We start from the raw sequence: 144179 nt of genomic DNA, 5'->3' as shown, positions 1-144179 counted from the left end.
ACACCCCAGAAATTCAATCCTGGGGGGGGGGAGGCGGACTGAGTGAGGGACAGTCACGAAAGGCAGCAGGTTAGCAGAGAGAAAGAGCCAACTGTAGCTGCCCTGGTTTCCTGGGAGCTGGTCAATGCACCTGTTAAAGCAAGTCAGTGAGAAACTGATCAAGCAGGGATCAGAACGAAATGATTTGTTTCTAAAAGGATGTTATAGAATACTATGAGGCTTTGCACTCTGCAAGGTAATTTTAAGGCACCCACTGTGTGAAGGGTAGCACGTGCTTTGCACATGCTCCTTTCACCTAGAAATGTGTTCTCTGGTTAGTCAGTCACTCAGAAGATGTCAGTCCACATTCCACCAGGCTCTGTGTCAGACTCGGAGCCAAATGCTGCAGCACAATGAATAAATGTCCCACCCTGTAAGCCAGAGGGAAAAGCTGAGCACAAAGCATGGGTGTGAATGCTCCCAGACTCTCTACCATGTTGGCAGAAGGGACAAAGACCTTGGCTACACATTTTCTGACTTAGGAGAAGAAAGGTTAGGAAACATCTTCCTTATGGCCTCTGGGGGGTAAATCTGAGGAAGTCGCTGACTTGTTATGGGCTGGAGATGCTGTGCTCACATGAGCACAGCAGATGTCTCAAGGAATCAGAGAGAGCCATGCTTGCCAGAGAGTGTTCCTGGGAGTGGACCAAGTGGAATGCACTGTTCCCAGGGTCTCTGGCAAAGGTGAGAAAAGAGAGGGAAGGAAAAAGTACAGTGGGAAATAAAGACGAATAGAGGAACTAGAGACTCCAGCTTCTGTGTTTTTCATAATAGAAAATCAAAGAAAGTCCAAATAAAGCCCATTTTAAACTCTTTCCTTTGTTCCTAAGTCATTTGCTAATTATTTCCCTAGTATCATTTTTAAGAAGAGGCTATATCTCTGACTCTCCCTGTATGTCCTAGCATGGCTTAATTAATACTTGATTGATTGAGATTGACTCATCTGAACCCAAAGTGAAATAGAGCTTTTTAATTTTCTTTTCTGCTGGACCTGAAATAGAGCATATAGTAATTAGGAAGGGCCCCTTGTTATCTAGAAGTCCTGGCTACAATGGGCTCTTTGTAACTGAGCACCAGGAAGGTAGGTGATTATTTAGAAGCTGATAAGACATGCACCACTCCCAACTGCTTTCCTGATAATGGGATTTTCATGGTCGTTATTTCCCTCTCCAGTGAATTCTGTGGCTGGAGGACCTGACTGGACAGTGCTAGATGGATGAGCAATTATCCTCAAAGTTCAGTTATGATCAACGCTCCCCTTTTCTACCCTCCATTCTGTTCTCTCTCCCGGTGACCTGAATGATTGACTCATGTCCAGGAGGGCTCTCACTCTCTTTTTCAGAACCCCTGGGTGAACTTCATTCATTCATAGAGCTCCCTGCCTGAATCTGGACATTCAAAGGAAAAAGCCAGGCCAAAGGCCCTGTTCTCATGTGGCTTGTATTCCAGAGGAGAAAGACAGGCTTTAAACGTGTATGTCTCCATGAACAGGAAATCGTGTGGTTAGGGAAGAGAAGAGAAAAGGAGAGAAAGAGAGAGGGGAAGGAGGAGGAAGACAAAGAAGAAGAGGAGGAGGAAGAGGGAGGAAGGAATTAGAGTAAATGAGGTATTTCAAAGTGAGTCATACTGCAAAGATGACGAGGTACCATTGCAGGAAATTTGAAATTCTTCTGTGCTAAGACCTGAGTGTTATAAAGTATTCATATCAAGTTCTGAGGTTACATGTGCCAAGCAAAGAGATAATTTTTTTTTGAGCAGGTAGAGAAACCCAGGATAGGACACAGTGAATGAAGCAGAAAGGGTTGCTATACAAGGTCAGAGACAGAAACGGGGCTGAACAATGGAGACAGGGACCAGATGATGTTGACAGGGCTCGTATGATGAAGACAGGGACCAAGTGATGGAGGCAGGAGGGATAATTTGTGGGATAAGATATAGTATTTATCTTTTACACTTCATGTGATGGGGCATAAGGGAGCATAAGCTAGGGATGGGGGCCCTGTGGCCCGTTCATGTGGCATGGGCCATTCATGTGGCAAGGACAAACCAGAGCAAGGGAAAAGTAGAACTAGAAAGACTGGTAAGGAGGCCACTTCATGAACCTAGTTAACAGGGGGCAATGATCTAGTTTTGGAAGTACAGAGAAGAGGATGCACTTGAAAGGCATTTTGGAGTTAGAATCCAGACTATCTGGGGTCATTCTTCCGCTGGGTTTGTTCATTATCACCTGTTATGTGATAAGCACAAAGCTAGATCTTCAGGCCATACAGAGGAGTGAGGATCCCTCTATGAGGAGCCTTAAAAAAGGTGAGTATGAAAAATAAGTCAGCAAACACAAGAGTGCTTGAGACTTCCATAACCCTTTGCATTTTCCTGAATTCTTGTAATTTTTCAAAGAAAACGCATTTATAATGCATTGAGATCGAGTCTCTGCTAGGTAACTCTGTGGAAACTCAGAAGAAAAGGCAATCATTTCGTGGGGGGTCAGGAGATCTGGAGTCACACCTCAAGGGGAGGCTCGAATGACCAGGAGTCCTTCTGAGGAGTGGATGGAGACAGGGAGGTGGAAAGACATGGGGCAGTTGAAACACCTTAGAGCATGAAGTGGGGAAAGCTGGGAATGATCTTGGAAACTTGGTGATGACGGTGGGGTAGAAGATGAGGCTGGAAGGGGAGGAGGAACAGATCACAGGAGACTGGTCCTCTGTGCTAAGTAGTTGTGATTTCCATATCACCAAGGGTTAAGCAGTGGGTACAAGCCACATTTAGAGTTTAGAGAGATTAAAGGAAGAAGAAGAAAAAATTAGAGACCAGTTTGAGCACTTGGATGAATACGGCAGAATTGGGCTTGAAGAGAGCTCACATCTACATCTCAAGTCCCTTTCCTAACGTTCCTCTTCCCACCCACAGGGCTTGAGCTCACTTGCTAAGACCTGCTCCGAAAATGCTTACCTTTCTCACATGTGCTACCACCTTTCTGTTCCTGCCTTCTGGGGGGTCTTGTCCAGGTCTCTGTGCATAAGTGGATCTTTGTCACTCCCCCACCAATCACCTCTGCAGAGACCACTGTAATCATTTTCTTTATAGAAATGAGGACACATTTGGATTTATTTCTCTGCTCACTTGTCTATGCTCTTCTCCCTGCAGAGAATAAGATGCTCAGCCACATCTCTCTTGTTCACATTCACTCTCTAGTATCAGTAGTGCCTAGGATGCAAATTACCATGTACAAGCAGCTCATTAAGTACTCTGGAAAAAGGGAAAAGGGAGAGGAAGAGGAGGTAAAGGAGAGTGTCACATGGAGGTGACACACCAAACTTGGGTACCACTCCACACGGTCAGGTGAGGTCTCTGAGAAGAGGATGAAGAGATGTGTTTCTGCCTCTAAGTGATGTCCATTCACAGTGCTGGAATCAATGGTTAGAAAAACAACAGTGAGTGAGATATTTAGAAAAAGCCTCCATGTTCCAGGAAAACTAGAGAGAGGGGAGAGAGTCTGAGGCTTGCATATCAAAATTATTACATCAGAAACATGCTGAAATTATCAAAAGCAAACAAAATCATCATTAGCTGGTGAGCTGAAGGCTGTTTATTTTAGCCAGCAAGTCTTTTTGCTTGAGGTCAAATCATCATATTTATTGCCTAGCTAGCCTCGGAGGCACTCTACCAACTGGCATGGTTATTTCTAACAACATTCTATGATTGTCGGCTCTATTTTACAAGTGAGAAAATTGAGGCCCAGAGAGAGAGGATGACCTGCCATGTGGCACACTTAGTGAGTGGAAGAATTTAGACCAGGATATCTGAGGTGACCCATTCTTGGGTCAAAGTTGCTATCAAGGAGTAGTATAGAACTCATCGCACGTGTTGTAAGCAGTATCAATATGAGCTGTTCAGCAGCTGTATTGGTTGGGATGGGCTAACTGTAGGGGTGGGGGGAGGAGAGAGGGAGGGAGCACTCAGTGGCTTCCCACAGTAGTTAAGTTCTACCCTATGCTCATTCAGAGACATCTTCATCTCCGCTGTCCCTGGCTCATGCTGTCCTTCCCTGGCCATACAAGTAAGCAGAACAAGGGGAGGACCTTGGCCAGCATCATTCCCATGGCCCCTTGGGATATAAAGGGGCTGCAAAGTCTTCTGACCCACATCCAGAAAGGCAGCACCTAGGTGCATTTTTACAAGACACCACCTGGGTGCCCATTTCTAAGGATTTCTTTGGAGAAAGCCTGGCAAGGTGAGCTGAGAAGAGGGAGATACTGGTTCTGATTCTGGCTCTGGCAGTTGTTAATGGCTGACCTCCAGCAATGGACTCCAGATTTCTTACTAACGAACTAAAGGAGTCTCACCTGGTGGCCCATCTCAAGGCTCTTCTAATCCAGCAAGTGCATTATAATAAAGTAACCATTGATCATTTTTAAGAACTCTAGGTTATTGTAATCATTTCAATATTGATGATCTATTTGTATTTTTGTTCCAATTGTAACCATAATTGCAACATTGATTCTGGAGGAAAAACTATCTATTTTCTTTCAACCGTCAATTTCTAGTCATATATCATATATGTATGCTTTAGGGCAAGAACAAGCCTCCAACTTTTATTAGAACTAGCTTTGTGAAGCAGTTCATTACATTAGAGAAATAGGTTTATTTTTACAATGTCTAGCACTGGGTTTCAGTAACAAATACAATGTTCTGCATGCAGATTATTTGACACAATCCAATGAGTTTAGTTCGACACAGTTCTTCCGTGCACTAGAGGGGACCTATATGTTTCAGGTTAGCAGGGTAAGAGCTGTCAGTAAAATACAATTCAGGTCAGCAAAGTCAGTAACACTGGCTAAGGCTCCACTCTGTGCCCTCACAGCCAAAGAGGTTGCTTTGTGAACTGTATGCTATCATAACCTCAGGGATTTTGTAAGGTGGGTGTTTTGAGAACTGGGGTGAGGTTTGGGCAGCCAAGGTTGGATAAGGTATTAGAGATGGTGGGGGTCAGGAACTGCTCAATAGGATTCTTCCTTCCTTCCTTCCTTCCTTCCTTCCTTCCTTCCTTCCTTCCTTCCTTCTTCCTTCCTCTTTCCTTCCTTCCTTCCTTCCTTCCTTCCTTCCTTCTTGTATATGTACATATTTACATATTTTTACACACACACACACACACACACACACACACACACACACACACGGCCATTCAGACTCCTCATAGGAGACCGGAGCTAGAAGGAAAGTAGAGTCCAGGAACATCATTTCCTCGTGTCTTGCAAGTTCTCCACCTCACATCTAGAAAACATCTGAGGTAGGCCTTGTGTCCCACTGTCTCCACCACTATCATTCCCTGTCCTGATGCCACTCTCTCCAAACAACTGGAATGGCCTCCCCACCTCCACCTCTCCAGTCTGTTTTCTCACACCTGCATGACAGCTTTTTTTATGAAGTAGACACTCATTATAATTCTGCTCTGCCTAAAACCCAGGGCTCTCATGGCATGCACCAGCCTGAGCACAGCCTTGGACACAACCCTGCAGCGACTTTCGCCTCTCAGAGATTCAATTCTCCCTCACTAAGGAATGAATCACACCTGCATACTCACTCCCACAAAACCAACAATCAAACAAACAAAATCCTGCTCTTTGCAACAGGGGGAGAACATTACTGAAAACCACAACCAATCAGAATGCAGAGTTCCAATGGACACATCTACAACTCCCATCCTAATGCTCAGGGATCATTTGGAAGAAGAGATAGGAAGAGACTGTAAGAGCCAGAGGATGGCGGGGGGGGTGTTGTGAGAGTGTGTCTTTACAAATGTCAGAAGCTGCACACATGAAGTCTCACCAACATGACTGCCCAAAAATGAGCTGAATAAGGAAAATAATAATAGACATACTAAAGTGGATGGAGAAAGCCCATGAGGCCTCAACTCTACATAAGGAGCTACAAACAACTAAGAAATTCTAAGAGCAGGAGAGACAGTCTTCCCCCCAAAAAAGAGCACACCAATTAGCTATCCAATACCAAATGGTCAGCCCTGAAAACGTACATACAGATAATATTCATCAAGGTTCTCAACCTGTAGGTCGTGACCCTTTGGGTCAAACAACACTTTCATAGGGGTCACCTAAGACTATTGGAAAACACAGATATTTACATTATAAATTTTAAGAGTAGCAAAATCACAATTATAAACAAGCAATGAAATTAATTTTATGGTTGGGGTCACCAATCTGAGGAACTGTATTAAAGTGTTGCAGCATTAGGAAGGTTAAGATCCACTGTTCTACAGACTGAGCAGGTTGTATTTACTTATTATATATTTGTGTATTATGTAAAAAAAAAATCAATGAAAAATGAGGCCATGAATTTGAAAATGGGCAAGGAGGAGGACATGGGAGAGTTTGGAGGGAAGAAAGGGAAGGGGGCAATGATGTAATTATAATTCAAAAATTACAAAACGAAGGCCCTAACCCTGCCAAGTGAAAGGGGCTTCATGAAAGGCTGCCTGCTTGCGGCCAGCCTGCAGCTCTATGGCTTTAATCCTAGACGCAGGCATCCAGAGACAGGGAAAGAACGGTCATCTGAGGGAAACCTGCTGACATTCAGAGGACTGTGGAGCTCGTAGGTGAGGCTGAAGGAGAATGACTGGCATCTGCCAGCCTATGCCTTGCCACCAGGCTTTAGTCAGTTCCCCCGCAGTCTCAAACTGACAATTACCAAAGGTCACTGGTGTGTTCATCTTATCAGGAGCGGATGTTTTCTGGAGAAAGAAAAATTCCTTTGTTTAAGAGGACATAGCATCCTTTGGACTCCCTTTTCAGGAGCCTTCCAGATCCTGACAGCCCATTCACGTCAACTTGCCTGTGCACTGTTTATCATCACACCTGAGGATATGAGGTCATTAACTCTTCTGTTGGGGATTATGCTGGTTTTAATAAAGTAGAAGTGATGGGTTCTTCAAGATACATGAATGACTTCACTAGCCTTGGGTAGTTAGCTAGGTTCCCAGTACCAGGCATGGTTTCCCTCTTGTTGGTTGGGTCTTAAGTCCAATTTAGGAAACTGTTGGTTACCACCAAGCTATGCATGCCACTACTACACCCCCCGTATACTTATTGTGCCGTGCCGATCGTCATGTGGTTCATAGGTGGCATAGCTGGGTAAGGCAGTTGGTTGGGATGCCTCCCTCCTTTGGAAGCATCTTCTGGTGCTGTGGTGCACATGGAAAACTACTCAGCTGTTGAGAAAAACTAAATCATGAACTTTACAGGTAATGGATGGAACTGGAAAAGATCATATTGAGTGGGGCAACCCAGACACAGAGAGACAAATGCCACATGTTCTCTCTCATCTGGGGCCCCTGGCTCCAAGTCTTCAGATGTGAGTACATAGCCCAGAGTAACTACAGAAACCAGGAAAGTTAAAAGGGACCATTTCTGGGGTGGGAGTGTGGGAGCAATAAAGAGGGAGATATTAAGATACAAATAATCTGATGGTGAAAATGAGAAAAATGGAGGGAGCACTAATTAGGAAAGAGTAGGGAGATGAATATAGAAGGAGGGTAACATAACAGTAACAATGTCTGAAAAAGTCATAAGGAATCATACTAGTAACAATCTACCAAAAAATAAAAAAACCTATAATATACATGGCTGTATATAAATATGCACATATAGTTTAAATGAAATTTTCCCATCTGGGTTGACAATGTTCCCTCCAAAAGCCAAAGACCACCTAACAAAAACCCCAATACCAGGTATTAAAAGCCCTCTTTGGGGGCTGGAGAGATGGCTCAGAGGTTAAGAGCACTGGTTGCTCTTCCAGAGGTCCTGAGTTCAATTCCCAGCAACCACATGTTGGCTCACAACCATCTGTAATGAGATCTGATGCCTTCTTCTGTATACATAATAAATAAGTAAATCTACAACACATACAGCCCATTGCTGTTGCCCTTGGTTACTTCCCAGAGGTGGAAAGTAAGTCCCTATTGCTGAAGACTTCAGACATGGGGTCCAGAGGTCCCTGAGCTGGAACTGAAGTCAAAACTTCCTCCGTGAGAACCAGCTTTTGGGGCAGTGCCTCTTTAACAATGAGGACTGGGCCTAAGGTGATGGGAAGCCAGAGCTCAAAGCTGGAATTACCCTGTTGTTATTAGAGATCACCTGCAGTTTTATGGATCATGTTTTTATATCTTACAGTTCACAAAATGCATGACATAGGCTGGGATGTTTGGAACCTCACAGCATCGGAGATATGCTTATTAGCTTCATTTTGTAGTTGAGGTTCTATTGGTGAAATTATTAAGGCCACTCCACGTAGTTAAAAGGAGGTTTATTTTGTGGGGTAGCTTACAAATGAAGGGATAGGTTGCAGGGTCTGGGAAAGGTATGGCGCAGTCTGGCAGTGTTCTCTGGAGAACTCTGCTCGGTCTGCCTCCAGTGTCCAGGGTCCTGGAATCAAGAGAGACCTCTCCTCTCGATCCTGGGTCTTCTGCTTCCTCCCTCAGCCCCGCCTTATGGGCATGACCATTACCAAAGCCTCAATGTGGGTTGGAACTTCCAGGCCAAGGCTGGGATGGCTACCCACTACAAGGTTCAATAACTTGCCATGGTCATACAAGTTAATCTGAGGCTCAAACCTAGATCTTCTGACTCTAATACCACTTCCCCTCCATCTCCTCATACTCAGGCAGAAAGAAGCTTGCGGGGAAACACCGATGCACGAATGACTCTTTCCCTGGCCAGACACTACAGAGGGGTGTAGAGATTAATAATACTTTGTTTCTAGGGAACTGAAGGAAACTTCCCCCATTCTCTCCCTCTTTCAAACCCACCCCACAAGCACACACATGAAGACTGATTGGCACCCATTGTTCATGTTACAAGAATGGATGAATGACATTTCTATGTCAGTGATACTTGAAAGTAACAAACCGATAGGCTCTTCCAGAGCACATTCGGCCCAATGTGTGACTTCTTTTGCATACTGTCCCACAGAAGCCCTAACTTTTCATTCATCCCACTGAGGAGACGTTTGTTTTCCTGAAAATGCTAATGGCACAAAGCTCATAAATACTAAATGAAATGTTATAGATTAACAGTGCTCAGCAAGTAACCTGGGGAGCCTAGACAAGAATTCTTAGATTAAAAAATATAAAGAATACCTTTTAATCCAATTTTCCCCAGACTGGGTTCCCAAATGTTAATGAGTACTCTCTCTGCCGGTGTGGAGAGCTGACTCTCACAAGTACCTCTAAGAATGCAGAAGTGAATTATTGACTTAGCTTTAGTTGAAAAGAAATCTATTTATTCAAAGGCTATTTTAGGTGCCCTGGGATGGACATGTTTAAGACAAAGGTGAGGCATAGGAGAGTCTGGGACGTTGAGATAAACACATCATTCAAATGCGTGCTTCTATTTCAGCCAACTAAGCAATCTAAGTTGGAATTTGCTTATTATATTTGTCTTTTATGTCACAATCCTTCAATAATAATAATTGCCCTGGGCTCTAAAAGCTGGTGTCAGAAACCCTAACTTTGTCATTCACTGCTGAATCTACTATGCCCAGCACAGACTCTGGTACAAATCAAATGTCCAATAAATGTTTGGGAAATGGATAAAGGGCTCTCTTACAATGTTTTAGAGAGCTTTTCAGATCTGTGATCTTTTCCCAAATGTCAGCTCCGATCTCAGTGACTGCTACAAAGCTCAACTTGAGACCAGTTCTCTGCCCCAGCCACCGCTCGCCCTTCTCCCTCCTCTTCCGGTCTCCTCCTCTCCTACGCTGAGCTTCAGACTCATTGGACAGCAGTTTGTTCTTCCGTTCATGTTCTAGACATTGCTCTCTGCCTGAGATGTTTAAATGTCCTTTGTGTCCAAAGTTCTCTATTAAAAATCTTATTTATCTTTGAGAGAATCTGTAAGTGGCTGCAGACTGCCCTAGTATTCTCCATGGCTCAGGACCTTTCTTCTCTCTGATGCCCTGCTCCTTGCAGAGTCCAGCGCCACCCAATGGTTATGAGGAAGTGTGGTCTTGGTGTCACTGAATGAGAATCACAGATACTATGCAAAGAGCCCTTGGTCCCAGGATGGCTATGTGTGGGATCAAGTGAAAGGAGACTAGCTAAATCCTCCCACAACAGAACAGAACACTTGCTCTAAGTCAGTAGTTCTCAGCCTGTGGGTTGAGACCCCTTGGGAGTCCCATATCTGATATCAGATGTTAGATTGTGGTTTATAATAATAGCAAATTACAGTTATGACGTATCAACAAAATAATTTTATGGTTGAGGGGGTTGCCACACCGTGAGGAACTGTATTAGAGGGTCTCAGCATTAGGAAGGTTGAGAACCACTGCTTTAGATGAACCAAAAAATACTGGGTATACAAGACTGATGCAAAGCAAAGGGCCATGGGAAAAATATAATGGAAATTAGGAGAAGAAATCCTTAGTGTGTGTATGGCAGGAGTGGGGGTGTGTGTGGAGTTATAGCTTCTGTGGGGAGGGCAGGGGGCTGTGGCATTATGGGTTATGGGTGTAAGGGGCTTGGGGGTGCTGTGGAGTTATGGCTTATGTGGGGGGAGGCTAGGGGTGCTGTGGAGTTATGGCTTGTGTGTGTGTGTGTGTGTGGCAGGAGGGGCACTGTGGAGTTAGGGTGTGTGTGTGTGTGTGTGTGTGTGTGTGTGTGTGTGTGTGTAGGGGGGCTGTGGAATTAGGGTGTGTATGTGTGTGGTTGGGGGGTCCTATGGAGTTATGGCTTTTGTGTGTGTTGCTAGTGGGCAGTTGGTCCTGTAGAATTTATGGCTTATATGTGTGTATGGCTGGGGGTATTGGGGTTCTGTGGAGTTATGGCTTATGTGTGGGTGGCTGGGGGGCTGTGGAGTTATGGCTTGTCGTGGTGTGGCTAGGTGGTACCTACGGAGCTATGGCTTATGTGTGTGTGGCGGAGGGGGGGGGCGCCTGTGGCGTTATGGTGTGTGTGTGTATGTATGTGTGTGGCTGGCGGGAGTTATGGCTGCATCGGTGGATGCTTTTCTCTCCAGGGAGCCTGGAATCTTGGAATGAAATGGTGTATTGGCAGACCCACATCATGGGGTGTCTCCAGCCCTCTCAGGGGCTCAGGCAATGCCTCAGTGAAAGGACATGGCTTTCTAGAGTACTTTTTACTTGGTTGCATAGTGAATTTTATTGTGGGCTTACACTTTCTGTAAACCTACACTTAGGAAGGAGTTGGTTTTTGTTCTGGGTCTCTTTGTGCTTTGGGGAAGTGTCTCACACTGAGAAATCAATCTCTTTGCAGACAGTAGAATGGGATAAATGCTTAAGTCAGTCTGAGGAATAGCCAAGGATTCTAAGATTCTACAAATCCTGGGCTGCTTGCCAAAAATGGGTTAATTCCATACAAAGGACTAGGAAGCCCAGAGCAATGCCTGTGAATAGTTCACTTTTTGGAGATCAGGAGCCAAACTTCCCAGAATGAGTAAGTCCAGCTCTGCCACTCATGTATCTTGTGACTTGTGCCTCCATCTCTAGCTGAAGGATGGAGAATGATCACATCTGCTGCATAAGGTAATAATGAGTCAGTGAGTGTGAAGTGAATTAATGGGTAGAATGTGCCTAGAACAATGCCTGGCATGTAATAAGTGCTTTGAAAACAGGCTAAATTCATTGTTGTACTTTTATAGCATTACTTTGGTTCCTGTGGGCCATGGGGTACAGTAATAGGTGCCAATCTGTGCAACTGCAAAAACTGTGCAAATAATACCACTTGGGTTGAGGCCAAATGTCAGCAGACCAGGCCAGGTGGAGCTGAAATGGGCATATGGCCCCTGAGTATATGGGACAATTATAAAGCATGTTATCCAAGGAATTAAACCTCCTTTAGGACAACCTCCAGGGCACCTTATAACCTACCACTGTGTGTGGAGCATATCTTTAGCCTCCAGACAGCAGAACCAAACCTGAAATAACCTGAAATTTGGATCTCAGGATACACACAGGCCTCCTGGTATACCTGTCCATAGTCGCAGAACCATCCTACTACTCACTTGAAAGACAACATGCCCCAACCACTCAGGAGTCTATGGCTGGATGATTATAAGTTTAAGCCTATAGTGGCTGACATGTGGAAACCATGTTGGTCAGCAAAGTGCCGGGTAAAATGCTGTACAATTCACATCATTATCATCCTCTGCTTGTCAACATCCTTGGGAGGGTGCTGGGTTCATTATCCAAAGCTCTGGACGTTCCCTACAACTCCATGTAGCCTCAGACATCTTCTTCACTACTTCAGACCTCACTCACATCTGTCATCCTTAAGTGAAAGAACTAGACAGAAGTTTCCAGCCCGAAAGTCAGTTAATGTTGATATTCAAGCCCAGGGTAATGTGTTATACAGCAAGGGGTCTCCTCAATTTCTCTGAATCATGTCTGTTCCCAAAGTCACCTCTGAACACAGGAACCTGTGGATTCCAGAATCCATGGGACCCTCTGAGACTCTACACCTGAGAGCTGCTCCCTAAGATATGTGTGGGGACGTAGAGACGTGAAGAAAGGGAATCTACTTGTCCAAGAATAAGAGGATGGTCCTTCCCAAACATCAGTTCTCAGGGGCTATTAGGCTTCTCTCTGTGAACAGAAAAAGGAACAGGTAGGGAGGAGATTGAGAAGGGTTGCTTGGAAGTAACAAGTGGGTGAGAAAGAGGGAGAGGGTAGAAAGCAGAGAGAACCAGATACAGGAGTGCGGTGTAAGGAGAAGGAGAGACAGGGAGTGGAAAATGGAGCAAGCACCCAGGGTGTCAGGGATGTGGCAAGATGAGGACTGATGAACTCTTAGCCTGGTAGAGGAAATCTCATTGTGTGTTTAAGCTTTAGGGAGCATCTAAAAAAATAAGCTGTGTTCCTAGGGAGTTACACACAAGGCTATCTTATGGGAAATACATGTTCATCACCTGCCAGGTGAACAACAGTTGAAAAAAGATTGAGGCTTGTCACTTTAGAGGGCATAGGGCAAGAATTAACCAGAAAGTACATGGTATACACACTGACTAATTTATCCAACAACTGCTGAGCACCTAGTGTGTACCAGGTCTAATATAATATTCTTTTTTTTTTTTTTTTTTTGGTTTTTTTCAAGACAGGGTTTCTCTGTAGCTTTGGAGGCTATCCTGGAACTCGCTTTGTAGACCAGGCTGGCCTCAAACTCACAGAGATCCACCTGCCTCTGCCTCCCGAGTGCTGGGATTACAGGCGTGAGCCACCACCACCCAGCAATATTAATTCTTTTATCCTAAGCCCAATAGCATGTGTGTACATTATGAGAACGGGTTAATGGTTATTGACTTATTACATGCACTTTGTTTATTGAGTCTTAATACAATTTCAATAAACTCTGAAAACTGTTGATTCCTTCTCCTTTCCAAGCATAAAGCCACTGACACTATGAAAACGGTGGACCATTCCTCTGCATTTCTCTTGAATTGTCTGTTTTACTCTCTCCAGGTGCTCCTGGTGGCATGCCCAAACCCGAAGCCAAAAGAGGAATCAATTACAAGTGGCCAGCACTGTGTTCTGTGGAGTCAGGGGCTTGTTAGGTAGTTGGGATCCTCTGGCCCAGCACTAGCCCAGCACCATGGAGAGAAACAGTTCCCTCTTCAACTCTATCTGGGAAACCATCCGGACCAGACATGAGAGGGGCGTCTTCAACACTGTCTGCCTGGCTGTCCTCCTGGGGCTGCCCTTAGTGGTGGTTCTTACACTCCTCTTCATCTGCTGCCATTGCTGCTGCAGCCGGCCACCCAAGAGCGGCCAACAGCCAGACCCAAACAAGAAGAAGAAAAAGAAGAAGAAAAAGAAAAAGGATGAAGACCTCTGGATCTCTGCTCAGCCCAAGCTCCTCCAGATGGAGAAGCGGCCATCACTGCCTATCTAGTGATGGGAAGCTGAGTGTCCTCCTCTTTGCACCCAGCCTCCTTCCAACCACAGAGACTCGGGAGGAGCCTTAACAGTGATGCACTCATGCCTACAGATTACTTCAACCAAGGAACAAATGTCAGACTGAGCACCCCATTGGATGGGAGCGTATGGACAATTCTTACACTGTCTTGGCAGCTACGTGTCCAATAACAGTGTTCTGTGTTGTAGTCCCAAGCATGTATTACACTGTCTCTGATATACTCCATCACAAAAGCACAGAAAACATGTATGTATACATGCACTTTAGATGGAGTCCGAGTATATGCACATGGCCATTGTATGTATGTATATTTGGACAACAGGTACATGGAACAGTATATTCTGTTTGTCATGTGGCCATTTAATATGTACTTTGCGCAAATGTATATACTTGCAGAAATGTCTTTTGGGAAGATATGTTCAGATTTAGGCACATATGCACAATTAAATAGCCATACACGGCTCTATGCACTGTCTATATGCCATGCAGGTTGGAAATGGGTGCTTTCCTCTTCCTATACCTACATAGTATTCTACCGGGAATACATTTGGACATTCCAGGAGCCTGATACAGACATATATAGTGGCTCCTATATGCTTCTGAACTTCTACCTATACTGAAAAGTTTAAAGTATGGTTCCAAATTCATTCAAAGCTCTTTGCTTGCAACTCACGACAAGGTCCTCATTACCACTGGCAGGTGTTTAATGTGGTCCAAGACCTCTTGGGGACATTGCCCCATAACTACTCAGCAAGGTGCCCTCTTCTAAGCAGCGATGAACAGCTCTTGGCAGTGACTACTAGAAAGGTATGGAAACTTGTGTGATCTCTTCCATGGGCTGCAGTTACGTGCCCATGCAAAATAGACACAGACAGAAAAGGTAAGGAGATGCCCCACATAAGCTAGCTATGTTCTATGTGGATGAAGGTTTTTCTGAAAGGAAAGATGTAAGGTTATCACACGTCCAGTCTCAAAGGCAGCACACACCCAGGAAGCAATTCCCCTGTGCTTGTAGCAGTGCATGGTGTGTTGGAGGTGGGATATAGAAGCCATGGTTTAAATGAACGATTAAACTGTAAAGTTGTTCATTGTTATTTATGTTGATGCTCAGGCAAGTATCTTGTACACAGTAGGTACTCATAACAATGGATGATGTACAATGATGTTAGGAATAAACTTGTAATACCTCATGGTTCCCCCACAAGTGACTAGTTCTTTTAAGATACCCCCACTAACTGCTACAAAAGATGAAGCTAGGTATGGAGACCAGGGTTGTATTGACATATGTGCCCTGTGGTACCTGAGGACATGCCCATAAGATCTGTTCTGAGTAGGGGAGAGCCATTCCTCTCCAGGCTACAGCTAAGAGAATGAACTGCTTGGTGTTTTGATTATACTGTCGCCATGTTATAAAGGCAGAGAATTCCCGACTTGGAAGTGGATCGTACTCCACTTACACATCTACTGGGGAGCTATTTCAATATTTCCCCCCATGGAGACCATTCTAGAAAGTGGCAAATCACTGTCTAATTAATGGCATAGCCAAATTATGACATTACAGTAGCAAGAACAATCCCTGAATATGATGAGACTGAATGGAAGCTGAGATAGGCTTGCTCACTTGGGCTACCTGGTGCTCATGATTCTACTCCACGCCATCAGAGGGGGGCTCTCTAGGGGTGACTCTCACACCTGGGTCTTCTAACAGACAGAGTAGTCATATTCACTCTGTCATCCTCCAAAACCCCCAATGTCACTAGGCAAACGGCCTTCCATCCATAGGCCTCTGACCAGAGCAGCACTTCCTGAATCTTTGCCCCTTTGTCACACGGGGAGCTTGCTGTGGTGCCCCTGACTAGTCTTCACATGTCACAGGATGGCCAGGCTTCTCCCCATTCCACATGCCCCTCTCTGCCAATTGCTACCCACCAGATGCCCTTCCCACCTCTTGCTCTCGGTCACCCTAAGACAAAAGACTTGGGGTAGAGGTGGAGCCAGACAGCAGAGATGAGATGTCAGATAACAGTCTGCAAGAATGGATCACTAGGATCAGGGACCACACCAATAACATGGTTTCCGTGACAACTGGCTGCCAGTTTGAATTAAGACAGCAGTCAGTTGTCGCTGACACCATAACAAGGCCTCTGTCTCCAGGCACAGTGTATCTACCGTGTTCTAAGTGAATGGACGTGAGCCAGTTCCTGTCACGAAACACCCAGAGAGTCAATTCTCAGCTGCTTCCATTCCCTGGAACCCAGGAGTCCCAAGCCTGATTGGATCACTGCTTCCTGACCCCTTCCCATCATAACATCTCTGACAGCCTTTCTAGAACACCTAGGATAGGGCAGAGCCTGGGGTGTGATAGGCCCTCACGTGGATGCTGGGGAGCAGCAGTCCAAAGCAAACCCTGGTGTCCTGTATCCCTGCTTCAGGCTTTTCGGTTCTTCTCTTACTGCTTCCTCTCCCTGCATCATGCCAGCTCGCTCACTCCATGACGCTCCCCTTTCTCCCCCTCACAGTCTATCCCAGAGCTGCCGCAGATACAGCCAAGGGGTGGGGGCAGGGTGCTCAGGGTAAATTAATGGAGAACATAAAAGACTTCAGGGGGGCTGGAGGGATGGCTCAGTACTCAAGAGCATCCACTGCTCTTGTAGAAGATCCTGGTGCCAGGCAAGCACATGGTGCACATGTATACATGCAGGCAAAACACTCATACACATAAAATAAATCTCTTAAAATTTTTCATAAAGAAGAGGCGTTCTAAACTGGCACAGGCTTGGGGAGGGGGGGTCCCCCCATCCTGGACTTCTGGTCTACCTTGATCACACTCAGCTACAGTCAGAGGGGTCTTAATCCATTGTTCAGTGGATTCTCTTGAGTTCCTGGGAGGAGGAAAAAGATCAGGAAAATGTAAAGAAAGGACAATCACTTTTTCAAGAAGAATATATAAATGATCAAAGTTGTACAGTATTTGTCAGTGGCTCTTCATGTAAAATTCAAACATGTAAAGTTTATTGAAGTAAATATTTTGAAACAGAAATCCTCCTTGCATGTTGGAGTGAGTTCCTTGCGGTCATATCTCTGAGATATTATTCTCACTCAGAAATGACAGATGGAGAGATTTCCCCTGACTGGTCAATGCTCTCCTAGGATCTCAGATCCAAGGACCAGGAATGCAGCATCTCTCCCTCTGTGCAAAGCAGCAACCTTGGAGACTGAATTGGGCCATGATGGCTGCAGAAAAACATACTGATATTCCCTGGAGACACTTAGAAAACATTTCTCCAGTGAGGTCAACCAGTGTCTTCTAGTAGGAAAAGGAAGAAATATTAAAGATCTTAAAAAAAAAAAAAAAATTAGGACCTCTGGGTTAATCTGGTGCTGGGAAACTAAGGATCAAGGACCCCTAACCACAACTTTGCACTAGTTAAGAAATGAAGTGATCTAGATGCTCCTGATCTTCTCTCAACCATGCTTAACTTGTCATTAAAGTAGGAGCCACCTAGAGTGCTGGCCAACAGAACCAAGATAGTGGGAATGTTCTCTACCAACACTGCCCAGTCTGCTACCACCAGCCACATGTGGCTTAGTTCACTAAAAGTAAATCAAAGTCCAGAGCTCAATTATGCCTGTCATATTTCAAGTGCTCAATAGCCACCCCATGGCTAGGAACACCATCCCCAACGGCATGGGGCTAGCATCTTGTGGGAAGAGTAGTCAAATGTTTGTGAACAGCTGTGCTATCTTAATGCCAGCTTAAAAAGGAAGACACACAGCACAGCTGCGTGTTTGCTGTCTTGCTCAAGGCAGGCTCTTTCACAGTGTCGGTTGATTCGTGAGCTCCTTCCCCTATCTCCACACACCCATGACAACCAGGGAGCAGAGTCTTGAGTCAGCCTGATAGACATTCCTCCAGGACATTGCAAAACTTTCCAGTGCAGAGGAGGGGCTGCCCAGAGGGCCACAGCTTACCTCCCAGGCCCCTCAGCTCCACCTGCCCAGGCCCACCCATACTCCAGGTGAGAAGATGGAGTTGCACAATGCAATCATCCATTAGCATCCTCAGCTCACTGGAGTACTCTGCTAGCTGCTTGCCCTTTGGCCTTAGGATTCCTCTAGAATTCAAAGTCACAGGCAAACAAAACTGAACAACAACAACAACAAAATCCCTTTGAACATCTTACTGTCTCTGCCATAGGTTCAACTTATTGAGATGTTTTCAGATTTCCATAGGGACAAGTATCACTATATTCAGTAATGGTAGGGCATACACATGAAAGTATTTTAGCTTTTACTGTGTCCACTGTTCCCCAGTTATGAGAATCTGTCCTGAGGGATCACAACCTGCCTAAAGAAACAGACCACTATAATGTTCCTTGCTGTCCCAGAGGGACCCACACACCAATGCTGGTATCAGGTCAGGCTAACAAAGAGTTGTACTGGGGTGAACTGAGAAGGGAGGCTGTGACTGGTAGAAAGGATGAGAGTCCCTGGGCATCGTGGGCTAGGACTCAAGACTAGGATGGTCCAGATCCTGATGCCCACACAAGTTTTTACTGTGTGCTGTAACCTCCCTATTAAGACTCATCTTCAAAAATTAAACAGAAAAATGCACATAAAACATTTAGCACAGGGCCTGGCTTATGGAAAGTGCTCAAGTTAAGCATTGTTAATGTGACTAGAAGGAAAAACATGGTTTGTGGTTTAGAAATCAAACCTCCGGAGGAGAGAATCAAATTATGCCCTTGGCTTTCACTCCCCTTTCCCTTCCATTCATCATCCTGTTGACCATTCATTGAAAACCAAACTTGGGTCTACAAAGCGAGTTCCAAGAAAGGTGCAAAGCTACACAGAGAAACCCTGTCTCAAAAAACTAAAAAAAAAAAAAAAAGAAGAAGAAGAAGAAGAAGAAGAAGAAGAAGAAGAAGGAAGGAAGGAAGGAAGGAAGGAAGGAAGGAAGGAAGGAAGGAGGGAAGGAGGGAAGGAAGGAAGGAAGGAAGGAAGGAAGGAAGGAAGGAAGGAAGGAAGGAAGGAAGGAAGAAAACAAACCAGCCTTGGAACTGGCTAGTTCTATATGAAGAGCCAAAAGTTTGGGATGACAAAACAAAGCCTTAAGATCCAAATGCCCCACCTACCACTCCACAGGGTCTTGTAGCATGTAAGGGGCATTCACAGTCCCATTTGATTCCTGCTTCATAAATAAGGAAAATGAGACCCCAAGAAAAGAAGCCAGCATACCCAGGCTCAGAATGGAGAGCACAGTCATTGTCCAGGAGCTTTATGGGTCTGGTCATAAAGTCTGTAAATCTCCAAATGTCCTTTTCATGTGTTCCACAGCAAGCCCCACCTCCTTGGCCTCCCCTAACTAAACCTAATGCTCTTTACTAGCCAAAACAAAAAACTATATTGATTTATTTTTCTTTCAACTTACAATACTGGGCTGGAGAGACGGCTCGAGGGTCAAGAACACTTGCTGCTCTTGCAGAAGCCCCAGGTTTGGCTCCCAGCGCCACATGGCAGCTCACAACCATCTGTAACTTCAGTTTCAGGGCATCCAGTCTTCTCTTCTGGCTTCTGTAGGTACCAGGCATGTACTGGTGCATTTACATATATGAAGACAAAATACGTGTGCACACAAAATAAAGTAATTAAGTCTAAAACAAATCATTTTAAAAATTAAAAAGCTGGCCAGGCAGTGGTGGCACATGCCTTTAATCCCAGCACTGGGGAGGCAGGGCCAGGAGGATCTCTGTGAGTTCAAGGCCAGCCTGGTCTACAAAGCAAGATCCAGGACGGGCACCAAAACACACAGAGAAACCCTGTCTCAAAAAAAAAATAATAATAAAAAATTTAAAAAGCTGACAAGCCAAATGTAAAAATAACTTAAGTTTACAGTACTGCTTCAGAAATATTCTTTTCTATCTTTGCCCTTATAATTATATAGAAGCTCACCTATTTCTATAATGAGCAGGGGTTTGTGAGCTACCCTGGGAACCTTTTTTACATAACACTGGAATTGGAACCCAAAGCATCCACAGAAACAATCCACTCACAGAGGCATTTGGGTTTGGGAATACCCCTGAAACTGCCTACCCACTGCCTAGCCAAATGAGTGGCGGTAGATGGGTTGGGGGTAAACAGAGCCAAGGACAGGACTAGGCAGCCCCTTCCAGGGAGTGCCTGCTTATCTGTTGTGCTGGTCCAGGAAAAACACTACCTGAGCAACCACTAAGTTCAGGGTGGATGCTGACTGGTCTCAACTGGCCAACTCTCCAGAGAATGTCACTCAAGAAGGAAGAAAAGTGGGGACCCCTCCAGAACAGTTCCTTCCAGGAGGAAAAGTTTCCCTTGAACTGAGAGGCACCTGATAAGACAACACTGCCATCTCCTGGCAAGACTGGGTATAGCAGGCCTCTTGCCCCTGGCTGCAATCGGTAACCATGTTAAAGGCTCCCGTTGACATGAGCTCTGGACTCTGTTGATCTTCCCCATGACTCTGGTGAAAGGAGTGAGTGACTTGTAATTTTTTTTAGTGGAATAGGGGACCTTTCCTAGGAACTAGGTCTCACCAGCAGCTCTTCATCATCTTTTCTTTTAATTCTTTGCTTGTCTTCTTGTCTCTATGCTCTCGGTTTGCACAGCCCACGCCTGCTGCTTTCTTTCCTTGATTATGATTCTTTGAAACCCCCCCCCCTCTCTCTCTCTCTCTCTCTCTCTCTCTCTCTCCCTCTCCCTCCCCTCCTTTCCCCTCCCTTCCTCCCCCCCTCTCTCCCTCCCTCTCCCCTGCAGTATTTTCTAGCTTTTGTAATCCTTGAATCCCTGATAATTCTAAGTTATCAAACAGAGTGCTTGAACTCACTTGACAAACATAAATGGCGCACTTTTCCAGAGGAATCAGCCATGACACACAACTGGTTCCAAGCTCTGTGGTTCACCGGCTACCCTTTGAAGGCAGTCTGCCTTCAATCCCGCTGATTCTACAGATCTCTCCCTGACACAGACCAAGGGAATTATTACCTCTTGCCTGCACTATTATGGCAGCTGTGAGCTGGTCTGGGAGCCTCCATCCTTTCCCTATGCCCACCCCTGCCACCCCTTGCAATGGTTCAGGGGCACAGGTGCTTTCAGATAGGAGGAATGACTCCCTGTGTTCTGTATCACAGTGGAGCAGCTGGCTGGCAAGGATTAACTGTATATTTCAAAGCAACTAGCAGAGAAGATGTTGCATGTTCTCGACACTAAGATATGATAAATGTCTGAGGTGATGCATATGTCAGTCACCCTGATCTGATCATGTCACATCGTATATGCACATTGAAATGTCACACTTTTCCCCATCGATATGTGTCGATTAAAAATAACATGAAGACTGGGGAGAGAGCTCAGTGGATAAATCAACTGCTATTCAGGTGTGAGGTCTTGAAGTAAATGTGGTTCGGTGTGGCAGCCCACCAGAAATAAATCTTTCCACCAAACAAGTTGGCTGGCTGGACTGGCCAAATCTGTGAGTTCTGGGTTCAGAAAGAGCCTGTCTTACTTAGTAAATGAAGTAGAAAGTAACCAAGGGAGACGCAGGGTAAACCTCTGGCCTCCACACACACATGCCCACTCATGTTCACACACACACTCAATTTTAAATCATTTTCAAAAATCCCACTATGTCGCCATCACCATCCTCTCACCCAACTAATATTTCCTGAACAGCAGTAGCCTGCCACATCACTTCAAGGTTTCAAAACCTCTGACCGCTCCCCACTGTCCAAATGCTTTCATGGGGACAGTGGCTCTCACACCTGGGTCCATGTTAGAGTCCCCTGGGGAACTGTGAAAGGTGCAGGTGCACAGAAGTCACCTGAGACCCACTGAAGTGGGATCTCTGGAGGGGCAGTGAGCAAAAGGACACACATCAAAGTTCGCCCTGGCTCTGCTTGGCAACGTGAACTGACGGACTGTGCAGTGTAGCGGTGGTGAATCACTGCCTGTCCTTCCCACCGGCTCCCTTGGGCGTCTGTCTCACCCACTGAGAAGCCACTTTGCCTCCCTCAGACATAGCCTTACTCTCCCAGGTGTCTGGCTGCTCCCCTTACTGATTCAGTCTGTCTTTCTAGACCTGATGTTATCACTATCGTTACAGCCTCCTAAAGCTTCTTGGATAATTTTGGTAGAATTACACACACATACACACACACACACACACACACACACACACACACACACACACACACTGCCAACCACACCCCTAGTGACCCGCTTTCTCCTCAAGCCACCACCAGCCTGATTAGTTTCCAAGCCTTTTTTTTTAATTTTTTTTCTTAATTATTATGTGTTTTAAATTTTATACATCAGCCATGGGTTCCCCTGTCTTCCCCCCTCCCGCCCCCACCCTCACCTTCCCACCAGCCCCTCCCCTCCATTCCCATGTCCTCCAGGATCAAGGCACCCCTGGGGATTCATTTAAACCTGGTGGATTCAGTACAGGCAGGTCCTGTCACCTCCTTCCAGACTGAGTAAAGTGTCCCTGTGTAAGCCCAAGGTTCCAAACAGCCAGCTCATGCACTAAGGACAGATTCTGGTCCCACAGACTGGGTGCCTCCCAAACAGATCAAGCTATTCAATTGTCTCACTTATCCAGAGGGCCTGATCCAGCTGGGGGCTCCACAGCCTTTGGTTCATAATTTCCATTCGTTTGGCTATTTGTCCCTGTGCCTTTTTACAACCTAGATGCCTTTCAACTGAAGAATGGATAAAGAAAATATGGTACATATACACAATGGAGTACTACTCAGCAGAGAAAAACAATGACATCATGAGGTTTGCAGGCAAATGGATGGATCTAGAAAAAATCATCGTGAGTGAGGTAACCCAGACTCAGAAGGACAAACACGATATGTACTCACTCATAGGAGGATACTAGATGTAAAACAAAGATGACTAGAGTGCTATACAACTCCAGGGAGGCTACCTAGAAAACGGGACCCTAGGAAAGACACAGGGATCACCCAATGACAGAGAAATGGATGAGATCCACATGAACAACCTGGACGACAGTGGGAGTAATGAAGGGCAAGATTTGAGGGAAAGAAAGCTTAGGGGAGCAGGAGAACCCAGCTGGATCAAGATCAGAAAGGGAGAATGAGGAATAACAGACCATGATAAATGAAGACCACATGAGAACAGGAATAGGCAGAGTGCTCGAGAGGTCCCCAGAAATCCACAATGATACATCCTCTGTAGACTGCTGGCAATGGTCGAGACAAAGCCTGATCTGACCTAGTCTGGTTATCAGATGACTAAACACCCTAACAGTCGTCTTGGAACTCTCATCCAATAACTGATGGAGGTGGAGGCAGAGATCCTCAGCCAGGACCCAGATGGAGCTCCAGGTATCCAACTGTCGAGAAAGAGCAGGGTCTGCAAGAGCGTGAATTGTTGAATCCAAGCCTTCTTCCCACACTTCTGATTGTTGATCAGGGGCAGCAGTTTTGCTCACCTCTACCTTGTGCATGTCCAGAACAGACAACACTCTGGAAACTATACCAAAGTTTGTGGGACAGATGTCCTGGCCCGTGCTCTGCTCCTGGCTTCTAGTGTACCCCCACACCTCAGGCCTCTGTTCACTTTGGGTCATCTTGAAGCATTGTAGGAGCCCATGAAGGTTTTCTAGTGAGATCCAAGCTTGCTTTACACAGCAGGGCTGCATTAAGAGATAGCTTGACCACGTGCATGGTCACCAGGTGTCTGGGATGGTCTGCACTTGGCTGTGCTGGGGAGAGGTCTTTTGCACCAACCCCTTGGCATTCCTTTCAAAGCCTTTTAGAAGAGACAGAAGGGGCTGGTGGGTTTTGACCCAAGGCCTCCTGAGGCTATCCTGTGTTTCTAACTGTCTCTCTCTCCTCTATATTTTTAGCTAAATATTTCTCACTTCTCCCTGCTCAAGAGTACTCTGGGGGAAAAAGTGGGGGCAGGACCCCCACAAAGCATAGAATGGCTTCCTTTAAGCTTCAAAACTTTGAGGATCTGTAACCTGGCTCTGGTTTGAACCTCTCTGAAAAGCAGATCTATCAGAATCCCATTTCACAGGCCCATATTCAGTTACTGGAATGAACTGCCAGGCTGGCCATGTTAGAGAAAGAGGCAGCATGGAGGAAGGTTGGGGCTGCGGTGTGGCCCGCTCTTTAAACACTCTTTGAAAATGAATTCCCTTCCCTGCTCCCAGTAGAATTTCTGAAGGTCAGTGTCTTAGTTAGGGTTCTGTTGCTGTGAAGAGACACCATGACCACAGCAACTCTTATGCAGGAAACATTTAATTGGGCCTGGCTTATGGTTTTAGAGGTTTAGTCCATTATTATGGTGGGATGTGGCAGCATGTAGGCAGTCATGGTGCTGGAGGAACTGAGGGTTCTACATCTTGACCCAAAGGCAACAGGAAGCTACTGTGAGCCACACTGAATGCAGCTTGAGCAAAATAGACCTCAAAGCCCACCCCTACAGTGACACACTTCTTCCTACAAGACCAAACCTCCTACAAGCCATACCTCCTAATAGTGCCATTAGGGGACCATTTCCTTCCAAATCACCACAGTCAACTACAGAGTTCTCCATAGCAACATAGGACTTTGTTATATACACAAAAGATGCTAAAACAGCTCCAGTCTCCCACACGTCACTTCAGTGGCCAGCAGTGGAGCAACCCTGGGGTCAGTGAACCTGGGATGTACATGGCATCATCTGGTGCCATCAAAGCCTCCTCCAGAACAAAGGCTATGCGTGGCTTTCTTAGCAGAACTACATAGAGAGGCCGCCAATCCTAGCAATAGTTTTAATGAGTCATAATATCTGAGGAGGAAATCAATAATCTATATCTGTGGTGGTTTGAATAAGAATGGCCCCATAGATTTATATATTTGAATGCTTGATCATGAGGGAGTGGCACTACTTGAGAGGGATTAGGAGGTGTGGCTTTGTTGAAGACATGTGTCATTAAGGGGTGGGCTTTGACATTTCAAAAGCCCAAATCAGACCCACTGCATCTTTCTCTCTTCTTGCTGCCTATGGATCTGGATGTAGAACTCTAAGCTGCCTCTCCAGTACCATGTCTGCCTGTGTGCCACCATGCTTCCCACTGTGATGATAATGAACTAAACCTTTGAAACTGTAAGCCAGCCCCAGTTAAATGCTTTCTTTTATAACAGTCACTGTGGTCATGGTGTCTCTTCACAGCAATAGGACATTGACCAAGACAATGTCTTAACAAGCACATGTAAGAAGCCTGTCAAAAGTTGAGGGTATTGCCACTGTTGGCCATCTCTGTCTCTGGGCCAGTGCTGGGAATTGAATCCACTTTGCAAAGGCAGCAGTTTCTTGCTTAAAGGTTTGAGCTGAACAGGATGAGTCCAAGGACTCTGATTTGCAGAGATGAGGCCAGTTTGTGCAAATAAGCACAGAATGCTGCAGAAGGAAGTCTGACAAGAGGACATAAGGTGGAGCTTAGAGGCTCTACAGAGGGACTCAAGACAGAGAAGGAAGTCACCTTGGGCTTAAGCCCCAACAAAGCTGCATCAAGACCAAAGAACTGGTCCCTGAAAATATCTCCCCTCCAGGGAAATCTTCAAAGTCCCCACCTCCATCACTATCCACCTCTGTGGCTCCCCTAGTGGTCGCTTCTGGAAGTCACAAACTGACTTAGTTTTGTCGCTGGTCTCCAACACTAGAGATGATCAGTTACTTACTGTCAATTGCAGCCGCTGGAGTAGAACATAATTTGTCTATTGTCAGCCTTTGCCTAGAATATGTAGAACAAAATATGTTCGTGAATACTTTGTTTGTTTGGATAGATTTGGCACTTAGAACAGAACCTGGTACAGTTTCAGATTTAAGCAGTGAGTGTTGAATAAATGAGCAAAATGAATAAAGACAGCATAAGAGCTCCTCCATTAGCATGAGGACTGGGTGTGACTTGTTCATCTGTTTCCCTACAGGCCACCACTTACTAGATTCTTGAGTCAATAGACAAAGTGAGTGCACCTTTTGAATGATCAGCCCCAATCCTTAGTGAGCTTCATTTGGCCCGCTCATTAGGAGATCTAGCTGTTGCTGTGTCCTGACCATGGGGTAAGGAGACTGAAAACATGAAAGCTTGACAAAAGTGACTTCCAGTGTGTGGCTTGGCATTGACCCAGAGGTCATTGACCTAGAAAGCTAAACAACAATGTACACCCTAGACTAGAAGGGGGAGTGAAGCTTCTAGAACATGTGCTTTCCTCCCCACTCACATACTTCTGCTGCCTTCCAAAGAGCATGATTTTTCATCACACAGGCGATACTGCAGTCCACCGCATTCCAGTATAATGCTCAAATGGTCCCTTCACTTGTACTTAAGTTAAATTTAGAACTCAAGTGCACTTAAGAAAATAATACAAGGCAATTTTGAAAAATCAAATGATTTGTTTTTTTTTTTTTTTTTCTTGAATAGGAATTTAAGTTACTTCAATGGTCAATGACTTGGCTACAGAAAACCTTCCAAAATAATAACAGACACTCAAGAAGGATGAGATGAGGAAGCTTTTAGTGTGTGGAGCAGGGAAGGAGGAGGGCTGAGGGCTAATGGGCCTGCGGGAGGGGGCAGGAAAGACTGGGGGTACCAGTTATTTAGAGAGGCAGATTATTTAAAGTTGAAATGACTGCAAATTTATTTACAACATATGCAGATCTAGGAGAGATTATGCAAATGTCTGAAAGGGGCGGTTAAAAATAGCAGTAAAATGGGAGCTTTGGTCTCCAGCATGCTAGAGATCAGTCAGAACTTAGCTAAATATGAATGCGTCATGGGTCCTCTGTACTCTCTCCGTTCTTCATCACACACGAAATGTAAAAGGAGTGAGATTTGTACTTTTCTGTCAAAAATCAGGGGGAACCAGAGACAACAAGCAGCAGCTTGCCTCAGCTCTGACCCCTGAGGGATCAGAACCTCACTTTTGGTTTTTCTTCTAGAAAGATATATATTATCAGATGCATATATAGATCTCCACCAATTTCTAAAGATTTCCAGTTGGTGATCTACTGGGTGATTCATTTTTTCACCCTAATTCAATACATCTGTCATCAAGTATAGACTGAAAAACCATATGGTCCCAACACTGTGTCCTGTCCATGTGTACTGTTCAATGACAACATTGCTGACTTTCTGGGCCCTCAGTAGAGACCAGCAAACATGCAAGTGACATGGTAAGAACCTCTAAAACTTGAGGTGTGATGACATCATTAGCACTGTGGGTAGACGGCAATCTGAGAAGTTAGAGGCTATGAGCATCCGACAAATGTCAGCTTCCTGGTCACCACCACCCACCCTGCCCTAAGCTTGTCTTGTCTCCTGTGGACACGGCTCACATGGGCCTTCAGAACATTCTCGCCTTTCCTCCTATGGACCGCTTCTTCCTGCCGGAGAAACGGTCTCTGCTGTAACCAAAGGGACGGATTTTCAGCTCCACATAAGGAATGGAGAACTCATGTCCTTTCCATGGCTCCCAGTTTACTCCCTACAAAACAAACAAACAAATCTACATTAAGAAAAGGTATTTAGGAGAAAAGTAAGGTGGTTGACGGCAGAGGGGATCCTAGAGAGTGAAGTCACTCCCTCTCTGAAGGAGGAGGAAAAGGAAGAGGAAGTTCGGGTAAAAATGGGTTATGAACCAAGATAGGAGGGCCAGGTCATGCACCCCCTCCTGGAATTTGAAAAACTGAGTGGACAGAGAAGGAAGCCTCCATGGTGGGAAGATGGATTTGGGAGAGGCCAGAGCACAAGGATGACAAGGAGGTCAATCTATCTAGGCAGAGATCAGCAACCCAACTATTGCCTCACTCTGTTCTTTTCCAAAAACTAAAAGGCAAAAATAAACATATTAATTAGCCAATTGTGTAAAATCATTTTCAATTTAGACTGTTTAGATATTAGCACTGAGGTAACAAATGGCCTGCTGAAAACTAAGTTTCATTTTATGTCTTTTGACTGGTGAGCACAATAATATTTAATTCACTTAATAACCTTGCAACCAGGCCAATAAAGAGCCCAAGTGACCAATTTTATGTATTTTAATTTGTGAGGTAAATAATAAACAAGAAGCTAAATGCCTTGCAGACCAAGAAAAGCACATTAACTAGATGAATGTCTTTTATTAGCAAATGCAGAAACGGTTTAGGGCATGCTGGCTGCTCATTTCAAATATTTGATCTCTGATCATAGGCTTCCCCTGGTCGGCCCACACGCTGCCATGGTGATTCATGAGCCAACCCTCCTCATTGCCCTGGGGGCAAATTTCTTCTTCCCTTTGAAAAAAAATCACATAAGGATTGGGAATCCTGGCTGCCTGGTAAGGACCAAAGTAATAAAAATGTACCTGGATTTGAGAAGTGCTAATATTTACAGTAATATTGGTGTGTGCAAGTTCTTGGGAGAGGTGCTTTCATAAAGGCCAGGATCAGGACCTGGTTGGAAATTAGAGACTTGGGACAGGCTTATGGAGGACAGAGATTGATAATGAGCATAGGAAAGTGCAATTTTCAAGAAGCCATGAGGGGTCGGCAGATGTCCTGTAGCTGGCCAAGAGTCACAATGATATACAAGGATCATGCAGGTCCCAGAAAGTATTGACAGGAAAGTTTGCAAGAGAGGAGCCCTCACATGCACTCAGCCTTGAACACAGGAGAGACAGATGGACAGGAACAGGATGCTTGCAGCAGACTCTTGGTGCCTCGGGTGGAGCCACGGATGGGTCTGAGCTAAAGTAGAACCTGCTCACCCGGTGACCAATGACTGAGAGAAACAGCTCTGGTGTAAGGAGATAGCAGGGAAAGATGGTGAACTGTCCAATTTAGGACAGAATGTTTGTGTGCTCCCCAAATTCTGCATGTTGAAGTTTTCTTGTCCCAGTTTGGTAATATTCAGAGGCAGCACTCTGGGAGGTCATTTTTAGATGCCCTCACAATAGAAGAGAAAGAGGTCAGAATGCCTCTCTCTGTATTGTGTAAAGATATAGCTGGAAGGTGTCTATTTCCAAGACAAAAAGCAAGGCTCCATCAAGAATGAATGCTGGCACTCTAATCCTGGGATAGGCAGCCTTTAAAACTGTGAAATATGCATGTCTACTTTCTTTTCTTTTTGTTTGTTTCTGTTTTTCAAGACAGAGTTTCTCTGTGTAACAGCTCTGGCTGTCCTGGGACTCACTTTGTAAACCAGGCTAGCCTCAAACTCATGGAGATCCACCTGCCTCTGCCTCCCAGATAGAGTGCTGGGATCAAAGGCATGCGCCACCACCAGGAGCAAATGTTTTTAAACCACCTCACCTGTGGTAGCTTGTTAAAGTGACCTGATCTATAACAGAGTCTGTTTGTGGATTACTAAAGTACACTGATAGCTAGGCATGGTGGCACATACTTGTAACCCCAGCCCTCAGGAGGCTAAGATAGGAGGATTCAGAGTCTAAGGCCAGCCTAGGCAAGAGTCTGTGTAAACAAATAAACAATAACAAAAACTTAGCTGGATGTGGTGACAAATTCCTATAATCCCAGAATTTACAAGGTAGAGGCAGGAGGACCATGGGTTTATGATTAGCCTCAGCTATGAGTCAAGTATAAAGTCAGCCTGTGTAGCTGAAGTTTTCCTGGTCTGGCCCGGCTCCCGCAGGGGCCAGCCTGGGCTACATGAGACCCACCCTATCTCATAAATACTACAAAAGAAACTTAAAAGTGAAGTGAGATGGCATGTGATCCACATCATTGGTCTTTATACATCTGTGGCAGCAAATCGCCCACCTGCAGCTGAGACAGTGTGTGGTGGTGCAACACAGACCACATAGGATCCGTCGTCTGGGGACACCACGAAGCCTGAATCACATTCTCCTGCCCTGCCTGAAAGATTCAGAGATGGAGAGAGGCTACCACACTAACCCGGACAGTGTTGCTTTGGGAGTATAGACAGACAAAGCTGGTGATAGAAAAGACGTTCACCTGTCACTTACCTCACTATGCTTGGTCTCCCCATATTTGCCATTAGGGTTGGCCAAGTGGCAGTTCTTATACCACCAGCCACCATGATGTGTCAGCGCACAGTTGCTGAGGGCAATATCATTGTCTCTGTCAAAAGTTGTGAACTTCCATCCATTGTGGTAAGTAAGAGCATCCCCTGTGGGAGAGATTAAAAAGGGAGTCAAGGCATGTTCTGATGCTCCAGGGTAGTGCAGTGGAACAGGATGACCCTGAGTGTTGAGACCCTGCAGTGATGCCGATCAGATTTCTGAGTCTGCACTACTAGGAACTGGCCAAGAACAGGATCCCCACAGCCAGCATATGGGGCACCACGGGTGCTGTGGGGCTAGTGTGGCTGTGGACTGGAGGCTGATCCTAGACTGGGTGACTTATATCAGTGCAAATTTAAGAAGGATGATTAGGCAGCCACCCCACCACCAACAACAACAACAACAACCCACCAAAAGCCTCTCTGGTGTCTCATCCTGCTGCCTCAAAAACAGCTTAGCCCTGTGGAGGATGCTGAGGATGTAGAACACTGAGGAAACCCAAATCGCCAGTTGGGAACCTCTGTGTTAATGGACACTCGAGCTACCTTGATGATGGGTCTAGCATTAAACTTTGTTCTCACACCTCAAAAAAGCAATGGTGGGGGAGAGCAAGAGCCATGAGGAAAGAAGGCCCCAACAGAAATATCTGGGCAGGAAACCACCCAGGATCCAGCTGTATATCCCAGGTAGTCACAACTCTCTCAGAAAGGCTAACTAATGTGAGAACGTGATCATCCTTGCTGGCCTGTCGCTCAAACGCCAGGCCTGTTTCTCCATCAACCTCAACAGCCTTTTCACTTGCAAGTTCTCCCATCACATCAAGTAGCTAACCACCCTCCCCTCAAGAAACCACTCTCTGTTCAGCATTTGCTGTGATGACCATGCTCCCTGCTGCCCCGACCCAAAACGCATGTGCCTTGCTTAATAAGCCTTTCACACCCTTGACTTAGCCCTGCTGTCTCAAATCACCCTCCCCACCTCTGCACAGCTGCCACCCAGGCCTCTCTTCATCTCTAAGGGCCTGTGTTCACCCAACAACCTTCCCCCTCACAGTCCATCTCCCAGCCCCTATAGAAAGACCCACTTCACTGTCTCAAGCCTACCACCCTACCTTCTATCGCAAAGATGATTCATCCTCCTTGCTGAGCAGGAGCTGCCACTGAGCTGCCTCCTGGGGAGCCTCCAATCCAGCTGTCTCCACTAATGAGGTGAACAGTCCCATTTGCCCTCTGCCCTTCATTAGTGATTCCCTAACCTCCCTTAAAGCAGCTCAACTCTACTACTGAAGAAGATTCCTCATCGATCCCCTTCTCCACCCCAAAACACACACACACACACACACACACACACACACACACACACACACACACACACACCTTCTAGAGCCTTTCTGGGGATGTACGGACAATTTAAGGCTTCATTACATCCTATCTGGAGCCCGCTTTAATTACTTCATCTACTGCACCTACTTCCCGACCACATTTGTCATCCATTTGTAAGTTTACTTTCTCTTTCAGGTCATAAAAGGCAATAAGAGCCCATATCAATCATGGGCTTCATCAAGTTCCCCTCCTGCAACAATGACAGCCACATTTACATCTAATTGCTGTGACTCTCACAGGCCACAAGGTGGGCAGGGCCCTTCTGGATCCCGCAAGGAAATCATTGCCTGGGGATTAGTCTGTAGCAACCCAAGGTCCCCAAGTTCACAGATGAAAGTACCAAGACTCAACTATTGGTTCTCAGATTCTAAGATGGTTCTTTGTGAAACACAGATTCACCTGGGCCCCGCCCCCTCACTCCCACAGTAGGCTTCATTCCTACTAGTAAATGCAGTCTATCTCTGACAGCCTTCAACAATGGTTCTGGAGGGAGTCTCCAAGACCTAAATCACAGACATCACCTGAGAACCTACTACAAATGCAAATTCTCAGGCTCACATGAGGTGAGAGCATACTATCTGTGCTTCAAGAACACAGCTGCAGCTTCATCCACATACTTATTCAGAGGACAGACAGATCACCTGCAATGGGTGAGCCCCATGCTAGGCTCTGGGAATATGAAGAAGAAGAGTTTCTTGTTCTTGAAAACTCAGTTGGGGTGAGTCAGAGCAGGTATGGAAAGAGTTTGTAAGGGCAGGTATGTAAGCAGAGGTAATGTACACATAGGAAGTTCAAGGGCCTTGGTTCAATCTCCAGCATCCCCTGTCTCTTAAAAAGTGAACAGGTCCATGTGCAAGGGGATGGTCCCAATTCTTCCCCCAAGTCTGTACACTCAACAATGGCCCCTTCTTCATAGCCCACCCAGCAAAGGCAGGAACAGTAAGAACAGAGCAAGGGAGTCCACTCCTCTGACACCAAGATGGCCAGGCCTCCACTGCTTTCTTCGGGTCAAAGGAAGGCAGGCTGTCGTCACTTTCTTTGTGCCCCATTTCTCCTCCCTCCAGATTCTTGCAGACAGTTAACTACAGTGTGAAATAACACAATGGCTCCCCTAGTAACATCCCTTTAATAAGCACAGCTTTCCAGAATGGAATATGAAGTTCCCAGAGCCTATTTTCCATGAATCCAGACAAGCACTTCCTCGAAGATATCTTTAGTTATCTAACCATGGTCCCTGGACAAGAAAAAGGAAGAGAGCTTCAGTCTGGATGGGATTTTTTTTTTCAATTCTGCATATAGATTTTCTTCCATCAAGAAACTGAAGCCACCCTCTTGTTCAGAGTGTAGAAAATGAGTATGCTCATGAATCAGAAAATAACTGGCCTTGGCTGAGAGAGTATTATGATTCGATGAGTTTATCTTCCTAAGCAAAACCAAGGCAATCTGGGTGTGATGGGCAGGCACTCCTTAACCTCAGAACTCTGGAAGCAAAGGCATGAGGATTGCAAGTTTGAGGCCAGCTTGAATTACATATCAGTTCAAAAGTAACGAATTTAAAAAGTAGTTAGGCCAATGGTGTTTAGAGTCCCTCGTATTAGTATTAGGAGAAACTGCTGATGAGCTCTATTCTAAGGGCCCTATTCTACTGGCTTTGGGGGAAACTGGTTCTTCTTGGGTATGAATGGGAGGGTTATAGCAGACTCATAGAAAGTCTAAACCAACACTCAAGGTGTGGCCACTGAGTTGGTCACTGCCCATCCCATCAAAATGTCACTCAAGACCCACTCTCCTCCCCTAGAACTTTGTGGTGCAGGAAGAATGACTCTATGGCTACCATCTAAGACCTAAGACCAGAAGTCAAGAACATCAAATCCCTGCAAGTCACATTCAGACCCAGGGCTGTGAGTGTAGACCTTGAATGGTTTGTCCCTGAGAGTGGGGTAGCAAGTAAAGAATGGTGGTGAATGTTTAGCTTTCCCTTTTCTCTTACTTACTTTTCTTTCTCAAATGCCAGCCTTTAAAAATCCATTTAAAAATGTAGGAAACACTGGCTTTGGGTTAAAACAATTCTGTGTGGACATCGTCATTTCTGGACTGTTATGTGCTGTTAGAGATCCCCAACCACATTCCCAAGTGTCCCAAGGAGGTGGACCCATCCCTTGAGCACCCCAGCATGACTGAGCCCTATATAAGATGGACATGAAATAAGCTGTAAGTAGTTGGATAGCCCAATGGAAACTCTGAGGCAGAGTCTATTTATGTTTACATTGTTATCTCCACATAAATGAACATCTCAATGGTAGGACTCATAAGAAAGCCTCTAAGACTCAGAATCAGAAACTAAGTTAGCATTCTGTGGCCTTGCTGAAGTTTCCTTTGTAATAATAATAATAATAATAATAATAATAATAATAGGCCTACAAGACATGACTTCAATCGAAGTCAGAAGCCATGAGCCCAGCTGGACAGTCTGAGGTCCACCTCACCTTTCCACCAAGGCTGTGCATTTCTGCTGTAATGAAAGCACTGATAAGGCTAGACACAGAGCTAGGTTGTGCACACAGACATAGCAAGACCTTCACCTTCCACTTGAACGACTGTCCTCTACACTGTACCTCATCATTTAAGGCCTGAGTAGCCAGACGCTTCCTAGACTGTAAAACCCTCATCCAAACCCAGAAGCATATTCAAGGAAAGCTAAATGCCACTGACCCTACCATTGTCATACAGAACATAAAGGGAGGACCCTACCATTGTCATACAGAACATAAAGGGAGGGGTGATGGTACACACAGGTAGAAGAGATGGCTGCCTAAACGCTGTGTGATTTGAGAGTCTCCCAAGGCTTCCTATTTAAAAAGACATCCTCCACTAACTGGTCCTGTTGGCCTGAACAACCTTAGAACAGGAATTATCCCCTAGTCACAGTTAAAATGCAAATAGGGTACCTGGGAGGAGAATCCCATTAATTTACGAATATGTTGACTCCCTTTCCCATTAGCATCAGCTCATTTGCTGGATTATGTTAACTAGGCTCAGAGAAGGCCAAGTTTAATGGTCCAAGAAAGGAAAGGGAAAGAAAGGGACAAACTGAAAAGGTGGATCTGAATGGAATCTCCACTAAGAGGCCAGAAAAGGTGCCAGGTTCAGGGGAGACAGGAAGGCGAAGAAACAAAGAGAAGCTCCTCACTTCAAAACTTGTCCAGGAAGATCTCGGGAATGAGATGTATAAAAACTGAGACTCTAACCTGAGATGGAAAAGCTAAGTCTAGCTGAAAGTATGAAGAATAGCCAGATGACTACCAGAGACAGACCAGAGCAGGAGGAGGCCCATGTGGGGAACTGGGAACTGGCCCTCAAGTCTCTATTATTCCAAATGGTGGGAGAGATTTAAAGAAGCCATCAGGAATTCAACCCGACCTTATTTTTAGATGAGATAAGAGTTATGTAACGTGCTCAGTCCTCCAAGACGATGAATTTAAATTATTTTAGTATTAAATTATTATGATCACCATGTACAGTAGTATATTCATTATTCCCAGCACTCAAGAGGAGAAGGCAGAAAGATTAAAAGTTGTATGCTAGCCTGATACATAATAAGAGCCTGTCTTTAAAAAAAAATAACAATTATGATCATTTAAATTATTCGGTAACTAGGCTGATAATTACATGAACAAAGGTCCATGTGTGTTTCCCAGTTGTATCCGAGCTGCCTTTTCCTCCTTGAATTAAAAAAGAAAAAAATCCTTGCTGACTGGCCTTGTTGGCCTGAGCAACTTTAGAACAGTTATCCCCTGTCAGAGTTAAAATGCAAATAACGTACCTGGGGGAGAGCCAATTAGTTTAGAATATGTTGACTCCTTCAACTCACTTTCCCAATAGCCTGACTCCCAGGGATGCCTCCTATGTTTTATATTTCACTTGGAGTGCATGCAGTACAGCTCATCTCTAGCCCAGAGAGATGCAGATAGTCTGAGGAAGGACAGCAAGTCCAAACCAGGGTGGGCCTTCGTAGCTGGAGTATCTGTTTCTGCAATTATTTCTCCCAGAAACAATTCTTTGCACACTCTCTCCCATTCAAATCCCTACTTAGACTCCTTGACAATTCAAACTCTACCAAGTGCAAACTCCTTGGTGATAGGTACCCACCTGCTCCCACACGACCGTGTCACCAAACTCAGGGTCTATTCCTACTAATATATGAAGCACTCATGAGATTAGACAGAGATATCCTGATAGAAATTTCATTTTTTTAAACTCATCAACTCTGTATCTTCTTGATGCTAGTTACTAAGAAACAAGGGCAAAATTCATATTATTGTTTTAAGGGATGAATTATAGAACTCAAAGAAATTTTCCATTCATGGTTGACCACTTCAGATCATAGCCCCAGACCCCAGTGATCCTTGGGGACACAATTCTAAGATGCCCTACAAATCTTCTGGAGTACACAGCAATCTCTATTCCCCCAGGCTCCCTCAGATGTGGTGAGCCCCCTCCTTGCCTCCCTCCGCGTTCAGCCCTCTGTTTGAGCCAACTCCACTCCCCTCCCACAAGAAGCTTCCTCCAGCCACTCAAGTTCTTGATGTATCCACCATCTCCACTCCTGGGCTCCTTATTTACCATACCACTTGGTCTGCAAAAGGTACTTTGTGCTTTCAGTCTCTTCTTCCCATGTGCTTTAGAGAGAAGAGACTGTGTCCCATGCAGTCAGCCAATTTGGCCAGTAACACATTCCTAGGTGATTATACCAAAGTAGGAATCAAGCAAAAGGCAGAGGACAGACTTTGTTTAAAAGGCATAAGTATCATTCTTGAAATATCGGTATTAAAGCAACAACTACAACCATACCATCTCTTAAAATATCTGTCAGTATAATTCCAGTATTTCAGTCATGCTGCTTAATAGCGTTCCTTTCCCTATAGAACTGAACACACCACCCACTGGCCAAAATCCAGCGAGCAGCTAATGGAGGCTAAAGGTCCCTGCTTTGGGCTAAACCATTCAGTTTGTGTCGACCCTGTTGTGTAAGCTAATGAGACCTAAAGTTCTTACTTCTTGACTCAGCACTTTCATTTTTCTGTTTTAATTTACAGCAAAATACCACAAGATGTTGAAAACACACACACACACACACACACACACACACACACACACACACACACAGTTACACAGACAAACATAACAGTCACACTGTGTGTGGAAGTCCACTGAAAGGCAAAATGAAATTGTTTCAACAGACTAATGTACAATTAGCCAAAACCAGAGCAGCACAGAAGGAGGGTCTGGGGGAGTCCGGGGGAGGGAATACACAAAACTTCTGGTGTTATGGCTAAAGATTGTTCTGACATCCTTAATCCTCAAACATCTTCAGAGAGCATCACCTCCACTGTTAGTGAAGACAACCAACCACTAGATACCAGTATTCCACAACCCACATCCATGGCACACGGCAAACCAACCCTCAGATGATGGAGCGAGAGACTCCTGGCGAGAGAAAGGCCTCTTACCTGCTGTGCCTCTGTACTTCCCAACTGACAGCTTGTACCGCTCTTTGCTGGACGCCACTTGGAAGAAATCATACACAGCGTAGGCGGATTCGTTGGCAGTCTGTAAGTCTGCCCTCACCTCATATCGAGTAGGAGTGCCAGTGGTGAGGTTGTGTAGTTTATCAAGTCCTAAAAACATGGAATGGAATTCTAATGACCAATCAACTCTTGTATGTGAGCTCTCACTATCTGCATCTGAGACATTCAGAGCTGAAGGTCGTCTTAGTATTCATCTTCTCTGTTAATAAAGGGCTTTCCTAACACTTTCTCCTGGGGTGTTAATACTCCCATTCTGTTATTTCTTTAGCATGACAATGCTGTTGACTTCATGGAATGCCATCATGTAAGAGAGGGTGTGTAGTATTGGGGTAATCTGCCCCCTGGACCCACCTCTCTAAAGCAGAAGCAGACCTTCTTTCTGTCTACACAGCTCACAAGTAGAAGAATAGATCAGCTACTCATCCTCAGAACTCAAAGGAGACTGTACCAAGCAAACCACAAACATCATCTACTCTATTATACACTGAATGCCCAGATTCAATCTTTTTAATTTCGTATTTCCCAGTAGATGTTTTTATTGGCCGTTTAACTCTCTGTGAACATCTGCTCCAAAAGAGAGCAGAGGGAAAATGGGCAAAACTACTGCCCATAATATCTGGCTGCACTAGCAGAATTACAGGAACTGCTAGTACATCGTCTTAATGAGAGCCCAGGATCCAAATCAATCAACTGTCTTTCTACTGTGGTTGTATGAAATGCAGGCTCTGCAAAGATTCCAAAGAGCTTAGCTACATCATAAAAGCCACTTCCGGACATCCCATCTCTTCACCCAGCACTAGTGTGCAAGAGCCTTCCCATCAGCATGGCCACACCACATAGTGTCCCTATTCCTTGGACCTCTCCTTGAAACTGGGTACCTTCCTTAATTGGCCTGTCCAGATCATCAAGAGGGATGTTATCATCCCACAACCCCACCTTCCTGATTCTAAGAGATCATACCAAGCCAGAACTCCTTCATGGGGTCCCCAAAACCTTCTACATAACTCCGCCAACGCTTGAAGAAATCCAGCTGCCCAGTGTTCCGCCTCTGGAAGACCTGAGAAAGGAAATGAATGCTTTGCTCTGCTCCTGAACAGACATAACTAAAGGGTAGAGAAATGGTGGTTGTGTTTTCCAGGTGGTTCTGAGAGGCAAGCAGAAACTATGAACCTGCACATGCACTGGTTTCCTAAAATGGTACATCTTCATTTTTTAGAAACAATTTTTTACTTATATCTTAGTATATTGACTATACTGTCTATTATATTAATAAGAATTTTAGGAGAAATATTATTCCAGGTATGAAAATGTGTAGTACCTAAAAGGGAACATTCTTTTCTTTTCTTTTTCTAAGATTTATTTATTATGTATACTGTCTGCATGTATGCCTGCATACCAGAAGAGGGCACCAGCTCTCATTACAGATGGCTGTGAGCCACCATGTGGTTGCTGGGAATCGAACTCAGGATCTCTGGAAGAACAGCCAGTGCTCTTAACCTCTGAGCCATCTCTCCAGCCCCCAGGGAACATTCTTGTCCTCAAGAAATTTCACCCATAGAGCACAGAAAAACTTGAGAGAAGCAGTAGTTGGTTGTGTAGGACAGAACATTCCAGATCTTTGCTGTCTCTGACATACAGCCTTTCAGCATTCGACTCAATTGCAGCATGATATATTTACAGACTGTCTTTGATTTTCCACTTAAACAGCTTAAAAGGAGGAATTATTTTAATCACGAGTATTTAGTATTTATGGACCAACAGAAATTTATCAAGCATCTACTATCTAGTAGAAACCATGCAAGGTGATAGGTAAAATGAATAAACGAGAAATGGTTCCTGTCCAGATGGATCAAACAATCCGTAAATAAGACAGACATGAATTAAGTGATCAAACAGATAAGATTCAATTCAATCAATGATAAGAGCTATGAAGGAAAGATACAGGACTGAACCTAAGTCAAGAGCCAAGAACACTCCCCTGGGAAGTAGCTGAGGGCTGCAAGGTGAGCAAAAGCATCAGGAAGAGAAAGGAAGACTGGACTAGTGGAGGTTCTGGGTGCTCATTAGGAAGGAATAGAAGAGGAGGCTGGAAAATGGGCAAAAGTCAGCCCTGGTGGGATTCAATTTGGTTGACGATGACCCATTGTAATAAATAGATAGATAGATAGATAGATAGATAGATAGATAGATAGATAGATGGATAGATAGATGGATAGATAAATTAATAAGTAAAGCGATGGCAATTTTGGAGGATTCTAATCAGGAAATAGGATCTTCCCCCAGATCCTTCTGACTGTAGAAAAGAGCCTGGCTGGGGCTGGGAGTAGAAGAAAGGTGACCAGTCTGGAGACCAAGGCAGTGTGCTGTCGACAGGGAACAGTAAAGTAGACAAAACCCTGAGAAAAGACAGAAGTCCACAGAAAGAAAACTCGACAGGCCTGGTGGCAGACAGAATGTGGAACTGAAAGATGAGAGTCAATAGTGAGTGCTCACACACCCAAGCTGATTGGTTATCCAGCCCATGTTTTTCCGACTTGACCAACTACACGATCCCACCATGGGCACTCCTGTGCTACAGGAGTTACAGTTCGCAGAACTGGGTAAGTATTGCTCAGCTGTTCTTGCAGAAGGGAGATTCTGAGAGGGACCGCTTTTGAGAGGATATCTTAAACTCGTCTGGGGACACTGTGTGAGCTGAGGGGTTGTTTTCCTTTCTTTTCAGCTGTACTGGGAATCGAACCCAGGGTCTTGTGAGTGCTAGGCAAGTGCTCTACCACTGAGCTACATCCCTGGTCCAGTATGAATTCTTCCTGAGGTTTCCTGGTGAAGAAAAGTCTCATGTAATTGGTTAAAGGGATTGGGGTACTAAAGAGAGACCTAGGCTTGATTTCTAAGGTGGGGGAAAATGGTAAGAATTCGCCAAGTCATTTCACTTTTTTTGTCCCAAGAACAGAGGACCTTTTTCAGCATTCTTTCCGGTTAAGTAAAAGCAATGTGACTATTTCTAGCCAAAAGACTCTTACAAGGACCAGAGTAGATGGAGTTCTCCATGCTGTCTTCCACTGCCATGTCCCATGGAAGAAGTCACATGTTGAAATGGCCCAGCCACAAAATGGAAGTAGCCTGAACCACTGAGTCACCACTCAGAGTGGTGACTGCCAAAGCTACAGAAGGCATCGCACGCATGAGCAAAACAGCTCATGGGTTAGAGCACAAGAATGGAGAGTGCTCTGTCACTACAGCAGAACCACTCTGTTCTAATGGATTTAGAGATCCACTGAGACTGGGGGCATGGGGCAGGAATGAAGGCACAGGGGAGGGTACTGCCCTCTAGGAAGAAAGTCAGAACTCCAATATGCTCATGGGCGTGGATGATCTCATTCAGGAGAGAAGAAACAACTAGGAAAACAGAAAGAAAACTAGAAAAATGTGTAATCACAAGAGCCACAAAGAGAAATCACGGTCAGTAGTGTCCAATACTGAGCAGAGGTAAAGGGATGTAAGAGCAAATCTCCCTGGGATTTAGAGACATGGAAATCACCAGCTACTTCAGCAAGGATTGTGTTAGAGACAAGAAGCCAGGCTGGGATGGGCTGAGGAGTGAATGGAAAATGAGAAAATGGAGACTGATCTGGGTTCTATTTCAGATAAATGGGTTGCTTTCTTTACAAAAAGATCTCTAGTCAGAAAAGGAAGGTCAGTTCCCCTGGGAGTAAATCAGACTCTTTGTATGAAATGAACTTGAAAAGTCCCTAACCCCAAACACACCTGCACACAGTATTGAAAATGGTAACACCTATTATTCCGCTTGAACTTGAGAGCCAAGCTAAAAGCCATCCTAGCCCATTCAGTAATAATTAGCAACCACTGACCAAAGACTAGAATTGTATCTCTACCAATTTTTTCCTTGTACTCATCTAAATGAAGAAGTCCCAACACAAAAGTCTACTGTCCATGATCTTAAATTTCCTGAAGTAAACCTAATGGTTGTGTGATCTTTACATTTTCCCTAGGAGGATTGAGTGAGAGAGGAGGAAATCCTAAGCCTGCAGAAGTCCCACATGGGTGCTCACATTAACTCCTGCATGGGCGCTCACATTAACTCCTGCATGGGTGTTCACTTTAGCTCCCACATGGGCGCTCACATTAACTCCCTTTGTAGCACCAAGTACTACAGCCAAGGAGGTGCAGAACAAAGACATCCATGGGAAAAGAATGTTCCAGACTCCAAGTCAGCCACAAACACTTCCTGGCAACTGAAGGGATAATGAGTCAGTCATCATTTTGGTTTCTGATCTCAGCCAGTTCTCTGTAAAGCAGAGGTTCAAGTGGGAAAGAGAAGTCCACCGCACCATTTCTGGGAAAACTAGATGGTACGTGTCCTCCAAATATGTCCTATGAATGGGAATGAGCTGATAGCAGAATTTAGGAAAAATCGCAGCAAGTCATTACACACAGTATTAATACTGTCAATCAACACAGCTGTTCTTACTCTCCTTTTCTCGGTTGCCCATTAAAGCTTCCCCATTTTGTTTTTGTTTTTTGGTTTTGGTTTTTTTTTGCTTTTTTCATTCTTCATTCACTTACTTATATAGCAACCATTCACACCATTTACTGGACATCCATGCAGTGTTGACTCTCAGAAAGAAGTAACGATGCCATTTCACAGATGGCAAAGCTCAGAAAATTAGCCATATAGTCACATAACCATTTAGTGGCCCAAACAAGGATAACATGCAGTTTCACCTTTAGGTCTATTTCCTCAGTAGCATTTCTGAAGGCTTGGGAGACTTGTTTCCTGGTGAGGAGCCTATGTCAACCCCATTCTCAGATTCTTCTTGTACCACAGACAGCTGAATCCTAGGCTGGATGTGGTCCTGACACTTCCTTACATGTCTACCCATTGTGTGAATAGCATTCCCACTCCAAGGCTGGGATTGATTCTGAGCCTGCCCTTCTAAGGACAGATGCATTGCCAATGTCTCTATCTCCAATCAATGAGCATGTTTTGGGTTTGGGTTTTTTGTTTTGTTTTTAATAATGCCCCAGTATGTCCAGGGAAGCTGACTCTGGAATCTCCACACTTAGTAGATGTATCCTTGGCTAAGTTGGCTAATTTCATTTTTAAGTTGGCTAGTTTCATCTTTCCCCCAAATACAAGGTCTCAGTGTAGCCCAGGCTAGTCTCAAACTCACATGTAGCTAAGGATGATCTTGAACTTCTAATCCCACTCCCTTTCCTCTACCTCCCATGTGACCATCCCATCCAGTCTTCTGTGGTGCCAGGGAACAGTCCCGGGGCTGCACACACACTAGGCCAGCACTTTACCAACTGAGTCACAACCACAGCCCAAGCTTCACTTCTCTCAACTGTCAGATCAAGATGTAACTAAGCCCTATCACCTAAGAGCTTAAATGGAGGCTTCAGTAAGGTCAGCAAATCATGAAATGGCAGAGCCTGGCACAAACAGGTAACAACAAGTTGTTATTACATCTCAATAATTTTTAGTTTGCATTTTATTATATCATATTTAAGTGTAGTAACCACACAGATAACTTATACATCTTGATCAGATGGCTTTGATTGAGGCTTTCAATCTATGCAGAGATTAGCATGTGCTGGAATGAACTACGGAAGAATAGCGGAAGGAAATAAGTCTTAAGAGGTGGTAAAATATCTTTAAAGAGTTCTACAATCCAGCATTATCATTGTGCTGGAGACATTACTCACTGTTCTGAATGACTAAATCAAGAGGAAAAGTCAAGACTGCACTTAAATGCCTGTGGAAAGAGCCTCTGATGCAGCCTAGACTTCCAAGAAGGAAAGATTTGAGACTCTTAAGTGTTCCCTGATGTTCTTTCCAGCCTCCTCCTGGAAGCCTGGGTCGCCTCAGGGCAAAGTCCTTCTGCCTGTTCATTGAATTAGGTTCCTGCTGCCTGGGACAGAGAACAACTTCCATAAAAGGATTTTAAAAGCTCAAAAGAAGCCTGGGTCATCTTTCAGGGACAGAAGACCCTTGAACCAAATAAAACATGGGCTGAGTGGATTCAGTGGTCCTATAACTGATTATGTTTGAGTCAGACTCATCTGCACAGGATACAGAAGGTAAATTTCTTGAAGTCAGGAACCCATCTGGTCTGTTCACTGCTGGGTCATTAGTCTATGAATCAGTGTCTGATACATAGTAGGTACTCACTAAATATCTGTGCAACATTTCATGGGTTGTGCAAGCAGAGAGACAAATCTCAATCTCTCTCTCTCTCCTCTCTCTCTCTTCTCTCTCTCTCTCTCTCTCTCTCTCTCTCTCTCTCTCTCTTTCTCTCTCTCCTGCCTTAGATAAATGATTCCTTCCCTGTATAAGCTTAGCTTTCAAAAAGGCCACACTGAACAGTGCTGATACCCTACCAATGGTCAATTACAGGCACAATGGCAGGAAATTGGGCTGTAGGCCGGAGCAAACTGATGCTGATCAGCAAAATGGTGCTGATGAAAAGTAGCAGGCACAGGCCTCTGGGCCTGCTCAGGTGGGAGACCTCCCATGTTACAACCTCCCATGTTGTATTACTTTATAAATGAAGTGTCTCTGCCATCCATCCAATTGTTGGATGAAACAGACATTCAACTATTCTTTGCCACTGTACAGATATTAAGTTTTCTTCATTGCTGCTCATCAAATGGTATCATTTCACCTGTGGCTGCTCAAACGTCTGGCTTCCCAGAGCCCTGAGCAAACATGTAAATGAACATAGTTGGGCACTATGAGACCAGGCTTTCTCTTTCCCACAATAGGTAACAGTGCACAGCAAGTGAAGGCTGCCTATTACTTGAGAAAAATAAGACCCTTTGTCAGTTCAGACACAGGGAGAAGCCAAGAGAGGGAGAAAGAATGATCCACCTGCAATCTTCAAAGGTTCGTCATAGAACTGAATCAACAAGCAATGACGGAAGTGATGTAGTATAAGCAGGCAATGGCCCAAGAGAATAAAACCTCCCGACAGTAGGAGACAGCTAGACACAGCCCAGGCTTCCTGACTCTGGCCTTGATCTTTCGATTCAAAGCCCTAGAATCATGTTTCTGTCCTACAGAACCCAAAGTCTAGACCCTAGACCAGGTCCCAGCTCAGAGGACTGATCCATCAAAGAGGCCATGAATTTACATCTTGGCTGACCTAAGATGAGCCATCAGAAAGACCAAGGATCTAGCAGACGTGACTCCTGGACTGTGGTTCTAGCAATGTCACTAATGTGTGTCACTCACTCAACCAAAGATCTTTCTTCATAAGCTTCAGCTTCCCTCTTGGTAAGACAAGAATAATAACCCTCTCACACTAAAGCATCATGGGAAGGTCTAGTTTTTTAAAATACTTTGAAGAGGGTAGAATATAGGAATAATATACATACCAGGCATTATTAGATGATGATAAACTCATAATCCTTAGCTTTGGTTTAACCAAGGCGGTTCGGTGACCAGTGTTAAGCCCTAAGTTCTCTCCTTACAAGGGGATAAAAATCTCTCTCCAAACCATTGCAAGCCATTAAAGCTCCTCCCCCCATGGGCAGAGAAGAAAGAGAACCTCCATGGGGCAGCTGTGACCATCTCCCTAGGCTGAGAAAGAAGGGATTCCACGGAGCTCCTCTGGGTACCGTTAGGACTCACAATCCAGCCCCCTCCATCCGTGTCCATGTCGCAGTACACCTGCATGGGCCGGCTGGCGTCACCATTTAGGTAGATTGTGTAGAGGCCACTGGCGGCATTGGTGTTCTGTTGAACCTGACTGCAGTCTGAGGGGTGTGGGAAACGGGCGTCCACTGAGAGCAAGCAGAAGGACAGCGTTGTCAGAAGGGAAGGAAAGAAACAGCACAGCTTTCCCCGTCACGAGGCAATTCACTCTGTTCAGGAATTATTTCAGAGCATCCTACACTATTTCGCCTCTTCCAGTTCTTGCCTCACTATTAGTTTTCTCGCTTTCTCTGCTCACATCAATTCTGCACCTTTAAGTTAGGTTCGTGTCACTCGATGTCCTAGGTTAGCTCTCCCAGGTGCAACGCCAGTTTTGCCTTCTTTGGTCTCTTCACTATGAGGTGAATTTGTTTGGAATCCACAACCCCATTTTTATTTTTCCATAACTCCATGCTCCTCCCAGGCCTCTCCAATGCCTGTCTCTACTTATTGTCATTTAAAAGGCTGGATTCCATATTACCTGTAGAAAGGGTGGTGGATACACTCCGGCTCCTGCGGTCACCCTTAAAGGCAACCAGGGAAATAGGGTAGGTGACACCCTGTTCCAGGTCTTGCAGTTCAAACCTCTGCTGGCCTCTTTGGAGCTGCACTTCCTACAAAGTGGGTAACAGACGGGAGGCAAGTCAGTGTCTCTTCCCAGCACCCTGGGCATCAGCAGCATTTCCTAACTCGATGGCAGCAGCTCTCCAAGTGCTCACTGGCAGCCCAGAATCCCAGTGAGTCTCAGTCGCTCCCCTGGAGGGTCATGCCATGGAGAGTCAGCCCCCCCCCCCCAGAAGAGCTCGCTGAAAGCCAAGGCCTTGCATGGCCACCACTAGAGAAGCAGCCACGTTGCCTAGAGATTCATGCCTTTGGATATAGCACTAGCCAATGCTATCAGCAGCAGGCTGACAATGCTGGACTAAGAACACGGTTTTAAAAAGAAGGCAAAACTGGCCATAATATCTGTGAGACACAGAAGTAGTCGGTATTTCAATGAATATGTCTTACTCACTCTAATAAACATTGGACTGACTCTCATTGTAATAATGAATCAATCAAAGTGCCCCTTTTTTTTACTTCTTATTTCTTATTTTTCTGTTTGCTTATTTATTGCCAAAGAGAGATAATGACAATTTTCTATTTGGCCAAGTTTGGAAACTTTTCTGGACTTCAGAGATTCATGAGGAAGGCTAGCCCTTGAAATAATGGTCATCTATTTATTCAGTGAGTATTTATTGATGGCCCCAGGAATGGTGACACACACCTCTGATCTTAGCTGCTTTCAAGACTGAAGCAGAAAGAGTTCAAGTTTGAAGTCAATTTAGTGAGACCTTGTCTCAAAATAAAAATATTAAAAAGAGCTAGTGACATAATTCAGAGTTAGAGTATTTGCCTAATACATATAAGGCCCCTGAGTTAAAATCCTCACGATCACCAAAAAGAAAAGAAAAGAAAACATTCATACCAACTGCATGCTAAGCACTATCCTAAATGTTTTAGATACAAAAAATAAACAAAACAGACAAAAAAATTCTCAGTCCTCCTGGAATGTAAATGTATTAAGCAGACCCAACAATTTATAGAAGGGGGGGAGGAAGAGGTGGAGGAGGAGCAGGAGGAGGAAGAGGAGGAGGAGGAGCAGGAGGAGGAGGAACTAGCAGCAGTATCAGGGCTGACAGTGGAGCTCAGTGACACAGAGCATGCCTAGTGTGCACACCACCCAGAGTTTGAGCCCCAAGAACAGCGGAATAAGCAAGGAACAAGTGAACAATAAAATAGGGTCTATGCTCGGCCCCCAAATGTGTAGCAGTCAGCTAGGAGCAGGCACAGAGGTTAGTCCATACAATGAGAACATGGTATTCACAAATAACATCACTTAGCAATGGGGGATCAACAAGTCAAGCCAACTTGTTCTACAGGGAGACTGTGAAGAGAAGGCACCAAGAGAAATAAAAGACACCCTCATACCTTCACTGTGCCATTTGGGAACTGGTAGGTCAAAATGTAGCCATCAATTTGAGCAGAGGGAGGCATCCAGGTCAACACCCCACCAGAATGTGTTACACCAAATGGACGAAGATTTTTGGGAGGGTCAATTTCTGTAAATAAGAAGCCAGGTAATAATTGCTCCTAAAATATACATAATTTTAAGTGATCTGTTTTTATTTTCTTTCTAGGTATTTTCCCATTTCTCTCCCTGCCTTTAAGCAGTTGGGAGTCCTGTTCTTGCTCAGAGCCCTCCCAACCATTGTTTCTAAAAGTCAAATCTGTGGAAGTCAAGAGGATTTAGGGATATGGCTTTGAGTAGTCTCTAGAGGGAGGGACCCTGGGCCTCGTTTCCCAAGTAGATTCCCAGAGTGGTAAATATGAAGAGTGTAATCTGGCACACTGGTTGTCGGTGGTGGTGGAGCTCCCTATGTGGTTTGGAAGAATGAGAGCCACAGGTTAGAAAGGGCCCTGCACACAGAACCTAGGGATTGCTCAGAGAACATTGTATGGAGAGGTAATGAAAAGCTAGGGCGCCTCTAATGCCCAGCACTGAGAAATCCCCAAAACTTACATGATGAGATTAGGAGCCATAACATGTAAGAAGACTTAGGACAAAATTAAGTTAGCATAAAAATACAAAATTCTATTTCTTAAACACCTTTGTGTGGCCTTCAGTACATACACAGTACAGAAATTAGAGACAGTGTTATGTGTTAAAACAGAACGAAACTGGGTATGGTCATGCATACCTATCATCCCACGACTCAAGAGGCTGAACCAGGAGGATTTCAGAGAGCTTGAGGCCAGAGGCCTTCCTGCACTTTGGAGTGGACTTCCTGGACTCAGGAAAAGAGGTGGGAGGGCTGTTAGCTAGGAAGGTGCAGACACCTTCCCTACTGAAATGCCAGAGGGCATACACATGTGTGTGAGTATGTACCAGAGGGCATACATGAGTATGTAAGTATGTACCAGAGGGTATGCATGGGCACATGAGTATATACCAGAGGGCATACACATGTGTGTGAGTATGTACCAGAGGGCACACACTAGTGAGCATGTACCAGAAGGCGTGCATGGGTATGTAAGTATGTAACAGAGGGCATGCATAGGTATGTGAGCACGTACATGCAGACCAGGAAAACAAAAGCTCAGCAAAAATACTAATTCTCACCAAAGCTGGTTAGAATGTTCATATTTTTCAAGCAAACAAGATATGAATGGAAATTTCCATTTTGAAAAAAATCATAAAAGGCAATTTTAATTTAGAACTTCCCAAAAAGACATCTCCAGGCTATTTTCTCCCCAGTAGCATTTCAGCTGAGAACTGAATTGCAGTATTTTAATAGAAATCAGACAGCTGTTGTTTTGAATTAGGTTGTTTTGACAAATTTTGAGTCTTTGTAATATCGGCTTGGTTTGATTTTCTAAAGCATAGCATCTGGCATGGATCATACTTTATCCATCACATAGAGAAACTGAAACTCCTTCAGAATCAAAGCAGGGCATAGCTATTTAAATATTTTAAGGTAGTTTCTGCCTCCTCTTTGATTCACATCTGTCCCCTGGCTGTGGACTTGAGATGTCTGATTTGGTTACTTTCATATTTCTATGAAGCAGGAAGATAAAAATATCATTATTGTCTTTAAAATTGGGAAAAGCGGGGCTGACAAAATGGCTCTGCCAGCAAACCTGACAACCTGAGTTCAATCCCAGAACCTACATGAAGGAAGGAGAGAACCAGCTCCTGCAATTGTTCTATGACCCCCATGTGTGCTGTGGATGCTTGTGCCCACACAGACATACACAGAAAGAGAGAGAGAGAGAGAGAGAGGAGGGGAAGGAAAGAAAGAGGAAGGAGGGAAGGAGAGAGAAACATAATTTAATTGTTTTAAACTGGGGAAAGTAAAGCAAAGAGAAGATAAAGGAGGATGAAGGGATTGGCAGAAGAGAGGATGAGAGTAACGGAGCAGAGAAAGGAAGACAATAGCCATCCATTGCTAGAGCCACACAAGAGTCTAAGATGAGGGAAAAAGTACATTGGGGTTTGTTTGGGGTTTTGTTTTACCCATATTTTCTAATGTGAATTTCTTTTGTTCTAATATTTTAATATGGATTTTTAATGCTAATTTTAATTAATAAAACCATCAAGAAATTTATGGCTCCTCTACTGATTATAGAGGAGGTAAATGGACCTTGTTCAGAATGCCTGAAGGGATCACAGACTTTGGGTCCCACAGAGGGCCAGTTCCCTAACGCTCATCTATGACCAGACTCCCCATCACACACATTCACATGCAACCCAGGCACCTTTGGTCATCCACAGATGATGACATGGAGGAGGATGCTCTGCCATCACCTCCATCTCCACCTTGAAAGATTGAAACTAGCTTCCTGTTTCCTTCTCCTGCCAGCAGGAAATGAGACCCAACCCCATTTCTAATACAAAGCAGGGATCTGTCCCTGGCATCTGGGCTCAGCAGATAGGCCTGAGGAAGAATAACTCACCCAACCATCACTCCCTGTGCCCTCCACCCTACCTGGCCTGTCAAAGTAGTACCTTAAAAAGGAAACTACGAAGCTGAAGAGAAGGCTCAGTGGGTAAAGTGCTTCATATGCATGCATGGGCATCTAAGTTCAGACCCCCTACTACCTATAAAAAGCCAGAGACAATAGCACATGTCTATAACCTCAGGGCAGAGGAGGTAGAGACAGGTAGATCCCTTGAACTTCATTGGCCTGACAGCCTAGCCAAATCAAAGAGAGACCATCTCAAAAATTAATGTGGAGAGCAACTGACACCCCATATCAACTCCATGCACATACACACATGCATACATACACATGAATGCATGGACACATAAACATACAAACATGATCAATGGGGAACCACTTGGAGAACATCTTCAGATAAAGCAACTATCTCCCTCTCCTCTCTCCTCACCCTATTTATAGAGGAAGATTCACTCTTGGCAAGGATGAAGTGTCACAGTACCTGTGAGGGCCTTTGTATCAGCCTTCTTGCTCTCCCGGGCCCCCTTCTGGGCCCACACATGGATGGTATATTCCATGCCTGGCTTCAGGCCCGTCAGGACAGTGCTACTCTGGTCCTTTGACACTGGAATCTCCTTGGTCTCTCCATCCGCAGAGGTGTAGCGTACCATGTACCTGTCAATGGTGGCTCGCACGGGGTCCCAGGAGATGGTGGCTGTATTCTCGGTCACCCGGTTGGTCACCAAGTTCTTGGGGCTGTCAATTTCTTTTTTTTAAGATTTAGAAAAGGCTGAATTCAGAACCATGAAAGGCATCTCACCACCCCTTTCACAAGAGTTTCCCTCCATTCAAAAGAGCTAGTAACAGTATAATTATTACTGGTACAATTTAATCATTAATAGTGTATCATCCTCGTGAATACAGGAATAAAGCAGATATAGTGTCCACTCCTGCAATCTCAATAGTTCAGAGGCAAGAAGAGCACAGATTCAAGCCCAGCCAGGGCTGCATGGTGGGGCTCTATTTTAAAAGATGAATGAATGAGAGAGAGAGAGAGAGAGAGAGAGGGAGGGAGAGAGGGAGGGAGAGAGAGAAACAAAGAAAGAAAGAGAGAGATAAAGGCGGGCCTGTAAGAGTGCCCCAGTTTCCATTTTCCAGGGAAACAAGACACTAGATATCACAGGGAAAGAACCAGATCTTCTCTCTCTTTGTCAATCTGGAAACATTCTGTCCACCCAGTTTTCACCAGCATCACAATGAAAACCTGAACTAGCTAAGCCCCAAACCACAGCTGGAACATCCTCCTATAGGCTCTCCCCATTGTTCCTACTCTGCTTCACCAACTACCCTCCAGCCCCCTTGACTCAGAAAAGAAATGAAGACTCTCATCCCCATTGCTTGTTTTCAAACCAAGACCTCTCTGCTCTGAATTGTGAGGTCTTCTCCCACCATCTCCAGGGCTTTCTTCTTTTCCTCTCTCTGTCTCTTGAACACTAATATCTTCTTCTCCACCATCCATCTCAGAAAATCAAGCTCCAGGAGCTCCCCTCTCTTCATACCTCATGCCATTTCTCTGTACCTCTCAACCAACAACCAGAGGAGGATCTGTCTATCTCAGCACCACTCACCTCCCATTCAAGCCTCAACTCTACCATGGCCCTGCATCAACTCTGCTAGTATAGGTCACTGAACATTTCTGTATGGACAGATCTCTAATGGACACTTGACATCCTCAGTTTACTCAATTTTTGGTTTTGGTTTTGGTTTTGGGTTTGGGTTTTTTGGGTTGTTTTGTTTTGTTTTGTTTTGTTTTGTTTTGTTTTGTTTTGTTTTTGAGATAGGGTTTCTCTGTGTAGCTTTGGAGCCTATCCTGGAACTCACTCTGTAGACAAGGCTGGCCTCAAACTCACAGAGATCCTCCTGCCTTTGCCTCCCCAGTGCTGGGATTAAAGGCATGTGCCATGACTGCCTGGCCTTTACTCAATGTTTGAACAGCATTTTGTAGAACAGATCTATTCCATTCTTGGAACACACTCAGTTCTTGCCTTCCATAATTTCACACTCTTCAAATGTTCTTTTCAATTCATTGGTCCCTCTGCCTTGCTTCTTCTTCAGCTCTTAGCTTATAATCTTCATATGTTGGAACATCTAAATATTGGTTTGGATATTCTCTCATTCATATTCTCTCTCTCTCTCTCTCTCTCTCTCTCTCTCTCTCTCTCTCTCTCTCTCTCTCCTCTCTCCTCTCTCTTTTTCTCTCCCCTCCCTCTCTTTCTCTCTCAACCTTTCTCCTTCCCTCCCTCTCTTATTCTCTCCCTCCCCATTTCTCACTACTATGATCCTACATGTCTGTGGCTTGAAATATTTACTAGATACCCTTGTGGAACAGGAGATCAATTATAAGCCCCTGGTTTGTATGTACTATTTATTGTATACCCACTACAATGCCTGGCTTGTCTCACACTCTCAGTACATATCTGTGGAACTAATAAAAACTAACCATTCACTTAGCTAAAAACAAAAATCTCACCTGTATCTCAAATTTAAGTATTTAAGTCTTGATTGCCTCCCTGAAGAGACAAATATCTCTTGGCCTCTTAGCTCCAAACACAGATTCTTCTTTAAAAAAAAAAAAAAATGGAAACCTTCCATGTTGCTCAAACCAGACACGGTTATACTTGATTCTTTATTTTTTCCATATCCCATGTCTTACTGGTCAACAAGGACTATTGTTTGTATCTCCAACCCCTTTTCTCTTCCTCTGGCACCATCACCCTTCTCCAAACCATCACTGGCTCACCCAGATTTGAATAGTAATTTCTTTGCAGATCTTTCTTTTTCTTTCTTTGTCATTTCTTCAACTTATTCTCACTGTGTCCTGAAAACTGCTTTGAAATGGATGCTGCGTTGTGTCTCTAGTCCATAGACAGGGCACAGTTGTTCCTTCAGGCACCCAGTGCTCCTGTGTAACCTAACGATGCTGCTCCTTCCCACCTCATCTCAGGACAGTTGCTCCAATATACCTACCTCTTTCCATTCCTCGATCCTCTCACTGCAGATTAGACTCCTAACGTATGCTCTTACTTAAGCCAGACTTGGCCAGCTTCCCCTCAATATTGTCCAACACATAGCCATTAGTCCAGTGTTTAGTCTGACTGAACAATTTGTTTTACTTATATTTAACTAATTATATTAAGGTGGGTTTTTTTGTTGTTGTTGTTGTTTTGGGGTTTTTTGTTGTTGTTGTTGTTGTTGTTTTTTATTTTTATTTTTTTATTTTTAGAGAACACTTTAACAGGACAGCATAGCAGAGTCAAAGCTAAGCACATGGCCATCCATCTGAGGTCCTCATTCCCTAGACTGCCTAGTAGTGAGTCCTGGCACTATATCTCAGATTTGAGGAGAACATTTGAAAACTGATATGTACAATGTTCAAGTCATGCCCTGTCCTTTCCAAGGCCCCATCCCACTGAAATACAGATGTATGTTTACCAAGTAAATGAATATGGTTCCCTAAGAGTGACTGATACATAACAGCCAAGGAGCCTAGGTCTCCTGCAGAGGGAGCTACCAAGTCAACCCTTACACTCGGCTATTCTAAAGAAACTCCATTCTTGCTTAACCATTTCTTTGGTGTATCTGACAATGCATATCCTATGACTACTCACCCAAACCATCCAAACACTGTGCCTTGCAACCCACTGTTCTCCAGACCCACACCATTTCCATGTCCTTCATAGGGCTTATCATAATTTACAGTTAGAAGCTTTCCTTTTGTTTATTGCCTATCTCTCCCACTGCAGGTCAGGAGAACAGAGATCATACTTTTTTGTGTTTATCACTCTATCCCTGGACCTGGCACTTAAAAAATGGTGATGTAAAGTTGGCTTCATACTAGACATAGGGCCTCCGCTTCCCAGGGTGATGAGAGTAACTTTATACCACACAGTTTCTATTATGTCAACATAACAGCTTGTCTCAAAACAATCCTTTAACCCAATAATTTTAGAACTTTATTTTAAAGATTTATTTATTCATTATGTATACAGAAGAGGGTGCAAGATCTTATTACAGATGGTTGTGAGCCACCATGTGGGTGCTGGGAATTGAACTCAGGACCTCTGGAAGAACATTTGGCGCTCTTAACCTCTGAGCCATCTCTTCAGCCCAATTTTAGAACTTTTATATTTATTTTACATTAGCTCATACAATTTTTAGTAGCTGGGAAACATTAACAGTAAAGGACATATGCTACAGAAAAAGTTTCAAGGCATTAGTAGAACTGCTCAGCAGGGGGTCTATTAGAGGTTTTTGTTTTGTTTTGTTTTCTCTTTAAAAGTGAATAGAAGTTTTGTTAGGTTTTTTGGTGTTTTTCTTTCTTTCTTTTTATACATCAAAACACTCAGTGAAGTTTTAAGAAGTAGAACTTCTAAGAGATGATTAGTTGGTAGTTAGGTCTGCTCTCATGAAAGGACTAATGCCATTCCACAGGAGCAGACAAATCAGCTCAGGTCTAGGCTTAAGGTAGACCTTCCTGCCTTCTCTTTGTCCTACATCTGTTCATCTGTCTATGTGTATTATGATACAGGACAAAGGTCAACAGACACTGAAACTCTTGTTTTGGACTTTCCAGACCCTACAACTATAAACCAAAAAACCTTTTGTTGTTTACAATTTTACGTTGTCCCTGACAGGTACTCTGTATGTCAAAGGAAATGGATTAAGATGCCCTCCTAAAACAATCTGGTCTCTGAGGTCACAGACCCCAAAACATCAGTGCCATCATTCAGCAATAGTAGATGAACCCCTATTTATTAACCCACTTTGCTCATCCCTTACCACCTATTTCACATCCATCTATGAAAAAGAAAAGCGGGGGCCTGGAGAGATGGCTCAGAGGTTAAGAGCACTGGCTCTTCTTCCAGAGGTCCTCAGTTCAATCCCCAGCAACCACATGGTGGCTCACAGCCATCTATATTGAGATCTGGTGTCCTCTTCTGGCCTGCAGGCATACAAGCAGGCAGAATACTATATACATAATAAATAAATAAATCTTAAAAAAAGAAATAAAGGAAAAGAGAGAGAGAAAGAAAGAAAGAAAGAAAGAAAGAAAGAAAGAAAGAAAGAAAGAAAGAAAAAAGGAAAAGGATATCTGATATTCCAGGGCAGCCCTGACACTCCCAATGAATAACATTCATTACCTGTGGGGGCCTTGGTTCTGGCCTTCTTGCTCTCCCGGGCCCCCTTCTGAGCCCATACTTGGACGGTGTACTCCACACCCGGTCTCAGGCCTGTGAGAACTGTGCTGCTCTTCTCCTTCCTCACTGGAATCTCCCTGGTCTCCCCATCAGCAGATGTATAGCGCACCATGTACCTGTCAATATCAGCCTGCACCGGGTCCCAGGAGATGGTGGCTGTATTTTCTGTCACCTGATTGGTCACCAGGTTTTTGGGACTGTCAATGTCTACAAGGAAAAGTCTTAGTCAGTATGTGTTATTGGTTCAGCAAGTCAGTAAAGGCATTTGTCCAGATGTGTAGCAGCCTGAGTGTGATCCCCAAACTGATAAAAATGGAGGAGAGAACTAATTCTAGAAAATTATCCTTTGACCTCCACACATGTGCCATGACCTGCGTGCCTACACACACACACACACACACACACACTATGATGATGAAAGTGATGATGATGATGATGATGATGATGAAGATGACAACAATAAATCAATATGCACCGTTAACAGGCCCAGGGTGCAGAAACTGTTAGCCATGTTGACTGGTGAGAGTTTTAATTTTCTGTGGTTTTCCATCTCATACACCTCCATTTGGGTGGGGGTTTGTGCACTTAGTGTCTGTTATTTCTCTGTTATTTCTGCTTCATATGTGTGCACAGCTCTTCCCAGGAACGCTGCCCTATTCAAGTAGAAACCCGCCCAACCAGAATCTGAAAATCTAGGGTATGTCTTCTACTAGAAGTTTGACAAAACGGATTCTTACTTATTTGGTAAGGAATATCAAGCCTTTGCTCTATATACAAGGCATGTTACAGGCAATATAGAGAGGTTCGAGTCGAAGACCTTGGTGTTGCAAACAAAAAGGAACAAACAAGTTTGAGTCCATTTGCATGACAGTAAAGACCTCTCGTAGGACTGATCATTTCTAGGGACAGATTTGTTTGATAATTAAAATATGACTTGGATGTTGAAAAGCAAACCTTTACTTGTGACAGCATACCTAAAATCTACAATCTTAAAGTAAAATTTGATTTTTTTTTTTTAATTTTCTGGTATCCTTCACAAAGATCCCAGAAACACCATCTCTAGGAAACGATCCATGCACCTAGAAGAGGAACTGTACACACTGTTTAGAAAGTCTAGCACATAAGGAAACCAGCTGAAAGGGGGTAAGGGATGGTGTGGGAAGCTGATTGTGGGAGAAATAACCCCTCATTTCAATAATCATCAATAATCATCTGTATCAGAGGGAAAAAAAACTGACTTCCCCTAAACTTGTCACAACAGCCGTCGTACCTCTAAACTGTGCTGTTCATTACCTGTGTGAGCCTCGGTGTTGGCTTTCTTGCTCTCCCGGGCTCCTTTCTGGGCCCACACTTCAACCTTGTACTCCACACCCGGCCTCAGGCCTGTCAGGACAGTGCTCCTCTGTTCCTTCCCAATCAGAAATTCTTTGGATTCTCCATCAGCAGAGGTGTAGCGCACCACATACCTGTTGATGTCAGCCTGTACTGGGTCCCAGGAGACACTGAGAGTGGTCTCTGTCACCTGGTTGGTCACCAGGTTTTTGGGACTATCAATATCTGAAAAGAAAAGTGCTAGTCAATAAACACTAGCAGAGACACCAAAAATGGAGGCCATTTTGTTTAGGCTGAGTTTCCTATTCTTAGGTCCCATCTCACATGTGTGTTTCCAGTTTTCACACAGAAACCACAATTGGACTCTTGGGTCCTCAAAGAGGAAGAACAGGACTGTTGTGGAATATTTGTTTACACTGTAAAGACATGTCTCTGCCTAAGATGCCTTCTTATTGGTTTAATAAAGAGCTAAATGACCAATAGCTAGGCAAGAGAGATAGGAAGGAATTCCAGGGGAAGAGAGGAAGGGAAGAGGAAGAGGAATCTAGGCATGCAATTTTGCCATCAGACTCGGAGCAAATCAGATGTGCCATACTAAGAAGAGGTAACCAAGCCTGTGGCAGAATGTAGATTAAAAAATATGGGCTAATTAAGTTATAAGGCTTTGTTAGGGAAAAGCCTAAGCTAAGGCCAAACTTTCATAATTAATAGTAAGTCTCTGAGGCATTATTTGTGGGCTGGAGGCCCAAAGATAGTCCAACAAGAAAGCTTGCTACAGGGGAAAATGGATTGGCCACCATATCCAGAGTTAGAGGGGCTGTGCTCTAGTCCCAACCCCAGAAGAACAGCTGAAGGACAGAAAATACATTAGGTTATAGTCAGTAAAGAATCTCATCCCAGTTATGCCATTGATCAGCTATGAACTTGGACAGCTCAGCTGCTCTGAGTGTGCCTCAGTTGCCTTTTCCATAAATGTGGAACTAGAACTATTTATAAGGTAAGTTAATATTCCATGAATATCTCATGAGTCAAATCCCACCTTTATCAAGTATCTATATGTCTTATAGAAATCAAAGATTTCACTGGATTTGAGGGCTTTGCGATTTTTGTTTTGTTTTTGTTTTAACTGTAAAACAGGGAGGTACTATCAACTCAACAAATTTGTCTGAGGAGAGGAAAAAAAAAACCTTATTTATTCCTAGTGGGTATATAAAGTGGTATAAACACTATATCAATATACTGGCATATACAATATACTGAAAAATAAAGGACAAAAGAAGAAAATGATCCAGAAATTCTACTCCTAGGTATATGTCTTTGAAAACAAACTAGCACACAAATGCTATAGCATCATTATTCACAAGAGTAGAAAAGAAAACAATTCACATATTCACAAATGACAAATAGATAAACAAAATGTCATATAGCCATACAATGAAATATTCACTACCAAAATTAAGAATGGATTCACACTACAATGCAGAAGATCCCAAGGAATACTATTTAATGAAAAAAGTAAATCACTAAAGGTCACATGATGTATGAATCCATGTATAACAAATGTTCAGCCTAATCAGAGAAGTTTCTTTGTATAGTGGACAGATGTTAATGTAGACACTCACATCTGGTCACAGTACAGAGAATAAATGCCTGTGTAGTGCTCAGCCACAAATGTGATGACTGTATCATACACACCCTGGCTTAGGGACCATAAAGGAAGAAGGGACAGAAAGACTGTAAGAGCCAGAAGCTGGAGAGGACCTGAACAGAAACAGTGTCTTCTGGACACAACAAGACCATTATAATCATGTGGCTGTGAGTGCCTGCATAAGATTTGCACAACATGAAGACAGTCAACATTCCTGTCTGAACAGGAAACAGACTCATGGAACCTGATCCCCTGTTGAGGAGTTATTGATAGTTGATGGGTTCTAGGAAAGAGTCTTTAAGGGTGTGGCCTGGGTCAACTATGGATGGCCCCAGACCTATGAGTACATGAGCAGTATAAATTGGACTTGGTGGATTATGAAGAAGGAAGAAGAGGAGACAACAATCCAAAGCTGGGAAGAGGTGGGGAGTGGGGGTTGCACCTGGGATGAGTTAGGGCAAAGAGTGGGAATAATCAAAATACATGGTGTGCATTATGAAATTCTCAAGAATTAGCAAAAAATATACTTTCATTTAAAAAGAAATGTCCAGAGCAAAGAAACCTATAGGAACAGACAGCACTTATTACTTAAGGCTGCAGGGAAAAAGAACAGGAAGTTGCTGGTGATGGCTGTGAGGCTCCTTTTGCCGATGATGTCACTGAAATAGTGGTAGCTGTTGTGCAGCTCTGTGAATGTGTCAAGAACATGCTAAATCCCTTGAACTGGACTCTTCAAGGAGGTGAATTTTAGTGTGAAAATGCATCTTGGGAAGGCTATTCTTGTTGAAGAGGAAACACAGATGGAAAAGCCTTAGAATTATCAACTGTTCTTGTATGTAATTAGTCACAGGATCTTCAGAGTAGAAAACACAGTACTCAAGAGGGTTTCTTTTCTAAGAAAGCAGTGTCCTCCCCTGTCCCAAAGTGAGCACAGAAAAAGCCATTCATTTCAATAAAGTATATAACTTACAGATTCCAGCAATACTGTTTCTTTTCAAGAAAGAAACTGACCACAAAGGAAACACCTATTTTGATAAACAGTGAGTGGACAGGCCAGTCATCATTAACCTTTAAGAGACAAATGAAAAGGAGAATATGAGGTCCTTCTTTTGAACTAATGTGTTAAACAGCATGGGAGGATGCTGTGGGTAGTATGACAAAAGCCTGCCACTCTGTCTTCTACAATCATTGGTTTCTTCCAAGGCCAGAGAAGGAATTGCAAGTGTCCCCCCCCTCTAAGGCTTACCATGAAACATGTCACAACCTCAGTCCACAATGTTCATACCTGTGGGAGCCTTGGTGTTGGCCTTCCTGCTATCCTGGGCCCCCTTTCTGGGCCCACACATCAACCTTGTACTCCATGCCCGGCCTCAGACCTGTCAGGACAGTGCTGCTCTTCTCCTTTGACACAGGAACCTCCCTGGTCTCTCCATCAGCAGAAATGTAGCGAACCATGTACCTATCAATGTCAGCCTCCACTGGCTCCCAGGAGACACTGAGAGTGGTCTCTGTCACCTGGTCAGTCACCAGGTTTTTGGGACCATCAATATCTAAAAGGAAAAGAGATGATCAATAGGTAGTAGTCACAGGCACCAAAGAATGAGACCATTTGGTCTTGGCTGGGAGAGTTTCCAGTTCTTAAGGTTCCTCCATACCTTATGTGCATTTCCAATGCTTCATCTACAGAGACCTTGTCTCCCCAGCTGAACTCAGAGCCTCAAGGGGGCAGCACAGGACAGTGGAATGAGCAGTACATCCAAAGGAACTGGGTTCTACCTTAAGAGGCAGAGCTGAGGGCCAGGAAGCACCTTAGGTTCCAGTCAGTGGACTAAACCTCATCCCAGCTCTGCCATCAGCCTGGGCAACTGATACCTGCCTACTTTCATCATTTGTAAATGTGAGCCAAGGTTAATAAATTATAAGATACTTCAGTAATGCATGAGTATTTCTGAAATCAAACCCATGTGATATCAGCCACGTGACTATGGAAACCACTCATTTCATAGAATCGGGGGATTCTCAAATGTGAGGTGGAGACATTGACTCCTGCTCTGCCAAGTCAGCAAACACTCTGAGGGCAAAATATTGCTAGTGGACATGTAGAATCCTATCACATTGTTTTCCTAATAAGTTAAAGTGAGAACTACCAAATGATCCTGCAATTCCACTCTTACTTGCACAACTAAGAAAAGTGATGGCATATGTATACAAAACCCTTGTGCACAGAAAGGTGGGAATATAGGGAAGCACTGGCCTAGCATGTACCAGGTCCTAGGTTTGATCCTCAGCATCATACACACAAAAATATTTATATACAAATGTCCCAATAACATTATTCATAACAGACTTTGAAAAGTTAAAATAATCCAAATGTCAAACAACTAAGAAACTGAAAAGCAAATGTGCTGACATGTACTGTGAAATACTAATTTGCATACTGATACATGTTATAACACAAATAAACCTGGAAAGTGAAAGGCATCTCCTCAGAGGCACACAGATTATACATCCACGTATAAACGATGTCCAGAACAGAGAACTCTATAAAGACAGATAGCAATTGCTAACAGACTTGGAGGCAGTGGGGTTGGAAAGTGACTGGCAATGGATGTGAGCTTGAGCTCTGTTCCTTTTGGTAATGAGCATAGACTCCAGTAATAAACTACAATAGTTACAGAACTATGAGCATACTAAAGTCATTGAAGTGCACATCTTAAAGGGTGAATTTTAATATGTAAATGTCTCTTAATATGGCTGTTCTTAACAAATGTGTGAGCAGAGACGAAAAGGCCTTACAATTACCAAATGTCATGTGAAATACCAATGGTACAATCCTCAGAATGGAACACAGCACTCAAAAGGGGATTTACCACTAAGAAAGTAACATCCTCCTCTTACTCCAAAGTGACCACAGAGAAAGTCATTTTCCTGGAGCACATATATATCTCCTTCTGTCACTTCACCAAGAGAAATCTTTTGACATTGATACACAGTTGGAAGAACACTGGGGAGAAGCCACCCACCACCACTGGTCCTTTTACTTTCATGCAGGAGATCATACCCAGGGACTTGTTCATGCTACACAGGACTGTATTACTTAGCTCACCACCAATCTCTATGAGGCTGAGGTATAACGCTGCATATGAAGTCCTCATTAAGAGATACACTGCCCCTATGAACACCTGGTTTTTTGACAAAGAAGTCAAAATTATACAATGGAAGAAAGAGAGCATCTTCAGCAAATGGTGCTGGCATAACTGGATGTCAGCATGTAAAAGAACGCAAATAGATCCTTATCTATTGGCCTGCACAAAATTCAAGTCCAAGTGGATCAAAGACCTCAACATAAATCCAGTTACAATGGATCTGACAGAAAAGAAAGTAGGAAGTAACTTTGAATGCATTGACACAGGAGACCACTTCCTGAATATAACACCAGTAGCACAGACACTGAGGTAGACAATTACTAAATGGGAACTCCTGAAACTGAGAAGCTTCTGTAAGGTAAACGACATGGTCAATAAGACAAAACAACAGCCTACAGAATGGGAAAAGATCTTCACCAACTCCATGTCTGACAGAGAGCTGATCTCCAAAATATATAAAGAGTTCAAGAAACTAGACTTCAAAGTACCAAATAATCCACTTGTAAAAATGGGGTACAGATCTAAACAGAATTCTCAACAGAAGAATCTCAAATGGCCAAGATGCACTTGAATTGTTCAACATTCTTAGCCATCATGGAAATACAAATCAAAACAACTCTGAGATACTGTCTTACACCTGTCATAATGGCTATGCTCAAAACCACTAAGTCAGCTTATGTTGGAGAGGATGTGGAATAAGGGGAACACTCCCCACTGCTGGTGGGAGCACAAACTTGTACAGCCACTTGGAAATCAATATGGCAGTTTCTCAGAAAATTGGGAATCAATCGGCCTCAAAACCTAGCTATACCAATCTTAGGCATATACTCAAAGGATGCAATTATACCACAAGGACACTTGCTCAACTATGTTTATAGCAGTATTATTCATAATAGCCAGAACCTGGAAACAACCTAGATCCCCCTTAGTTGTAAAGGATAACCATGCTACAATCCACAACCCCAGTGAGGTTAGGTAACAAGGAGAGCCCAAAGAGGGACACATGGATTTCCCTGAGAAGGGGAGATAGAAGCTATCTCCTGGGTAAACTGGGGGTGATCATAGTATCATGAGGAATCATGTTGGGCAGGTTAGGGTGGGATGGAGGGAGAGAGTAATAAAAGAGATATCTTGATGAGAAGGTGGGTAGGGAGCATTTCAGGGTCAGGGAGAAACCTGGTGCCAGGGAAACTCTCAGGAATCCATAAGGATGACCGCGGTTAAGACTCCTAGCTATAATGTGAGGATACCTGAACTGGCCATCTCCTGTAATCAGATGGGTGACTACCCTAATTGTCATCAGAAAGCCTTTATCCAGTAACTGATAGAAACAAATACAGAGACCCACAGCCAAGTACTGGGCCAAGCTAAGGGGAAGCCTGTTGAAGAGAGGGAGGAAGGATTATACAAATCAGGGGGGTCAAGGTCATCACAAGGGAACCCACAGAAACAACTAACCTGGACTCATAGGAGCTCATGGACTCTGGACTGACAGACAGGGAGCCTGCATGGGACCGACCTAGGCCCTCTACATATGTGTGCCAATTGTGTAAGTTGGGCTATTTATGGGACTTCTAGTAGTGGATCAGGGCCTGTCCCTAATGCTTGAGCTGGCTTTCAGGAACCTATTTCCCATACTGGGTTGCCTCATCCAGCCTTAATACAAAGGGAGGAGCTTATTCCTACTTCAACCTGGTATGCCATGCTTTGTCGACACCTAGGGGAGGCCTTACCCTTTCTGATTAGAAAGAGAGAAGGAGTGGATAATAATAAAATAAATAATGATGATAATAAAGAAGAGAATAATATTTATTGAATATTTTTCAGTGTTGAAGAATAATTTAATGTTTGCTTCCTGCCACATGGATTAGATCAGAAGATGTGTGGCATCTGCCCTATTCACTGGCCCAACATCATGCAAACCTGAGATACCTCTGTAGCTCAGAAACTCATTTGTGCCCTGGGACTGAACTTCACAGAATCACACCATGGCGGCTGTAAGTAGCAGAAAGTTGAAAACATTCTAATCATGTATTGCTGATGGATGATGCCCATCACCTCCTTTCTACCAGAATATTTTTTATTTAAACCCTTTTTATTATTTCAAAAAGAGAGAGAGAATGTGTCACCAGCACTGAGAGATGCTACAAGCTGTATGACAATGTCCTACCATCCTGATTCTCTCCAAATTATTGATTTGGGCCAATAGCAGTGAGAGAAACCCAAGCATGACCTCCCATACACATAGGATGATATCAATGTCCATTACCTGTGGGGGCTTTGGTGCTGGTCTTCCTGCTCTCCCGTGTCCCTTTCTGGGCCCACACGTCGACCTGATACTCCACACCTGGTCTCATGCCCGTCAGGATGGTGCTCCTCTCCTCCTTCCCAACAAGGAGTTCCCTGGTCTCTCCGTCGGCAGAGGTGTAACGCACCACATATCTGTCAATGTCTGCCTCTACTGGGTCCCAGGACACAGTGGCAGTGTTCTCTGTCACCTGCTCAGTCACCAGGTTTTTAGGGCTATCAATATCTAAAAGGAAAAGCTTGATCAATAACCACTAGTAAACTGAGTGTGATAGCTTGAGTCTGTAGTCCCGTTACTCAGAAGGCTGAGGCAGGGAATCATGAGATTATGAATTTGAGATCAATATAGGCTGTTCAAAAAGATTTTGTCTAAACACAGGCACACACACACACACACACACACACACACACACACACACACACACACACACACCAGGCATCATTAAGCCTAGGCTGAGCATTCCTACTCTTACACTTTTCCCATCTCCTATATTGGTGTTCAGTTGATTCATGGACAGACACCTTGTCCCCACAACTACTTGAGTCCTCAAGGTAGTAGCCCAGGACAGGGAAAACAGTAACGTACTCAGAATTAGAGAAGCTGGGTTGCAGTCCCAGCCCAGTGGCCTTAGAGACCTCAGCAGTTAGCTAAACCTCAGTCTCCTCACCTAGGAAAGTAGATCCTAAATACATGCATGATAAGATGCTGCATAGCCCATGAGTATTTTATGAATCAAACCCTATGCATTACCCACTAACTGTGAATTGCAGAAATAATGCACTCCAGTAGATTGAGGATTCTCAACTGTGAATGGAAACATGGTTTCCTGTACTACCAAGCACAACAAATACTTCTCAGGGACAAGTAAATGAAACAAATTACTCTCGTTTTTGCTTGTGGGTATGTAAAAGGGCACAACCGCTTTGGAGATTAGTTTGGCAGGAACTCAAAAATTAAATATGTAGGATTAACAATTCAGTTCTAATACATCTACCTAAGAGAAATGAATGTCCCAATATCATTATTCATGATAGTCCAAACATGAAAACAAACCAAATAGCCACTAAGACAAACTGGCAAATAAATGTGTATATCCATACAAGCAAGTATTAATTTTAATAAAAAATAAGTATCAATATATATTATAATACAGATGAAGCTGAAAGCTATGCTTTATGAGAGAAGTCAACCACAAAATGCCACATACTGTGTTAATCCATGTATTAGAACTGTCCAGAACAGACAAATGTAAAACAGATAGCAGTTGCTACCTGTGGGGAGGGAATGAGGATAGGCAATAACTGGTAATGCATATCACGTTCCTTATTGTGATGAAAATCTTCTAAACATGCAGGCTAAGAGTTGGGCAATTATGTGACTATGTAATAGTAAATGCTGAGCTGTATACTCTGAAGACTGAATTTTATACGTAAACACATCTTAATAAGGCTATTCTTTGCAAATGAAAGAATGGGAAAGCCTTAAAATTATCCACTGCTGTTATGCATGACTGCAAGTCTATGACTGTCAAAATGGAACACATAGTCCTCAAAAGAGGATCTACTCACTAACAGAACAATAAATACTCCCGTTCCAAGAATATCCCAGCAAAAGCTATTTCCCTAAAGCACTTGACTCCCAGATCCTAAAGCATATGCTTTCTTTATGTCATTTCATCTTCAAGTTGTAATAATTCAGTGATTGACAGTGAGGAAAACACACAATTAGAAGCACAGTGTATAGATTTGAGGAATCATTAATCTTCTTGAGACCAAAATATGAGGTCTATATTTCTGGATTAAGTGTAAAGGGTGTGCGGGGATGGTTTGGGGTATATAACAAAAGCCTGCCACTCTGTCCTCTACAGTCATTGGTTTCTTCCAAGGCCAGAGAAGGAATTGCAAGTGTCCCCCCCCTCTAAGGCTTACCATGAAACATGTCACAACCTCAGTCCACAATGTTCATACCTGTGGGAGCCTTGGTGTTGGCCTTCCTGCTATCCTGGGCCCCCTTCTGGGCCCACACATCAACCTTGTACTCCATGCCCGGCCTCAGACCTGTCAGGACAGTGCTGCTCTTCTCCTTTGACACAGGAACCTCCCTGGTCTCTCCATCAGCAGAAATGTAGCGAACCATGTACCTATCAATGTCAGCCTCCACTGGCTCCCAGGAGACACTGAGAGTGGTCTCTGTCACCTGGTCAGTCACCAGGTTTTTGGGACCATCAATATCTAAAAGGAAAAGAGATGATCAATAGGTAGTAGTCACAGGCACCAAAGAATGAGACCATTTGGCCTTGGCTGGGAGAGTTTCCAGTTCTTAAGGTTCCTCCATACCTTATGTGCATTTCCAATGCTTCATCGACAGAGACCTTGTCTCCCCAGCTGAACTCAGAGCCTCAAGGGGGCAGCACAGGACAGTGGAATGAGCAGTGCATCCAAAGGGACTGGGTTCTACCTTAAGAGGCAGAGCTGAGGGCCAGGAAGCACCTTAGGTTCCAGTCAGTGGACTAAACCTCATCCCAGCTCTGCCATCAGCCAGCCTCAGCCTTGTCTCTAAGCTCTTCTTCCTCACCTCCAAAATTATATACAGACTGCTGTGTCGACTTCTGGTTCTTTCAGGAACTAATCTTCAACATGTGCATCACTCTCATCAATTATTAACTTTGTTTTATTACTTGGGCAAGTTGCTTCACTGTATTCTGCATTTGTAAAATGGAATTTCTTTGGTGGTGGTGGTGGTGGTGTGTGTGTGTGTGTGTGTGTGTACACGTATCTGTGTGGTTAGCTCTATCAACTAAAATAAAAACAATGTTTATCAATCTGAGATTCAAAATGTAACCAAGGGCATTCCAGCCCTTGTCCCTCAACTTCTTCCATGGAGGAAACAAAAAACAGGAGAAGAGAGATATTAATTTATAACTTGTAGATTTTTACATCATAGTGTTATATCATATGAGTTAACAATATGTTATGACTGTTCTTAGCACTGAGTAGAGGTCCACGATTTCAACCATCATTATTGATGATAAAATCAATTCATTGACACTTTATAAACCCAAGAGATTATTGTCCTCCATACTACACAGCAGAAGGTAATCAAAAATACGTTTTATCAATAAACTAGTAATATTTCCTTCTTCCAAACAGTTCCTTGCAAAAGCCATTTTCCTAAGGTCATTTGCACAAAGAGTCTACTTCATATGTTGCTTTAGGGTATGGCCACAAGAAAATTGGTATCTAAATTCCTACTTCCCACAAGTAAGGCAGGATCAACAGTTTTAGGATTCTTGACTGACCAACCATGTACATGTTTAGGAAGTTGGAAAGGCCAGTATGCTAGGACTTAGAGTATGGAATTATTTCAAAAGACTGTGTGTCCCTTGGGTGAGGTCTGAACTCAATATGTTTCATCAGGATCCCTGGTAGAGCTTCTTGTGTTGGCTTTGGAGCAAAAGATCTCAGTAGGGGTGATTAGCAATGCCTAAGACATTCTGATTGCTACAACTCACTATAGGGGAGGGGGATACCCTTACACACACACACACACACACACACACACACACACACACACACACACCCTCCTGAAACAAAGGAGTGTCCTGCTCAAATGTCAATAGTGATGAGATTGAGAAACCTTTTCTAAAGCATGGGGCACAATGAGCTGGTGTGTGACATGTGGCTAAAATACCTCATACATGAGAAAAATGGCTGGCTGCTCTCACACAGAACGAGAGAGACTTCAGCTTTTCACACAGACTATTTGTTATTTGAAGGGACACGGGATGTGTGTGCGGTTCCCATGGACTACATATCAGTTGAGCAAATGGGGTGTGCCTGAGGGTTCTGTCAAGAGTTGTTCTGGGGGACTATCTAGAGGTGTGAGATGATTCCATCAGATCCTCAGCTGGCCAATCCTGGTCAACCAACCATTAGAGGAAGTGAGCTAGGGGGTTAGGAGGGACGAGAGGTAATGGGTCAGGATGGAAAAACATTGTACTTAGCCGGCTAAAAGAACAGGACTCCAAGTACTGGGAGGAAGACAGAAGAGAAGCTGAGTAATGCCCTGCCCATGGCAGGCAGGGAGCATGCAAACAGCTAACAGCATATGAAGGATGGGCTCTTACATGGAAACGGACATTTTCATTACTAAAAAAATCAACACTGGGGGGACTAGACACTGGCTTATTTTTAGATAACAAAACACTGCAATGATTTCTGCCTAAAACATTCATCCGAAGGGCAGAAACAGGAACAAACTTCGTTGGAAGGGTTTAAACAAGTGAGGAATTTTTAAGAAGAGGAAGCTGTTTGTAGCTCACGACCTACAAGTCTGGCTCCCTCGAGATGACAGTTACTTGCGCTGCCTTCATATTTGCTTCTTGCCAAATGAAACGTTTGTCCTTAATAACAAATAAGGTGCACAGGCAGAGAAGAAGGGTGGAGGTTATGAGCAATAAGCATCAGTCTTTAAAGACCACAGTTCGGAGAATACAATAGGAGACTTGCATTCTGAGAGAAGGAGGTATACAATTTGCTAGGGAGCACTATCACCTCTAATCAATGAAATCATCCTGACTGCCAAGGTCAGAGAAAGCAAAATCAACCTAGACATCTTAGAAGCTTAGCAATGGCATAGAGGTAATGCGTGCTCCCTCACCTGTGGGGGCCTTGGTGTTGGCCTTCCTGCTCTCCTGGGTCCCCTTCTGGGCCCACACATGGACCTTGTACTCCATGCCCGGCCTCAGGCCAGTCAGGACAGTGCTGCTCTTCTCCTTAGATACCGGCACCTCCCTGGTCTCTCCATCAGCAGAGGTGTAGCTCACTATGTACCTGTCAATGTTGGCCAGAACAGGGTCCCAGGAGACACTGAGAGTGTTCTCTGTTACCTGGTCAGTCACCAGGTTTTTGGGGCTGTCAATATCTGAAAAGAAAATGTTTGAAAGTTTAAGCTGTAGCAGTAGAAGGCACCCCCCTCCCCCATTATCCTGCCTTTTATCTCCCAGAACACTCAGCAAGCGATGGGTTACCACACCAAGTCTCTGCTGGGAGTCAAGGGAAAATGCAGTTTCTGAGTCTCAGTTTCAAAGTCAGGCTAGCTATACTTGCCTTTTGGTTCCCTAAAATGTAGAAGGAACAACATCTTCATAGTAACATATGGAACATCAAGACAGCCAATTAAACACCTGCCACACTGTTGGGATACCTAATTTATCATTTTATCAAGGGCTACTTCACCGGGGAGAACTCTGAAAGCATTGTCACAGATATTTCTATAAGCAGACCCTCTACACAGATCCACTGAGTCTGACAAAAGCACTACTACTATGCAGTTGTACTTCTCTGAGTCCTGAGGCTTGCTGATGGGGCTTAGGCTGGCAGGCCCATGAGCCCCAGGGATCCACCTGTCTGCCTGCATGGTGCTGGAATTACAAGTCTGTGCTACCACGTCCAGCTTTTCACACAGGCGCTAAGGATCAGACTCAGATGGTACAGCAAGTACTCTACCATCTGACCTATCTCTACACCCCCACCCCACCCCCAGTATCACGAATCTCCACATTCTGGTTGTAGTATCTCATCTCAGACCCCCAACCTGTGGTACCACGTGCACACAAATCCATAAGTTCCTATTTCATTCCAATAGTCCATCTCTCTCTGCTTACCTGTGGGAGCCTTGGTATCGGCCTTCTTGCTCTCTCGATCGCCTTTCTCAGCCCACACATAAACTTTGTACTCCACACCTGGATTCAGGCCAGTCAGGACTGTACTGCTCTGATCCTTCCTCACCGGAAACTGCTTCGTCTCACCATCCACGGAAGTGTAGCTTACCACATACCTGTCGATGTCTGCCTCCACTGGGTCCCATGAGACAGAGAGAGTGTTCTCTGTCACCCGGTCAGTCACCAGGTTTTCCGGGCTGTCAATTTCTTGAAGGAAGATACAAAATAAGAGGGTAGGTCTTATTACTTTCTAGTTTCTAAAAGGCCAAAGGCATAGCCAAAATTACAATGTCAATTAATTGGAGTCAGCTATACGCCGGAGATTGAGAGAGCTTATGACTTTAAGTGTTGACAAGTGATCAGAACAAACTACTAGCATAAATGGATGGGTCTTTAGACCATGCCAATATACAGATCAATAATGGCTTTTACATGCAAAGTTTTCCTTTACCATAGATTACATAGCACTCTCTCGCAGTTCCCTAACCCCTTGCACCTGAAGGCAAGTACATTTCAATAATCTCCACCTGCTCGGATATGTTCTTTGGGTAGAAAAACATTGTAGAAGTAGGAGCCATCCGTGTTTTGTACACAGAGCATTGTGTCTGTGGCCAGGGAATGGCGCGACCTTTAAACCAATGGAACGGAGGTGTGGGCTAGTATAAAGGACCCTAGTAGAACCTGCCTGGATGTCTATGTGACAGAACTGGGTTGGAGCCTCGGCGCTGGTTTTTCTTGGTACCTCACACAGGAGAAACTGTGTCATTTAGGTTTCTGTCTCTGCACCTCTACAAAGAAGGAAGGAGCAGTCCTTCCTCAGAGATGAACCGCGGCATGGTAAGTGCTGACCCGGCTTGCTATTAATAATGGCATTTCAGGAATGGGATATCACTTCCTCCTCAAAGGGTAAGGCCTTCGAGTGAAAACTCCGAACAGTACGGCTAAACAGCAAGGCCTTTCTTACCCAGCTCTAAAGGCCAGCTCCTCCAGAGTGTTCCCAGAAGGAAAGAGCATTTCAACCTGCAAGTTGCAGCTTGCCAGGCCTGCTTGTCACCTCAGTAAAACAGGTAGAGATGGGACCACACCACTGACATCCGCCACAGAAGGATAAAGGCTCTAACTCCTAGGACACTGAGCTGACTGTAATGCCCCAGTCTTAGCCTTTGCTATTGTACCACCTCACAACCAAGTCCACCAAAAAGGACACTTGAGATTACCTGACTGCCCAACCTCATACTTGCGGCCTTTACACATGCTGCTTCCCTGCTGGCTCCCACCTTCCTTACAGGCTCTCTTCAGGGGTCACCTCCTCAAACCTCCTCCTCCCCAAATTTGTTTTGATCAGTGTTTTATCACAGCAACAGTAACCAAACTAAGACTCTTGCTGTGTGTCTGTTGCTTTATATGAATTAAGTCATTGTGCTGGATAGTTTTATGTCAACGTGACGCAGGCTAAAGTCACCTGAAAGGAGAGCGCCTCAGTTAAGAAAATGCTTCCAATCTGGGCGGTGGTGGCTCACACCTTTAATCCCAGCACTCGGGAGGCAAAGCCAGGCAGATCTCTGTGAGTTCTAGGCCAGCCTGGGCTATAGAGTGAGTTCCAGGAAAGGCACAAAGCTACACAGAGAAACCCTGTCTCAAAATCTCAAAAAACCAAAAAAAAGAAAAAAAGAAAGAAAAGAAAAGAAAATGCCTCCATTAAGGCTGAGCTGTAGCAAGCCAGTAGGGCATTTTCTGAATTAGTGATCAATGGGGGAGGACCCCGCCCATTGTAGGTGGAGCCACCCTGGGATGGTGGTCCTGGAGTCTCTAAGAAAGCAGGTTGAGCAAGCCATGAGAGCCAGCCAGTAAACAGCAGTTCTCTGTGGCCTCTGCATCAGCTCCAGCCTCCAGGTTCCTGCCCTGCTTGGGTTCCTGTGCTGACTTTCTTTGATGATGAACTGTGACATGGATGCATAAGCTGAAAAAGCTTTCTCCTCCCCAGCTTGCTTTTGGTCATGGTGTTTCATCACAGCAATCATATCCCTAACCAAGACACTCAACGTAAACCACCCTCCACCATATCCCTATGAAATAGACACTCCTGAGCCATTTTATGAACTAGAAATTGACTCACTGTCGCTCGGCTAGTAAGTGGCCACGCTGGGGTTAAACTCTGAAGAGCCAAAGATCTGAGACCATATTCCTAGTTATGGTGCATACTTTTCTGAAGTTTTCTCTGTATTTAGTGACTGTCCAGACACAATAAATGCATCCTTTCCCTCTGACTTCCTATTAAGTGTGCTGGATGAGCAGGTGGATACCCATTAGGCTGTTGTGAATTCAGGGAATCACCAAAGGAGTGTTTAAACACAAAGGATGGCCAAGCCATGTCCCAGTGTGTCTCAGAACACCTGAAGGCCTGAGCTGAGCAGAGCAAGTGGTTGCAGTTTGGAGATCCTTGTGTTTCCGAATGTTTATGGGAAGAATCGGTGAGTTTGGCAGATGCTGATGTAGGAGGCAAACCATTTCCTTGGTCTGAAAGAGAGCTCCTACATGCAAAGTGCCTCTTCACCACTGCAAACTAAAATAAGCATTCAAATACACAGGTGCTCCCATGGTTTTAGTTTTTATTAAAAAATAAAAATAGGAGCCAGAGGGGTCCAGGACATCACAAGAAAACCCACAGAAACAACTAACCTGACTCACAGAAACTCACAGAGTCTGAACCAACAACCAGAGAGCCTGCCTGGGACTTACCTAGGCCCTCTACATATCTGTGACAGTTGTGTAGCTTGGTCTACTTGAGGGACTCCTAACAATGGGAGCAGAAGCTATCCCTAACACGTTGGGTAGCTCTTGAGATCCTATTCCTCATACTGGATTGCCTTGCCCAGCCTTAATACAAGGGGAGGAGCTTAGTCTTGCTGCAACTGCATATGCCAAGCTTTGTTGATACCCATGGGAGGCCTGCCCCTTTATGAACAGAAACAGAGGAGGAATGGATTGATAAGGGGCAGAGGGAGAAAACTGGAGGAGAGAATAAATAAATACATACATACATACATACATACATACATACATACATACATACATATATACAAAGTTTTACCCTACTCCAAGAGATATGTATATGAAATTCCATCCCAATAAGTATGACTATTTCTATTAAATAGTCTCATTTCTCAGTATGAAGTTAAAATGGGGGAAAAAATCATAAACATGACATTGAAATTTGTTTTGGGACAAAAATCTCAGCACCGAGCAGGGGAAGTAGACACAAAGTCCCACCCCTTAACCAAGAAGCTATCTGCAATTGGTACATGCTGGGAAAAGAGAAATCCATTTTCTCCAGTGGAGTATCATTGGGTATATCAATCATATTCCAAGCAGGCCCTCTATGCCCAGGAATAGACAGCCAGCACAAAACAAGCTCCATGTTTTTCAATGAGTTTTTTGTTTTGTTTTTGTTTTTGTTTTACAGAGAGGGGTGGGGTTGTTCAGTTTGTTTTGATTTTTGATGTTTTGGGGTTTTGTTTTGTTTTATTATTTTTCTTGGGGTCTTTTTTGAGATATAAAAAGAACATGAAGTTGGATGAGTAGGGAAGTGAGATGGGGGATCTGGGAGGAGTTGGGAGAGAGAAAAGAATATAATCAAAATATATTAGACAAAAAATAATAAAGATTTTTCTAAAATTGCTTTTGTAAATATCCTCAAACCTACAAACAAAAGAGCTGATGCAAAGTGGCAACCATCTTCACCATCGGAAGCAACCTCCTCAATACCCGGAAGAAGCCTACCCAACTCCCAGTCTCCCATTACCTGTAAGGGCCTTAGTGTCTGCTTTCTTGCTTCCCTGGTTGCCTCTCTCTGCCCACACAAAGACTTTGTATGCCTCTCCTGGCTTCAGGCCCGTCAGAACAGTGCTGCTCTGGTCCTTGGGTACTGCCTTCTCCTTGGTCTCCCCATCAGGGGCGATGTATCGCACCACGTACTTGTCTATGTCAGCCCTCACTGGATCCCAGGAGACAGATGCCGTGTCTTCTGTCACCTGATTAGTGACCACATTGGTTGGTCCGTCAATTTCTTCATAAAAACACACAAGAAAACAAGTTAGAGAAACTACTTGCCTAGTAAAAATCCACAGTCGCTTTAAGGTTCATGTCAGTGGGCTCCACAATGCAAGGGGATCTCTCCTTCAACTCTGACAGGGGACATCTAACATCTGCTTTAACCTTAAACTGAGAATAGGTCCCTGGTAGATTGAAAAAAAAAAAAAAAAAGCTATTCTAGGTACAGATCACTGAATACATTGAGTAAACTCCATTAGGTGCAGCTGATAAATACCCTAAGAAGTAATCAATGCTATCACTAACACAGAAGTTTCCATGAAGTATAACTCCTTTAAAGTATCTACCATGGGTACAGATGGGCTGTCTCTAAGTCCCTTTCTAGGAGACCACTCAGCAAGTAGTCAAGAACAGTTATCCTTCCTCATCTCAAGTCTCCTGAAATCGAAACAACTGGCCTCTTCTATCTACTTCTTCCAAATTAAAGTTTCTAGACCTGGCATTTATCATCTATCTATACAATGTTCCTTTCTTCTTTCTTTCCCAAATAAAAGTGCCAAAACTTTAGTTCATTTACCTCACAGCAATGTGTATGGCAGGGAACATAATGGCACTCGGCAGTTACCAATAAATAAAACAGCCAGGAGTCTATGCTGAGGTCAAGCATGTTCAGAACAATTTGTCAGCTGTATCTTGGACACACACATACTTCTCAATAACACACCGTGTACCTATGGCCTCAGAAAATCCCCAATCTTTTCATACCAGTGCTTACTAACCTTTATCAAGCTTTGGAATCCTCAAATTTGTCAACACTAGGTCCCTGCCAAGTGCCACCAGCAGGGCTATCACTTCAGAAAGTTTAGAATGAGTCCTGGCATCTCTATGTTTAGTGCTGCTTTTCTGGGTTTTGTTTGTTTGTTTGTTTTTTGTTGTTGTTTGCTTGCTTGTTTTGGGGTTTTGGTAGGGGTGGGATAGAGTCTTACTATATAGCCTGGCTGGGCCTTGAACTCACAATCCTCTGCCTCAGCCTCCTGAATGCCAGGGTTAGCGACAAGTACCACCACATATACACATAGCTCCCTGGTGGTTGTGGTCCATGCCTGTAATCCCTGCACTTGGGAGCCTGAAACAGAAGAATCATGAGTTCAAGGTAAACCTGGGCTATATATGAAGTTCAACGCCAGACTAAACCACAGAGCAAAACCTTACCTCAAATATATATATATATATATATATATATATATATAGTAGTAAACACTTTTAAGTGACTCTGATGTACATCAAAGAATGAGGGCTTCCATGTTAAGCCCCATCACCCCCATTCTATGCAATGTGTAACAATGTCCTGACCCAACATTTCTACTTATTACTTTTACCTTCTGAGTTCCATTCATAATTTAGTCTTTTATCCGATATGCTCACCTTTCTGTACAGCTTCCTGCCACTGGAGAATTTTATAAGTAAGTCATCTATACACATCCATCACGACTGCTGATAAAGATACTGAACAGGACAAAGCTCAGAAATGACAGTAGAATGTCCTCTGCACACAAATCTATATCTCTTTAGGCAAAAAGCCACAGGATAACTTCTTAGTCTAAACTCTTTTCCTTGACCCCCCATCTACTCTTGGTCTCTTAGAAAGGGATTTCCAGAGAGAAGTTACAACTTCACACCATCCCATTTTTCAACCTCAGCTACAGTGCACCTTTATCAAACATAAGGGCAGTGTTTTATTTGCATGAAAAGATGAAATATGTTCCATTACCAGAGGCAGTTCATATTTCATTTAGTAAGTCAACTGCCATCTACTAAGCACACACCGGGGTCATGAGCTTTTCATACATTGGTTATCAAATCTCATGGGAAAAACAAAGGCATTTACCAGGTGCCTCACTAGTTTAGGAAACTAATGAAGTCGTCCACTCTCAGAACAGTAAGTTTTAAGGATATACTTATACTAGGTACATACTTAGACAGGTTATATAACCTGTCTAAGATCAATAGTAGTAAAAATCCGTGGCTGTCACTCCACTAACAATCTTTGAATGGCTCCATGAGCTGAGGATCAGTGTTGGCATGGGTTAAATTGTGTCTAGTCCTCCTGCTCCAGTTCAACATGCCGAAGTGCTGTGTCTTGTACCTCAGTTTGGAACCTTATTGTTTTTAAACCATCTTTTCAGGGATAATAAAGTTAAAAATTGGGGGCTGGAGAGATTGCTCAGAGGTTAAGAGCACCAACTGCTCTTCCAGAGGTCCTGAGTTCAGTTCCCAGCAACCACATGGTGGCTCACAACCATCTGTAATGAGATCTGGCGCCCTCTTCTGTGTACATAATAAATAAATAAAAATTTTTTAAAAAGTTAAAAATTGAGTCATCTTGGTGGACCCAATCCAGTATGATTGATATCTCATCAATCCACATGGAATAACCACTAATAACAAATCGCAGGTAAAATAAAATATGCTCCGAAAGGCTATGGTGGCCTGAAATAACAAGTAGTAGTATCTTGTGATTGGGGAGACTACTGCAGAGAGAAAATGGCCTGAGCTGTTGGAGTGCTAGTTCTGTCTACTGGCAAAGAAAGCAAGTGAGAGAGGGGCAGTCTGGATGCAAAAGCCAACAGCATCCCAAACCCAACCTCGGGGTGGGGGGAGGCTCTAAGGTTGTTCAGAAGAAAGCATGCACACAGTAATGGATTCCCTCCCTGCCCCCTATCCAAAATGATTCTGTGCTTGCTAGGAGGGGATGGCAACAATCTGCCAAGGCCATAGCTCCATCTGGGGCAATAGTGATGAAATGAGACTAGGGTGAGGACACAGAGACAGGAGTGCAGTCCTGCTCCTCAAGTCCCCAACCCTCACCCTCTCCAAAGAGACCCACCGCATCTATAAAATCCAGGACCCCAGCAGTGCCTCTCACTTCTCTACCTTGCCCTAGTCAGTACTTAGCCCATAGCTTCTGGACACCCTGTACTGGCCAGTGGTTGGTAGGATCAGAGCCATCTGTGTGTACTGAAAGATCCAACATGGCCAGCCCTGGAGTTTTTTTATTTCCCTCAGGAGCCTCAGAACACTCAAGAGATAGAGTAGCTGCCAAGAAAAACCCTAAACAAACCCTCTAGACTCATGTGCCCTTCACTTAAAAATCACAAACATGGTAGGTCACACAAGCAAGCTAAATACAGTGTAGTTTTCCGCTGGCTTTGCTGTGAAAACATCCTGTGTGTGGTTGTAACGGTAAGAGTTGCCTAGGCTGCTTTTTGAGGACTGGAAGAACACTTTGCTAGGAAGAGAGACTCTCTACTTTTATGCACATGTGTCTGATGAGCCACTAAAGTGGGTTGGGAAGGCTTGCTACCTTTGTGTGCCTGTCATCTTTGCTGCTGTACCCTTTGGGTCAGATTCTACTCCGTACTGCATGTAGACGTGTTGATCACTTGAGAAATGCTTTCTCTAAACTTATATGCAGGATTATAACTTGACCTAGACCTTGCTAAGTCCTCCTCCACGGTTTAAACACTCTACCAGATGCCACATGGACACACAGACCATGGAAAGAGGAGGAACCAGAGTTTCTGAAAGAGTTCTGCCTGGTCAAAGACAATAGCATCCTTCCTCTTCGTTAGGGGGTTCTCTCTCCTTCATCGTTCTTATCCTGTGTCTATTACTCCTCAACTTCTCCAAATCAGGGTGTTTTTCCAGGAAAAGCTCCAATTTCTTCATTCTCCAGTCACTGAATAAAGCACCTCTTTCTCTGTAGTACTTATCTTCCCAACATTGGGTTTCCTTTAGGATAAGACCTGGGTTAGGTAACAATCGAGCCAAAAGCCAAATAAATAAATAAATCTTGGTTATGAATACAGGAAAGAAAAATCAGTCCAGTTCTATATCTAGAACCTCTTTAGATCTATACATTGAACCTCAGAAGTCCAGCTAGAGACAGGACCAGAGTAGAACTTGCTGGTTTCTGCCTCCTTCTCCTCCCCTTTCTCTCAACTCTTTAACAATGCAAACTTGAAGGGGGATCCTCACAAAGCTGTGATTCCTAATTATTTACAGGCTGGAACAAGGATAGCAATCAGATGCTGACATCAGAGAATGAGAGGTAGACCTCATGGACGGACCCCACACACTTACAAAATGTCACATTGCATGAGGCCAGCGCCACAAGACCCAAACCTCCCTGTCTGCCAAGAGGGGATGTGGGGCTCATTAAACCATTTTTCCACACAGCAAAACCTTCCAGTAGCTGCGGTGTGGGCCAAATCACAGATGAGTTACAGCTGTAGCCTCATCCACAAATCAGGATCTCTCCAACCTGGCCCCAGTGTCCTCCTCCAGCTACAACTTCCCACCTGCTTGACACTGGGGGTCCTCACCAACCACTGTCAGCCTTGTCTTTCTCATGATATCAGCTTGATGAAAGAATAGCTGAAGAGGAAGAGGAAAGAAGATGGTAAAGGAAATGACTCAGTTAGCAACTTTGGGTGAAACTAACCACAAGACCTTTCCCCTTTCTTCAATGCCACATAGAAACCTTGACTTAAATCTAGTCACTGCCTGGGGCCACCATCCCTGTCTACCTGTAATTAAAGTAGACTAAACCAGAGCAACAGACACTGCTCTCTTACCCCCCAAAATATTCTCCACTCTGCCTAACCCTGAAGCAGGTTAGGAAGGCAGGGAAAATTAAGGGGGTGTGGGAAGGGAAAGGTTCTGAAACCACATACCCCATTTTAAAGACTACATAGAAACAACATCACTTTTCCTGAGAGCTATATGAAACAGAACACAAAACAACTAATTAATCATGTTTAAGAACAAAATGTTAGTGGCCTTTGAGTTCAACCAGATCAGGATTTTTATCTGTAGACCTGTACTTTTCTGAAACTAAAAAAATTTTTAAAATGCTGTGAACAGAGTTTACAGTCAAAAAGAGGTCTTGATAAAGAGGTCTTTATTTTCTTTTGATCTAGGTACAGTAAGAATTTCTTTGACCTTTTTCACCCAAACTTTCCTTCCCATCACTTCCTTTGCCCATTCATGAATCTGAAGACTATAATCATAAACCACCTTTTAATCTCACTGACAAATAAAGCACTTTAATTTTACTTTCAATTTTAGATTTTTAAATGTAGATCTTGTCCTTTGACCAACCTGACTTCAAAATACTTTATAGATGTTGTCAAATCCTTGTTAGTCTCTGTCTCTTGAGAAGCCTGTACCTATCCCTTGAGTATGCACCTCCGTTTCCTTAACAAACCCTAATTTTGCTTCATTGCTTTGTCTTGAATTCTTTTCTGCAACATAACCCAAGGTCCTGACTGTGGCAGAGCAGCAGTCCCTAGACAAACTCCACAAATGGCACATGGAGTCACATTTCCTGCTACCAATGATAATCCAAACTCTCTTACCTACCGTCAGCGCAGACTCAGTGTCAAGCACACACGCTTTCCTTCCCAGAATTTTATAAATATGTTCTTGGCTGTACATCCCACGTGCATATTTTCGATTGCTACTTAGTCTTGTTGCTAATAGTCAAAGGAAGTTGTCCAAGAACCTGGTCAGGGTTGTATTTTGTTTCTTTCTGTCAAGCAGCTGTAACAGCTCAATAGACTCTTTTATTTGGAGACCCTTCAGTTTTATGAGTTTCGGTTTAACAAGTTCCACTGGTCGACTTGTTAAATGGAAAATAACTGAACTACTTTCTTCCCTCCCTACATATTCATATGCTGTTCTTAAATTCTGGTGCTCTTTTTCAACTTGTGAGATACAAGACATTTGGAGAAAACAAATTTGTTTGTCTCCTAAATTAACTGATAGTCTCAACCAGGTCTGAGATTATTTCCGGACCTCAGAAACCATAGTATCTTTTTCTTTTTTCTTTCTTTTTTTTTCTTTTTGTAGGGCACACACCATAGTTTTATTTGCAATCCAATAAAGCATCTCATCCTGATTTTAGGATATAATTGACAATAAAAACACTTTTTGGATGCTAATAGTCTAGTTGGGATAATATACTTGAAAGGTTAACTACCAGTTCAATGGCAGATGCAATTAATTGCTGTAAGAACTCAGAGGCTGTGACATTTAGTGTGACTATAAAAGGCTTTAGTCAAGAAGTAGAAGTTTTGCTACCAGGAATTAGTTGACTTGCAGACCAGTGAGAGTGGATCTTCCCTCCTGATCCTGCTTTGGACTCTACATCCTATGTGGGCATCCCCCACACCCATCCTGGTAACATAGGAAAGGAATCTTCACAATTGACTTCCTTCGGGTTTGAAAGAACACATAAAAAGATGGGGTATCAGGGCTTCCTTACATCCATGAAGGGGAAGCAACCTCCCACTGGTCAAAAGAATGGAAACTGAGTTTCATCTCTCTTCCTGGGTGTTCTGGGTGGAGACACTACCATTCTGATCTGCTGGAAAGATTAGACTATGCTATTGTCTCTCCCCTAAAAATTGATCCACTGGAGACCAAGAGTTTACCCACAGAAAAGCTGATTCACCTGAACACATGATAGAGCGATGAGAGGAATAATTATCCCTTTAATGAGATACTGTACTTACCAGCTCTACTAAGCCTGCTTGCTTTTTTGAGTTCAGACTGAAAAAAGAAATACTTTTCCTTTTTCTTTCTCTTCTTTTTTATATATTTTTTGAATACTAACTAAAATCTAGTGTGCTTTTCCCAACATTCTGGGCTTTCTGACTCTTTCTCTGAAGCACATCCCCCCCCCCCATCATGCAGCTGCTTGCCAGCCTACACTGCTGAACATGCCAGCTCTTTTCGACCCTAACTCACATCTCCTCCTCTTCTCCATCCACCTCCTCCCACAGCTGCTGAGGTTTTTGTTTCAAATTCTAATAAGGCAGTCCTCCAGGTTCCTTCTGAACCCATTTATAAATTCTGATGCATCAGCCTTGGGAGCTTTTATTATTTTTTAACGATTTATTCATTTTATTTTATGTGTATGAGCATTTTGCTTGCATGCCTATGTGCACTACATGTGTGCTTGGTGGCCAAGGAAGTCAGAAGAGGGTGTTGGTTCTAGAAGTGGAGTTCCCAATGATTGTGAACCACCATGTGGATATGGGGAATTGAGCCCAGATCCTCTGCAAGAGCAACAAGTGCTCTTAACCTCTGAGCCATCTCTCCAGCCCCCAGCCTTGGGATCTAACACTATTTCTAGGAGGTACTATCAGAACTGAAGTGCTTTGTACAACACCCAGTTGGTATCCGATGGAGAATTGCTTGGTGTATGGGGAGTAATCCACACATACACTTCAGTGACTGGGTATTGTGTGTTGTGTTGATTGTACAAGAGGAGAAAATGTATTGATCTGTCACAGAAGGGTCAGCTAGGAAGCACTTTGCCTCCGTGGCTAAGCTCCAAGGCTTAGATGGGAACATCCTGCATTCAAATCCAGCTCTGCCATTTCCTGGCTGGATGATCCTGGTCTTCACTCCTTCAAGTCTGTTTTCTTATGCATATGACCTAGAAATAATAGTAGTAGCTCATCCATAGACTGACTTGCTAACTAACTGACAAAACCCATGAAAAATGCTCAGGGAATTTGCTGCCTGGAACATAGCAAACTTTCAATTGAACTGTAACTTCTCATTCAAGCCAGAGAGAAAGTTTCAGAAGCAAGGGAAGTACTTGCCATTTTCTGACTCACTCAGCTATCTCAGCACCCATTTGGGCAGACTACCCAGTCCATCTTGTCTGGGTCATAACACAGATTACATCTCTTCCTTTATAATTACCGAGCTCTCTAACTCTTCCATACTCCAACCAATTCATAGGGAGCAGAAATAGTGCATTCAGCCCTCACACTGTCTCGTCCTCATTACTAGAACTGGGAAGAACTAAGCCACTTCTAAAGGAAAACTCAAAATGTAAAATTCCTTCTTTGCAGTCTCCAATCATCAGTCTCTTCCAGAGCCCAGTCTGCATAGGCAGGAGTACAGTTACTGCACGAGACTCAGAGTTCAGTATGTACTGAAGCCTACGATGTTTTCAAGTTCCATTCTGGCTGATAAATTACTGCCGCATAACATCTTTATAAATGTTCCCAATAGAGAAATGCTAACTATACCATGATTCCCATGTGAGAGTCTTAACCATCATTTCCCATTTCAAAGCAGACTGCTTGAATGTGGACATTAGGAAAAACTACAAATATGACATGAAGAACAGTCTAGACCACCTGTCCTTGGGGAAACACAGTTTGGCCCACCTATTAAGTGTCTTGCAACAATAATTCAGTGATTGAAACAATTGAAAACAGAAGGCAAGTATCAGGAATAATATCTCTCCTGGACTCCAGGGGACCCAGGAAGGCTTTCCTATGGCAAGAAAAAAGTGAAACAGGAGAAATTTGCTGCTGTTCTTCTGTCCCTCAGTGTTGATGCCCATCCAGAAAGCCAGAGCATCTCTCCATGGAAATCCTGGAATTGTCACCCAGAGACAAGAAAAATCTGAAAATGTGAGGATGATTAAACCTCCATACCTGTCCTGCCATTCAGGAGAATTGGCTTCCCCTCTAGATCACCTCTTATGGGGACAACGGTGATTTTATATTCCGTCCCAGGCTGCAGACCTAGAAAAAAGCAAGCAGCCAACATAGATGTGAAGACAGGCTCCGGACCCCACTCCCGCACAGCTTCTATGTGGATTATCTTGTCCCTCACATAAGATTTGTGCTGATGCCCAAATCCAACAGTAGAGGCAGATAACAAGGACCAGCAGAATGTGAAGGGGTAGGGAAGAGATAGCATGAAGTCCTGGGGGCTCCTGTTCTTTGTTGGTTATTGAGTACTTATTTCCCATTTCTATTTATAGTCTAAATGTTTTCCAGCTCCTAACAACCAGACTCTCTCAAAACTCTTATAATAGAAGAAAAAGGGGGAAATCTGGCCTAAGTTATCGCCCTGTGGAAACAACTAGAGTGGTTGTTCCTCGTGACACAACTGTTCAGACTCCATTGGCAAAATGAAAACCAACAGATGCTTGTATGAAGCCCACATGCTCATTCTCCTCTCCAGAAGCACGGAGAGCTGCCAGCTGTTCCCTCAAAAAGGAACTGAGGAAGTAGACAGCAGAGTGAGGACCCCAAGGATGGACCATGAGACTAAGACTTCTGGGGATCCTTCACTGAGATTGGCTTCTTCTAATGACCTGTGCCTATCTTGGTATTTGTGACTGTGTCACATATATAACTTTTCTAGAAAGGCTTTGAAAAGTGTAGAAACTTTAAAGTATTGTGAAACTTGGTACATCCCTGACTTCCATTTCCTGAGATCCAGGTCTTAGTATCAATAGTTCAATCATCAATGAAGGGATTCCCACCCTTTGCCTAGCACAACCCTTCTTGGCATGGTACTCAGCAAATCACCATCATCGTCGTCATCGTTGTCATCATCATCATCCTCTCTCTCTTTCCATATATATGTGAGTGTCTGTGTGTGTGTGTATGTATATGAATATATGCATACAGATAAATAGATGGATGGATAGAGATAGATAGATAGATAGATAGATAGATAGATAGATAGATAAAAGATAAATAGATGATAGGTAAATTGTGTGTGTGTGTGTGTGTGTGTGTGTGTGTGTGTGTGTGTAAAACCTTCCCCACCCTACTCCACTGCAACATTCCTCCAAAACAAGTATTCATACACCATCAAATACATCCTAAAATATACATAGGGTCTCAAAAGTTCTGCTGACTTGGAAGGACACTGTTAATGGAGTGTCCTGGGATTCCAGCCCTTAAACGCTGGTACAGAGGCAGCAGGCCTTGGGAGTGGGCTTGTATCTAGGTATCTAGAATCAAGTGTGGTCCCTAAGGCCCACTGTCCACTGTCTCCTTCCACTGTGGCTTCTGCAGCCAGGCACCTAGAATCTCCCAGTGTAGACTCTTACCAGTGATGTCATATCTACTCTTGGGATCACGGCTCCTGGGCACAGTGACCTCAGCTACTTCCTGCCCTGTTAAGGGGCCATACCGAAGCTTGTAATAGTCCACCTCAGTCAGAGGGTTCTCCCACTCCACATCAAGGGATGTCTCCGTCTCTTCATTTACCCAGGCAGTGCCCACCACAGCAAGATCTAGGACAGAGATCAGAGAAGACAAGAGACAACAGTTGAGTGCAGAGGTCACAAAGGTCTGAAACAGTCATTGGCCACTAAGTCAGCTCCATTCTTTGACACAGTGAGAGGTGGCTTCACTCCCAGGACACGGTCTTTAACAGCGGTCTTAGAGCTCCCCAGGTAAGGGCCAGCTGCTGGTCTTGAGATTTTCCACAGAAGGCAGACTCTTCCTAGAAAGATTCCATACGTCATCCCACTATGTATCATGCATCTCACCCTCCCACACAAACTCTGACCAAGTAGGAGGTGCTCCTTTGAGACCAGCATCCACAATGCCCAGCCCGGGTTTCCACTACTCTGAATTGGTGTTCTCTCTGTGGCTACCAAGTCCCTGTCCTTAGCAATAGCCACGGGAACAGACACATGTATAGCTGGGTAATACATTTCAAATTTTCAATATATATCATTTCTAATACAACCAGATCCTTCCTCTAACTCCCAAATTAGAGCCCATGGTGCTCAGATGAGCTGCTATAGATTAACCCAAGGCAAAACTACAAAACAGCAGATTTTTAACTAGGTCTATCTCTGTATCTTTCCTGAACCTTTTACCAAATTATAATACTTTCACAAGGTCCCCAGTGTGCTTATGATGCCCCATCATCCCATCCTGTGAAGGACACACATTGTATGCCTTTGTTCACAGTAAAGTACATAGGACTAAACATTTCCCCTGCCACTTGGAAAGAAAATCATGAAATTATAATACAAAGGAATAACACTCTAAGGGAAGACCTTTGGAGAGGAGAAACTAAGGACGTTTGTAAAGACTTAGAACTGTAACAGCTGTATCTCAGGCTCATAGAGATTGCTCCTAATGTCTGAGAAAGGGAAAAACAATTTCTAAGACTCTCAGTTTTGCCCCCTTCCAAGGTCACATGACCTTTACTTTGGAGGCAGTTTTATCCATTCTGACTGACCATTTGTCAAGGATGTGTGACAAGAAACTTTCATTATAGGCAGAGTATGAACTCAGTTATCTCAAGATCCCTCAGCTCTGAGTATCTGAGTACCTATGATCCACTCTTCTATAGACAAAGAACCTCTCAGAGCCTTTCTTCTCACCTGAAGCTCCTACCTGCTAACCTCGTGTTCTGCTGTGAGACTTCTTTCAAAGAGGGAGTTCCCCTAGTGGAAGGTCAACAGGAAAGTAGTGAAGGTGACTCAAGCATTGTGAAAGACATCCTACTTAGCTGAAGAGAATTGGGAGAGATTTACAAATTTAAAAGAAAAAAAACAGCAAGGACTTAAGGAGAATGTTCAAGATGGGAATTCGTGTTTAGAAGGTCTAATGTTCCCTGAGGGGCAGGAAAGATAGATTTGAACTTGAATCAGTTTCACAGAAAGGCAAACTTCATAGAAGCAAGATTCTACAAATCCTCGGAGGAAGACTCTAAGAAGGGTCGCTAAGGCTTTCCACCAGATGTTCCTGCCCTTCCCTGGGAGCCTCAACACTGTCCTGCCCAGAGCAGATGCAGCTACAGGCAATGAATGCCCCCACCATCAGCAGCTGGCCTGGCTTTCCCAGCTGTATTTAGTGTTCCCCCCTGCTCATAAACGATTTCACAGAGCATTAGCGTTAGCCCAGGATACTCCATAAGCATGCAAGCTTGAGACAAAAACAAAACCATCCTATAACTGTGTCTAAACACAGACAAAGCAAGACTAGTGTCCACAGAAATGACAAAATGTCCCCCTCCTGACTAACAGGCAAAGCAGCTACTTCTTCCCAGTTACAACTTCGGCTGTCTCTAGAGAAAGTTCCCCAAGATGCTCAACCATAGAAATGCTCCTACTTCTTGACAGAATCCCCACCAAAGCAAATCCCTGTTTCCCCAGTTACCTATCTCAACTCCATATTCTAGAACCAATTCTTCCTTACGTTCTCATTGAGACACCCCTGGAGTTTTCCATGATAGATATTTTCTTAGGATAAAATGAACAACAACATCCAACTTGTTCAGCTACAGGGGTGTTTCTAGTGATCACTGACAAAGGCCTGCCCTAAACCTGCCACAGTTCTCAAAGCCATTTTCAACATATTCCTGCCACCAAAACAGGACAGGCAGCCTTCTGGTTCCACAAAGATGACTATGTGCCCAAGACCCTACCCATCTGGCTCTTTTTCCAGGAGTTTAGAGTAGGGTGATGGCAGTATATTGTATCAGCACCAAGAACAGCACCTGGTACATGGTGGATCCTCAGTGAGTGAGTGTTGAGAAAGGGAATGAATCAGTCACTCGGACAACTAGATTGACCCAAACTCTCGTGTGGTGATATTTTATTTGTACTCTAATAAATAAAGCTTGCCTGGGGATCTGAGAACAAAGACAGTCACTCTATTAAACATAAGGTTCAGGTAGTGGTAGCACATGCCTTTAATCCTAGCATTCGGGAGGGAGAGATTCATCAGGATCTCTGTGAGTTCAAGGCCACTCTGGGAACAAAGTCAGATGTGGTGACACATGCTTTTAATCCCAGCTCTAGTTAACCATAGAGGTCTGGAGGTCTATACAGACTGACAGGAAGTGATAGAGCTGGGTGGAAAGAAGAAGTGATGTAGCTGGGCAGAGAAAGGAAGTGAGATGGCAGGCACAGAAAGGTACAAAGGAATGAGTATACAGGAAGTAGCTCTCTCTTGGGCTGAGAATTTCCTTGCAGTAAGAACTTGTGGCTGGCTTGTTTTATCCCTCTGATCTTTCAAATTTCACCCCAATATCCAGGGGTTTTTTTTTATTAATAAGACCATTTAACAATTCATGTTACACTCTCGAAAGTCAATGCTGCTTGAAGAATATTCATGAAAAACTGGATTTCTGAAGTGTTAGCTGCCAGGCAGCTGTGTAGTGTAATTCTTACCGACACTTACAGGAAAATAGCTGCCTTTTTAAATGACTTAATATGCTTTCAAAGTTGTTTTGTTTTGAAACAGGGTCTTACTGCATAGCTCAAGCTGACCTGGAACCTGTGACCCTTCTGCATCTGCCTCCTGAGAGCTAGGATTACAGACATGGGCCACTACAGCTGGCTCAAAGTCACTGTGGTGGTCGTAGTGGTGCTGGTGTTGGTGATAATGGTGCAGGTGGTAGTTTTGCAATTAAAATCCTTTAGAGCAACTAATAAGAAACAAGTCAGAATGGTCCAGACACTGAGTCATTCATTTGAGTTATAATACTAAATTCTTTGCACAGAAGCCATTGTGTGTGCTCGTGGTATGGTGTGTGTTTGTGTGTGTGTGTGTGTGTGTGTGTGTGTGTGTGTGTGTGTGTGTGTGTGTGTGTGTGTACTTACACATGCATGCGGGGGTCAGAGGACAACCTCAGGGGTTGTTTCTCAAGGACTGCCCACCTTGTTTTTTGGAGACAGGCTCTCTCATTGGTCTGGAACTCACTGAGTAGGCTAGGCTGACTGGCCAGTGATCCCCCTCCCCAACATTAGGATTATAAGTACTTATTGTGCTCCCTTTTTTAACATGCTTTCTAGGGACTGAACTCAAGTTCCTGGCCTTGTTTGTTTGTTTGTTCATTTGTTTTAGCATGCTCAGGAATGTGCTCAGCTTTCCATGTGATGGTAATTTTTCCTTTATCAATACGTTTCTGAATAGAGGCCCCCACCCTTCCTCTGCTTTCTTTGTTTGGGAAAGAACTCTTTCCAAACAAAGAGTTTCCCAAAAACTCTTTTTTTTTTTTTCAAAGATTTATTTTATTTACTATGTATACAGTATTCTGCCCACATGTGTCCCTGCAGGCCAGAAGAGAGCACCAGATCTCATTACAAGTGGTTGTGAGCCACCATGTGGTTGCTGGGAATTGAACTCAGGACCTCTGGAAGAGCAGATGGTGCTCTTAACCACTGAGCCATCTCTCCAGCCCCCCAAAACTCTTTGAGAGTTGTTGCCAGCGCTTTTCTTACTTGCTGCAAGTAATAAATCCCTCTCTACTCTTAATTGCTAGATGTTCACCAAGAGATGAACCTGTTGCATTTAGTGACAGAAGCAGTGATGTTCATCCTCCCTATCATTTTGGTGTTATTTAGTGATGCAGTGGAGACTAGGCCCTTCAAGCCGGTCCCCTGCACCCTCCATCCTGTCCTGTGTCCCAGGTTTTTGCCTCTGTGAATAAGTCTTCCAGGCCCTTCAGCTTGGGTTCAGCCAGAAGGAATCACCAATAGATCGGAAAGCAGGAAAGAGTTCAGGCCATTGACTTTTTGCTCTCCCTGCAGGGGTACAGGAGACTGCCTGTATCCCTCTACCAACATCACCTATACAGGCAGCCTTTCCTACAGCTTCCCCTGGGTCAGAGTACCAATGCCTGTCCCGTCCTTCAAGCTAGAACGATTGCTGTTAGTTCTTGAGTGTTCACCCACCCAGATACTGTCTGTGCCTGTGTAAACAACTTTGTAAACCTTCAGTTGTCCTGTTTCTGTTCTCTCTTCCCTCATGACCTGAATCTACCGCTACCAGGGACTTCAACTACTTCTCACCCATCCCTACTTGAACTTGCTGAATGGCCTTGGAAGCTCAGGGAGGAGCTGGCGATTCACTCCTTGACTACTTGTGTGGGAGTGTGTGACAACTAGACCTTCCCGGTCTCATGGAAACAGGAGACCTCTTGAGACTCAGTTCATTGCATTTCCATTGCTGGCTTGAAGGACCCAGGAATCTGGAAGAGGGCAAGAGAGAACTAGGTCGCTTCTCTAGCATCTAGGGCCTCAGCTGCTTTTTAGGCTCCAATTTAGGGCAATCAATAGAAGGGGGAGAAACATTTTAAATGGAGCCTGTCCTGGAACCCTGGGGTGTCGGGCTGTTCCTCACCTGTAGTGGCAAGTAGATACTGTGGACTGCTGGAAATGTCTTTCTTCACGTTGCGCAGGGTGACTATGTACTTGGTGCCAGGCAGCAAGCCGGTAATGTCATAGGTATGCTGTTCCTTGGGCACCTGGACCTGCTTTGTATCATGCTCCTTCCCCAGGGGATAGTAGCTGAGCAGGTAGTGGTCCACCTCACTGGAGGGCTCCCAGCTCACCAGCAGGGAATTCTCTGTGCTCTTGAGCAGCTGCAGGCCCTGAGGAGCCACCACTGCAGGCAAAAAAGGAACAAGAGGTGAAGGAGGCGAGGGTGGTACTTGCTGGCCAAGGGACTATTCACTGGCGCCTACTACCCATTTAACGCTATGGTAGTGGGCCTGCGGGATGCAGACCATTCTTGACGCCATTCCCCAGGAGGTTTCTGCCTGGTTTCACACCACCAGCACCAGGAGCAGTCGCTAGGGAGTTGATTTGTGCAACTGTGTGTTCTCAGACCTCTCCCAGGAACTTCCATGTGGCAAGCTCTGGCAGTGGACCCAGCACTTTATTCTGAAAATTTCATACAAAGATACTGTGTATCTTGAGCATATCTATCACTTCCTCCCCCTCAACACACTCCTTCCCACCTTCGTGTGCCTCCTTCCCTCTTCTCTTTCTCCTTCCTGTCCTTTCTTCTTGTATATAACTGGCTGAGTCCAGTCAGTGCTTCCTATATGCACTTGGACCTACTAGAGGCCACACCCAGCAGCCATCAATTGTATAAACTCCTCAAGTAGGCGTGGGACCTGGGCATCCCCCCACCACCACCACCAGCCAACCCCATTGTCCAGCCCTCCAAGGCCTTCGTTATTTAGAGTAAAGGGCGAGATTCCCGAGTCAGACAGGTAAGTGCCACTGAGACCACGGATTGTGGGAAGAGTGGCCCGCAAAGCGCCTCTCTGGCTCTCACCCTGGGAACAGTCAGGGCCCGTAAAGCCCATCTCGCAGTAACACTCGCCGGTGTCACAGAAGCCGTGGCCACTGCAGTCGCCAGGACAGCGCTGCTCGCTGCAGTCCTCCGCGGTGAAGTCCTCATAGCACTGGCAGACGCCCTGCACGCACACGCCATGCCCACTGCAGTCCTGGGGGCAGGCGGCGTAGGCGCAGTCAACCCCCACGTAGGGCTGGTCGCACACACAGCGCCTGTCCACACAGCGTCCGTGGCCGCTGCAAGCCCCGGGACAGGTGGGCAGCTCACAGTCGGCGCCTTCCCAGCCCTGCTCACAGTGGCAGCTGCAGGTCTCCGGGAAGAAGGTCCCGTGGCCACTGCAGTGGCGGCTCAGATCTGCCAGGAAGGGGAGAAACGGATGATGAGTGGGGGTCACTGGTTAGAGATGGCTGACATTTTCCAGATCTTGTGAGGGTTCTGTGAGGAAAACGCTTTTCACAGGAGGCAAATCACAGTTTCTTGTTTGTTTGCCCAAAAAGCTGCTTCTCCAGTGAATTCATTGGGTCCCTTCCTCTCTGAATGATGGTGACTAGAGTTTTTCCATAAAGGGACTTCAAGGGGTCACCACATTGCTGGTCCGGCTCTAGCCTCAAGGGTCAGGGCTTCTTAAGGCTCCAGATGCTGGTGGATGGAGCTGGCCCCAGCAAGGCTGATTGTGAACCTAGTCTACAGAAACTGCAATCTAGCCCAGGCCCAATGATGGGTGAGTCAAGGCATTTGGCCAGGGCCCTCCTACACAGCTAGGGGAAGCTGGAGGTCAGGCCAGTCAAGGTAATACCTTCTGCTTCTTGGAATATCTTCCCTTCTTAAGGAAAGTTCCAAAGTGGGGCTCCTGGTGGGAAGGAGAGTAGGGGTAGCAGGGAGGGGTATCATTCTTTTTTCACAGCAGTACGTCTCTGGTCTCTCATTTTGTACTTGGCGTTTAGGAGGTGCTCTTAACCAAAACAATAAACAGCACCACTCACTGTCACTTGGGCAACTTATGTTCTTAAAATATGAAGCTAAGGGGCTGGAGAGATGGCTCAGTGGTTAGGAGCACTGGTTGCTCTTTCAGAGGACCTGGGTTCAATTCCCAGCACCCACATGGTAGCTAACAACTGTCTGTAACTCCAGTTCCAGGGGATCTGACACCCTCATAACAATGTACATAAAATTAAATGAATTAAAAAAGAAACAGAACATGTAGCTGGGGAAACATCGCACAGAGTACTTTATTACTAATAAAATGTTTTAGTTTTCTGAATACTTACTATGGGCCAAGACACTAATATACACCTTCTAGTCTCAGAAGTGTACTAGCTAATAAAATCAGCCTCTTTGGACAGTTGAAATTTCTCAATATCACATTCGGCTTCCTTTCTCTCCTTTCTATACTTATCCCTCAAATAGCAATTGGGTTGGTCAATAAGATAGCCCTGGGATCATTCCCTTCCAGTGCCATTAGCCCAGGAGGCTAGCCCAGGAGGCCAGCCTACTGAACCCTCCCTGCCTAGGCTTCCAGATGTCCCTTAAGCTGTATAAGTGAATAAACAGCATGGTATGGCTGGCACCCTGAAAAAAAAAAAAAAACAGCTGACTGTGAGAGGGGCCTGTACCAGGATCTCACAGTACCCATGAGGCTAGTGGAGCACCTGGCACATAGCAGACACTCACTAAATGTTTGTAGAGTGAATACCAGGTGGTAATCTCACCAGTAGCTCCCTGGCAGCAGCGGTTGGCACTACACCGCTCCTTCATCTCTGCCATCTCTTCCTCCAGCTTCTTCACCCGGGCCAGCAGGTCCTGGACACTGTCTGCCAAGTCACAGTTCTTCTGCGGTGTCTGAAGACGGATGTTGTGCCTAAAGATGATGTTCTGCTCCTCTCCAGCCTCCCCGGCTGCCAAGAGTGATGTCCCATCATCACTGAGAGACTGTGGGTCGGTCTCTACTTGAACCAGAGCCGACTTGGGCACGTCAATCTTGTAGGTGTGGCTGACAGTGACCTGTTGCTCCTTGTCACTGCAGCCAGGAGACTCCAGAGTAGCTGGGGCTGAAGCCACCAGGAGCACAGAAGCAAGCAGGAGCCCCAGAGGAAAGGCGAAGATCCCCCAGAAACGCATTCTTGCAGTAAGGGACCGGACACTCCAAGAGGCCTAGATCCAGGAAAAGAACCCAAGGAAAGCCATGAGGCTTGCTGGGAGGAAACTGCCCTTTTTGGCAGATTCTAAGTCCATCTGCTGTTCACAGTACCAGGAAGGACTTCTCTTCACGTTCACTTAAGCCAGCCTTTCATCTCCCTAATCCCTAGTGTTTATAGCAGCTGAATGTTGACCACTTCCTCCATCAACAGTGGTAGCTGCACACAGAATGCTTGCTATTCAACAGCATCTAGTCTGAGGATTCACATTTACTAACTCATTCAGTCATTGCAGCAGCCCTATGGTTAACCCCATTACTTCCTCACGTCTCAGAATCGAGCTTGACCTTGCACATACTAGACAAGTGCTCTCATGCTGAACTATACATATATGTATATCTATACATTTACTGATAGGGAACTGAAGCACATTTGCAAGCACACAGCTAAGAGTCATGGTTTTGTTTCATTTTGTTTTGTTTTTTTCTTTCAGTGCTTAGGGGGGGATGTCTTCCTTACTGCACACATTTCTATCACTAAATTACATATACCTCCAGCCCAGGAGGAGGATTTGAAACTGGGCAATCTGATTCTCAGGTCCAAACTCACCACCATGTCATGCTTTTGTGCACCAATAAGGAGGTAGATGCTGGAAAGGTTGAGCAAGTTGTCCTGAGTACCACAGCCAGGAAGGGCAGAGGGTGCTCAGACCCAATTTCACTGCCTCCAAGACTCCAGCTCAAGCCTCCCGCACATGAACCCACAGGGAATGAGGATTTCAAATAAGATTACCTTATCTTCAAGCCTTCTCTGTTGCCCTTTCTCACCCCAGCTGGAGTACACTTATGTGTTTGACCTACATTCATATGGAGCACCGATGCAAACACCTTTGTCCCCATGCAATTCCCTCATTTGATCAGATAGACTGTTCTTGGAACCGAAGGGATGTGTCACCACAGAGAACTAACCAGAATGGCACCAAGCTGGTTCTTTGTCGTATTTGTACTTCTTCATGGGACACAGTGTGGTAATCCAACACATGTGTACATTGTGTAATGATCAAATCAGGGTAATAAGCACTTCCATAGCTTTAAACCTTAGCTATTTTGTGTGTTGGGGGTTTTGTATTCATTTAGTCATTTTGCAAGAGAAAGGTCTTCATATTACCCATTTGTGCTATTCAGTCCTTAGCTCTACCTGTCATTTGAGGCATGTGTTATTAATAGCAGTGAAAATAATTCACCTGTTGCAAGCTCTTTCTGAATTTTAGGCTCTGGAACACTCTCCAGATGGAATGGAATGGTCAGGGGACATCTCTTACTGTCAGGATTCCGTTAATAAATAGGTAGCAAGCATCTATGCATCTACCGAAAGTTAGGAGGGCTGGCGAAGCCAGGGTGAATAGAAGGGCATAGCAGGAAAAGAGATGGATGCCTGACTAGCCAAGAGCAAAGCAGGGATCTGCCCTTGGCAGAGGGGTGGGTGGAGGGCCACAAAAACTCCATCCTAGAGTTTGGTGAGAGCAAGGCTCATAAAAGCCACCCCCACCACCCCCGCCCAGCAGGGCAACTGAGGTTGCCACTGAGACATGGCCCCAAGGCTCAGCAGGGTTTCTCTGCCCCAGTGGGCAGAGACCAGCAGGAAAAATAGGGACTCTCTGAAGCACTCACAAACAGTTCCTACAAAGGGGTCCAGTACTGTAGACATTTACCAGCACAATAACTGGGAAGAACTAACTAGTAAAGATGTCTGTTCCCCACATCACACCACACCTCAGAAAGCAACTTGGGAAAGCCAGAACAGTTGAACAAGTTGTGAGAAGCTGAACAACATCCAGGTACACACACACACACACACACACACACACACACACACACACACACACACTGTGTGGATGTCAGCAACCTGAGCTGAGAGAAAAGAAAAGCCGTGCACTGAGGAGAGACTGCGGTTCTGACAAGAGAAAGGATTTGAGTTCATGAAAGTGATTTAAAACCAAAGCAAGGAGAAAAGCTTGGGGATCTGCTTGAGACCTCTGTGAGAAGGTGGAATTAGGAGAGTCAGCAAAGTGAGCAGAGGGTAGGTGTGAAGTAGAGATATGGAGTAGAGATTCATTGAAAGGTTTGTCCCAGTGAAAAAGCAACCAAACACAAACTGCCCACATAAGTTTCCAGCTGGAAGCTGAGGAGCAGTGCCCATAACGACTTGCTGCTGATTATGTGACCACTAAGGGCAAGGCCGCAGATTTAGACCCAGGTGAGAATGGAACCTTCATTCATGTACTCCTGGGCTCACTGAAGTGTCTACTGTGGATGTAGCAAGACATAATCTATACTCTTCAAAAATCCTCTCTGGGCAACGTTAGAGCCAACAAAATCAACTTCTCTGCTTGCTCCTACCATCCAGCACCACCCTCCAGCCTAATGCTCACTATTCCTGAGTCCTAAATGGAATGCAGATGTTTTTTTCTGAAGAAGTTCCCAACAAAAAATAGGGAACTCCTGCCATAAACCACAGCAAGGCTGTCCAAAACCCCGTCTCACAGTGTTTGTTTTTGAAGCCTGGAACATGAGAAACCCCAGAAGCTCTTGCAGGAGCCTTCTGTGTCGCCTGGCCTGAATTGTAACAAGATGTCCTTGCTAATCACAGCCTCTCAGATTGCACATGTTGAGCTCAGCTTTTCCTGGGCAGAGGGATTGCTCGAAAGAAGATGAGCAGGGCAAGTCCTCAATCGGACACTGTCAAGTGCGAGCAAGCAGGAAAGCTGCTGCCTCTGGCTCTGGGGAGCAGCAGGAGAGCCTTTCCATGCTGACCAGCATGAGGAAGGCATGACTTCATCCTCTGTATTAATATGCATAGCACACCACAGACAGTCTCCGTGGGGGGGAGAAGGGGACAGCAAATTTCACCAAGAAAAACCATAGATGATACATTTCCGAGTAAAGATGACTCTGTGGGGAGGGAGATTCTGATGGGAAGTGGGGAAGATGCTGGAGGAATTCACGAAGCAAAGGCTTTATACACTGGAAACCATGGAAACCAAGGGTCCCCCTCTAGGAACTACAGTCTCCTTGAAGCTGAGCATCATTGCAGGAGGGCCAATGAGTGGTGTGAGAAGAAGGTAAGAGACAGTGGGAGGAGTAAAGGCTGCCACTGTGGCCCTTCTGAGAAAGTCTTTCACAGGGTTTACTGCTCACCATGACCTAGATGGATGGACAGTCTCCTGGCTCTACCTTGAGACACACTGATGTCACAGGCTCGATGTTTGTGTGCTCTCCCTTCTTGGTAGCTGCAGCCACTCCTGTGGCTTTAGTTTCTAGCCCAAATGGACCACGTCCAAATCTGAAGGTCTGTTCCCAGCCCAGAATGCCTGTTAGTTCAGGGATGGCAATTGCTAGAACCATACAGGTCCCTCCTGTTTTCCTAGCCACATAGCATAGCTTTGGCCAAATATTTTGTGAATTAAATAATAGGGGACCCTAGATTTGTGTGTGTTTATTAGATGTTGGGTACTGGGCCAAACAATTTTAAAACATTAGCTTTAATTAATGCTCAAAATGATGATAGTCAATCACCAATATTCTTTGTCATGAGCACTCAAAATGTTAAATAATTGTCAGGACACTCAACTAGCCAAGCATCAGAGCTGGGCTCACACACCAGGTCTATCCATTCTTCATGTCTGGATTCTTCATCTTTCTGCAATATATACTGTAGATGTGGAAAGAAAAACACAAAATATCCTCTTTCCTGCCATATTTCCTTCGAGAGATGGGCTCTGAAAGGAAAGGAAAGCCAAGACATACCAGGTATTCAGCAAAACATCAATAAATCAGTAGCGGAAGCCTGAGCCTGCTTGGCCTGTAACCAGTGCAAGCTGATGCTTGGAGTGATGAATTATGCTTCCCTCACAGGGAACTTAGGTCCCAGCACCTCCCAGAAGAAGGTAGGAAGCAGTAGAGAATAACCAAGACCTCTATCCACTGGGCTCATGTCAAGCAAGCCTTAGCAGGAGAGAGTGGCCTCTCAGTTTCCAAGCTCTTCTCCTTAGGGATGAGTGGCCTTTGTGTCACCTTATTTTCTCCAGAGAACGACACATACTCTGAGTCAGGGATAGAAAATACTACTTTCATCAAATAGGCACTTGCCAGCTTCTAGCCACTGGCAAAGCACTTCGTACTTAAAGTCAAGGCTTTCTCTGCGCCTGCATGACCTCATCCTTCCTAACGGTTAACCACAAGCAAATGAATGCACTGCTTTGGGTCTTAGAAAAGCTATATTATCATGGATTTCCAGTAGAGTCACTAAGAAGATATTCTCTCCCCAAATAATAGGGTGCATTGAATTATGCTGGAAAATGAAGGAGTGTGTGGCTAAGGAGCCCTGGTGTCACAAATGTCTTTGGCAAACTTTACTTTTCCCTCCACTCTTTTTGAGCAGAGTTTGCCAGTGGTCTCCAGCCTGGGCCCTGCGTGGTTCTGAGTCTTATGACAACAGTATTTGGTCTAGGAAATCAAGTTCTCGGGGAACTGAACAACCTACTGTGGCATGACCCATCCTGGACGTGAGACCTCAGACAACCAACTGACACTTGATCGTCCTGGGGACTGGGTTGGTAAAAGCAGGTTCCCGAGTTTAGATCGCCTGTCTATTTTATCCCCATTGTGAATGAGATGGGTCCATGGAGACTGTCCATGGAGACTAGCAGAAAGCCATTTGCCATTCTTCAGTATGCAAGAGAATCTAGTATATGAGACCCCACTGCTTCTGCTAGCCAGCCTCCAGTTGAGCCAACTTCACACATGTGTTTTTATCTGTGATTCTGAACTCTCTGAAAAGGCATTCCATACAGGATGAGAGACCAGTCAAAAATGAAGATGTGGCTTTATATGATATCACATCCCAGATTGTGTGTGTCTGTGCAGTTCAGTGGGTCCACCAAAGAGTCCCCAGGAAGTGTTTGTAAGGGCTCTCATATCTTATGCAACAACCCTTTATCTATATGTGTTTCCCACCCAGGAGGGAAAAGACAATGGACAATGCACCCAGCCCATCCCTGGAGCTCAACTACTTTTTCAGGAGTTTCAACAGGCTCATTTTCTTTTATCAACTAAACCTTAATCTGCCTTTTGCAAAGGGTCCAATGAATGATGACAATAATAGCTACCATTTTTCCTAAACACTTCTTATACAGCAGTCTCTATGCTAAGAGCTTTAAAAGCTGTCTGTGAACAATGGGCAAAGACGGTCATTTATCCCTATGGGAATGAATTAATTTCTCACCAGAAGGCTTTCTGTTAGTCTCCATGGACCCATCTCATTCACAATGGGGAGATAAAATAGACATGCGATGTAAACTTGGGAACCTGCTTTTACCAACCCAGTCCCCAGGACAATCAAGGGTCAGTTGATCTACAGTTATACCTATTTCCCATGGCAGTGATGGGCACCTGATGGCACTTGTCCTTCAGGTGGATGCTAATAATGCATAATGAAAAGTCACAATTTCTCTCTTTAGTTCAAATGTGGTTTTCCACACACTGAAACAACTTTGAAGTCCCAGCCTTCCATCAAGCTGAAGGGGCAATGCTGATTTCCAAGAATGTACACTGTTCTACCCACATGGGCTAGGCATGTATTTAGACAGTCACCGTTGGCCTCTGCCTGAGTCCTCTGTGGTGGAGCCAGGCCAAGCTGCTGACCATCAGGAATCAGGTCACATCAGCACCATCTGCTCACAGACTGGTGGTTCCAAATGTTCCAACAGAACCTGAACCATGATCTCATGTCTGCAGTCAGATCCTATGGGAACCAGGGCTCTGGAGTGAGCGATGGAGGGGTAGAGTTTCCGGGGGCCTGGGCGTGATTTCCTCAGTCATCACCTCAGAAAAGAGCTGGTCTACCCTACGTGTCAAACCACGGCACTGGAAGAGAAGCCAAGAGCCACAAGATGGACTGGAAATCATCTGCCCTAGATTCCTTGCTTTGGGAATCAACACACTTGGAAACAATAAAAGAATTCAAAGTAGCAGGAAAGAAAGCCAGGTGCTTTTCCGCTTTGTTCCCAGGGGCAGGACACCAGGATTGATAATCTACTTCCTCCTGTGTCTCTTCTCTTGACACTGTCACCATCACTGAGTCTGCAGCAGACCCAGAGCCATGGATTACCTGTGCGCAGATGTGGATACTTTGTTGTTTTTATGTTGAGCTTATTCTTCTATGAATGCTTATTTAAGCAAATCTGGTCCTTAAGAGTGAAATGCTGTCTTTTCTCATTTGGTCTCCTTCCCTTCCTCTTATCCTGGCCCTCTCCCACCCTCAAAAAATTATAAATAAAAAGTCATATCTCCAAAAATGAGTCTACCACATCACTCTTGAAGTGTTTCAAAATGCCTCCTTTGGGGCACTATAAGGGTAACTATATGAGAACTGAGGGAAAAGACATTCTCCTCTCACAAGTAATAATTAAAACACATCCAACTAAATGGGCCCCTTCATGTGAGTTTGCAAGCATCATTTTCATTGGTTCACACAAAAATCTCAAAGACAGAAAAGTTATAATAGTTTCCTAATCACAACCGGAATGAAAATTCTGTTTTAAGAGAACAACGAGCTATACCACATAAGAAATCACAGAGAGAGAAGAAGTAACATGAATAGGCTTCAAAAACATTCCATCAAAATGCACTGCTTCAGGTAAAATCTGGTGCCCTACACACTGCACTTGACAGGTAAGGGCGTGGTACCTCCCCACATGGGGAGGACAGGGTCTAATGCCAACTGAAGACATGGTCCACAGGTCCTGGGAGAGAGTTTTTGAACTTCGTCTGTATTACCTTTCCTGGATTTTCAGCAGGACCCTTCAGCCTATAGTCACTCCACACCAGCCAATCTCTTCCCAGTCATAGGTAAAGCCTCAGTAGCTGGCATTCTTACCTGGGAGGTTGCCGGACACCACTTCCAACCCTCCTGCCTCCCGTGAGCTGGTCTGGGTACTGCAGACCTCAAGGCTGGCCTATCCCTCGATGTCTCCTCTCTCTTCTTCCCTCCCTGGGTTTAAATCATGACCGGGACGAGGAGGAGCCAATCAGTGGGGACTCCGGGATTTTCCTCCCTTTCCGGACTCTGTTAAGGATTGAGCAATTCATTCTCCTATTCTAACTAGGAGAAGAAAAAAAATATACATTCCCCCTTTCCTTCTTTCTTTGATTACACAGCAGCTAAAAATACCACAGGCTGTTTCCATTTAAGCAGATGCAGAACAAGGATATTAAAAAGTTTGCATGTCTCCTGGCCAGGAGCTGAGTCTCGGGTTTGAAAGTATATTTATTAAGTCTCTTTTCCACGTTTCAGACATTCCAGAACTTACTGCTTACTACTCTTAAAATAAGAAAAATCCTTTAGCGTAGAAAGAAGTCAGCAGAAACTTCCAGGGGTAGACCCCGCTTTGACCCCCCTCCTCAATCACCTCACACCTGTGAGAGGCAGGGCTCTGAAGAGGACTGAGGACAAGAAGAGAAGTCCCGGGGCTTTGGGGCGCACTCTGCCACTCACCTTCCCAGGTGCCTCCAAAATACTGGCTCCATGAGAACTCTAACCAAGGAAGGAGAGCATCATCCATCCCAGACTCCATTTTTCTCTTGCCACGTACAGACCTTCAACATTCCTATGGTGTTCCTGTGGGTCACAGGCCAACCTGCTTCACCCTCCCTTACCACTCCTCCCGGTCCTGCCCAAAGCAGATTCTGGAGGGCAGATCCACAGCACAATGGAGAGAGCCCACAGCTTTCTGGTTCATCTCCACTGCCGTCAAAGACTGGTCGAGGGAACCCAGATGGATGAGGATAGCGGGAAAGAGTTCTCTCCAGCTTTGTTACTGAGCCAGGCCCGTTCTGCTCATCAGGCCCTATACTGAAGCAACATTCTTTCAAAAGGGAAACGGCTTATGCACAAGTTAGTTGTGATGCTTAACCTTGATGGGGTTTAGAGTCACCCTGGAGACGGGCTCCTTCTCAGTGTGTCTGTGAGGACCTTTCCAGAGGTTTAACTGAGGTGGGGAGGCCCACCCTGGACATGAGTGGCACCATCCCGTGGACTTGGGTCCCAGGTTGAATGAAAACAGAGGGAGCAACACGACCATTTGTCTTTCTCTGCTTGCTGGCCACAGATTCAACATGGCAGACTCCGTACACCCCTGCCGCCACACCTCGCTTCCTGTGGTAGACTTTATGTCATCTGTGAGCCAAAATCAACTCCGCCTCCCTCAGGTTTTGTCTGTCGCGTATTTTGTTATAGAAGTGAGGAAATAACAAATGCAGCAGCTAAGGATGAAGGTGCAAAAGGAAGAGCCTCAACCCCATCTCCCTGAAAACAGGATTCAGGGGTACTTAGGATATAAAGAAGCAGGCTGTCAAGAGGCATGGAGAAAAGGTGATTGGAGGTGAGGAAAGGTGAGGTAGTCAGGGGTCAGCATATGTCTAACCAGACATCCTAGCTCTTCACTGGTGGTGTTAGCAGGATCAAAAAGCAGATGTCAAAAGGTCTTACACTTTGCACAGACCTGAGTGGAGGGGTCAGTAGTTTCAACTGAGTTGAGGTAGCAAAAGTGACCTCCAAATTCTAAAATGAAAGACGTAGGCAGGTTTTCTCTCATGACTCACATAGCAGAGGTCAGCTACAGCAAAGCTAATGGATACTAATATATCCCTTAGCTACGTGATCTCTAAATTTGGTCATAAACGCTAGTAAACTAGAGTGAGTAGAGTGTGTTCAGTCTAAAGAGGTTACTCAAGATTTCCCCCTGGTTTCAGTTTAGAGAAGAGCCCAGGGTCAAAGTGCTCAAGTTGAAAGCTTGTGTCTGTAACTGGCAGGTGACCTTTGGCTTCACCTCTTAAACTGGCTTTGTACTTTTGTCCTTGCTAAGATGCACATTTTGCATATTTTCCTGTCCCATTTTCTACTCTTTCTCCCTCTCGCTGTATTTTCTTGGTAAATAAAGCAAACTACTCCACAGCCTGAGTGTTATACTGTCTTAAAACTTCTTTCACCAAGCAACTTTGTCCATTAGTTTTTAACTTAGTGTCATTCATGTTTTCAGGACACAAAGCATAGCCAAACTATTTGCCAACTAGAACATGAATGGTCTATAGCCCAGTTCCCAGGAGAGTCTTTCCTCCCCTGAAGCCACAGGAACAGTCTGTGGTGTCTACATTTCTATTAGTATTCTGCTCTTTCAGACTTCCAGGATTGACCCGTTGAGTTCAGCTTATTGCATTCCAGAATTTCTCAAGCCCACAGTTCCAAACTCTTCAACATTCCTTCCATGAAAGAGTTCAGAATAGCTGTGAATCACCTGGTAAAAGCTTGTCAGTTAACTGTCTCCACTTCTCAGTACCAGTTTTCTGTGTTAGTATCAGTTCTCTTTGAGGTGACTGCCTGACAAGATGAACTTGGGCAGGACAGTTTATTTTGGCTCAGGGTTGAGAGGGTGTGGTCCAGCACCGTGGGCAAGGAGAATGGCAGAGTCTATGACCATGGGCACACGTGGCTGGAATACTTCATATCTTCATGTAGGCAAAGGCAGAGTAGGAAGTTAGTTTTGACTCTTCTAAGCCAACCAGGATAATTCCATAGCAGTTACTAGCGACCAGTTCAGTCAAGAACATGAAATGCACTCAGAGCAAATGAGACATAAAGGAGAATATATTTGCAAAGACTCAACGAAAACCACACACACACACACACACACACACACACACCAAATAAGAGATGAGTATTGTCCTGTCTGTATAGAATGCCTAAAGTCGTGGCATCTATGACACCTTGTGACTCCCCAGAAAGAGCACTGGCCAAAGACTAAGAAAAAGGGTCAAGGATGACTTGACAGAAAATGGGAGAAACTCTAGGAACCACAGCAGCAGTTGGGAGGTAATGAAAAAGGATCAGGAGTTCAAGGACATGAGACACTGTGAAAGATGGAATGGAAGGGAGGGAGGGAGGGAGGGAGGAGGGAGGGAGGGAGGGAGGGAGGGAGGGAGGGAGGGAGGGAGGGAGAAGGAAAGAAGAAAGAAAGAGATGAAGGAGGGAGGAAGAGAAGAAGAAAGGAAGGAAATAAATGGAGGGAATCTGGGTTTAATGACATTACCAAACTACTGAGTGAACTACCCCTGGTGTTTTCCTGGTTCAGAATTTTCTGAATTCAGAATTTTGTTTCTTAGAGCTAAAATTATTCTAAAAATTACAAAAAAAAAACAACACAATTTTTTGGTAGCAACTGGATTTATTAATGTGCTGCAAAGAATACAGACTTATGTAAGACTTCAGAAGGAGACAAAGTCACATCCTGTAACAGGCCATAACTTGGCTACAGGAAAGTCCAATTCCAAAGCTTATTGTTCTTTTAGGTCCACTGTGTTGTCTGTAAGTTAAGACCACAAAGGCTAAATATGGATTCTGTGCTGCTCTCCATTGCACAGAATGAGTCTATTTACCCACTGCTTGGACCAGAACTAGCTCTGTTGCCTTCTCTGCCCCAGTAGAATGAAGCTGAAGGATAGAAACTATGACTCTAAGGTTCGTCCTCCTGTGGCCCTGTAGGTTCAGGTATCTCCTGTTGGATTACACTGCCTCTGGAGAATAAAAGAAAGAATGAGATGGCTCACCTGAGCATCCTGATTGAGACACCAGGTGTTCGAGGAAGCTCAGACAGTATCTGCAGGACAACCTGTAATCTAAACTGCCAAACACAGAACGGTAAAAAAATCAATGATTATTTGAAGTTACTGTATTTGAAGTTTCAGAAATGTCTTCAGTATAACAATGGAAAAATGACATCAGAACCTATACTGAGAACTGGACTTGGGGACACATACTTGTAATCCCAGCATTTAGAAGGTTTAAGCCAGGGGATTGTACAATGAAAGCCATCATGGACTACATAATGAGTCCCTGTCTCAAACAACAACTCTACAACACAGCACAAAATAACAACACAAAACTACTACTATAACATCATACACAACCAGTGGACAAATTTAACATGAAACCAATTCCAACTCATCATTTTATATAGCAGTACTGAAAAACAACCCACTCTAGAACAAGCCAGAAAAAAGTGTCTGGCTCAATGACTCAACCAACATGTTATTATATCATCTTCTTTTATTTGAGAAAAATGTAGAAGAAAGCATTCCAGTTCTCGTCATCTCCCATTGTATTTGTCCTAAGAAATCACCAGAAACACAACAGACTGATGTGCTGGCTCTGAGGGAGACTAAATCAGTTATGTCTCACTTGGAGAGCTGAAGCTGGTCTGTTTGAGTTGGTTGCTATGTTCTCCTATAATGTCTCTAACTAGGATGCTACCGAATAGCTCTAAAGGAGCTGAAGACAAACCTGAACAGACGTTATTGTCAGGATATCTTGACACACATTCTATCTCCCATCCTGCAAATTATGCTTATTTTGTACCTACAAGATTGTCACACACACACACACACACACACACACACACACACACACACACACACACACACACACACTTATTTCCTTTCTAGTAAACTCTAAATTCAAGCTTCTAACAGTGCTTACCAGGATGTGCCGTCTTTGACTTGAAATGTGCAATTGCCTGTAAAAATGAACAGAATGTGGAATTCAGCAAAGTGGAAGGTTTATTATTCCTTTCAAGGCAGTGAAAGACCTTGATTCTTTTTCCATCAATATTTTCTTCTCTTGGGTCAATATTTTTTGATACCCACCTCACTAGAAGTCAATATCTTATTATTCTTTTTTGGCAATAACACTTGCTACAAGCCAGCTGCCTGAGGTATGTGGGGCCAGAGAGCTGGATTTATAGCTAGAAGCCTGGAACCTAGTGGGGATGGCAGCTTTCTTTAGGAAGCTCTTCATGTATCACTTGCACAGTGGTTGCTATTTACTAAATATTATTTTGATTATAAAAGCAATTTACTATTATAGTCTAAATAGGAAATGCAGAAAAATATAAAAAAGAAAATTAGTATTTCCTATAATTCTCAACTTTGGAGATAATCACTGTTTTTCCTGCAAATGAATACATGCATGGAGAAATATGCATAGCTCTGCACATGCTCAATAAAGACTGGGCAAATTAAGATTGCATTATATGGAAACTGTTGCTTCTTTTTATTCTTTATACAGTAATTTTGTCCTCTGTTTTCTTACCTATATTTTCAAGGCTTGCTTTCTAATGTTGCCTAACATTCTCAAATGCGTATTTAAGACATAGGGGAAAGAGATGATCACAAAAGACACAAAAATTGTGGGTGGGGTATAGAAATGCCCTGTGTATTGACCATAGAAGTTGTTAGAACTTGTTACAGAAGTTGTTATATTCATCTGTCAAGACTCACCAAAATGCATCCTTGAAGGGCTAGAAAGATGGCTATGTGGACAAGAAGAGTTGCTGCTCTTCCCAGAGGACCACAATTTTGATACCAGCACCAACACTGGGTGGCTCACAGTCACCTGTAACTCCAGCACCAGGGGATCCTATACCCTCTTCTGGCCTCTGGTCTCTGTAGACACACACACACACACACACACACACACACACACACACACACACGAATAAAAATAAGTATTTTTTAAATGAATACTTTAAAAATGTAAAGTTTGCCACGTATAAATTATACCTCACATCTGACTTAAAAAGCAAAGAGCTCTTTAAAGAATCACCATACAATTTGCCCCAGGGTTGCCTACACTCAGAGCTACTCTTCATTATCGTGGTCTTGCCAACATACAGGAATGGCCAGAAGGGTGTGGGGGTGTGTGTGGGGTGTGTATACACATGGGCATGTGTGTCCATGTACATATGTGTGTGGAAGCCAGAGGTCTTCATTCCTCAAGAGCGAAACACTTAGATTTTGGAACAAGGTCTCTCACTAGGACCCCAGGGCTGGCTGGCCAGCAAGCTCCAGGGATTCATCAGTCTCCGCCTCCCTGCACTAGCATTATAAGCATGGGCACAACAAACATTTTACTGCTGAGCTCTATCCCCAGCCCTCTCACTGGGAGATTTTTAACCAAGTTAGACAGCAACATTGTGGGTAGCAAAGCAGATACTCTGATCTAGATGGGCTTGGATGGAAAGCAAGCACCATGCTCTGTCAAAGCTCCCCTGGTGCTTTAAGAATGTACCCTTTGGGTTGAGAATCACCAGACAGCTAAGTCATAAGAAAGACAAAGGGTCAGGAGGGGATAAAATGAAATGAGCAAGTTGTACAATCACAAATTCAACAAAACAAAAATTTTATTATTCCATTGGCATTTTAGTCCTGTTTCCCCTAAAACCAAGCAATAGTCATATAAATGTTTTGTTTTTTTTACTGAGGTTCAATTCACATGTTATTATGCTCTAAGTGGTTTGAAGCAATTGTGCATTCATATGGTCACACAGCCACTACCATTAGCTAATTTGAGAACATTTCAGGAACCCCAAAAGAAACACACACACATATTAGCAGTTGTGTTCTTTTCTTCCCCAAGTTGCCTGTGACAGCTACTCGTCTGTTCTGTCTCTATGGATTTGCCTATTCTGGAAACTTCATATAAATGGAATCATGAAGTACATGCTATTTTATGACTGGCTTCTTTCATTTAGCAGAGTTGTTAAGCTTCAGCCTTGCTGCAGCATACATCAGAATTTCATATCTTTTGATATTTGAATAATATTGTTATTTATTATATACTGTATACTATATTACATGTCATCATATTTTATTTGTTCATTAATTAATCAGTGCACACTTGTGTTCATTCCAACTTGAGGTTATTATAAATAATGTAATGTGAACATTTTTATATAAAGTTTTGTGAGGATATGTATTTTTGTCTATTTTGGTTATTTACCTTGGAGTATAACATACTGGGCTGTATGTTAATTCTATGTCTTCCAAAGTAGGTGTACCATTCTTCAATTCAACAAGCAACATACCAGTATTCCAGTTTTTGCAAGACCTATAGGTCTTTGCAATCCCACTACTTTCTGTCTTTATTTATTATAGACACTCCAGTGGATGTTAAATGGAATATTGTAGTTTTCATTTTCATTGTGTAATGATTAGTGACACTGAACATTACTTATGTAATTACTAGACATCCATGTATTTTCTTTACAGAAATGTTTTAAATCCTTTGCCTATTTTTAAACTGCTGTTTATATTTTCATTGTTGAATTCCAAAACTTCTTTAAATATTTAGGGTTTTGTTTTGGCCTTTTGTTTTCATGGTTTTGCTATACAGCCCAGGCTGACCTTGAACTCAATATATTCCTGCCTCAGCCTTTCAAGTCCTGGGTGCTACTATGCCTGGCCACTAAACTCTTAATAGAAAATTAATTTGCAAATTTCTCCTCTCATTTGTTGGTTGTCTTTTCAGTTTCTTGACAGCATTCTTTTGCACATAAAGGTTTTTTTTTTTTTAATTTTATTTTATGAGGCCTAATTCCACATTCAGAGATGTCACATAAAAACCAGGCCATGGTGAGAATATTTACAATGTGGGATTCAGCAAAGGGCCCTTTCCCTTTTTGCACAATGCTGGCAGTTTATCATTATTTGAATATCACTGAACATCCCCTCAAAGTTAGTTCTACAGATAAAAAAAGATCCTTTATACCAAAGTATGGCAATACCTAGAATACTTCAAGGATGTACATTAAAAAGATGAGAGACTGCACTATCCTCCCTGAAGATGACAACAGCTGTGACAATGGGAAATTCCATTGATTTTCTTATGCACTGAGTCCCAGGCCCCCAGCTCAAACGTCCCTCCCAAGGCCATGCTTTTGAAAATTCTCCCTAATAGTCAGTGTTCAGCACTTGGTTTTGTACAGTGAGGCCACACTGTAGCAACTGTTCCATTCCACATAAGGGGAAAGCCATGGTAATGATGACGTGGTTTTCCTGTGGAACTGCTGAGGTCACCATCTGTGGTCCCAGGGGCAGTTCCTTGTGTGACTGAGGGACAGGAGCACAATAGGCTCCTCTGCAGACTGACACCCCTCCAGCCCTGCCTCTTCTCATCAGCCCCTAGCTCCAGTTTGTCCCATATTCACCCTTGCCTTCAGAGATCAAAACTTTTACTAAACATAAATTTGTGGAGTGTTGAAAAGAAGATAATTCATTGCCAGTGAATTTTGTTATTCCTTTATTCCCATTAGAGCTTGAAATTGGAGATGGTCTCTTTAAAAACTGTAAGTTCTCTCAAACATATGAAAAGGCATTGAGAAGAACACAGGTGTCCCTGCCCAGCTTCAGAAGTAAAATACAAGCATGATGAACGTTTCTGCATGTGCTGTATGACCCATGACTTCCCTCCCTCCAAGAGAGAAGCCTGTGGGCTGGAAGGTGGCTCCTCCCATAAAGTATTGCCATGCAAGTGCAACAATTTGAGTTCAATCCTCAGAACCCCTTGTGGGGAAAAAAGTCAGGTTTGATGCTACCTGCTTATACTCCCAATGCTGGAGAAGCAGACACTGGAAGAGATTTGTTGGCCAGCCAACCAATGAATGCAGGGAAGTCTAGGCCTGTGGAAGATCCTGTGTTTAAAAAGAAAAAAAAATGAGGTGGACAGCACCTAAGGAATGTCCCCTGAAGTTGACCTCAGGCCTCCACACACATGCACAAATGCCCTTTGGAACATTCAGAGGCAGAAACATCTTTGAAAATGAGATGTTTTTCCAATACATCTCTCTCTTTTTTTTGCCCCACAGAGTCTCACTTTGTAGCCCTAGATGCTGGAATTCACTGTCTGTCCCAGGCTGGCCTCGAACTCAAGGCAATTCTCCAGCCTTAGCCTCAAGCATGCTAGGATTACAGACATGAGCCACCATGCCTGGCTATCTTTATATTTTTATTACATGTCTATATGGAGCTTAAATACAACCTCTCTTCTGATGTACATTTTTATTTCCATACACTCTACCATTTTAATTTTGAAAATAACAAGTTTGAAATGATGAACTGGTATTTAAAAGCCATATATCCAGTGCTAACAAACTAATGACTGTTTTAAGGTGGTTGCTGTGTCATCTCATGCTAATTGGTTTGCATAGCGCACAGTATATTCTCACATTACTGGCATTTTCTCCTTATTTGTACTTCTCTGTTCCTTTCTGTCTGGTATTTTATTATGCAGATGTTTTTCATTTTAATTTGCTTAACTTTATCATCCTTTCCCTTTACGGTTTGCTCTGTTTGTGGCTTATTTAAGAAGCATTTTCCTATCCTTAGGTCATGAAGATAGTCAGCTATATTGTTCTACAGAGGCTTTTAAACTGCATTTTAACACGTGTGGGTCTATTATACATCTGAAATGTATTTTTGTCCAAGGTAAAGAAAGTAGTCAATACTTTTTCTAAATGGATATCGAGAGGCCATAAATGATGCCGAAACAACTGGACATCAGTGAAGAGAAACATGTATTTGCTCCTCTGGTATTCCATGCCCCCTTTCCTTTTCCAAGGGTCCATTCACACATAGCTTTGACTCTCCATTCTCCACTCTGGTCTAATGGTCTATTTGGCTAGTTTCCAACGATGCCTACATTATTCTGTTCCATAATAAGTCTATATATTCTATTAAGTGTGTCCCACCATTGTACCATGTCTTTTCTTTGGGACCACCAACCAGCTCCCAAATCATGACTAGGAGACTTCTTATTGGTTATGAATGTTCAGCCTAGCTCAGGCTCATTTCTGGCTAGCTTTTTTTTCTTTAACTTAAATTATCTTGTTTCTCTTTATCCACCACTTTGCCTTGGGGATTTTTATCTTTTCTTTCTCTGTGTCCTGCTTTTCCTGCTGTCTCTATGACTGGCTGGCAGCTCTCTGGCTTCTGGCCCCAGGCATGTCCCCCTCTTTCCCATCATTCTCTTCTCATTTTCTTCTTCTTTTCTCTCCAGCCTAGAGTTCTTCTTCTACTTATTCTCTCTGCCTCCCAGCCCCGCCTATCCTTTCTCTGTCTAGTTATTGGCTGTTCAGCTCTTCATTGGACCAATCAGGTGCCTTAGGCAGGCAAGGTGAAACAAATGCAACTCATCTTTACATAATTAAACATACATCCTTACACCGTTACACAAATGCAGCATAAATAAATGTAATATATCTTTACACAGTTAAATTATTTTGCAGCAAAAATGAATGTAACACATCTTTGCCTAGTTAAAATAATATTCCACAACACACCATCTCAATCTTCAGGTTGCCAAAGTCTATGAAAACCTTTACTTGGATTTGATGGAAGTAGTTCTCAATTGTAGTTCTATTCAGAAAATGTCATGGGCTGCACAGTACTCCCCAGATCTGTATCTTGAAGTCCTAACTCTAAATACCTCAGAATGTCACTGTTAGTTGGAGAAAAGGTCTTCAAAGAGATAATAAATTTTAAATAAGTCATTAGGGTAGGTTCTGATCAAATCTAACTGGTGTCCTTCTAAAAAAAGGAAAGTAAGATGTAGGTAACACATAGAGAAGGCTATAGCCTATATAAAGACATAGAAAGAAGGCAGCTGGCCATCAGGAATAAGAGCCTCAACAGAAACTAACCCTGCTAATACCCAGATCCTGACCCTCAACCTGCTAAATCTTCGAGCAAACAAAATCCTATTGTGTAAGCTACTTGGCCTGAGGTGCAGACTAAGTGTCCCTTTCTGAAATGCTCAGAATAGGAGGGCTTGAGAATTTTCTTTAAATTTGGAATGTTACCAGAGCTATCACTGGGTGAGCATCCCTCATCTGAAAGTCTCATATCTGAAATATTCCCAAATCTGAAGCTGAAATCAGGAAATGTTGATGTAGCAGTAGTATTAAGGTTGTTTGTTTGTTTGTTTTTTGTTTCTTTTCCTTTTAAATCTACAAATACAGTATTTTACTCCCCAAGTTGAGTCAAGCAACAGAAACATGTGCAGGACTCAGAAGACTTATAGATAGATGAATGGGCAAATGAACACACAGTAGGTCCAGACAGATGAGCAGGCGCATGGGTAGGTGGTAATTTGACTAAGCAGTGTCGGTAGTGGGGTCTACACTGGGCTGAAAGCCCTGGGACAAGCAGGACTGCCAGACTCTTGATGTGTACATCAGTGGTGTTGCTTTCACAGAGATATCCTCCTCTTCATGGGGTCTAGGTGAGGGACTTGCACCCTTTCTGTAATCTTGTATATTTGTAAGCTCTTGGGCACCATTTTCCTGCAATTATTTTGAAATACTCATGTACCCATATAGTCCCATATTTACCTTGATAAATTTATACTGTAGCACTCTTTCTTTTTAGGGATAAATTGTTTATCATTATGTACCATGCAGATAGTGCCTGTCCTGTTTGTGTGCCCACCAACGTACAGAGTCCTCCTATCTCTGTGTTCGTACTCCAGCTGGAGTTAAAAGCTGCTTGAACGGCTGGAAAGTTGGCTCAGCAGTGAGGAGCACTTGTTGCTCTTTTGGAGGACCTGAGTTTAATTCCCATCACCCATATGATGGCTCGCAACCATCAATAACTCCAGTTCCAGGGTACCTGACATCCCTTTCTGATTTCTGTGGGCACCAGGCAGGCATGTGGTACACAGACATACATTCAGACAAAACATTCATACACATAAAACAAAATAATTTTAAAAACCTGCTTGTTAAAAGGAGTCTCTTGGGACAAGATACAGCTTGAAAAAAAAAAACAACATCATTTTACAGAGCGAGAAAAGCCTCATCTAAGCATGACTCGATCAAGGCTTAATGCAGCTCCAGACACAATGGATGGTTAATAGACACCAGAGACTCTGGGAATTCCTCTCCTGGAAAGGATGCCAGCTACTCTCCTGCCTTCTAATCCTCTCTAGTATTTGTGCTGCTGCACACATCCTCAATAAACCACTCCGCAGGAGAAAGTTAAATTGCTAAAAATTACTCTCTGTTCACTGAATAAGATGTCTTGCCTGAAGTAATGAAGCACCTGCTGCTACTGTCTGTCTTAGCAGCTATAGATCCGGGACTAAGCCAGGTGCAGAGGTGTGACAGGTGGAAGACACAACCCTGCCTTAGAAGGGATGTAGAGACCCCTGAGGGAAACAGGAGCACAAAGGTCTAAGACAACAGGGTCCAAAGGTCAGCGCTCAGACCTGCCTCCACCTCTGAGAAAATCCTGAGCTTCCAGAGTTACAGGCAAGCACCAATGATGCCGGTGGCCTGGGGCATCAAAGCAGCATGTTTTTCAGAGGAACACAGTGCCTCACATGCATCTCCAAAGCCAGGGGACCAATGACACTACTGCTTCCTACCTCACTCCAAAGCTCAGACAAATGTTTCTCATTGGTAGAAGTGTTAACTGGACCTTTAGATTCATTAAGCACACTGCATGGTTTTGTATTTTAAAAAATTAAGAAACTGACATTAATCAAAGAAAGTTGTATTTATATATAATTTAGCCAAAGGAGGGGTTATCTAGTTTCCTCTCCCACTGAATTCATTGTCATCTTACAAAGACCAGAATATATGCAAATGTACTGTAAACAGTAAGATGAGCTAATTGGTCTTTTTAGGGATGGAGAGAGAGTAGGGGTAAGGATTGAGACCTGGGCACCAGGTTGTCACCAACAGGCTTTTTGTTTGTTTGGTTTGTTTTTAAATTTAAGTCTGGGAAGAGAAAAACATTGTTTAAAATTTCCCCCATTCTAAAAGAAAATAATTAATGTAGACGAGTTGGTGATGTAGGATTCTCATCCACTATGGGCCTGGAAAGTTCTTTGTCTGTAATTCAAATTTTTAATTTATTTTTTGAGGACTCTACATTGAGTACTGTGTTTACATCCTTCTCTCCTCCTTCCTCAACTTCCTCCTGTGTTGCTCCGATTCCTCAGATTCATGATCTCTTATCTGTTCATTGCAGCTGTTTCTATATATATCAATTTCTAAACACAGCCTGCTGAGATCACTTAGTGTTGTTCATGTGTACTGAAGGCTGACTTCTTGGGATAACCTTGGTTAAAACATTAGGAGGTTCATCCACAGAGAAGATTGATTCTTCCTCTCTTAGAAACCACTAAACACCCATAGCTCTTCTTCCCCATCAACACTGGCATGTCAGCTGGTGGTGTCACATTTTAAGCTTGTTTAGACCTCCTGTGTGTGGCTTTTCTGTCATCTGCAGAGGACACTACCTCTTAGCAGATGTCCTATCCTGATCTTCTGGATCTTATAGCCTTTGCATCCCTCTTCTACAATCTTCTGTCAGCCTTAGGTATGGAGGTTGTGTTGTAGATAGATCATCCGGGAAGTGGGCACAGCCTCCTTTCAAGCTGTTGGTCAGAGGAATCCAAGAGACCCCAAAAACACTGAACGCTATTGCCATGGCCCTTGGTTGCCACCCAGAAATTGAAGGTAAAACCCTGTTACTTTGGACAGAGGACTTGGAAAGAATTGAGCTGGAGCTGACATGGAAGCCTTCTCCCTGAGGATAAGCTCTCAGAGTACCAGAAAGAGCTATGCAAGCTGCCAAGGGAGAAAAGCAATCAATAGTCCTCCTCAGCTACAATCTTTGTGAACATCAACAATGGCCACAATGGCAAGGTGTCCTAAAACGTACAATAGTGGCACTCAAATCCTGGGGGTAACCAACGGCCATCCTAGTTGTACTTGAGGCCCACTCAGTAGGAGGGAATTCGTGATAGGCATGGCAAACATAGCTAATGCATGTGGCTGGTGAGACCAAGGACCCTAAAGGAGAACCAGCTAGAGCCACTTAGCTAAACCAGTGTAGCTTCTAACTGTATTGTAAGTACTTAGTGCTATATCCACAAGTAACTGTAGCTCTTACCCCTTATCGAAGAAGCTTCTTTTTGCAGCAGATGGAGACCATTACCGGAAGCCACAACTGGCCAAAATGCATAATTCCATTCTTCATATAGATGCATAGTACAAGCCTTTCATTTCTTTCTTTAGAGGCCAGCTTCAAGATCCAGACTCTGCATCCCTGTTAAACACATTCATTTTGCAAGTGAAAAAAGGTGATAGGCCGAGAGCCGGGGGAGGGGTCTGAGTGTGGAGTTGAGGCTTCTCAGCAAAAGCAGCTTTTACTAGCCAGCTTCAAAGTGGAGCACTGCAGCAAAGGACTTGGGAAATGTAGTTCTCTGGCTTTCAGCCTCCCAAGTAAGAGTAGAGACAGTGAGAAAGCTCAGCAGGGGCTGCCAACCCTGACCACTTGAATTCTAAATTCAAATCCAGGAAAAAGATTCCTGCGGGTTGTCCTCTGACCTCTACACACATTCAGTGGTATGTACACACACACACACACACACACACACACACACACACACACACACTATTAATAATAATGTAGTTAAAATAAATAAAAGATAGCATAGAGAGATGATGGCATGATGTTGTCAGTAGATAATCTAGCATCACAGATTTTAAGTGTAAACAGAGAAAGACAATATTCCAAAGCAGCTCATCTTTACTGAGGACTTAAGCAATATAATCTGTGCCTAAATACAGATGTTGTCATATGATTTGGAGTCTTTAATGTCCTATTTAGTATCTGCTGCTAAGCACTGGGCTGGGCACATGGGATTTTAGATAATAAAAAGCTACTAAAGATTCTTTACAAGGAAAGACTTTTTATTGTATTAGACTTTTACTGTAGGAAGATTTTTAAATTAATTTTTAATCAGCACAGAAAATATTAGTTTTCATTATGACATTCCATACACATATATCATTGCACTTTGTTTATATTCATCCCACCCCATTCCTGCTCTCCCCTCTCAATAGTCTCTCTCCCTCTAAAGTCACCTTATGCTTTTGTCATATATGAAATATAGGTTCTGTTTATAAGAGTAAGTGTAAGATTTATCTCTTTCTCTCCCTTCTCCTCTCCCTTCCTTTTAGACCTCTTCTCCCTCTTTAGGATCCCTTCTACTTTCACATCAAACACACACACACACACACACACACACACACACACACACACACACACACACACACACACATACACACACACACATACACACACACACAGACACACATACATACACATATACAGACACACATATACAGACGCAAGACACATGTACATACACACATCTACATATACAGACACATGTTTTCCACATATCAAGGGAAGTATGCAATATTTGTCTTCTCAATCTGGCTTACATACGTGTTCACATACGTGATGGGGAAGATCATTTTGAAAATGTGTCAACTGAGCTGAAACGGCCAATACTTCAATGTCAGGAGATGATGAGGCTCTAGTACATGTTGCTTTTGTATCTCAGTGTTTTCAAATATCCCACAGTGAGTGTACATTCCATTTCTCAGTGGGGAGAAAGTCTCAAGAAAAAAGGCAGGAGATCAAACTCACAGCGGTGTGTAGGAAGTTCATGCTCTGATTTATGATGTAGCCTTTCCCTCACCCAGGATTCCCTGTCCTTCCCCTCAGCTGAGACTCTCCTCCCAGCTGCCATTCTTCTGACACAGTGGCCATCATTCTTGTCAGAATGCAAGCCCCACAAGGGCAGGAAGTTCACAGCTGTCACCACACAAACACTCTGGGAATGAGTTAATACTGGCTTTAAAGGACATTAAGTCTGGAGCTACACACATCAGTAAGGAGGTGCTAACAGTAATATGGACCAGAGAAGGAAGGTGCCCAAATTGAAGAAAGGGAAAAGTGATGGAAGAGAGAAAAGAGCATGGAGATGATGTTGTATAGAATCTCTACAACCTAATAACTACTTGTATTCTTTTAATAAACAGCAGAGTGGGGGAACATTCTCGAGGAGAACTGGGAGGGATTGTTAATGGATTAAATGCATGCATGGTAGAGAGTTTTCTTTTGGATAGCCAGGCACATAATAGCATTTCCTGAGATATGCAGACAGGTGTGGGGGGAGAAATCAATAGCTCCACTTTGGGATGAGAAGGTGCAAGGAGGAAGGCATGGTGGATCCTAGGCTCTACCTTAGGGCTCATTCCCTTGAGCTGGAAGAACAGACAGTAGATGAGGATCCAGGAAAAAGTCAGTCCAGTTTTGGAATTCACTTTAAACGTCCACTGAGACACTCAAAATTACCCAGTGAGATGCTAAGGGTCTGAAATTCAGAGGAGATGTGTGAATGCAGAGAGGTATGGGACCAGAGTGGCAGCAGCTGACGCTGTCGGAACGCATAGGAACAGTTGTAAAGCGGGAAGAGCAGACCCAAGCAGAGCACCCAAGTCTTTGGGAGACTGGAACTTTGGAAAGAAGAGGGAGCCTGTTAGAAAGCTGACAAGGTTGGGAAATTATGGGAAAAAGAGACTTTTTGACCAAAGCCAGAGTTCAAAGGAGGAAGTGGTATGTTGAAATGGTAAATAGGAGTCAGATTCTGGAGGTCAATGGCCCAACCCCTCTGCAGCAGTGGTAAAAGTACCTATACATGTGCTGGATTTTGTGAGCTGGGTCTCCTAAGTAGGAAGATTTAGAAGCAAACCAGGTCATTTCGGAGTCCAGAGCCTGGGGCTGGAGAGATGGCTCCGCAGTGAAGAATACTTGATGCTCTTCCAGAGGACCCAGGTTCAATTCCCAGCACCCACAAGGCAGGTCAAAACCATCCATAATTCTAGTTTCAGGGGACTCAACACCCTCTTCTGTGGGCACCAGGCACACATGGTGCACAAACATACAGGCAGGCAAAACATTTACAACACATAAAAATAAATGAATAAAAATCTTTTAAAAGAATGAGTATATTTCTCTTTGATATACATCATTTAAACCAAATCATCACTGACTTGAAGAAGCTGGAGAGGGAAACCCAGGATTTCAAGGGCTGTCATTACTTTTGCTTCGTCCTTATAAGCAGCCTGATGGCAGTGACAGTGACGAACTCCCCAAGAATCCTGCTGGTCTAGCCAAGTCCAAAACCAACTTCAGCTTATCCAACAGCCTCTGCAAGGAGCCTCTGTCATGGAGTCCTGGCGCCACATGAACCCTGGGACTTTTGGTTTATATTCCAGAGGAGCCATCAGACAAGAGCAGAAACATGGCCGTTCACCTTTCCATTACAATGTCCCACAAACAAAGAAAATGGCCCGAGGCCTGGGGAGAGCAGACATCCTGACTCTTTTAAATTTTGGCAGCCCTACCTTCTACCATGCACTGTGGTTTTGGGAGAAGTTGAAAGCTACGCTTCAAAAGTAATTATAAATGAGGGCTCTGGCTAAGCATGACCACAGCAGGGGAGAGAGATGAGCTGCATCTTTGCAGGAGGCCTCAGGGGCTATGGTGACTATGTGAGCCCAACTATAGAGCAAAGCATGCAGTGACGTCTTGGTAGATGGCATGTGTTTGGGAGTGTGCCTGTTACAGCAGGATGATCTGTCCTGTGTAGTCTAGGAGATGGACAGTGATGCAGGCTGACAGGTGGCTGGCATATGGTATAGAACCTATACAACCTAAGAACTACTTGTATTCTTGTAACAAGCAGCAGGATGTTCATGAACATCCACAGGAGATTGCCCTGGCTCAAACAGTTTGATGGCATGTCATGTATGGTTACTTTCAGAAAATCTTAAAAGTCAGAGGCAACAGAGACTCCACTGAGAGATGAGATGGGCAGATGCTCATTTCCTCCCATGCTCAGGAAATGACTGGCCCAGGGAACTCGGAGGGAAGAAAGGGGAAGATAAATGTAGTTGATCAAGAAGTTCTTTGGTCAGCAGGTGGTGGTGCACACCATCAATCCCAGCACTCGGGAGGCAGATCTCTGAGTTCAAGACCAGCCTTGTCTATAGAGAGAGTTCCAGAACAGCCAGGGATACACAGAGAAATCCTGTATTGAAAAACAGCAACAACAAGTTCTTTGATCAAGACCTTTTCCTCTAGACCCCAGTTTCACTTTGTGCTGGACGATTCTTCACCACAGAAGCTGCATTAATAGGTAGGGGAATCTTTTGGAGAGGAGATATACCAAATCTAGATTTTGAAAGCACAGGAAGCCTGAGCTTAGCCCTTTAGACTTCTTCAAGAAGCCCCCTATTAAACAAGAAAGGCCTCTTCTTTCTCCTAGCTCACTGGTCATGCCCAATATGTTCAATGGCACAAAGGAGGAGAAACTACCCAGAGGAAGGTCATGAGGGACAGGACTCATGAAGGAGTCAAGTTTAACAAGGAATCCAAAAGTAAGACCTCAGGCTAAGGGTACCAGTACCATGGAGAAAGGGAAGTACGGAGCAGATGTTATCACTGTCTTAGCTAAGAAAGCTAGTGAGTTCTACAGATGAGAAAGAACTGACCCCAATCCCCAGGGCTCACAGTTGCTGTCCAGTCTATGGGTTGAAGGGAAGGCACAGTTGATAAAGAACTGCCATATGAGTATGAGGACCTGAGTCCAACACCCTAAAGCCCAGTGAAAATACTTAATGTGGTGGTGCATGCTTGCAATCCCATCTCTGGGAGGAGGAGTCAAGAGGATCTCTGTGCTCTAGCCAGCCAGCCTAATTGGCAAGTTCTTGACTAGTGAGTGACTTTGTTTCAGAGAGGTGGACAGCATTCTGAAGATAGCCGGACATTGTCTTCCAGCCTCTACATACATGTGAACATACCCATACACACACACACATTTTAAAAAAGAAAATTCTTACGAAGTCTATAAGTATGATTAGTGCCAGAGTATTCTAACAGAACACTAACTCTGCCTAGGGGACCAGGGAAAGCCTCCTGGCTAAAACAGCAATAATTGAGTGTGCTGAGGTCAGAGAAAAATAATGTTTGCATGTGTATACGCACAGGTGCATAGCATATGTTCTCTGGACAGTGGTTTGCATATGGAAGACACATAATAAAGGTTTTTTAGTTAATTCAAGAACTAGTTACTGTTTCTCTCTCTTGATCACTCCTCCTAAATCTTACTCTTCTTCTCTGGTAATGCCCAGAGAATGCCATTTTTAAATAATATCTGGTAAATGAGACATCAATTAGACATAGAAATTGCCATTTATGATGTGAGACAACATTTTTAGAAAGGATGCTGTGACCTCCAGTTAGAGGGAAATTGTTGTTCTTGTGGTCATTCTAGATCATTTACTGGACACTCACTGGACATTGGGTGCTCTAAGTATGAAATGTGCTCAATCCTCCAATCCTCACAATATCCCATCATGGTGGGGAATGTTTCAGCTGAGGACTCAATGTGCAGGCTGAGTAAAGGGTCAAACTAAGAGAGTCTGGCTTCAGAGCCTGCTACTCAAACTGTATCCCACACTTAAGGCTGAAATCTCAGAGCAAAGGTGGCTTGAACTTTGCCCCAGTGTTCAGGTCAAAGATCAGCAATATTAAAATTATTAGAAAGTATTAAATTAAATGCCATTTGAAGCTCCCTAATTTTACCAGTTCCCTCTGTTCCCACCAACTTCCCTGTTTCTTAGTAGAAACTGATGAGTCCTAAATTCAAAAGTGTTTCTTCTAGATCACTGTTGTGCAAGCGAATATATGTTGTTAAGAAAATAATATTGGAATCACAGAACTAATCATTTTACCCATCAGATGGTAAGGACAAGTTGACAGGCCTAGGGAGTAACCCTGCAAAGTCAGGATTAGCTTTCTTGGCATCAAGTTAACATGTTTGCTTTGGTCTCACCATCTGGAAAACAGAGCTGATAAAAATTTGGCCATATTGGTGCACAGCAAGATTAACAAACCAATGTCTATAATCTGAACAGTCTGATTTTCTTAGAGGAAACAAAGATTACCACCATGTATTTATCCAAATAAGATCATTAGTAGGGACTGGTGCCAACCTTATTCGAATTTTCCCAGTACTCAGAGAAACCTTAATCAGACCTCAGTCCATTACTGTAGAGGGATAACATTCATCCTTCATCGTAGACATGGATGGCCCACCCAGACAGATGGGCTCAGCAGGGAAGAATCTCATGGGTGGGCCTGGTCTCTCGTTTTCATTACATCAGCTTTTCCAGCTGGGTTACCATCCTGCTTCATATGGCAAATGTTCTTCTGTAGGAAGCAGCCCCTTTGGTTTCCTCAAACATGAGAGTGAGGCTTTCTTTCTACACCATCCCAAGTCAAACAACAGTGGGAGAGAGTCTGACATCAAACCTCAAAGAGAGACTCCCAATGTCTAAAAAGATGACTATTTCTACTTCAATGACCAGAATAATGTATTAGATTACAGCAAATATAATCTGAACTTTATTTCCAAAGATTTATTTAAGCGCTTATTTCATGGTAGAACTTGTTCTATCAGGTGGGGGGTACAGAATTGGACAAGGTAAACCCATTATCATCACCAGCTCTTATAGACCACATTCTAGAGGACAAGACAAAAAGCACTCTTGTAGATAGGAGTGAAAATTAATGATGCATGACCCTATGCTTCTATGAAAGGAATAAATGAGTTAATGACTGCTTGCCATCTCCATGTATCATTTAAGGAACATACTGGCAATTTCTCAGGACTGTATGGAATATTAATGAACCCTGAGAAGACAGGATCCTGTAACTTGTATCCTATTGTGCCAGAACCATTGAAGTTGTTATTGTTGTTTTTCCTGTCTCCCGTCCTTCTGTATACCAGAGATGCTGAGAGTATCAGCGCATGGATGATGGATTGCATCCAAAGAAGAAAAAGCAGACTCCCAAATGGAAGCCTCACGGTCGATCTCCAGCGAGAGAACTTATTTGATCACAAAGGCTCCATGGAAGATTTGATCGCAAGGACTCCATGGAAGGCTGGAGGCTCCCACATGACTAAGGCCTGTGCAGTGACCTGTGAGTCCTGGAATAGGTCTATTCTTAGAGATGAGAGAGAAAACAGCCAGTGAGGGACACCAAAAGGTCATGTTAGATCTTTACAGTAGCACAGAGCTGATAATGAAAATGTCTCCACATACAATTTAGTTTCCTTTTCTAAAATAAGCCAAGATGCAGATTCACCTGGTTTTATTGTCAACTGATAAATGCAACAGAGACCTGCAGCCCTGGAATATTTCTATTACCCCAACAGGAACCAGCCTAGAGATGGGGAAGGTAGAACTCATGGATTTCTTTGGATGTTTTTAGAGAGTCCTGAGAGAAAGCTGTGGAGAGAGGGTCTTTGATAAACATGAAATGTAAAGTGAAATGAAATGTAAAGTGAAATGGAAAAGTAAGGTAAACATGAAATGTAAAGTGAACATTCTATCCTCTTGCTTTTTTTTCAGGCTCTGCTGTGGGCCCTGGGCATGATGATTTGATACGCTGTTCTGTATCTGCTCTGGGGCTGAAGGTCATATGGATTTGTATTTTTGAGTGCAGGAATGGGGACATCTCCCCGTGGCTTGCAGATGTTTTCTACCTTCAGATCTCATTAACTTATGGCTCTCTGGTAGTTTTGTCCTCATAGTTACCAAAAGTAATACATTATGTTAAATCCTAATGATTTGCCTTTTATTGGTTGGGTTTGGAATTAGAAGAACTGGGAAGCAGAGAAAGAAGAGGAGGCAGGGGAGAGACAATGTGGAAGAAAGAAAAAGCTGCTTTCCTATCAAGTGTTTATTCCTTCAAGTGAAAATCCATTACGGACATTGCAAAAGGAAATGGGTGTGGCCTTCTCTCTGAAACCACACAAAACATTCTGTTCAGACTGAGCCACAAGCAGCTGGAAGAGAGTGCCTGAAAGGACACCGAGTCAGACCCAAAACCTCCAAATGTCAACGTTCTTCTGGTAAGAAGAGTAACCCACACATCTGCAGAGGCAGATGTGAGTGCTGGAACCAGCCTGACAATCAGGTCAGTCTCAGGCACAGGAGCAGCAGAGGGAACACTGTGGCCCTCCGCAACCCCACCGAGACTGATCCGAAATTCACAAAGGCCCAGAAGCCCTGGCGTCCCTGTCTCTTTAGGGAACAGGCAAAGCTCTCTTACACATTCTAGAGTAATAGTTCTCAGCTTGGGGGTCATGACTCCATTGGTGGTCAAAGGCACAGGGGTTGCCTAAGCTCATCAAAAAACACAAATATTTACATTATGATTCATGCAGTAGCAAGATTACAGTTATGAAATAGCAATGAAAATAATTTTATGGTTGGGGGTCACCACAACATGAGGAACTGTATTAAAAGGTAGCAGCATTAGGAAGGTTGAGAACCAGCGCTCCAGGGGATTTGAGGGTGAGCATATCTACTTGGTTTTCAGCCAGCTGGTGAACATGTCCTGTGAATGTCACTACTGTCACCACCATGTAAGACTTGTTGGTGCTAGCTTTGGACAGGCCAGAGCACCTGATCTTTGAACCACCAAGTTGAGTCTCTTCTCTGACTTCTGGACTCGGTGTTCTCGGAGGCACAGTTATAGATCTTGAGGCTCTGTTTGGGGTGCAGGGTGGTCATGAAAGCCTCGCTTTTCTTTCTCTCCTCCCAAGGATACTTTTGTTCCAGTCTTTCTCTGAAAGAGATAAAACATCTAGGTTGCCCCATCATCATTCTGGGATTTTTGCCTTTGGGCAAAGAGACAGAAGGGCACTTTTAAAATATAATAGAAGGCTAGCAGATTGTATCCATATACGCTGGAATTGAGGAGAAAGTCCAAGAGCAATGAAGATAGTCCAAAAGCATGAAGACTTTGGAACTAATCTGGTCTATTCTTACTAAGGCTGATGGTCTGGTTAGGACATAATGACAGCTGAGAATTTCAATCATCAATCCAGAACTATTTCTGAACACCTCTGGTATACCAGACCCTTTGCTAAGAACTTGAAAGCAATGTGCCATCTTTAGAAACTTTCCAGTGAGGTGGGGGTGGGGGAATAATACACACTATCAGAGTGTGTTTGACTATGTAAGTTCCTCCGTCCTCCTCTGCCTTTGCATTACCTCTGTGAGAAATTCTAATCTTTATGTGCTTACTTTGCATATGCTTTTAAAATTGCCAGGTCTTGTGCACATAAATTATGAATCAGCCCTAAGGGAGTTAATTAAGAAGAGAGGGCCATGGGAGCTGTGAAAGAGGTAAAAACAGCTGACAAGAGAAGTTAAGGTGCTTACACTGAAGTCGAGGTGAGTGTGGTGTGTTTGCTGCCCTTTCCTCAACCTCAGAAGGTGAGCTCATATACAAAGTCTTCTTGGGCATAATCAACGTAAAGGTTGAAATGAGACTGTTTTGATGATGATGGGCCCTTATTCCAAATAAGAATGTTCTAATCAAAGGGAGAAGAAACAAAACCAAAACAAAAACCAGAGACTCAGACATAGAGCAAAGAGCCAGAGGATGAGAATTGGCAGGAACGCCCAAAAGAAGCAGATGAAGAGGTAAGAGGGAAGTCTCCCCAGGAGCCTTGAAGGGGGCACAGCCCTGCTGGTGTCTTGATTTGGGGCATCTGGCCTCCAGACCGTGCGAGGATATATTTCTGTTGTGTTGAGCTGTTGAGGTTGTGACAACTTTTTATGGAACCATAAGAAAGTGATTTAATGAGGAGAAATAGAGAAAAGCCTTAGAGTGGAGAAGTAGTCCAAGAGGAAGGAGTTGCTCACACTGAGAACAGACGATATGTGATATCCAGGACGGCTGAGATTACAAACCCTGGGAGCTGGACAGAAGTGTTTAGAATTACCATAATGCTTAGCTATGCCTCATTAGTTAAACAAGATCATCCTAAAACTGTTTCTACCTCAAGTAGCCACTTACTTGGCATATCTGAATCACAGCAGAATTATAACAACAACAACAAATAAATAAAAAATGTGGACTGAGGGCATAGCTCAGTTCTATCAAGTGATAGAATACTTGCCTAGCACATGCTTGATGCTTGGCACAAAAATAAGCAAAGCAAATCAAGTACTGCAACTGTGAGCCAGGGAGGCCAAGATGCCAAATGTTGTGGACTGTATGTCAGTCCCATGTGCCCATGCGTCTGGCCCTGTCTTACATGGCCAACTTGCAAGCTGTGTCCAGTGGTCCTGGAGGCACAACCAGAGAGGTAGAAAGAATTCCAAGCCCCCAAGTCAAGAAGACATTGAATACGTGGATGGAAAATGAGATTCAGGAAGAAAAACCTCTTTGCATGCGTATTATCTATAATCAATGCAAAAAAACAAAACAAAAACATGCAAGCTCCTCTTTAAAGCTACTGGGAAGAATACTGAACACTTGTATTTTGGTTGGGAATGCTAAATGGAAATTGACTCTTTTATCCACTACTATCAATTTAAAATGTCCCAGTGTGTACTGCTTTTTCTTTACCTAGACATTAGCCATTATGTATAGTATAACAAATTAAAAGGCTTTTCACACATTTGCTCCATTCAGAACTTTATTTTACCACAAGATAACCTCAAATTCTGAAAAAAACAATTTTCTTTTTTCTTTATCAAACTCAAAGCTCTACCCTGAGGAAAATGCTTCAGAACCCTACACTGTAGCAGGTTAGCTAAAACCACATATACGGAACTGTGTTCACACAGGACACATCCTGTACAATGTACTTTTTTCTCAACCTTGCCATCTGCTCCTCACCCTCTTGGTCAAAAGAAACTAGTGAATTAAACTGGTCTGAATGGAAAGGTTGGTTGAAAGAATAGCTTTGAGGGCAACCACTTGAGGGAAGAGTGGAGAAATGAAAACCCCAGTGTGGTCAGAGGATTTGGGAGAATGCTGGGAAGTTAGAGTTCTACATTGGTCATGAACAATACACTAGGAGCTTTGGATTTTATTTGGAGCAGTTATCTTCTCAAAGCAACTAGTGTTTTGAGATGGTTACTCTGACAGTAGAAAAAGGTAGGTGCTAATATTGAGGAAATAATGGGTCAAGTAAAAGGGCGGGCTTGGCATGGTGGCACACATCTGTACTGGTATAATGGCACACATCTGTACTGGTATGGTGGCACACATCTGTAATGCTTGGGAGGCAATGGGAGGAAGTTCACCACAAGTTTGAGGCCAGTCCAGCCTACATTGAGAGTTTGAGGCCAATACAAAGTGAGATCCTGCCTCAAAAACAAAACAATAAAAAAGTAGGAGAGGCTAAAAGAGAAGTTTAAATCTGGTTAATCGTAGTATAGATGAGAGGTGAAGGCTTTCTGAATTCAGGACCAAGAATAGGAATAAAGGACATTGAAGACCTGCAGTATAATCAACAAGATGTAGACGGTCCTTTGGATGGGGTGTTTTCATTTTCACCTACATTTCCCAGTCCATTCTCAAAGAAGAATCCAAAATAAAGGTTTGTGTGCAAGTAATTTGGGGGGGATCAACCTGGTACAAAAGTAAGGAAGGAATCAGGACAGTGGGAAGAGAAAGCATGAAGAAGCAAAACAAAAGTGCCATTCACACCAAATTAGCTTCGGCAAATTAGGTCACCACTGCTCAGTATCTCTTGGAGACCTTCTGAGGCGCCCCATACCATAGGTTTAGGGTATCTCTTCAGTGTTAGCTCACTGGACATAGGAGCTGATCTAAACCCAAGTTGCCTTTTAATACAAGTGACCTAAGCCAGTAATTGCCTGCTTAAACCCCGTCACCCAGGCAGTAGCTAAGCGGTGTCACTGAGAGAGTTAGTTCACAGTGGTGGCTAGTACTGTGTGAAAGGAAAGAAGTCGAAGCTACTGCTGTTCCTGGTGCAAATGTTGATCTCTACTGAAGTTCACATTGGGAGTTCAAAGCCCTCTGTGGGATACCAGGAGCCCCACTGTTCTGACCCCTTCTGCTTTCTCTACCTTATTTAACTCCATTTAAGGCCTCTCCCACTTCACAGCCCTTAAATTTTTATGTTTTATTCTCTCTGAAGCCTGGAATGTTTTTTCTCTAGAAACCTCTGGGCTCAATCCCTCACATCCTTCAGAGCGCCATTTAAATGTCATCAAAGTTCTTCCCTTATTATCTCCTCTCACAGAGACTGCCACCATAATTCTCCTGCCCTGTCCCACTCTCCACAGCACATCTCTACCTGACACATATTTACTTGTGAATTGGCTCCTCCCTCTCCTCAATAGAATATAAATGGGGGCATACACCTATCAGGAAAAGAAAGAAAAGCCACTGAGTTAGTTTTATGCAATATTCATACTGTTCTGGTAAAAATGAGATGCATAGGCAATCACACATTATAAAATATGAATTGTGTAATCTCAGTGATTCTGCATGCAATTAAAATGCTCATACTTTGCATCGTGAACTGGCATGGCATAATCTAGAAATGAGTGGTTCAATTCTTGCTAATGGTTTAAAATTGAATTTAATGATTTCATTTTTCTTTATTAAATAGCAAATAAGAATCTGTGACAAGTTGAGAGTCTGGGGAAGAAAGGAAAATGCTTCATGTTTAACTCCCTCTGACAGTATGGCCCTTGCCGTTTTTCTTGTGCAGTTCCCTACACACTGCGTGGCCTCTTTTACTTGCAAAGGAGGCAAATTAACCCCGGACATGAGTCCCATCTAATGATAGACAAGGTGTCATCAGTTTATTTGGAGTGCAGCTGGGGTTGGGGGCACATACACAGGAGAGACCTGTGGAATCTGCCAGGAGAGCCTGGCCGTTAGACTTCAGATGTAGTGTTATCGCCATCCTGTGTCCAAATGGCTCATAGCACTTAACTTCAGGAGGAGGCGCACAGGCAAGAAAGCAAGAGAGGGCCCCCGACCACATTAAACCTACCCACCCACGGCAGCCAAGCTAGTAAACCAATAGAATTATTAATATTATTGTTATTGTTGTTATTGGTTCTGAGCTAGCCTTTAACGGCTGAGCCATCTCTCCAGCCCTAATACAATTATTTGGTAGAGTTTAAATGAAAGCCGATTTGTAATGAGAACAGTGGTTTCATCCAAGATCTGTATACACCATTTCAGAGCTGGAGTTTAGAGTGTGTGTGTGTGTGTGTGTGTGTGTGTGTGTGTGTGTGTGTGTTTGTGTGTGTGTGTGTGTGTGTTTGTGCATGCGCGCGAGTGTATGTGTGTTTGCATGTGTGTATGTGTGTGTGTGTGTGTGTGTGTGTGTGTGTGTGTGTTGCCTTTCCGTTTCTCTCCACATGTTCTCCTTCATTCCCACTATCCTCTTCTTCGAAGCTCCCTATTTGTCCAAGCAGTCTGGCTCTTCTGAGTTCAAACACACCAGCTCTTGTGTGAAAGGCCTGACCGTAGCCCCTCTGACAACACTATCACTGTGAAGCACTACAGGTGCAGATGGGAAGGGGTCAGAGCCAAGGGGAAAAATAAAAAAATTTTAAAAAAGAACAGGCCATGGCGGGGAGAGGGGCTGGAGAGATGGCTCAGAGGTTAAGAGCGCCGACTGCTCTTCCAAAGGTCCCGAGTTCAATTTCCAGCACCCACATAGTGGCTCACAACCATCTGTAATGAGATCTGGTGCCCTCTTCTGTGTAATAAATAAATTAAATAAATAAACAAATAAATAAATCTTTTTAAAAAAGAATTAAAAAAAAAAAAAAAAAGAACAGGCCACAGAAGCCTCCTGCTGTGGAACTAAGAGGCTGGTGCCAAGTTCATTCTGTTACTTCCTGGTTACAAGGTAAGAAAAAGGAACACTTATTTAATACTCCCAAGACAGTCAGGACACCATCCGTCCTGTGTGAGGAGTAAATTATAAACCAACCCTTTGACAACAGACTTTGATGGAGCCAAAGAATGAAGGAGTGGCTGGGAGTGGCTGGTTCTGCACTGATGATAAAACGTGAGTGAGGCAAACATCCTGGACGTCCTGACATCTTGATGCTCTGGTCAGAGCTCTGACAGCCTGGTCCCTGGGGATAAACAAAGGATGCTGGTGAGCCCTGGGAATGACCCTTTCCTTCACCACTGAAAAACACACTTGAGCCGGGTGGTGGTGGCGCACGCCTTTAATCCCAGCACTCGGGAGGCAGAGGCAGGCGGATCTCTGTGAGTTCGAGGCCAGCCTGGGCTACAGAGTGAGATCCAGGAAAAGGCACAAAGCTACACAGAGAAACCCTGTCTCGAAAAAACCAAAAAAAAAAAGAAAAGAAAAAAAAAAGAAAGAAAGAAAAAGAAAAACACACTTGAAATACACCTGGGGGACTGGTAAGATGGCTCAGCGGGTTAAGAGCACTTCCAGACGACCAGATTTGATTCCCAGCACCCACATGGTGGTTCATAACCATCTCTAACTCCAGTCCCTGGAGAACTGATTGTCCTCTTCTGGCCTCCATGGGCACCAGGCACACACACATAAACAAATGTAGTTATAAAACAATTAAAAATATATATGGAAATGATGGGTTTGGAAGATAAGAACTAGCTAGTTATTTTATAATTTAACCTCTGTATATATGTAAGTATTAAAGTAATATGTAAATTATAAGGAATCTGGAAAAATTTACGTCATAAAATTGCCAGTAATATGCATATATGTGTATATATTTGAAAAACATTAGACTTTTTTTTTTATGAAGTGTGTCTTCCTATGTTACCCAGACAGACCTGAATCTCACGGTGATCCTCTTGTCTCAGTTTCTTTAGTGCCAGGATACAAGTGTGAACTATTACGCACACAGCAAGCAGCAGATTTGTAAACATTTTTATTATGCTGATTTATTGGAGGGGGTATGCATTCCACGGTGTACTTATAGAATTAATTAATTAATCCCAGCACTCGGAAGGCAGAGGCAGGAGGATCTCTGTGAGTTTGAGGCCAGCCTGGTCTCCAAAGTGAGTTCCAGGAAAGGCGCAAAACTACACAGAGAAACTCTGTCTCAAAAAACCAAAAAAGTAAAAAAGAAATCTGAGGACAATTTGTAGAAACAGATGCTCTCCTTCCCCCATGTGGGGCCTGAGGTCGTCAGTGTTAGTGGCAAGTGTCTACCTGCTGAGCCATCTTGGTAGCCCCATCATACTGTTTTTATTGTATTGTGTTTCATTCTATGTGTGGGGGTATTTTGCCTTCATGTATGTATGTGCATCACATGTGTGTTTAGTGCCCATTAAGGCCAGAAGAGAGCACTGGATTTCTGGGACTGGAGTTAGAGAGTTGTGAGCTGTCACGTGGGTTCTGGGAATCAAACCTGGCCCTTTGACAGAGGATAGAGCTAACCACTAAGCCATCCCTCTAGCCCCTTCCACTATTACTGTTTTACAGTTAGAATTATGATATGGTATGTTTTAATCCATTTAACTCATTCTGCACTGTGGACTTACTAATTTTCTCTGATGATAAATAAGTGTAATTTATCACATGTAAGTGTAATTATATATAACTTTACACTGTTTGTTTTTCCCCAGAATACATTCCTCAAAGTGTGACAGGGCTCCAGACTTAGGAAGCCTCAGACCTTAGCACAACTGACTTCACGGTAGAAGTACCATTCAGGCTGTAAAACTTGGCACACTTGCCAAACAAAGGTCTAATCCATCAAAGTCCATATAGTTCTGAGAAAGTCTCAAAATGTAAATGTACTAACCTTGCTTTTTGGCTTCTGTAGTTCTGCTTCTGGCTAACTGTTCTTCTTTTTTTGGGGGCGGGGAGGGGTTTCAAGACAGGGTTTCTCTGTGTGGCTTTGCGCCTTTCCTGGATCTCACTCTGTAGACCAGGCTGGCCTCGAACTCACAAAGATCCGCCTGGCTCTGCCTCCCGAGTGCTGGGATTAAAGGCGTGTGCCACCAACGCCACCTAGCCAAACTGTTCTTAACTGAAGTATGTCAACCCAGAACATGGTTTTTATGCTTTAAAGCTCACCCTGAGAAAGGCTTGGGGCTACACGGGGATCGCGAATACCCAATGTAGTTGCTGGCTGGTTAAGAAAGACTTTCTCTTGGCTAAAACCCATGTCCAAGCAGTCTTCTCTGGTGAATACTCCTCAACAAAAGCAACATAACTTGGTATACATTTTGGAACAGCTCTGTCTGACCTGCTCTGTAGGCAAGCCAGAGCATTTGGAGTCCCACGACAGCGTATAAAATTCCTCATTTTCCCACACCTAGGAGAACATTAAATTAAAAGGAAAAAACCTGACTTGCTAGCTTATCTCAATCTTTTTAATTTAACTTGCATTCCCTTGGAAATTAGTGAGGCTGAATACTTTGAATGTTATTGGACATCCTGAGAATTGTCTATTGGAATTTAACTGTTTAAAAAGTGTACCCATCTGTATTTTCTTTTTTTTTAAAAAAAGATTTATTTTTATTCTCAGTTTCAAATTATGTTTATACATGTGTCTGTAAGGGGGTATGTGCACATGAGTGAAGCTGTACAGAGGCCAGATCCCCCTGGAGTTGGAGTTACAGGTTGTGAGCCACACCACCTGGGTACTGGGGATCAAACTTGGTCCTCTACAAGACCAATACAATGCTTGTAAGCATTGGCCCATGACTTCAGCTACCCCACCACACACACACACACACACACACACCCCAGACAGGGGTTCTCTGTGTAGCTTTGGCGCCTTTCCTGGATCTCACTCTGTAGCCCAGGTTGGCCTCCAACTCACAGAGATCTGCCTGCCTCTGCCTCCCGGGTGTTGGGATTAAAGGCGTGCACCACCACTGCCCAGCTCCCACCCCACTTTTAACCTCTTCACCTGAAGTGTACTTGGATATCTGGTAAGAAATGATGACAATACTTCAAGTTTCCTCAGTTTTCCCAGACACTTTCTTTTTCACTGAGCTTGCAGTGTCTTTAATACATCATCAAGCTTTAACATCTTCTATATTTATCCCACTTCACTTATCACCTGTTGCTTTCATCATGAGCACTACAGTTGCTCTACTTTATGGCTATAGAATATATATTTTGTCAATGCCTGATGAGGCAAGACTATGCATTATTTTTCTTCTTCAAAAACAATGCTACCCATTTCCTTTACATTCTCTGTGTGTCTGTGTGTGTCTGTGTGTGTGTGTGTGTGTGTGTGTGTGTGTGTCTGTCTGTAATAGAATTATTTTTTGAAGAAAAATCTCACTGGCTTGTTAATTGACTAAAGTGGTAGAAGTTACATATATTAGCCAGTTAATCCATTGTATAGGCAAAGTATTCCATTACAATAGACAGGCCTTTATCCCTGAACCATCACATCTCCAGAGGACAAACACAGACAAGAACATAGGCTGTGGACCAGGACCAGCTCTTGGGCTTAGTGAGTCACTGAAACAGTTCTGCATCTCCATGTCATCCTCTATGATGTCATCCTTACAGTTTCAGTCAACCCCAATCCAATGTGACACTGGATTACACTCTTGCAACTAGATTTCAAGATATTTAATTCACAAATTTTACTGTTCACCCAAAGGGTACTTTATAGGAAGACTGTAAGGCAAGCAAAAGTAATGTAATTGACAATACTGAGTATCTCCACACTCATCTGAAGGGATTGTAGAGAGCTGCGTGCAGCCCCACCTTAAAGATGGCGCTGGCTTCCGCCCTCCGCCCTCCGCCCTCTGGAGGGCGAGTGCTCGAAGTGGTAAACAAATCCTTATTTGGCTGTGGCTGGAATCGAGTGTTGCTTGCGTTTGCATGGACCAATGGACAGCGCCCATGTGGCTGCTCAGGGTTGGCAGCCCATGCCTACTTAAGGGCTGGGAGAGGCTCGCCCGGGGAGAGACATCACTTGTAACAAGGTCCTGAATAAACTGCTTAAAGAAGAGCTCCGGTGTTGCGTCATCCTTGCTGGTCGAGGCGGGCGCGACAAGGGATAATCTCCAACCTCATCAGAAGGGCGGAGATTTTCAGTCTCCATCACACGCATACCTAATTCACATATTGATACACAATAAGCACTTGATAAATATGAAGAACTATGAATATTGCCTGAGTAAATGAATGACCAATGATGGCTCCCTTGGATCTAATAGTCAGGATACTAAGAACAACAGATTTATCTGTGTTCTCTTGAATGGTCAAGAAAAATAACTTGGGCTGGAGAGATGGCTTAGAGGTTAAGAGCACTGGCTGCTCTTCCAGAGGTCCCGAGTTCAATTCCCAGCCACCACATGGTGGCTCACAACCATCTGTAATGAGATCTGGTGCCCTCTTCTGGCCTGTATGTGTACATGCAGGCAGAATACTATATACATAATAAATCTTAAAAAAAGAAAAAAAGAAAAGAGAAAGAAAAAAGAACTCATCAAGAGAACTCAAATGACCCTTCTTGAGACTTCCCTAAGCTTCCCTAACATTAAACAGAGAGGGGAGTGCACCGGGGTAGGGGTAGGGGTCTTAGGCTATTATACAAAGCACATTGATTAAAGGAGGCCCTGGAATCTGATCACATTACCTCAGAGACTTCTTTCTGTCTCAAAAGCAATATCACTTTAGTATCCTCCCAAAATGATAAACACCTTATAAGGTATTTAAACTAACACTGTTTAGGATATTTGCACACATAGGTTCATATTGCACACAGAGGATTATTCCTGATTGCCAAAAGGTAGAAGTCAATAAAGTTTCCATTGAGAGAAGCAAAGTGTGGTATGACCACACAACAGAGTGGCATCCAGCCCTAGAAAAACAATAAAGTACTGAGATGTCCTGCAGTCTAGATGAAACTTAAAGGCATGATCAGAAGCCAGTCACACTAAGAAAGCTGGAACATGCATGTTTCAGGCCAACTTGGGCTACACAATGAAACCTGTCTCAAAACAACAAAGCCAGTCACAAAGGGACAAACACTAGGGGACTCCACTTATATCCGATTCCTGAAGTACTCAAAACTGTAAAGAAAGTGGTAGTGGGCAGTGGCTGGGGGTAGGGAAATGGAGAAGTCACTGTTTGGAACAGTTTCCTTTATGGAAGGTAGTTACAAGGGTCAAAACTTCCAAGTCACAGCAAGTTTGAAGCCAGCCAAGGCTACGCAAGACAGTGTCTCAAAAAATGAAAGCAAACAAATTCAGATTTCAGAGATTTAGTTCCTAATGTTCTGGAAGCTCAAACGTATAACATGAAGGGCCCAGATCTGACAAGGGTCTTCTTTTTATTCTTATTTTATGTGTATGGGTTCTGCCTGTATGTATGTCTGTTCGCCACATGCATGAAATAAATGCCCACAGGGGCCAGAAGATGGTGTTAGTAAATGGTGGGGATGTAAATGGTTGCAAAATAATATGAAGGCAGTTAGTGCCACTGACCTGTATACATTAAATGGCTAAGATGGATAACTTTGTTATGTGTTGAAGTTTCCCTCAATGCAATAAAGAGGTCGGACCATAAGAAGTGATTAGGTTGTGTTCTAACAGATTACTATCACATGATAGAGGTGGCTTGCTGTCTTGAAAGTGTGTTTGTTATTCAAGTGAATCTGCTTCTTGTGTCACTCACTCTCTCTCTTGCTGTGGTGATGATGTAGCAAGAAGGCCCCCCCACGGGGCTGGAGAAACAGCTCAGTGGTTAAGATGGCTGCTCTTCCAAAGAATCTGAGTTCACTTCCCAGCACCCATATTATGGTCCACAAGAGTCTGCTTCTCTAGTTCCAGGGATCTGACGCCCTCTTCTGGCCTCTGTGCAAACACTTGTGTTTGTTGTTTCTGAGACAGGCTGACCTCTGACTTTGTGTAACTGAACTTTTTGACTCCCCTATCTTTATCTCCCAAGTGCCAGGATGACAGGTATGAGCCACTAACCTAGTTATGTAGTGTTGGGAATCTAACCAGGGATTTCCCATATATCCTCATACAGCATGTTCTCAACCAACTGAGCTACATCCCTATCCCAAATCTCTGTTCTTTACGAATTCCAATCTTAGATATTCTATGGATGTCATAGAAGTATGAAATGGACTAAACATTATGTATATTTTATTATACTTTTATAGTTACTAAGGATGTTTAAAGGAACTCTCTGGAGTTCGGGGTGAAGGAGCATGGTTTCCTGGAGAGCAGAAAGGGCATGAAGTTCTGTCCTCTTCTCCTGTCATGCCTTATACATTTCCTCCATCTGTCCGTCTGTCTGCATCCCTTATAATAAACTGATAAACAGTATCAAAAGCTTGTAAGTCATGAGTACTTACCTAACCAGGCCTGAGAGCACCAGATCCTGGGAAACCTTTCCAGTTGTCACCAATTAGCCACTGTCTTTCGCCGTTGTTGTTTGCTTATGTTTTTGTTCTTTTCGACAGGGCCTCATCGTAGCCCATGATGGCCAGCCTTGAACCCTTGATTGTGGGGCGTTTACCCACCAACCCCACAGCTCCCCAGAGTTTTACTGAGTGTGAGCAGCAGGAAATATTAGATAGAAGGATTTATAGTGCAAAGATAAACAGATAGAAAATAAAGGATAGCCTCGAGAGGGCCTGGAACCTATTCCAACGTGCCCTATCTCTGCCCTGACTATCTCTGCCCCAGGGGATTTATAGCGACACTAAGGGGGTGGAGCAAAAGACCTCCTCCCCCAACACAGCCAAGTGCAGACCATCTCAGACACCTACACTCAGGCCTGTGGTCCTCATCATCCTCTATGCAGACCTGCTGGGTAAAGCCACGAGGAACCCGAAAACAGGCTCCCACACCTGATCCTTCTACCTCTCTCTCCCAAGAGCTGGGATCACAGTTGTGCATTATCACTCTTAGTTTAGTCTGCTATTTTCAACAAGGAAACCGATCCAATCTACATGGTTTCTAGGGCCTGGAGTCTTTCTGGCCACTTCCCAGAAAGATCTGGCCAAGGTCCTGTGCCCAATTCTAGACAGATTTAATTCTCCTGACTGTTCTTAGGACACCATGGATACAAATTCTTGGCCATGTTCCTTGTGATACCATAATGCAGGATAAAAACAGCCTACAGGAGGGAAAGATGTTTTCAAAACTAGTCTTACACAAAGAAAGCTGATTAAGGTTGTATGATAGCAGTTGGAGGGCAGAGGGGCAGCTCAGCAAGACCTCTCCAAAAGGCTGCAGCAGGCACTGCTGTCCAGGAAGGTATTCATTCAGTAAGACTATTGCAGTGCTATCTAGAGCCAGCTCCAGACCAAGTTCCTGAGGGGTGGGGTGGGGGTAGTAGGGGGTGACTTGCAGAGAACAATATTTATTGATAGGCAGCTGTTTGCAGAAAGTTTAATCTCTAAATAACCTTTAATGGAGAAGCAAGGAAACTTGAGGGCCAGTTTTATCTAGAAGGCTTTTGGCTTGTTTAGCAGCATGTACTATCCTCCTGTGCATGGAAACTCTCTGTGAAGACTCACTCCAAAGAAAGTCTCCAAACACATTGAAGAACAGAGGGAGAAGATGCGTTCTCCCCAAGGCCTCCTGCTGATACACCCACTAATAGACTTTCGAGTTGTTGAAACTGCCACAGAGATGGAAGTGTGAGCAGAAAGGAAACTAAAGAATTGAAGAGCTCACTTCCAATAGTGATCTTTGTCTCTCCACTGACCAAACGTGTCCCTACCTCCTTTCCAGAGCACCAGTCTCTTGCATCTGCTGCCAGAGCCACCGTGCCATTTACTCCAAGGATAACCTTTCTACGAGTCTACATCCAGAGTGACTTCTCATCACTCAGCGTTCACTTTGTGTCTCCAAGTTTAGCAGGATTCTGGAATCTTCTGGTTCATTTCTAAGAAATCACAATGATGCATTTCACTTTAAAAAAATGTCAAAGTCATCAAAAAAGTATGCAGTTGTTATGTCCCACTTTTATTTCACACTTGCCATTGGTTCCTTCACCCACTGGGCCAGTTTCCCAGGTGGCTTCAAGTCATAAGGTATCTCTCAGCAACTCCCCCAAATTACCAAAAAGCTTTTCTCTGGAGGAAGGATGTATTACTGTTTGCAATTTTGCTGAGGAATCTCCCAGTTTTCAATGAATTGTCAATTTTATCATGAAAGAAAACTGCTATTTACTTCCTCAAACTGAAAGTTCACAAAAAAATGTATACTGTTATTTATTATTAAATTTATTTGTAACTAAAAAAGTATTTAATGCAATTTCCAGTGATTTTCTTTGGAGATTTTTTTTTTGTTATCGTGTATTACCTCAAATTGTTGGGCAGATATGGTATGTGTTCATTGGACCAGTAAGTGAACCCAGTAAGTGGGTGCTCAGCCATTAAAGACATGTATATGCCCACTCTGCCTGGTATGTAATAAGCAGGTGTTATAAACATTTTAACTATAGTTTTGCTATAAACATAATTTTACTATACAGGCAGACTACAATGCACAGACTCTACACACACCATAATGCACAACATTGAATTAGTTTGTAAAGTTGTGGCTTCTGTGTTAAATCTGCAAGTTCCAGTCAATATTTCCAACTCTTGCTTTATCTCTCCTTATGCCTTTCATTCTTAGAGGTCTGAAAGCACTGTATTTGGGAGAAAATTAAGAGATATATTATGGAAAATGAAGCAGTTAAAAGTTTAACTTCCAGAGATAGTGATCTTTCAGATGTGCTTTCTCAGCCTTTTAGGAATTCAATAAATCCCTTAGGTCTGTGCAATAATTTAATTGTATAAAACTCATTTCTTACTCTACCGTTTATAAGTGTGTCTGTCTGACTTTTAAGCCCCTTTAAAAAACTTTGCTGAAACAGTAACACATTATTTAAACTTTTTTAATTGAAAACTTTTTTTTCATACAATATATTCTAATCATGGTTTCCCCTCCCTCAACTCCCAGATCTTCCTATCTCCCCACCCACCCAATCCCACGCTTTGTCTCCCTTTAAAAAACAGACATCTTAAAACAACAAAACAAGGTAATAAAAGAGTTTGCCGTGTACCTATATCTAGAGATGACTATAGATGACGCCCAGTTGTAGGGAGGGAAAGGTGTTAATAAGGGTTTGAGACAGATGCTGCCCGATGCTGCTGGTCTAGGAACTTTTGGGTCTTTAGTGTGATGGCAAGGATTCCTGTTGTCTTTTCTTGTCCGACGGTTTCAGTCAGACTCTCCCTAGTCCATCAGAAATGTTCAACGAATTGGAACTTCTAAAGAAAATGCTCTCCTTCGTCCCGGGGTGTTCCTGTGTAAATAGCCCGATGGGCGGCTCCTCTTGGAACCAACACATCTAAGACACAAGACAAGGACGACAGAAAAGTACCCTGTACTGGACTGAAAACAGCAGTTTTAAATGACACATACACACACACCACCATCACCACCCAACACACATACATACTCGTATACCACCTAAATACCGGTATAATGTGTATGAAAACCCTAGACACGCAATTAGAAACTCTATCAGCGCCACTGCCATCATCATCTCCATTACCATTACAGCAGAAATGCGGCATGTGCCAGTTCTGCAGGAGGAGAGGCAAACGCTAGTTCCACCTAGCGGCGCCAACGCTAAGACTACAAGAGCAGGTTGGGCGGGACCTCAACAGCCGGGCACAGGGAAAGAGACCCAGAGCAGCGCGCAGCCTCACTGCACCACTTCGGCCCGAGTGGGCGGTCCGAATGGGTTTGCCCAGGTTCCGTCAAATACCGCGAGAGCGCAAATCCCGTACCTAGCCCCTCCCCCCTCATAGGCTAAGTCCTGCCCCGGGCCCGCCCTTGGAGGCACAGGCCCCGCCTCTCGCGCAACCCGTTTCCGGCGTTGGAACGCGGCGGTGGTTGGCTGGCGAGGCAGACAACATGGCGGCGTCCGTGCTGGGCTCGCTGCTGCGGACTTTCCGGCAGGTCAGGCCCTTGCCTTTCTCGCCAGCCCACTTCTCACCCCTGAATCCCGTGTCCAGTGGGTTCCCCCGTACCCTGTCAGCTGTAATGCGCACGGAGGACCAATCCGAGGGCTCCGTCCACCGGCTTTCCCCTTCCGGCTTGGTTAGGAGAGGCCTAAGCGGCAAACGGGGATTTGGTATCCAAGTGTGGAGCCGTGATGGGAAAGCTAAGAGGTTGATTCCGATTACCGGGAACTCAGTGTAAATGGAGAAGAAAGGGGGTCGGAGGATTGAGGCCTCAGAGGCTCCGACTGTGCAAGGGAGCTAGCTGTCAGAGATGACAACCAAAATCATGTGTTGGCTTGGAAGCAGGTGGTGACAGCATTTCAAACTCGGAGCAGGCCATTCCGCTAAAACTGAAAGGTTAAAGAAAGGGACTGGGAATTGGCTGTAGATTTGAGGAGTGGCAGTGTTGGGATGCGGACAGAAACTGGGAGAAATTGGAGAAGTCTTCGAGAGAGTTTTACTAGGGAGGGGTGTCAACCAGAGGGAGACTTGAGTTGTTTTTCCTTTATCATGACAAGCAACATCATATTAGAGGGAGAGACCCACTAGAGTGGGAAACATTGATGATGGAGAGGACAGGGAAGAATCGCCAGAGCTCTGCCTTTCTGCAGGCAGGAGGTGACATAGGGTCTTGTGTATGAAGTTTGATCGCGGGGATATGGACAAGTCACATGTAGCAGTTTTGTCCAATAGAAATATAATGCCAACTACAGGGGTGACTTTTACTTTTTCTAGTATTTACATTGAAGTTAGGGAGTAGGTGCAGTTAATTTTGATATTTTTTTTTTAGCCAGGCATATCCATATTTTGACAAGTCATGATTAGAATGATTAATGAGGCATTTACATTCCTCTGTTGGGAACAGGTTTTCAAATCTTATTTGTATTGTACTTAAAGCATATCACAGTTGGGATGCTAAATTTTGCATCATCATAGTGGAAAATACAGTTGTACCAAAAACAAAGTTGCTTGATATTTGAAAATTGAAGTGAATTAATAGCAAGAATTATGTCCCCAGTTGTACTGCTTACAGCCATATCCATGGTTAGTGGCCACTGTAATGGACAGAGTTGACATTACTGGAGAGGGTATATAGTGTAGTACAAATGCTGCTGAGTGGATAGATATGGAGTGGGAATTTGGAAAGTCTCTTTAGATTGTTTCTGATGTTATAACTAAGGAACACTGAAGTCATCAGAACATGAGGGTGTGGGGCAGGGGACAATGATTTAAGAAAGAAGGACGTTCCTGTAAATTGTCCTGATTTCCACATGTGTTGTAGTATGCACATGCACACACAAATAAATATAATAAATCAGTTTTTTGGTTTTTGTTTTTTTTTAAATACTAAGGCTTGGGCTGATGAGATGGTGCAGTGGGTATAATACTTGCCACCAAGCCTGCATAGTTCAATCCAAGAACTCATGTGGTAAAGGAGAGAACTGACTCTCAAAAGTTGTCCTTTGACCTCCACATACATGCCCATACATACACACACACACACACACACACACACACACACACACACAGAGAGAACTGATTCACAAAAGTTGTCATTTGACTTCCACATACAGTGCCCATCCATACAGAAGCACATGTGTGCACGCTCATGTGTCAAATAAGTGTAATTTATTTTATTGCTAAAAGTCATAAGTAGTGACTGAAAGAACTTTATGGATTGGAAAAACACTTGCAGTACCCATGGTCTGGTCTCTGTCTTTTAGGCGGTTCCTCCATCTGCATCAAGTCAAGTTCGAGGTTACTATGTAGACTGGAAAATGTTGCGTGATGTGAAGAGACGAAAAATGGCTTATGAGTATGCAGATGAGAGACTTCGGATCAATTCACTCAGAAAGAACACCATTTTGCCAAAAGACCTTCAGGTTAGCCAGTTGAGTCCCTTTCTTTCACAAAATCATTAATTGACATTTCAGATTCTTTTTGATACTGTTTGATTGCAACTTAGTATTACTGTAATTTCTGGAGAATAAATAAGATCAAATGCTCAAGTCAACATAAACAGCCCTAAAACCAGCTTTGGTGAGTTTAGGATAAAGGACAACTGTTCATTTCTTCTGGTTCTTCAGCCATTTCATTATACAGTCGCTAGCAGGTACTAGTGAGTGGTGGCCACATAGAAACTGAGAAGTATATTGATGCAAGGTCTCCCCAGCCTCAGCCCAGTCTTGGAACCCAAGGCTTTTGAAGGTATTGCTGATGCATGGGCTGTGCATAGAACACATGACCTGTGGCCCTTACTCGGGACCTGCCTTCCTGAACTCTTGCCTCTTCCATGTCCATTGTCAGGTAGTCTTCCATGCCCATGGTCAGGTAGTCTTCCGTTTAGCCTTCCTTTCTTGTCATGCACTTCTGGTTAAATAAAGGGGCGTAACCCTGTTTGGCTTCCTGTGGCATATGGTTTTACATTTAAGTGGTGACAGAGTACATGTACTGAAGAGGCTTGTAGGAAATTATAAACGCAAAGCTATTTACCTTACTGGAAGTTCACAGAAAAAAAAAATTTATACAAATTGGCAGAATGATTTAGTCTGTTTTTTATTCCCCCCCCCCCCCCCCCCGCCCTTTGGTTTTTCCAGGCAGGGTTTCTCTGGGTAACCCTGGCTGTCCTGGAACTTGATCTGTAGACCAGGCTGACCTTGAGCTCAGAGATCTGACTGCCTCTGCTTCCTGATTGATGGGATTAAAGGTGTGTCATCAATGCCTGACTGTTATATTCTTCTAAATCTCATCTGCTTTAAATTAAATGACCAGAAAACTGAGTTCCCAGGAGCACTCTGTTGTGGCTTTTACTACAGTGGCATTATACTTTCACTTAAGACAGTAAAGAAGAGGACCTTGGACAACTCAGCTCAAGACACCATTGATCACGGAAGCATGAGTAAAATGGTGGCTGCCAAGAGCTGGGAGTCAGTAGGGTCAAACTCAGTTGGTCAACAGGGACACACTGGGGGTGTTAAGGAGAATAAATGCTACCTAAAATATAGCTTACTAGTCAGTCAGTACTATATTCTTCACTTGAAATTTGCCAAGAGTGGACAGATAATACACACAAAAATGAGCCAAATGACTTGATTGTGGTAATCATCTCACAATATACTTGTGCCAGTATATAATAATTAAATATATACAAATTGTCTATTAAGCCACAGAGTAAATGAGTGAGCTATTTATGAAGAACACCGTCCTGTTTCCCCACGCCCCCCCCAAAAAAAATAAATGCCTCTAGTATTAGTACCAGCAATAGCAGTGCAGAGACTGAGCCATCCAAACTGACCAGAGCCATCTGATGCTTACAAGTTAAATTCATGTCCAGTTCCAGCAGGTTTTCCCAACTTTCATTTTCATTTTCTTGCTTTCATTTTCCTTGTCCAAGTATCATCTGTAAAGTACCTTACATTTTTGAGGAAAAGGTGTGCATAGGTAAGTGCACATTCATTGACCTTGTGTTGTTTTATGTGATTCTCCACATATTTCACATCAGTAAGTGCATAAGCTTTTGGACATCAGAAACTTCAAATGCTTTATTATTTAATTTACTGGTTTTCCTAGGTATCATTTCTATTTTAAATGTCATTGTACTTTTTTGTGTCTTCCACAGTTTATCACAGGGTCAGTGGTATGCGCCAATACATCTGACAAAGTGGTATAAGTATACATATTAACAAATTCTTATATAAGAATAAATTTTTACTCACAACCTGAGCCTAATCTGCCATACTTTTTCATCTCAATTACTTACCAGTTTCTTAGGCATTACTCATACAAGATTCCTGGACATTGCATATGTTTTTTTTTTTTTTTTTCATGTAAATCTTGTCTGATCACCTTTATTTCTGCAGTAGTCAGAATCTTTATCTTAAGACTTTGAGGCTCTTGGTAATCCAACTTTGTACTCAAGCCATGGTCTTTCCTACTGTTCCGTCAGCTCAGAAGTTTCAAGCTTTCATACTTCAAAAAATTAATGTGTGTCTATATGGGGGTAATGAATGCATTCACATATTTTTTTTTCTAAATGACCTAAACATGGATGTGTGGAGCAGCACTATTCACAATAGCCCAAAACTGGAAGCTACTCAGATTTCCAGCAGCTATAGAATAGATAAAGGAATTCCCACTCCTCAGCAGCACTAGCACCAAGGAGACTGAGCATACTGATGACACTTGGAACAGTGTAGGTGGTCTCACAAGCATATTATTGAATAAAAAAGCCGACAAATGAATAGAAAGAGAAAAGGCTATTATGAGCATATTACATGCAATTTACAATAGGGAAATGTGTACTTAGGTCTTAGTGAGCATGTTAGCTATTGGCCAGCACCCTTAGAAGGGAAACACAGATAGTCTTGGATGCTGATAATGTTATTTTATAATTCAATGCTAGCTATACAGTATATGCTGTTTATAAAAATATACTGAGGGTTGGGGATTTAGCTCAGTGGTAGAACGCTTGCCTTGCAAGTGCAAGGCCCTGGGTTCGATCCTCAGCTCAAAAAAAAAAAAAAAAGAAAAAGAAAAATATACTGAACTGTCATTATGGTTTGTAGATTCTTCTCATTGTTTTAATCTTTAAGACCATATTGGAAAAATAGACATTTCTGGTTTGTTTCTACTTGAAGGTTAAGGCTTACTACTACATCCAGTGTTTGGCTAAGATTCTAGCCCATCCTTCCTTTGCTTTAGGTACTGAGTTGTGATCTGTGTTATGATTTCCCCCTAGGAAATGGCTAGTGAAGAAATTGCTGCCCTTCCACGGGACAGCTGCCCTGTGAGAATCAGAAATCGGTGTGTTCTGACATCCCGTCCACGTGGTGTAAAGCGTCGCTGGAGGCTTAGTCGCATTGTCTTCCGCCACTTAGCTGACCATGGGCTACTTTCTGGAGTTCAGAGAGCAATATGGTAAATCAGTTTCAGAATTTACTCAGCTGCCCACGAAGCCAATCCTGGCAGAAGAGACTTTACTAATAGACTAAAGTTTTTATCAGGTCTGGTATGTTTAGTCTACCTGATACTGTTGAGTTAAAGTACTTTTAGATTTTTAAATGATTTAATGTGGTGATTTGTCATGAAATTGTCTTTTTTATTTAATTTTACAATATGCATATTAATCTCATACAAGGAATGAGTGGAATAAAAATATTTTCTGTGGAAGTATGGTGTTTTCCTTCAAGTTTGATGTTTAATAACAGAATAATGTGTTTTTTAATAGTGATTTCACAAAACAGTTATAGACATCCCAGCTAATTGACAAGTTGCTTTTCTATGGCATTGTACCCCCGGGCTAGCTTCCCTGGCCAGCAATTACTACCACTTTTGGTGCTAACAGTAGCAGTAGATGGCGAGTTAAAGAGGATATTTTAGATTACATTTAGTATCAACTTTTTGTGACAGGAAATAACTGCTAAATAGCTTTTTGTTTCATCTTTTGTAATGGTTATATTAATCAGTGAATTCAGATAGGGCTAGCCTGATCTTTGCATTTAAAACTCACCTGTTGCCAGTGGCTTACACATTTCACTGATGACTGTTTATCCCGATCTTGTCATTAAGGATCGTAGTGATTTTCTAATTCTATCTTTGCTCCGTCAGCTTCTCTTTTTCTTTGTAGAGAACTTTCCCTATCAAGAATTACTAAATGCATTTAATGTGTAATAAATTTTCAGAGTAAACAAGTTGGTACACATACCAATAAAAATGGAAATAAATTCATTCTTCATTCCTGTGAACTTTGAAATTTGTATATAGTGGTGCCTTCCGTTCACTCTGCTTATTCTTACTCATGCTCATTGTCTTATTATCAGTGCAAGTCCCTTGACATCTATACCCTGCAAATAAGGTTATTTATTATGTCTTTACTTACTGGCATAAAAGCCTATTTAGCTCGTCTATTTCCTGATTCAGACACTTGTCTTTAGGGATCCCTGGTTCTTAAAAGGAATGTTCAGAGACCACAAGATGCACTAGAGTTAACTCATAGCTACTAACTTGTCACTACTTTACCAGGAAATTTTTTTTCCAGATTTATTTTTAATTATGTGTTTATGTATGCATGGGGGTGGTAAGTGCCTGGGGAGGCCAGAGGTGTCAGATACCCCTGGAGCTGGGGTTAAGTCTTGTAAGCCATTTGGTGTTGGAAACTGAACTGCGGTTCTATGACAGTTGTTCACGTTCAGCCCTCTCTCCAACCCTAGAAATGGGGGCAGGGAGAGGGGTCTGGAGGGATGGCTCAACAGAGAACGCTTACTGCTCTTCCAGGGGACCAGAGTTAAGTTCCTAGCACCCACATTGGACAGCTCATAACCTCTTATAATTCAGCTCCCTGGGGAATCCAACATTTCTAGCAGCCTCGGACAACCGCACTGACATGTAAATACCCACACACGTAAACATAATTCAAAAATAAATTCTAGTATATTACTAGTACCACTAATTGTGGCACAAAATTATTTAGAATCCATCTCACTAGGGATGGACAAATAATGTAAAGATGCTTGAGAATAACTTGTACTAAACTCAGTGTACATACTGTTGTTTAGTGCCTCCAAAGTGCATATTGAAATATAATGCCCAGTCCATGGTATTAAGAGGTAGGGCCTTTAGGAAGTAAGGCCATAGCTTCACCTTCATGAATGAGATCAGTGCCCTGGAAGCTCCTGGAGGACTGAGATCATCCCTTTTGCATCCTCTGACAAAGCAAGCCCTTATTAACCACCAAATAGATTGGCCCTTTGATCTGGACTTGCTAGTCTCCAGAATGGTGAGAAATGTTTCTATTATCTCCATAAATTACATAGCAGAAATGGAAAGTGAGTTGGGCTTTGTTTTTCAACTATTTTCAATGGTTCTAAGGTCAAAACTGTCCATTTCTGCTATGATCTACTATAATAAAATTAGTCCTGTTAATATTTGTTCCCAACTCTTTGTATATATCATTCTAATTTTTTCTGTTCCATAATCCCAAGAATTTTTCAAGTTAAGATAGACTCCAGCCAGATAGTGGTGGCACACACCTTTAATCCTAGCACTCAGGAGGCAAAGACAGGCAGATTTATGTGAGTTCGAGGCCAGCCAGGGCTACACAGAGAAACCCTGTCTTGAAAAACAAAAAACAAAAACAAAACACCACCAAAATTATGACAGGTATTAGAAATATCAGCTTAACCTTTTCATTCTTTTCCCATCTATGCATCTATTTTTCATAATCTAAACATGAAATTTAATGTTCTTACATAAAATCCAGGAGTTTCCCCAGTGTAAGTTAAGGGTGGTATAGTTTTTATTAGTACTTTCTAGAACAGAGTAAGCAAGTAGCATGCACAGCATAATGGTTTGAGCTATTCATACATCGCATTATGTTCTCGTCCAGATCCACTGATCCTCTTCTTCCCAACCATGTCACTTCCCTCACTCCTAGTTTTATCTCTATGAACTACTTATTCATAATTATTAGAAACCTCTGTATGTCATTAGCTTTTGGTTGTGTGTGTTTTCCCGTATATTTTCTTTTTATACTTTTTTTTTTTTTCCCGAGACAGGGTTTCTATGTGTAGCTTTTGGAGCCTGTCCTGGAACTCACTCTGTAGACCAGGCTGACCTCAAACTCCAAGAGACTCACCTGCCTCTGCCTCCCAAGTGCTGGGATTACAGGCGTGCGCCACCACTGCCAGGCTCCTTTTATACTTTTAATCAAGACTTTTCCTTCACTCTTAGGTCGTAATGGAATTCCATCTCTTCTGGTACTTGTATACTTCATTTTTTACATTTATATCTTTGATGATATAAGTATGGACAATATGGCTGTTTTAAATTCTATCAATATCAACTCATCTTCCCCTACCAAAATACCACTCTTACTGTATTCTAAATCTTATATGCAATCTAATTTGTTTCACACATCTGTTTATTTCATGTTTCAGTACCACAGTTCTGGAGGCATTATAGTCCCAACCACCCTTTCTGTATGTTCATTGTAAGTTCTTTATTGTAGCTGTAGTGGTTCTTCTGGAACTCTAGCTTTTTCTTCTAGGCATCTAATTGCTTTCTTCCTGGTGATGAACTTATTAGCTTTCAACAGCTGAGCCATCAACCCAGCCCTTCTTGCTTTCTGCATGTTACTGCAGTAAATGCAGTGACAGCCTAATTTTTCAAATACACTGTAAAACAGATAGCAAAACTGATCTTTTACGTAAAACTTGAACTTTATTGAACAAAGGAATAGATGAATTTTCAAACTGATGCATTGTGGTTATATTTTTATAAGCCAGCTGATCCATGGCAGTACTTAGAACATAAGATGTTTGTCTGTTTTTGTCATTTGCATTTTGTTTAAATTTATATTCATAAGTAAGCCAATTAGTATACATGGTAGCATATGGCACACACATTGTTTAAGCTGGTAATAACAGGTAACAGGTATGTCATTACCTTGCAAGTTTGTGTACAAATTTGAATCTTATGCAAAAATTTTGCTTTTATTTTTACATTAGTGGGAGATGATGTCAGTTAGATAGGCAGATATTTTATTTTTTACCTCTCAGCCAGAACAAAAGTAACATTTTCGTTATGTAAGATTTCTTTTTTACATTTCAGTAAATGTAAAACCTTTTCTTAAACAAAATGACTATGATGCTAATGAAGGAAATGTTTAATAAGCATATTTACTTAAATCAAATCCTCCAGTAAGAAATAGAGAATTTGCTGTCTTTACTTAGAAGTGTAAATAGTTATCTGTCAAATTTTATGTGCAGTTCAACAACATTCCCTTACTGGAAA

At 43.6% G+C, this 144179-nt stretch overlaps 4 protein-coding genes and 1 pseudogene across 4 annotated transcripts in view; 3 read left to right on the top strand and 2 right to left on the bottom strand.

Annotated features, from left to right (window-relative positions):
- Kiaa0040 (KIAA0040 ortholog) overlaps positions 1-16591 on the top strand; it is a 37122-nt gene extending 20531 nt beyond the window's left edge. Inside the window, exon 2 of the mRNA XM_036202439.1 lies at positions 13528-16591. Coding sequence (XP_036058332.1) covers positions 13658-13957 — 300 coding nt within the window. The 5' untranslated portion in view covers positions 13528-13657 and the 3' untranslated portion in view covers positions 13958-16591. The remainder of the gene's footprint in view (positions 1-13527) is intronic.
- Positions 16592-26471: 9880 nt separating this feature from the next.
- Positions 26472-111626, bottom strand: Tnn (tenascin N). Its single transcript, XM_036201840.1, is given in 25 exon segments — positions 26472-27516; positions 29995-30158; positions 36944-37111; positions 37982-38078; positions 44679-44830; positions 45223-45355; positions 46713-46843; positions 49726-49989; positions 54425-54688; positions 55775-56038; positions 58747-58792; positions 58794-59011; positions 62877-63140; positions 64883-65146; positions 67575-67838; positions 68581-68844; positions 72440-72703; positions 81213-81302; positions 82628-82813; positions 87669-87932; positions 88611-88985; positions 90341-90782; positions 101428-101501; positions 102356-102392; positions 111613-111626. Coding segments are annotated over 22 exon segments (4686 nt in total). The 5' UTR covers positions 90750-90782; positions 101428-101501; positions 102356-102392; positions 111613-111626; the 3' UTR covers positions 26472-27375.
- On the top strand, positions 30255-30423 carry LOC118592777 (annotated as a pseudogene).
- A 23607-nt stretch (positions 111627-135233) lies between the features above and the next one.
- Mrps14 (mitochondrial ribosomal protein S14) lies at positions 135234-141133 on the top strand. Its single transcript, XM_036201728.1, has 3 exons — positions 135234-135345; positions 137114-137272; positions 140128-141133. The coding sequence occupies exons 1-3, from the start codon at positions 135301-135303 to the stop codon at positions 140308-140310; spliced, it is 387 nt and encodes a 128-aa protein (XP_036057621.1). The 5' UTR covers positions 135234-135300; the 3' UTR covers positions 140311-141133.
- A 2448-nt stretch (positions 141134-143581) lies between these two features.
- The window catches only part of LOC118593480 (calcyclin binding protein), a 12673-nt gene continuing 12075 nt past the window's right edge, over positions 143582-144179 (bottom strand). The window contains exon 6 of the mRNA XM_036202974.1: positions 143582-144179. This exon is cut by the window's right edge and continues 199 nt beyond it. The gene's annotated coding sequence lies outside the window, so the exon portion shown is untranslated.

Source organism: Onychomys torridus, chromosome 11, assembly GCF_903995425.1.
Source record: "Onychomys torridus chromosome 11, mOncTor1.1, whole genome shotgun sequence".
NCBI lineage: Eukaryota > Metazoa > Chordata > Mammalia > Rodentia > Cricetidae > Onychomys > Onychomys torridus.
This window is presented reverse-complemented; position numbering and strand designations above follow the sequence as displayed.

What these genes read in the sequence shown, in the direction of transcription:
- Mrps14 (XM_036201728.1), top strand. Translation starts at nt 135,301, where the DNA reads ATGGCGGCGTCCGTGCTGGGCTCGCTGCTGCGGACTTTCCGGCAG. An exon ending in TGCTGCGGACTTTCCGGCAG is followed by an intron (nt 135,346 to 137,113) that starts GTCAGGCCCTTG and finishes TCTGTCTTTTAG; the next exon opens with GCGGTTCCTCCATCTGCATC. An exon ending in TTTTGCCAAAAGACCTTCAG is followed by an intron (nt 137,273 to 140,127) that starts GTTAGCCAGTTG and finishes ATTTCCCCCTAG; the next exon opens with GAAATGGCTAGTGAAGAAAT.